Raw genomic sequence first — 121,905 nt, 5'->3', positions numbered from 1 at the left:
GGTTAAAATTTAGCCTCTTTATTATTAAATACCCTAAAACCACAAAGAATCTGCTAATGTTTAAAATGGTTGTTTTATAATTGACACATCCCTACCGCAGCTGTTGATGTGTTTAAAACAGCAAAATGTGCTTCTGAAACATTCTAAATGTAAATACAACACCAAGTATTGTATATTTTTCTTAACAAATTTAAATTACAAAAACCAAGAGGAAATTGTGGGCTAATCACTGACATTTTTTAGATTGACTGAGTTTTTGTTTTTGTTTTAATCCATTTCTCCTCTCTACAGTTTGGGAGTTATATAAACCATTTCTTTTCTCATGGTTCTTAATCTTACTTTTTTAAATGTCCTTATGAAACTTGAAGTCTAAAACACTATGGCTGTATCTATCTTCTTCCAAAATAATGAAAGAGACTTGGAGTGATGGTCTTCAAATATTTTTGTTTACAAAGCACTTAAAATAATTTTGAGAAACTACTATGGATGGATGGATATTAACCAGACTTATTTTGGTGAACATTCTGCAATATATACATATATTAAATCATTATGATGTACACCTGAAACTAATATGTCAATTATATCTCAATAAAATATGTATCAATGTAAAAAACACTATGTAACTCTTGTATATTTTATCATAATTTATAATATTTGCAATAAATGTAATTAACAGAATATTAAAAATTTAGAGATTTTAAAATGTAAATTTTATCACTTAGATTTTAAATATGATTTGATACCCATCATTTCATTTAAGAAAGGTAAACTTCTCAAGAATAGGAAATTTTGCATTATTCTTTTTTTGTCCTTAACTTGTGTTTCTATTCTACTTTGCCCATATGCTTTTTAAAAAATTAATACACTTTATTTTTAGAGCAGTTTTATATTTACAGAAAAATTGAGTGAGAAAGTATAGAAAGTTCTCGTATACCCCTTTCACAACCCTCCCCCCTCCCCCCAGTTTCCCCTATTATTAACGTCTTGCATTAGTGTGGTACATTAGTTACAATTGATAAGCAAATATTGATACCTTATTATTAGTTAAAGTTCATAATTTACATTGGGATTCACTCTTTGCGTTGTACATTCTACAGGTTTTGACAAATGTATAATGACATGTATCCACATTACAGTGTCATACAGTGTAGTTTCACTGCCCTAAAAACGCCCTGTCCTCTACCTATACATCCCTCCCTTCCTCCCTCCTCTCAAACCTCTGGCAACCACGGATCTTTTAAATGTCTCCATAGTTTTGCCTTTTCCAGAGTGTCACATAGTTGGAATCATACAGTTTGTAGCCTTTCAGATTGGCTTCTTTCACTTAGAAATATTTATTTAAGTTTCCTACATGTCTTTTCATGGCATGATAATTCATTTCTTTTATCACAGAATAATCTTCCATTCTGTGGATGTACCACAGTTGTTTATCTATCCACTTACTGAAGGACATCTTGATTGCTCTGAATATTTGGCAATTATAAATAAGGCTGCTATTAACAGCCGTTTGCACGTTTTTATGTGGACAAAAGTTTTTACCTCATTTGGGTAAATACCAAAGAGCACACTTGCTGGATCCTATCAAAAGAGTATGTTTAGTTTTTGTCGTACTATCTTCCAAAGTGTCAGTACTATTTTGTATTCCCACAAGCAATGAATGAGAGTTCCTGTTGCTCCACTTTCTTGCCAGTAACTTGGTATTGGCTGTTGGGAGGTCTCAGCCCCTTGCCACATGTACCTCTTCAGAGGCTGTTTGAGTGTCTTTTTAAAAAATATTTATTTACTTTGGCTGTGGCGAGTTTTAGTTGCGGCATGCATGTGGGGTCTAATTCCCCCACCAGGGATCGAACCCGGATCCCCTGCATTGGGAACGCGGAGTCTTACCCACTGGACCACAAGGGAAGTCCCAACACTTTTTTTTGAATGAATATATTCATCCTCCAGAATTGATTTCTCACTGAAGGTCAGCATATGTGAACTTCAGGGCTGTCTGATCACCTGTAAATTAAAGAATTTATTTTCAGTAGTTCAATTAAGGTGTCAGTGGGAAAAAATGCACAACCTAAAAGTTGAGAATTATGTTTTATTCAAGAACATTACTGAGTACTATAGCCTGGAAACAGAGTCTCAGATAGCTTTGAGAAACTGTTTCAAAGAGGTAAGGGAGGAGCCAGATTATGTAGGAGTTTTTGCTAGAAAAAGACATGTAGTCGAACATCAAAACATTACTGCTAATTACAAAAAAACAGACATCTCAAGTTAATGATGTTAGGGCTTTTCTATGTATGGGAAGATGCAAGAGTCTGGGCTCATTGAGGGACTTCCCTGGTGGTCCAGTGGTTGAGAATCCGCCTTCCAATGCAGGAGATGCCAGTTCAATCCCTGGCGGGGGAACAAGATCCCACATGCCGCAGGGCAACTAAACCTGAGCGCTCTAGAGCCCACATGCCGCAACTACTGAGCCTGAGCGCCGCAACTAGAGAGAAGCCCGTGTGCCGCAACGAAAGATCCCACATGCTGCAACTAAGACCCGATGCAGCCAAATAAATAAATAAATAAGGGTCTGGGCTCATTGAAATTATTCCTTTGATATGCATCTTAACTATCTAGAGCCAGTATCTTGTCTTTCTCTATCCTGAATTCCCCTCAGAGCACAAAGTGGTAGTGGCTGATGGCTTGATCATGGGCAACATTCGCTGTTTACTGAAATGGCAAGCAACATTTCTAACTCTAAACTAAATGCTCCAATTTACCAAAAATTTCTGGAGACCAACTATCATGGAGCTATTCTTGTTTCCTTTCTACACCATCCAAGCAAGGGGACTTGTGGGTACAAAAAGGCCAGAGACACAAAGACCAAGGAGAACAAAGCACTCTTATCTCATTTTATTTTGATTTTCTGGTTTGTTTCCACTTTCTAGATTATAAACTCCCTAAAGGCAGGAAGTGCGTAGGCCCAGCTGACATCTAGAAAATAAGCATTTAGATCCCTGCCCCAAGGGGCTGATAATCTAGTAGGAAGGGTATGACACGTGTTTTAAAACATTTTTTTAGGACTTCCCTGGTGGCGCAGTGGTTAAGAATCCGCCTGCCAACGCAGGGGACACGGGTTCAACCCCTGGTCCGGGAAGATCCCACATGCCGCGGAGCAACTAAGGGCGCCACAACTACTGAGCCTGCGTGCCACAACTACTGAAGCCTGAGTGCCTAGAGCCTGTGCTCCGCAACAAGTGAAGCCACTGCAATGAGAAGCCCACGTACGGCAGCAAAGAGTAGCCCCCACTCTCCATAATTAGAGAAAAGCCTGCGCTCAGCAACAAAGACCCAATACCGCCAAAAATTAAAAAAAAGAGGGCTTCCCTGGTGGCGCGGTGGTTGGGAGTCTGCCTGCTAGTGCAGGGGACACGGGTTCGAGCCCTGGTCTGGGAGGATCCCACATGCCACGGAGCAACTGGGCCCGTGCTCCACAGCTGCTGAGCCTGCGCGTCTGGAGCCTGTGCTCCGCAACAGGAGAGGCCGCGACAGTGAGAGGCCCGCGCACCGCGATGAAGAGTGGCCCCCGCTTGCCGCAACTGGAGAAAGCCCTCGCACAGAAACGAAGACCCAACACAGCCAAAAATAAAAATAAATAAATAAATTAAAAAATAAATAAATAAATAAATAAATAAAATAAAAAAAAAGAAAACAAAAAAACCCATTTTTTTAACCTTGGTCCTGCTGGACCTGCCAGATGGGGAAGGAATATACAATACAGGCGTACCTTGTTTTATTGCACTTCACTTTATTGCTCTTCAAAGATACTATTTTTAAAGCAATAAAGTATTTTTAAATTAAGGTATGTAGTTTTTTTTAGACATAATGCTCTTGTACACTTAACAGACCTCAGTATAGTGTAAACATAACTTTTATATGCAGTGGGAAACCAAAACATTTATGTGACACAGTTTAGTGCAATATTCACTTTATTGCAGTGGTCTAAAATGGAACTTGAAATATCTCCAGGGTATGTCTGTAATTGAAGATTGTTCACAAGTATGGCTAAAGCTTGTTAGGGAAAATGGGTGGATCAGTTTTGTTGAAGAGAAGATCCTACTTCAGTGAATTGTGTTTTAAAAGGTTTACAAGGTTATAGCTATGCTGAGTGAAAGAAGCCAGACCTCCTCTCCCTTTCCCCAAAAAAGTACATATGGTATAATTCCACTACATAAAACTTTAGAATATGCAAACTAATCTATAGTGACTGAAAACAGATCAGTAGTTGCTAAGGGATGGAGATGGGGAGGGACAGGATGGAAGAATTATAAAGGACAGAAGGAAAGTGTGAGGTAATGAATACGTTCACTGTCTTGAGTGTGACGATTTCATGGGTGTATAAATATGTCAATACTTGTCCAATTGTACATTTAAATAGGCATAGGTTACTTACTGACATGTCAATTACTCCTCAATAAAGCTGTTTTTAAAAATAATTTTATTTTATTTATTTATTTTTGGCTGTATTGGGTCTTCGTTGCTGCTCACAGGCTTTCTCTAGTTGCGGTGCACAAGATGCTCATTGAGGTGGCTTCTCTCTCATTGCAGAGCACAGCCTCTAGGCTTGCGGGCTCAGTAGTTGTGGCTCACAGGCTCTGGAGCACAGGCTCAGTAGTTGTGGCGCACCTGCCTAGTTACTCCCTGGCGTGTGGAACCTTCCGGGACCAGGGCTCAAACCCGTGTCCCCTGCATTGGCAGGCAGATTCTTAACCACTGCACCGCCAGGGAAATCCCAATAAAGCTCTTTTAAAAAAAGAGATAAGATCAGGATCAGACAGAGGAACTCTGGACGTTTTTCCGGAGTGTGAAAAGCAACAGTTAGTAAACTATCCCTAATAGTCAAACCTGGGCTGGTGTGAGAGCCAAAGAAAAGGAAAGACAGAAAAGCCACAGTCTTTGGTTCAGGTGTGTGGTGTGTCCGCGCCGGTGGGAGATATCTCTGGAGGGGAAGGCTAGTGCCCACAGTTAAAGCCAGAAGAATTTTTGCTGGCACAAACAGGGGAAGCTAGAGGAAGAACATGATTTGGGTCAAGATAATTTTCCATTTTGGACTAGGAGACAGCAACACGGAAGGCCTCCACCCTCGCTGAGGCACAGCTACGGGGCTGGGAAACGCTGCTGCAGAGCGCAGGCAGACGCCAGGCCCAGTTAGCAGAGACGAGACCACGCCACAACTCCCGGCGGGATCCCAGGGGCCTGAAACCTTAACTCTCAACTATCGCTTCCTTAAGTTCCACTCCTCGAGCTGAGGCAGATGTTTGTGCAAGTCCCGCCTAGGTATCCCACGGAGATCTGGAGAGAACACCCCACCCAACTCGGCAGACCCGCGGCGCTGGGACTGGGAGTGCTCGTGCCCGACGCGTGCGCGCGGCGCGCAGGGAGGCGGCCTGGAAGTGAGGGAGCGCGCGCCCCTCACGTGACCCGGCCCGCGGGCGGCTACGCACACGACGCGCCCCTCACGTGGTCTGTCGCCAGCCCCGTCGCCGGCGGAGGCGGGCGCGGGCGCGTCCCTGTGGCCAGTCACCCGGCGGAGTTGGTCGCACAATTATGAAAGACTCAGTTTCTGCTGCTAGCGCCGGAGCTGAGTTAGTTCTGAGAAGGTTTCCCTGGGCTGTCCTTGTCCGGCGGCCTCTGCTGCCGCCTCCGGAGACGCTTCCCGATAGATGGCTACAGGCCGCGGAGGAGGAGGAGGTGGAGTTGCTACCCTTCCGGAGTCCGCCCCGTGAGGAGAATGGTACTGGACCCACGCAGGCCCCGGCGGGGGAATGGCCCTGGGGGTTGCGGGCAGGGAAGTGGGAGGACTCGGCTGGCAAGTGTGTGCGCGGAGCCGCTCTTTCTGGGGCTATGGACCGCCGGTTTGCCTTGAGGCTTCCGGACTTGCCCTGGCGGGACGGGAGCGCAGTTCTTTCGCGGGTGAGGAGCAGGAAGCAGGTAGCAAATTTGGCGCGACACCTCGTCGCGGGAATCCCCTGAGCGGAGCCCGGGCTCAGGCGAGGGCTCTTCGGGCCGGCAGAGGCGGGAGCCGCGGAGGACCTGGCTGAGCGGAGCGGCCGCAGCGCGCCAGAGGCAGCGCTCAGCCTGCAAGCTCCGCATCTCCCAGGAGCGCGTTCCTCCTGGCGCTTGTTGCTGGCAGATAAGGCAGCCAAATGCTCTGCTCAAGTTCTGCGTGGAAGCGGAGGGAGGGCTGAGAGGGAGCAAAAACGGGATAGAGGATACGGCTTTGGAGCTGTGCCTTGTTTGCTGCGCAGCGTGTACTCCACAGGTACATTTTCCTCTGGAGCCCAAGAGGAGCGATTAGACGATATTGACGCTAGATCTGGTTTGGAATTTTCTTCAGCAAGAATTAAGGGTTTTATTGGGGCGCTGCTGTATACCGAGGTGATGTGTTGTCTGGATTTATGTCGAACCGCCTCATTCGTTGCACTAGAGAACGGTTGGTCGTGTTTTAAACCAAAGTTGCGAGAGGGATGCGGCGCATTTCACCTTTTGATAGAGATTTTTGTTAAGGGCAGGAATAAAATTAGAAGATTTCTCACAAAGAAAGTCATTTAGATCAGAGACTTGAAGAGCGGGTAGGTATTCCTGGTCAGTAGTTGAACTAGATATGCTTCATGCAAACAATTCTCCCTCTGCTGGAGTCTGGCAGGTTTACTTTTCTCTAGAAACTAATTCAGGTACCATACAAATTGAAACCACGAAAGTAGTTATGCTTTGAATAAATAGTACACCTTTCCATTATTTCCCACATTCTTCGGTAATGTAAAGTCAATAAAAACGTCATTTTACCTTTTTTCGTAATTTTTAAAAGAAAGATTTGTTAAGTTCCTCTACCGACGCTAAATTTTAACATTTATTACTTACGTGGATTTTAAGGGAATCTATTTTGGCGGGGAGAAAGTTGAATCAAAGTGCCTTTCATTAAAAAAAAAGCAAACCATTAATACTGTTCAGTGATGTGTCTAGTTTTCCTTTTTTTAGATGGTAAATAGCATACATTTGAACATACCACTTAAGTATTTAGAAAAAAAATTTAGATACGTTAGAAAGTGGAAATGAAGACGATTCATCATCTTAAAAGCCATTGCTTCCTACTGTTTGGTTAAAACAACCAGATGACTTTGTTTCTAGTGACATTCTAGTGAAAGTCAATTTCTTAGTCTTACCTCAGGTGTTGTTCTTAAGTCCAGCCTCTTAATGTCGCTATCCACACAGTTTGAAATCTAGCCTTCAAAAATTGATGTGGTCAGAGTTTCTCTTGTGTTTGTTGTCTTTCCATTTTTCTAGCAGATGCACTCCCCGCCCCCGAAACAACGTTTGTATGCAGCATTGTTGTTTCTACAGGGAGAAATTTTCACTTTAAAATTTGAAATTAAGAATCTGATTTTATTTTTTACGTTGCTTGGGTTCTGACTGCTGTTGAGTTTTGTGATTTTCCCTACAATTTCCAATTAACTTACAGTGAAACCTTAGGATAACCTAATACTGAGGTTCTCCAATAATGATAATTTGTTGAGCCTCCTCGACTTTAAGGTCAACACTGTGACCTGAAAGTTTCCCTAAGTATGTTGTAGCTACAATGTATAATTCTTATTGTAAACTCTTGTTTAAGGTCTTTGCTTTAAAACTAATCAGCCAACAGACCAAAAAACAACACAAAACAAATAAAATACCAAGAAACACAAGGTAAACTGGAGTGGAATAAATTTTGTTACAAAATTAAAAACCATGGCTATTAGAAATATTTGTTTCATTCATTTGGTAAACACTTAGTGTTTAATATATTCCAAGCACTGGAGTGGCAAAGATGTGTTAGACAAGTTTCCCACTTTCAAACCGCTTACATTCCAGTTATTTATAAAAGAACTACCTGTCTGTTGTCAATGGAAGATGCATACATCACAAAACAAACATTTAGTGTCTAGCAGGCTCTGTGATACTCTGTCTTGAAGGGCAGTATAGATATGCAAAAAGCAAAAAGGTAGTGTGATATTACTGCATAGATTACTGTGAAAGTATAGGGTAGTCAGGGAGAGAGAAAGGAAAGTCTGGGTAGGCTTGCAAAGGAGCTGATAGGAGAAGTGAGTGTCGTAGAGGCAATAGGAATTAATTAACTTGGAAATAGAAGGTATGTAGAATTTGGTATTGGTGGTTTTAGTCTAAGGGAACTGAGCTTTAGAAGAGAAGAGCATCCAAGGAAATCCCTGGTCCAGTGTTTAGGACTTGGCGCTTTCACTGCTGAGGGCCTGAGTTCGACCCCTGGTCGGGGAGCTAAGATCCTGAAAGCTGCACAGTGCGGCCAAAAAAAAAAAAAAAAAAAAGAGAGAAGAGCATCCATAGTTTATCCTAAGATCTGTTGTACGAGTACTGTATGTAGTTTAGAAAGAGTGGAGTATGGGATGATATATGGGGTACTAGTCTGGGAGTGTTATAAAGATAGGCAGGGACCAGATTTCTGAGGGCAATGTATGTTATGCAAAGAAGTTTGGATTTTATTCTGGAGATGAGGGGGTCCACTGAAGGAATCAGTATGGAGAGTGACTTGGTGTGTGTTTAAGCTGAAAAGAGAGACCATAAGGAGGCTGTAACAAGACCAAAATATTTAGGGCTTGAAGTAAAGAAGTAGTAGAAGAAAAGAAGGAACTGACTGAGATGTTTAGGAGTTAGAATATTTAGAATATTTAGAACTTGGTTCCTTTGGAGGAGGTGTGTGTGTGTGTTAGCAAATGTCAGTAATAAGAACCAGACATAAAATGAAAACATGTAGTAGTTGAAGTCATTACTTAATATGTGCAAATATAATACTTAAAGGCAGTACTTAAAATTGTGTTTTTGGCTTTTATTTTTATTTTTTTTACAAATTTATTTATAGCTGCATTGGGTCTTCATGGCTGCGCACGGGCTTTCTCTGGTTGCGGTGAGCAGGGGGCTGCTCTTCGTTGCGGTGCACGGGCTTCTCACTGCGGTGGCCTCTCTTGTTGTGGAGCATGGGCTCTAGGCATGTGGGCTTCAGCAGTTGTGGCTCGCGGGCTCTAGAGCGCAGGCTCAGTAGTTGTGGCGCATGGGCTTAGCTGCCCCGTGGCATGTGGGATCCTCCCGGACCACGGCTTGAACTCTTGTTCCCTGCATTGGCAGGCGGATTCCCAACCACTCTGCCACCAGGGAAGTCCCTGGTTTTGATTTTTAAATGAAGGTCTGTTGAAGCAAACACTTCTAAAATTTAAGTTTGAGAGTTCTGCCAACCATAGATATTTTTGATACAGTACTCTGATATTCTCTTTCGTTAACATTCTAATGTGGGAGATTTCAAACATACAAAGATATAGTAAAATGAATCACCATATACCCATGACCCTTTTCAACAGTTTGAAACATGTGAATATTGTTTCTGCTATTATCCCTCTGATTCCTCCTCAACTGGGTAATTTAAAAGCAAATCCCAGACATGTTCCATCTACAGGTACTTCGTTATGTGTATCTCTAAAACTTTAACACATCCATAGTACTATTAGCACACCTAAAATTAATAATTCTTTAATATCATTAAATATTCAGCATATTTCCTTAATTGTCTCATGTTTTTTTTTCCCAGTTGGTTTGTTTGAATCAGGATCCAAAGAAGTCCACACAGCATTTGGTTGATAAATAAGTCTCAGTCTCTTGTATCCCCTCACCCCCTTTTTTTGGTCTTGTCATTTAACATTTATTTAATGAAAAAAAAAAATCCAGATCATTTGCCCTGTAGAATTTCCCACAGTTTGGATTTTGTTGAATGTATCCGTATAGCATCCTGTAACATGTTCCTTTCTCCTCTGTATTTCCTGTGAACGAGTGGTTAATCTAAAGACTCAGATTCTAGTTTGATGTTTTGGCAAGACTGCTTCACAGGTAGTGCTGTTTACTTTGTATTGCATTACATTAAGAGGCACATGCTGTCTGGTTGTTTTTCTTTTTTTGATGTTAAGATTGGCCAGTGGGTTGGTGTTGTCAGCTGCCTGATCTTTGAGTTGTGAAGTTCCCCATCATACATTCACATAATAGTAGCAATTGATGATTATTGCCATTGCTCAGTTATTTCACTCTGGGTTTCTGTTTCTCCTTTCTTTTTGGGGGAACCTTTCAGCATATGATTAAATTTTACAGTGTTATTTTATTTTATTTTTTTAAAAGAGATTGTTCTTTAAATGCCTGTTTTAAGTCTGGTGCCTGGAGGCAAAGTTCAGAGTAGTTGAGATTAGTTTAGAACATGAGCAACATTTGGCTATCTATGGGAATTTGAACTGAGTCATTTATATGAATTGGTATAAAAACACTTAGATGTGTGTCACTTTTAGAAGGGGCTTTGTAATTATTAGATTAGTTTGAATATGAGTGAAATGTGTGACTTGGAGAATTGGACCTCTTCTAGTTTATCTTTATAAAAATGTTGGTTTAATTTGAATTAAGTTACTACTTTTAGATATTTTGTTGACCCTTTGGTTCGGTTCACCTAGGATTTAGAAAGTTACTCTGGATCTTTTGGGGGAATATGTGTTTAGTTTCCTGACTACCTAAAGGTTTTAGAACCCTGTTGAAGAAATTTTGGTGTATGGAGGTAAGCAGTTCTTTGAAATTGACAGACTTGCCTGTTCACCTAAGCATCTTTGCCAAGTCACACTCTTTTATGAGCATCACTGTTACTCTGTGAAAGGCAGATGGTAATCTTTTTTATACTTCACCTCAGGAGCAGTACTAGGATTAAAGTCTGTGAAACACTATTTGTCCCTCCTTGCGTCATGAAAACATGTTAATAACTTAACACCTCAACTATCCCAGCTGCCAGACTTCTGAAAACTTCAACCTTTGGAAACCCAACTCCTCATAGAAAGAAAAAAAGCTTTTGAGCCAAGCCATTATCAGAAATATAGCACCCTTAAGCCCAGAGTTCACTGGTTGAAAAATATGTGCAAAGTGAAATTTAATAGGCTTAGTTACCTACTTTTCTCTGACAGTTTGGTAGTACATTAGGAATCATAGAAGGAAAGTTATCTGGGAAGCAGACTATTACTGTAAGGAGGAGACTGGAGAAACATTAACTAGAATAGAAAGATAAGACTGTAAATTACCCTTCAGTATGTGAACTAGCGGTCTTCTTTGTTTTTGAGTATAATTTACCATACCCAGTACCTGGAAGGTGCTCTACCCAGAAGGTACTCCTGACTAAACAAAGTGTGTTATAGACTTTAGACAAATTTTCACAATATTAGCTGACATGTATTAGCATTTTGTGGCCATTGTTCTAAATGCTTTACATATATCGATTACATATATCACTCTCAAGACTCCATTATGAAGTAGACACTTTTTTCGCTCTCCATTATTTATATAAAGAACAGAGAAGCAGAAACACTCACCAAAGGTCATAAGGCTGTTAAGTGGAAGAGTAGGTGTTGACTTGCCAAATTATAGAAACCTGGAGAAGGATCTTGATATTCAGGGGCATGTATATTAGTGAGATGTCAGATGACAGGTGTTAACTGTTAAGTTAAAAAGTTAAGGTCATTTAAAAAAATGTCACCTTTAAAAAAATTTTGTCATACCATATTTTCTTTAAATGCTATAAAGCTTAGTAGAATTTCCTTTACTACCAAATTTCTATGTAATAACTTTAGGATAGGTTATTTATAACTCAGTTGTATACATGGTATTTTGACGAAGTGCAGAGATTTACTATTCTGAGGGGATCCTTAATAGATTGGAAAAGTCATTAACTAAACTAAATAGATTTTGTTATAGGTAGAACTGGTTAATAAAAACCATAGATGCTTATAATGAGTGTATCAACAAAGTATCATCACACTACTCAGGGACAGAGAATAGGTTGTTATGGTTTACTCCAATATGAAGGCTCAAGATTTGTAATAGAGAATGTCCAATACTTCTTTAGATTTCTCTTTTTCAGATCAATTTTTGTGGCATCATCTGAAAACATATCAATCAATGGTCATTGAATTAGGTATATGTGATAGATCCATTTAATTCAACAGATTCTGTTGCTTTTGAAAAAATATTTTATTAGGTAATAAGGAGCCAGGGAAAAAAGTGCAGAATTTAAATTGTACTATTTGACTGAAAGTACATAATATTTTAAAATAAATGTATATAATTTGAGTTCTTTGGTAGTTTTTTTTGTTATGGAATTCAGATGTATAAGTGTGTAGATCATAATATAGCAGACAGTGCTTATCACCCAGCTTAAGAAATAAAATATTGCAGACAAAATTTGATGTACCCCATCAAAATCCCATTCCACTTTCCACTTTTTCAGACATAGCTTCTATCCTAAATTTAGCCTTTATTGTTCCTTTGGATGCTTTTGTAATGTTGTTACCTAGAGTATGTATACTATATAGTGGTCTTCTGGTATTTCTACGTTTGATATATATAAAATGATGTACATCTTTTTATGGATTTTTTTTTTCTTTTTCTTTTTTATTGAAATATAATTGAGTTACAATATTAGTTTCAGGTGTACAACATAGTGATTCAATCTTTTTATAGATTATACTCCATTTACAGTTATTATAAGGCAGGGGATATGGGGATATCTGTACACTTATGTCTGATTCACTTTGTTGTACAACAGAAACTAACACAACATTGTAAAGCAATTATACTTCAATAAAGATATTTAAAAAATAAAGTTATTTTAAAATACAGGATATATTTCCTGTGCTGAACAGTGTATCCTTATAGCTTTGTTTTTTCCTTTTTTTTTCTTTTTAATGAACATTCGATTTTGGAGATTAATTCATGTTGATACATGTAAGGTTTAGTTTATCCCTTTCAGCGGCTATATATTATTCCATTATAGGAATATGCTGTATGTTGTCCATTTTATTGTTACTGGGCATTTAGGTTGTTTCCAGTTTTTTTACGAATAGTGATGTAACATTCTTGTATGTATCATCTTATGTACACATGTGAGAATTTTTCTAGGAAGTACATATCTAGACGTAGAATTGCTGGGTCATAGGGTAGGTGCATCTTCATCTTTGTAGATATTGCCAAAGTGTTGACCAAAGTAGTTGTGCAGTGTCCACTCCCTCTAGAAATATATGAGAATTCTTTTTTTTTCCCCCCAACATCTTTGCCAGCACTTAATTGATGAGGTTCTTTTATTTTGCCAGATTCATGAATGTGTAGTAGTTCCTCATTGTTTTAATTTGCATGTCCCTGTCCACCGATAATGTTGTGTATCATTTCAGGTTACAAGTTTTTGGCTGTGTTTACCTCCTCTCTGATGAATTGCTTTGCTCAGTTTTCTAATGGATTATCTTTTTCTTTTTTATTATTTACTTCTAGAAGCTCTTTATGTATTCTGGATACTAATTTTTGTTTTGTTTTTTTTTTGTTTGTTTTTGTTTTATAAGCTACAAATACCTTCTTCAGTCTCTAGCTTTTAAAATTTTTACTTTGTTAATGGTGGGCTATTTACTTACTTTTAGGTTGTTGGTGTACATTGGTTTTTAATTTTAGTGTAATAATTTATCAGTATTTTCTTTATAGCTTGTGCTTTTTCTTATCTTGAGGTCATAAAGTTATTTATTTTTTGGTAGTAGTTTTAAAGTTACGACTTTAACCCGTCTAGTATTCATTTTGAATTCTAGTGTGATAGTTCATATACATATAGTATATTGGTATTATCTTCTGATTTGTATTGCTGTGTCTGTCACACACCAAGTTTCCTTAAGTGCAAGTTTCTAAGTGATTTACTCAGTTGTTCTGTTTGTCTTTTGTGTCAATATATTTATTTGGATTTTTTAGCAATCTTAGCAGTCTGGTAAAATTTCTTGAGTTAGTGTAAGAAATTTAAATTTTTTTTTTTTTTTTTGCCAACATACTTATCTTTTTTTCTCCTAAAATGATGAATTTTGATCCCTTTTCATTTTAATAATAATTCTTTATGGTAAAAATGAATTATTCTGGGTAAGACTTTATCTAGAATACCTGAGGAAAAAATTACTGCTGTTTGAGCTAAATTGAGGTTGGTCACTTTTTAGACTCAATGTCTAGTCTTCAGTTATTTAATATCTTGGGCTCCATAGTATGGCATGATGGCAACTGCTCATACTTATCTTTATCAAACATTTTCTATCCCTTAAATTGAGGGCAGTATTGGGCTGGTAAGCAGTCAGGGTAGCAATCTCCACGAGGTCAGCAGGACAGCAAAACCAACAGAAAATAAGATGGGTTGTAGTAGTTGGACTTTTTACAAACATAGTCATGGTCTGAATCTGATTCTGTTTATTTTTTAATATATAAAACTTTCCCAACTGTTTATCATTCCACAGAAGCTTTTCAACAGTGTCTTTAAAACCTGTTCAGAGGGTTCACATTTGAATTATCAGTAATATCTAATTATTAATTAGTTAAGTGGTTGGCAGCCAATTAAGCACAAGAGCAGAACTCTAGCGTAAGGGCCTGTAGGAGTGCCAGGAGATCAAATAAATTGGACTCTGACAGAGGAAGTCAAAGAGTGCCAGCTGTTTTCAACATTTTGCTTCAGGCTAACCTTAATTTTTCTTTGTCATTGTGCTGTTGCTGGCAGGCATGCTGACCTTTGTACAAAATTATCATGTAACTCAAAATTTCTAAATCTGTAGTGTCATTTAACTTTTTTAAGCTACTGCATTTTATTAGTAGGCAAACTTCCTTTTAATTTGATTGCCTTTTGTCTTGAGTATGGGTCACACTTTCCTGTTTCTTCTTATATCTAGTAATTTTGGATTGTTATCATAGGTGTTGTGAATGTTAACTTGGAGAGACTCTGGGTTCTGTTATAGTCCTCTGAAGACTACTGATTTTGTTTTTTAAAGTAGTTGTTATGGACTGAATGTTTGTGTCCTCCCAGAATTTAGTGTTGATGGTATTTAAAGATGGTGCTTTGTGGAGGTAATTAGAGTTAGATGAGGTCATGAAGGTAGGGTCCTTATACGAAGAGACCAGAGAGCTTGCTCCCTCTCCTCGACACAGTGAAAAGACAGCTGTCTGCAACCCAAGGAGGGGGCTCTCACCAGACACAGACCTCACTAGCACCTTGATCTTGGATTCCAGTCTCTAGAAGTGAGAAAATGAATTTTGGTTGTTGAAACCAAAGTTAAGTCTTCCAGTATTTGTTAACAGCAGTCAAAGCAGACTAGGATAGTAGTTGATTAACTTGACTGTACTCAAATTCCAAATTGTGTCTCCTTCAGTGGGCAGCAAAAATATCTGTTCAGTTATTTTATTCTTAACTGACATGCTTGAAATCTGCCCCATGTATACCTACTTCATGGGTCAGCTAGATTTGAGCAGAGTTAATGTGCAGCATTTAAGGTTCCCTTTCTGTGACTCTGTCCTTTGCAGAGTCACTTTTTCCATCACTTTCCAGCTGCTGTTGTCACCTTGAAGTTGCTATTCTGGTTCTTCAAGCGAGTAAGACTGGGATTTCTATTGGAGTTTTAGCTACTTAGTAGGTGTGGAGTGGGGCCTGTCTTAGGCAAAAAATGGGAAACTCACTCAGTGCTGTTCCTTTATCCTAAGTACAGACTTCATCTGATTTCTGCTTGCTTTTGGTTGCCTCTCCAGTGCCATTAAGTAGTTGTTTTTTTTTTTTTTTTAATTTTTATTTTGTCCAGAGTTTATGGTTATCTGTGGGAGGGTTAATCCAGTAGAACCTCCATAGGTGGAAGCTCCTTTCTAATATTAATATATAGAACCATAGAGTGTATTTAGTTGTAAAAATAGATTGATTTTCACGTTACCTTGAAGTAGAATTTTTAAAGCAATCTTTTTTTCCCCCAGTTTTTGCTATCAGCATATAGGCAAGAAGGATGTGCTATTACTGACTTGTTTGAAGAGTATTATGTGGTTAGAAGGTTTATTTATAGCATATGTGCCCCTTATTGCTATGAGACAGATAGGAAGAATTTATAACTGAATTTTGAAGAATTGTGAAATATGACTGTGTGTGCGGCATTTTGCTAAAACACGGATCATAGTCTTCAAAGCAACATTGTGAGTTAGGTACTGTTATTTTTTTATATTATAGGTGAGGATACAAGTTCAGAAACTTGCTTAAGGTTGCACTGACAGTATAAACAACAAAGCTAGAATTCTAACAGGTTAATCTGACTCCAGAATCTGTTCTCTTTAACCACTGAAGATCACAAAGTGATCCCTAAGTTTCCCTCTTTTGCTAACGTTCTGTGGATATAGTTAGTTTTTACTTTACCTAGAGCGTTTAAGTTTAGGAATTTTCAGATTTGTGTTTGTAGTGTGCCACCTTTTGGTAAAATTCAGTAATGCAGTCTAGCAAAAGAAGTATAAAATCAAGAATATAAATATATATATTTATAATCCAGGGTACATTTGATTGGATACCTGATGGCAGAGCAGAAACTCAGAATTTCAAAAATTGCAGAAACCAATCATTGGGAAGGATTTGCAATTATCAGCTGGGATATGTGACTATCAGGTGTAGGAAACCTGCAGGAAAAATAACTTTGTTAATGTACATCTAAAACTCTTTAGCCCCACCTCTTTTTTCACCTCATTAGAAAGCAACTTTTTTTTTCTTTAAAAATATTTTTATTTATATTTATTTATTTATTTATTTATTTTTGACCATAAGAAAAGCAACAATGATTGCAATTACCAAACACGAAACACACTCATACTATGTCATAATATTGACATTCAATCCAGTAATCCTCCACTGTAACAGCTTCTTTACTTTGCAGTGAAAATTGATTTGTATATTTTTTGCCTCTGAGTCCTTGTGGGATTTTTTTTTTTAATTCAAACAGAAAGTCACAAAAATATAATCATCCTCATCAGTTCACTCAGTCCCATGTAATTAATATTTTTTTTATCTTGATCTTTTGTTAGCACTTTTATGAATTCATCAGTTTTCCGTTAGAGTTCTGAAAATGCTTATTCATTCAGTTCAGCAGTATAGTCAGTTACCAGAAACCTGTACTTCTCAGAGTCTTTTCCATGAATTCCTTGAAGATGAAACCCTTTTATAGGAACATATTTGCAAAAGCATCAGAGTACACCCAGAACTGTCTGTAAATGACAAAAGACTTAAAAATGACCATGGTTAAAGATATGACGAAAGTTCATAATAATTCAATTGACAAGGAAATTTAGTTATTTCTGAGATATACATTTTAAAGTAATAACTAGAATTATGATTTATAACATTATACCAGAACATATAAGATTTTTAGAAATTTTATGTAATGTCTGAAACATTTATATTAACATATTTCCATACAAATAACCCAAAGAGAGTTTAGTATTAGTTGTTTTTTTGGTTTGTTTTTTCACACTGCAGGTTCTTACTAGTCATCATTTTATACACATCAGCATATACATGTCAATCCCAATCGCCCAATTCAGCACACCACCATCCCCACCCCACCGCGGTTTTCCTCCCTTGGTGTCCATACGTTTGTTCTCTACATCTGTGTCTCAACTTCTGCCCTGCAAACTGGTTCATCTGTACCATTATTCTAGGTTCCACATACATGGAATACATTATACATACATTAATATACGATAATATACGATATTCGTTTTTCTCTTTCTGACTTACTTCACTCTGTATGACAGTCTCTAGATCCATCCACGTCTCAACAAATGACTCAATTTCTTTCCTTTTTAGGGCTGAGTAATATTCCATTGTATATATGTACCACAACTTCTTTATCCATTTGTCTGTCGATGGGCATTTAGGTTGCTTCCATGACCTGGCTATTGTAAATAGTGCTGCAGTGAACATTGGGGGGCATGTGTCTTTTTGAATTATGGTTTTCTCTGGGTATATGCCCAGTAGTGGGATTGCTGGATCATATGGTAATTCTATTTTTGGTTTTTTAAGGAACCTCCATACTGTCCTCCATAGTGGCTGTATCAGTTTACATTCCCACCAGCAGTGCAAGAGGGTTCCCTTTTCTCCACACCCTCTCCAGCATTTGTTGTTTGTACATTTTCTGATGATGCCCATTCTAACTGGTGTGAGGTGATACCTCATTGTAGTTTTGATTTGCATTTCTCTGATTAGTGATGTTGAGCAGCTTTTCATGTGCTTCTTGGCCATCTGTGTGTCTTCTTTGGAGAAATGTCTATTTAGGTCTTTTGCCCATTTTTGGATTGGGTTGTTTGTTTCTTTAATATTGAGCTGCATGAGCTGTTTATATATTTTGGAGAGTAATCCATTGTCTGTTGATTCGTTTGCGAATATTTTCTCCCATTCTGAGGGTTGTCTTTTCGTCTTGTTTCTGGTTTCCGTTGCTGTGCAAAAGCTTTGAAGTTTCATTAGGTCCCATTTGTTTATTTTTGTTTTTATTTCCATTACTCTAGGAGGTGGATCAAAAAAGATCTTGCTGTGATTGATGTCAAAGAGTGTTCTTCCTGTGTTTTCCTCTAGGAGTTTTATAGTGTCCAGTCTTACATTTAGGTCTCGAATCCATTTTGAGTTTATTTTTGTGTATGGTGTTAGGGAGTGTTCTAATTTCTTTCTTTTACATGTAGCTGTCCAGTTTTCCCAGCACCATTTATTGAAGAGACTGTCTTTTCTCCATTGTATATCCTTGCCTACTTTGTCATAGATTAGTTGACAATAAGTGCATAGGTTTATCTCTGGGCTTTCTATCTTGTTCCATTGATCTATGTTTCTGTTTTTGAGCCAGTACCATATTGTCTTGATTACTGTAGCTTTGTAGTATAGTGTGAAGTCAGGAAGTCTGATTCCTCCAGCTCCGTTTTTTCCCCTCAAGACTGCTTTGACTATTCGGGGTCTTTTGTGTCTCCATACAGATTTTAAGATTTTTTGTTCTAGTTCTGTAAAAAATGCCATTGGTAATTTGATAGGGATTGCATTGAATCTGTAGATTGCTTTGGGTAGTATAGTCATTTTCACAATATTGATCCTTCCAATCCAAGAACATGGTATATCTCTCCATCTGTTGGTATCATCTTTAATTTCTTTCATCAGTGTCTTATAGTTTTCTGCGTACAGTTCTTTTGTCTCCCTAGGTAGGTTTCTTCCTAGGTATTTTATTCTTTTTGTTGCAGTGGTAAATGGGAGTGTTTCCATAATTTCTCTTTCAGATTTTTCATCATTAGTGTACAGGAATGCAAGAGATTTCTGTGCATTAATTTTGTATCCTGCAACTTTACCAAATTCATTGATTAGCTCTAGTAGTTTTCTGGTGGCATTTTTAGGATTCTCTATGTATAGTATGATGTTATCTGCGAACAGTGGCAGTTTTACTTTTTCTTTTCCAATTTGTATTCCTTTTATTTCTTTTTCTTCTCTGATTGCCGTGGCTGGGACTTCCAAAACTATGTTGAATAATAGTGGTGCGAGTGGACATCCTTGTCTTTTTCCTGGTCTTAGAGGAAATGCTTTCAGTTTTTCACCATTGAGAATGATGTTTGCTGTGGGTTTGTCATATATGGCCTTTATTATGTTGAGGTAGGTTCCCTCTATGCCCGCTTTCTGGAGAGTTTTTATCATAACTGGGTGTTGAATTTTGTCAAAAGCTTTTTCTGCATCTACTAAGATGATCGTATGGTTTTTATTCTTCAATTTGTTAATATGGTTTATCACATTGATTGATTTGTGTATATTGAAGAATCCTTGCATCCCTGGGATAAATCCCACTTGATCGTGGTGTATGATCCTTTTAATGTGTTGTTGGATTCTGTTTGCTAGTATTTTGTTGAGGATTTTTGCATCTATGTTCATCAGTTATATAGGTCTGTAATTTTCTTTTTTTGTAGTATCTTTGTCTGGTTTTGGCATCAGGGTGATGGTGGCGTCATAGAATGAGTTTGGGAGTGTTCCTTCCTCTGCAGTTTTCTGGAAGAGTTTGAGAAGGATGGGTGTTAGCTCTTCTCTAAATGTTTGATAGAATTCACCTGTGAAGCCATCTGGTCCTGGACTTTTGTTTGTTGGAAGATCTTTAATCACAGTTTCAATTTCATTACTTGTGGTTGGTCTGTTCATGTTTTCTATTTCTTCCTCCTTCAGTCTTGGAAGGTTATACCTTTGTAAGAATTTGTCCATTTCTTCCAGGTTGTCCATTTTATTGGCATAGATTTGCTTGTAGTAGTCTCAGGATGCTTTGTATTTCTGCGGTGTCTGTTGTAACTTCTCCTTTTTCATTTCTAATTTTATTGATTTGAGTCCTCCTCCTCTTTTTCTTGATGAGTCTGGCTAATGGTTTATCAATTTTGTTTATCTTCTCAAAGAACCAGCTTTTAGTTTTATTGATCTTTGCTATTGTTTTCTTTGTTTCTATTTCATTTATTTCTGCTCTGATCTTTATGATTTCTTTCCTTCTGCTAACTTTGGGTTTTGTTTGTTCTTTCTCTAGTTCCTTTATGTGTAAGGTTAGATTGTTTACTTGAGTTTTTCTTGTTTCTTGAGGTAGGCTTATATAGCTATAAACTTCCCTCTTAGAACTGCTTTTGCTGCATCCCATAGGTTTTGGATTGTCGTGTCTTCATTGTCATTTGTCTCTAGGTATTTTCTGATTTCCTCTTTGATTTCTTCAGTGATAGCTTGGTTATTTAATAACGTATTGTTTAGCCTCCATGTGGTTGTGTTTTTTATGTTTTTTTCCCTGTAATTCATTTCTTATCTCTCATAGCGTTGTGGTCAGAAAAGATGCTTGATATGATTTCAATTTTCTTAAATTTACTGAGACTTGATTTGTGACCCAAGATGTGATCTATCCTGGAGAATGTTCCATGCACACTTGAGAAGAACGTGTAATCTGCTGTGTTTGGATGGAATGTCCTATAAATATCAATAAAATCTATGTGCTCTATTGTGTCATTTAACGTTTTTGCTTCCTTATTTATTTTCATTTTGGATGATCTGTCCATTGGTGTAAGTGAGGTGTTACAGTCCCCCACTATTATTGTGTTACTGTCGATTTCCTCTTTTATAGCTGTTAGCAGTTGCCTTATGTATTGAGGTGCTCCTATGTTGGGTGCATATATATTTATAATTGTTACATCTTCTTCTTGGATTGATCCCTTGATCATTATGTAGTGTCCTTCCTTGTCTCTTGTAACATTCTTTATTTTAAAGTGTATTTTATCAGATATGAGTGTAGCTACTGCAGCTTTCTTTTGATTTCCATTTGCATGGAATATCTTTTTGCATCCCCTCACTTTCAGTCTGTATGTGTCCCTAGGTCTGAAGTGGGTCTCTTGTAGACAGCATATATATGGGTCTTGTTTTTGTATCCATTCAGCAAGCCTGTGTCTTTTGGTTGGAGCATTTAATCCCTTCATGTTTAAGGTAATTATCGATATGTATGTTCCTATGACCATTTTCTTAATTGTTTTGGGTTTGTTTTTGTAGGTCCTTTTCTTCTCTTGTGTTTCCCACTTAGAGAAGTTCCTTTAGCATTTGTTGTAGAGCTGGTTTGGTGGTGCTGAATTCCCTTAGCTTTTGCTTGTCTGTAAAGCTTTTGATTTCTCCATCGAATCTGAATGAGATCCTTGCCGGGTAGAGTAATCTTGGTTGTAGGTTCTTCCCTTTCATCACTTTAAGTATATCATGCCACTCCCTTCTGGCTTGTAGAGTTTCTGCTGAGAAATCAGCTGTTAACCTTATGGGAGTTTCCTTGTATGTTATTTGTCATTTTTCCCTTGCTGCTTTCAATATTTTTTCTTTGTCTTTAATTTTTGCTAATTTGATTACTATACGTCTCGGCGTGTTTCTCCTTGGGTTTATCCTGTATGGGACTCGCTGCACTTCCTTGACTTGGGTGGCTATTTCCTTTCCCATGTTAGGGAAGTTTTCGACTATAATCTCTTCAAATATTTTCTCAGGTCCTTTCTCTCTCTCTCCTCTTTCTGGGACCCCTATAATGTGAATGTTGTTGCATTTAATGTTGTCCCAGAGGTCTCTTAGGCTGTCTTCATTTCTTTTCTTTTTTTTTCTTTAGTTTGTTCCACAGCAGTGAATTCCACCATTCTGTCTTCCAGGTCACTTATCCGTTCTTCTGTCTCAGTTATTCTGCTATTGATTCCTTCTAGTGTAGCTTTCATTTCAGTTATTGTATTTTTCATGTCTGTTTGTTTGTTCTTTAATTCTTCTAGATCTTTGTTAAATATTTCTTGCATCTTCTTGGTCTTTGCCTCCATTCTTTTTCTGAGGTTCTGGATCATCTTCACTATCATTCTTCTGAATTCTTTTTCTGGAAGGTTGCCTATCTCCACTTCATTTAGTTGTTTTTCTGGGGTTTTGTTCCGTCATCTGGTACATAGCCCTCTGCCTTTTCATCTTGTCTATCTTTCTGCGCATGTGGTTTTTGTTCCACAGGCTGCAGGGTTGTAGTTCTTCTTGCTTCTGCTGTCTGCTCTCTGGTGGATGAAGCTATCTAAGAGGCTTGATGGGAGGGACTGGTGATGGGTAGAGCTGACTGTTGCTCTGGTGGGCAGAGTTCAGTAAAACTTTAATCCACTTGACTGTTGATGGGTGGGGCTGGATTCCCTCCCTGTTGGTTGTTTGGCCTGAGGCAACCCAACCTTGGAGCCTACCTGGGCTCTTTGGTGGGGCTGATGACAGACTCTGGGAGGGCTCACACCAAGGAGTACTTCCCAGAACTTCTGCTGCCAGTGTCCTTGTCCCCATGGTGAAACAGAGCCACCCCTGCCTCTGCAGGAGACCCTCCAATACTAGCAGGTAGGTCTGGTTCAGTCTCCCCCGGGGTCACTGCTCCTTCCCCTGGGTCCCGATGCACCCACTACTTTGTGTGTGCCCTCCCAGAGTGGGGTCTCTGTTTCCCCCAGTCCTGTCAAAGTCCTACAATCAATTCCCCCTAGGCCTCAAAGTCTGATTCTCTAGGATTTCTTCCTCCCGTTGCCAGACCCCCAGGTTGGGAAGCCTGACGTGGGGCTCAGAACCTTCAGTCCAGTGGGTGGACTTCTGTGGTATAAGTGTTTACCAGTCTGTGAGTCACCCACCCACCAGTTATGGGATTTGATTTTACTGTGATTGCACCCCTCCTACCGTCTTATTGTGGCTTCTCCTTTGTCTTTGGATGTGGGTATTTTTTTTGGTGAGTTCCAGTGTCTTCCTGTCGATGATTGTCCAGCAGCTAGTTGTGATTTTGATGTTCTCGCAAGAGGGAGTGAGAGCATGTCCTTCTACTCCGCCATCTTGGTTCCTCCTCTAGGAAGCAATTCTTAATGCAAGGATCTTTTGGGATTGTAGGGCTGGTAGAAGGGACATTAGTAATATCCAAGAAACAGTGTAGGGGAAGAATCTGAAGGGCTTGGCACATACTTGTTAGATTGAATTGACTCAGTGGAATGGTGAGATTTTTTGTGGGAAGGTTTTGTGTGATTTAGAGCGTGAGTTGGCAAACTGGGTCATGTATGCCAAATCTGGCCAAGGCCTGTTCTGTATGGCGTTGAGCTGAGAATGGTTCTTATATTTTTTAGTGGTGTAAAAACAAAACAAAGAATATGTGATGGAGACAGTATGTGGTTCAAAAAGCCTAAAATATTTACCATCTGGCTCTTAATAGAAAAAATTTACTGATTGCCCATTTAGAGTATAGCCATACTTCTCTAAGAAGCGGGGAAATTGAAGGAAGCATCAGTTTAAGGGGAAGGGTGTTCCTTTGGGCGCTGATGAGTTGTCTGTTGTTGGAAAGATAATTGCAGAGGTGAATTTGAAGAAAGGATGAGAAACCAGGACTATATTAATAATTGATCTGTAGTGTTTATTTTTTTGTAAGGCATCGTGTTAAATTATAAAGGATTTGGAAATTATCTGTTGTATCCATTCCTTTACTAGTCCAGGCTCCCATTGCCCCTCCCCAAAAGACTGGTGGCTCTAGCTTACTTTTACTTATCTCCCTGATTAATTTTCCTGAAGAGAGCTCTGATGATTCCTTATGTTAAATGCTACTTGGGATTCATTCTTCTTCCGTATGTAAATTAAAATGTCAATGAAAATATTTATATTTACATTTAATAGGAAGGCATAAGGTATGAAAAGTATATATACCTGTGATTCACTTTTATGAGTATTTCAATTAATAACTATCCAAAGTTTTGCAAGCCAGCATTTAGACTTAACTGGGGCATTAGTTCGTTGCTGTAGAACAGTCATTTTGAAATCTATTGATATAATTCTTCCATCCCTATCGCCACTTGGGTTTGAATAGCTATAATTAGAGTTGCTTCAGGTAGACTGTTGCTGAGGAGTGGAATTGGAGAAAGAAAAGGGGAAAAGCTAATACTGGTTAGCAGTAGTTAGCAATTAACAATACCTTTTAGGAGAGGTATGTTAGCCCTCTGTTCTTTTTATTTTAATCCATGTTCAGAAAATTATATACATAATGATTACATAGGAATTCCACTTTTGAAAGTAATTAATGTACTTCTACTCATTGGTTTCAAAAAAGATGTAAGAAAGGTGCTTATTTAAAGCATATCATCAAATGATTTTGAAATGCTTACCTTAAATTTCTCTTAAAAAGCTTAAAAAAAAAAGCTAGTAGAGGCTTTGGAGTCAGGGTAAATTACTAGCTGTGTGACTTTGGACAGTCTTGTAACTTTCATGTCTAAGTCTCTGCCCATACTTTGTCTTTTCTCTTTCTGGAACTCTGATTAAACTTACGTTTGATCTTCTCATTCTGTTTTACATGTCTTGTAACTCTCCCCTGCCTTTTAAACGGCTTTGTTCTGGAATAATGCACATACTATAAAATTTGCCGTTTGTAAGTATACACATTTGGTGGGTTTTTTTTGTTTTGTTTGTTTGTTTTTGGCCACGCTGTGCAACTCGTGGGATCTTAGTTCCCCAACCAGGGATTGAACCCAGGCTCTCGGCAGTGAAAACACAGAGTCCTAACCATTGGACTGCCAGGGAGTTCCCCATTTGATGGTTTTTAATAAATTAACTTAGTTTTATAACCACCACAATCCAGTTTTAGACACCTCACAAAGTTCCCTTGTACTTGTTTGCAGTTTATCCCTGCTCTCACTCTCAGCCCCAGGCAATTACTAAACTTACTGTTTCTATGGTTTTGCCTTTCTAGAGATTTCATGTAAATGAAATCATAATATCTTATATCTGGCTTTTCCCATTGCCATAATGTTTTTGAGGTCCAGCAGTGTTGCATGTTATCTTTAGTTTGTCCGTCTTTATTGCTAAGTAGTATATATCATTGTATGGATATATCACTTCGTTGGTTATTATGAATAATGTTTCTAGAACATTCAAATACAAGTCTTTGTGTGGACATGTTTTCATTTTTTGGGGGAAGATAGTTAAGAATGGAATCTTGGAGTCATATGTAAGTTTATGTTTAACACTTCAATAAACAACCAAACTTTTCCTTTGTAAGTATTTATGCCATTCTGCATTCCGACTAGTAAAGTATGAGCTTCCAGTTTATACATCCGTGCCAACACTTGGTATTGTCAGCCTTTGATTAAAGCCCTTCTAGTGGTTGTGAAGTGGTATTGCATTGTAGTTTTAAATTTGCATTTCCCTAATAACCAGTGAAGTTGAGCACCTTTTCTTATGCTTATTTGGTAAAATAAGCATATTCTCTTTGGTGAAATGTCTCTCCATGTCTTTTGCCCATTTGTGAATTGGATTTTTTTTTTTAATGTTGAGTTTTCTGAGTCCTTTATCTTATTTGCAAATAAGTCCTAAGTCAGTATATGCTATTTTGGGTGGAGTATTTTATAAGTTCCATTAGGTGAAATTGACTGACAGTGTTGTTTAAGTCTACTCTATTCTTTCTAGTTTTCCTATCAAGAAAAAGACGAGGTTAAAAAAAACAAAAAAAAGAAGATGTGAATTGTACAAGTTTGCATTTTATAGCATTTATCTATGCCCATATATTTCCAAGTTCTCCCTGAGACGTTTTCCTCTTTTGTCAAGTAGTTGTCTTTTGACAGAACTCCTTAGAAAGGTCCACTGTTAATTAATAAATTTGTTCATGTTGTGTTCACTTTTTGCCCATCTTTAATTCATATTTTAGGCTTTAGGCGTATGCTCATGAACTGCAAATGATTTAGTTAAAAACATATATATGTAATTCATACCAGAGTAATCTGAGTGCTTCTCATGCATGTATATTGCCATTATTTTAGTAGGTTATTTGCATATGTTAAATGTCTAGTTCTAGAATCTGATTTTGGTGGACTTCATTACCATAGCATGGGACTGAGCTGCGGTCATTGCCATTTGTTTGCAAATAAGCTCACAGGGAGAAATTCCAAACAAATCTTTGTCTTGCTTTAACAACCAGTAAAAATATAGCAGCAAGTACAACCACTAATCTGTTTTATCCCTCCCAAACCAGTTCCAATTTTTTCTAGAAGAGAGAAGCAACCCTTTAAATGATAAATCACAGTATAATTTTAGTGCTACCCCTAAACCCTGCATTTTTAATAATAGGAGCATAATGAAAATTTCATGAGTTTAAAGCAGTAGGTTAAGTTGGTTTTGGTAGAAATTCAACCTCACGTTATCATGTGTCAGAGAAGCCTACCAAATGATATTTTTTTCAAGTTACAAGCAGAAGTCACATGAATAAATGTCTTCAGGTCCAGATGCTCTGCCTACCTTCAGTGTACTATGGTTGTGGAGTGGGAGAAGGGGCCAGGATAGCAATAATATACCAGCGGTCTAACTGACATGGCCAGATCTTTTGGTTCTCAGGAGAATGCTCTAAATGTGATCCTGGGGATGGTTCCATTGCTCTACTGGTGCATAAGGGAGTAGGGGGTGATGGAGATTGCATTCCTAAATAGTGTAAGTCTCATTGAGAAGGTGACATTTGCTCAAAGACTTGAAGGAGGTGATAGAATGAAAGTAATGAGGCAGGATGCAGAGATGCAGAGCACTAGGACCTTAAAGATTATTGTAAGGACTTTGGCTTTTATAAAACTTCTTTGACTAAAATGTGAAAATATTGGAGAGTTTTGAGCAGAGAAGTGACGTAATGACATATTTTAAAAGGATTACTTTAGGGACTTCCCTGGTGGTCCAGTGGTTAAGACTGCACTTCCATTGCAGGGGCCATGGGTTCGATCCCTGGTCGGGGAACTAAGATCCCACATGCTGTGTGGCATGGGCAAAAATAAATAAATAAAATAAAAATTTTTTTAAAGATTATTTTATTTCTTTTGGCAAGGGTGGCATGAGTGGTTTCTGCAGTAAGCCAGGCAAGAGGTGATGATGGCTTGGGCCAGAATAGTAGCAGTGGAGGTGTGAGGAGTGGTTGGATATTGGATATGTTTTGAAGGCAAGCTGACAGGTTTTGCCATGGGATTATATATGAAGTACATAAAAAGAGGAAATCAAGGATGACATTAAAATTTTTGCCTTAAGGGACTTCCCTGGCGGTCCAGTGGTTAAGACTCCACACTTCCACTGCAGGGGGCACAGGTTCAATCCCTGGTTGGGGAACTAAGATCCTGCATGCCACGCAGCCAAAAAAAAAAAAAAAAAGATTTTTGCTTTTAAAAGAAAAGAAAGAATACAACTGGAAGAATCGAGTTACCATTTACTGAGCTGGGGAAGACTTTATGAGAAATAGTATTTGGGTGAAAGATGAGCTCATTTTTGGCCATGTTACATTTGAGATGCCTGTTAGACATCAAAATGAAACTGTTAAGTAGGCAGTTGGATATGTGAGCATGGAGTTCAGAGAAAAATCTGACATGGAAATGCAAATTAGAGAGTCATCCAGTGTATTGATGGCAAGTGGATGTGAGCACTAGAAGAGTGAATATAACTGGAAAAAAGTCCAAAGTCTGAGTGAATATAACCGGAAAAAAGAAGTCCAAAGTCTGAGTGAATATAATTGGAAAAAAGAAGTCTAAAGATTGAGGAGAAGAGGAGAAGTCAGCAAGGATATAAATGGAGTGGCCAGTGAAGGGAAGAAAATCAAACTAACTGATGAAAATGTTTTAAGAAGATGAGAATGATTGATTTTGTTAAATGCTGCTGATATATCAATGAAGGTGAGTCCTGAAAGTTGACCTTTGGATTTAGAGAAAATCATCGGTGATCTTGTTGAAACTTATTTCAGGAGAGTGCTTGCCTTGAAAGTCTGACTGGAGTGGGTTTTAGAAAGTGTAGGAGGAGAAGAAAAGAGGGAAACACTTTTTCCAATGATCTTTACTGTAGATGGAAGCGGAAACATTATGTGTTAGCTTGAGGAGCAAGTGGAGTCATGCAAAGTTTGTTGTGTTTAAAATGGGCAGAATAATAGCATGTTGCGTGCTGATAGGAATAAGTTAATAAAGAAGGGGAAAAAATCAGGGAGAACTGGTGGAGAGTTAGTAAGGGTATGGGGTCTAGAGCACGAGAGGAGTGATTAGACTTAAATAGGAACACAGTCAGTCACAGGAAGGAAGGCAGAATGTGTGGGTATAGATACTCATTGGTGGACAGATGTGGTAGAAATTTGTAGAAGTTCTCTTCTTGCTGCTCAGTTTTCTGAGTGAAATGGGAAGTAGGTCATCAGTTGAGAGTAAGAATGGTGAAGGAGGGTTGGAGGTTTGAGGAGAGGAGGAGATGGTGTGAAATCATACAGAAGAATGAGAAAATGGACCAGGGAAATATGGTGTGACTGTTGGGCATCATTAAGGGACATTTGAGGTTTGTGGTCATGGTTTTAAAGTCAAACCAGAGGGTGTTGTTTTGTTTGTTTTTTTCTGTAGTCATATTAATATAGGCAGTTATGGAATAGGTGGGGAATTGGATTGAATCAGGGTTGGGTTTGCTAGGTGTATTCCTAGTACAGTAAAGCTGGAGAGATTCCTTTTTTTTTTTTTCCCCCCCCCTGAGGAGTATGTAGGGAAGCAGATTCTTCAAAGGAGTACTACCAGACTTTAGTTAGAAAAAGAAGGTGGTGGCTTGCAGGATCTTAGTTCCCCACCCAGGGATCGAACCCATGCCCCCCTGCAGTGGAAGCACAGAATCCTAACCAATGGACCCCCAGGGAATTCCCTAGAGGTTTCTTTTTGGAATACAGGCTCTTCCGTTTTGTACTGTACTGGTAAGAGAGAGGGTGATGGGGGGGAGAGATTTTGAGAGAGAGAGAGCATGCTAATATCTATATTTAATATATATCTAATATCTATAGATATATTAGATATCTAATATTTATCTATATGTCTAATATATATATTATGTGGAGGTTGAAGCTCAAGATCTTCAATCTACTCAGTCCGAATTTATGGAGTTTCACCTATCTCAGTATGTGATGCCTCATCCCTTTTTTAAAAAAATAAATTTATTTATTTATTTTATTTTATTTTATTTTTGACTGCCTTGGGTCTTCATTGCTGTGTGCGGGCTTTCTCTAGTTGCAGTGAGCAGGGGCTACTCTGTTGCTGTGCACGGGCTTCTCATTGTGGTGGCTTCTCTTGTTGCAGAGCATGGGCTCTAGGTGCGTGGGCTTCAGTAGTTGTGGCGTGCAAGCTCTAGAGTGCAGGCTCAGTAGTTGTGGTGCACGGGCTTATGTGCTCCGCGGCATGTGGGATCTTCCCAGACCAGGGCTCGAACCCCTGTCCCCTGCATTGGCAGGTGGATTCTTAACCACCGAGCCACCAGGGAAGTCCACCTCATCCCTTTTTAATCAATCACCAATAGCAGGATACAGAGTCTAGGGATCCAGGCAGAAGCTTAAGTGGTGGTATAAAAAGTAATTTAAAAAAAACCTTTAAATTTGAAATTATTTCAGGTTTACAGTAATTGACAGAAATGTGTTAATCTTCCATTGTCATCCTAGATTTGTCTTATTCTCCGTATTGATGTTTTTGCTTTATGCATCTTGAGACTACTTTATTTGGTGATTCATATTTAAGATTGTTGTAGTCTGGTGAATCAGATATTTGAAATCATGTAATAAATAACCTGCACTATCCCTATTGATGTTTAGCATTTATTTTTTTTAGTATTGTCATTCTTTTGATTAGAATTTGCTTGATATCTCTTTCTATCCCTGTACCATTAGCCATTCCATGCCCTATGCTTTAGATATTTGTCTTAGAAACAGAGTATAGCTATTACTAGGTTTTATTTTATTTTTAGTTGAATGTAACGGTCACTTTTAATTGGCCTTAAAATGATCCACTTCCCAGGATCATACCAGCCCCTCTTGAGGTTTTTGGCTGAAACTCGATTTCCCTCCTCTCTGGTTATTTGAAGCCACAGTATCTGCATAGTACTGTTGATTTAGTAGTCTCAATCTCACTGGACTTAAATGGAATGATTCTAATATTTTAGGTGTGCTGTCATCAGTAAACATGTTGTATATAGTAAATATTTAGTGAATTAAAAATTGAATTATTTTCATGTATTTATCATTAAATTTTTCCTTGTAATATTTGTTGGTTAATTTATAAACCATCTTTTTTAAACTTTCTGTTTTAGTCCCAGAAATCCTGGATAGAAAGCACTTTGACCAAGAGGGAATGTGTATACATTATACCAAGTTCAAAAGACCCTCACAGGTAAGCATACTTCTCTTTCTTCTGGGTTCTTCTAGAAATAAATAAATAATTTTATTAAATAAGTAAATTTATTTATTTATTTAGTTTTTTATTAATTTATTTAGTTTTATTAAATAAGTAAATTTATTTATTTATTTATTTACCTACCTACCTACCTTATATTTTTGGCTACTTTGGGTCTTAATTGCGGCACACAGGATCATCGTTGAGGCATGCAGGATCTTTCATTACGGAGCACGGTCTCTTTGTTGCGACACTTGGGCTTCTCTTGAGTTGCGGTGTGTGGGATTTTTGTCTCTAGTTGTGGCACGAGGGCTCCAGGGTGCATGGGCTCCGTAGTTGCGGTGCGCGGGCTCTCTTGTTGTGCGTGGGCTTAGTTGCCCCGCGGCATGTGGGAATCTTAGTTCCCTGACCAGGGATTGAACCCGCATTGGAATGCGGATTCTTTACCACTGGACCACCAAGGAAGTCCCTCTTCTAGAAATTTAGATGTAAATTATATTGCTATTTATATATTAAAAATTTAGATTATTATTTGTAGTTACTGTTAACTTTTGTGTTTACTGTTAATTATTCTTTTAGGATTAGGAGAAGGAGCTATCATTAGCAAAATATCAGTATTCTGGAGTTCTTAATGACATTTCACAACATAAAACCGCTTCTTCAAAGTGTTGCTCCATCCCTAATCTCCCCCATATCATACTAGTGTATTACAAAGACAGTTAAGGCTCTCTTTTTTAATTGATTCACTGATACTGAGAACTTAAAAAAGTTTGTGTATTGGTTTAATGGGCATCTACTGAGTACCCAACACTATGGTTTATGCTGAAGAAACCAATATGAACCTAATAGTTGCTGTTTTTGTTTGCCAAAATATAGCTATAATGAGCACTTATTGGAAAACCTATCACCAGAGATTCTGTTGGCATCTCTGATTGTCTTTTGGTCTTTAAAATGGCTTTGATAATAGGAAAAATTTTAAGTAAAGGACAGTAGTTAGAATTCAAGAAAAAGACCTGTTGAGGTATTTATTGAAGAAACATTTTTCCTAATTTTTTTCTTTTTCTTGAGACCTAAAAATAGCAAGAAGCTTAAAAGGGTAAATCAAAAATATAGTTATTTTCTGGCCTACAGAGCACCTCTTTTCACAGGCACTTAGGAAAAATTAATTGAAAAAGGCATTTACAAGGATTTTTAGTTTTCTTACCTTTCCTGTCTCCTATTAAACCTTGTTTTCTATGTAGTTATCTTCTCTGCAACTTTTACTTCCATTTGCTATATGGCCCTTATGAAAATACAGCCAAGTAGGTAATCTTTTATTAACTGATGTATTTTAAATTATAGCACCTGTCACCATTATTGTCCATAGTGAGTTTTCGGTAAATATTTGTTGAATAGAATTTCTAAACCTTTTGTTTGTTACATTACATAAACCTGCTGTTTGAATTCAACATTTATCTTTTATTTAACAGCAAAAAATACCTATTTTGAATATATCTCTCACTTAAACAGATTTCCATTATAAGAGGAATGTGCATGATAACTTTTGGAAACTTTTGAGATGCAGAAAGTAGGCTCAGGGGCTTCCCTGGTGGCGCAGTGGTTAAGAATCCACCTGCCAATGCAGGGGACACGGGTTTGATCCCTGGTCCGGGAAGATGCCACATGCCGCGGAGCAACTAAGCCCGTGTGCCCCAACTACTGAGCCTCCACTGTAGAGCCTGCGAGCCACAGCTACTGAAGCCCGTGCGCCTAGAGACCGTGCTCCACAACAAGAGAAGCCACCGCAATGAGAAGCCCACGCACCGCAACGAAGAGTAGCCCCCGCTCACTGCAACTAGAGAAAACCCGCGCACAGCAACGAAGACCCAGAGCAGCCAAAAATAAATAAATTTATTTATTTATTTATTTATTTAATAAAAAAAGTTACTCTATCATTAAAAAAAGAAAGTAGGCTCAATACTCAGAGTTTCAAAACATGAAGACAGTCATTATTAATAACATTTATTGCACCTATTTTTAATCTTTTCTCAGTGCATAGCTTTAGTTTTAAAATATTGCTAAATTCAGTCTATATGTAAAACTTTGAATCTGCTTTTTAACAAAATATTATAGTAATTACATTTTTTCATGATATAGATATTTTATAAGAATGGTAGTTAATATTCTGTTAGTGTATGTATCACAATTCATATACCTATCCTACTCTTGGGCGTTTGAGTTATTTTAGTTTTTAGCATTATAAATTAAAATTAGGTCACAATGGAGATCTTAGTGGATAAAACTTTTTTGTGTTTAAAGTTTTATTCCCGCTTAGTACGTGTAATGCCAAAAAACTTTCCAAAAGAGTAAAGAATACACATTATCACCAGTAGTGATGAGAATGCCTGAATATTGACTAGAGTAATATGACCCATCATCTTCAAGAAAAAGTGATGAGTAGAAAATAGTATATGTATTAAATTTGCACTTATTTGATTACTGTTGAGAAAACATTTTTAATATTCTTTAATATTCCCCCAATTTTTGGTAATTTCTGTAAATGTCTTTTTAGATCATTAAAATAGATAACCTTAATGTCTCTTCCAATCATTATTCTATGATTTATTTGTATTTCTTACTAATTATTAAAGATAGGTTTTGTTACAAGATAAGATCACATTTCTTAACCAGAGAGCATAAGTGACATTTCCCAGGTCACGTGGCTAATAATTCATAAAGATTGGATTAGAATTTAGATCTGCCAGTTCTAAATAAGACTGTGTTGTTCTTTCATTGAGAGAAAATTACGGTTTTGCTTTATTAAAAAATAGATTGAAAAAAAAATAGATTGTATTATCATTAAGGAGCTTATTTCTTGTAATTTTGTTAATTTTACTTTACAGTAGAAATAATAGAAGTCCTCATTAGGTGTTAAAGAAATCTCAAGCTGTTATTAAATACCCTTGCCTGTAGCCATCCATATGAGACCTAATTTACAAACACCATTAGCTGGTCATTTTTTCCTACACTAATTGGATTTTAAAATTAATTTAATATGAATAGGTTAATCATTGATTTACAGGGTACCAAAAGTTATAAGTGAAAGCCTCGTTTTTACCACTGTGCCTTAACTATAAGTTCCCCTCCCTAAAGGAAACTGGTGTTACCTATTCCTTGGGATACCTTTTAGAAATAGATATACTCTTTGCCTGACCAAGCAGATGTGTATTATTCCTCCCTCTTCCCTTTTAAATACATACTGTTTATCTCATTGTGTTTGTTATCTTGGCAATAACCACTTTGTTCTTAATTGTTGCATCCTTTTTAATTATATATCTGGATCATAATTTTAGTATTCCCTTAGGACATTTTAGCTATTCTGTTTTTTTGGTGTTAGAAGAAAAAATTCTGTTGGGGTTTATCAGCATTAGCTGTCCCTGACTCCTTGTTTGGCGCCTTACAATAAACGCTGCACTTTCCTTCACCACAATAAATAAATAAATAAACAAACGAATGAATGAATGAATGAAAAAAAATTCTGTAGTGAATAACCTTATAAATGAATCATTTTACCCATATGCTGTAGATATTTTTTAACCTTCACTCTTAGTACTTTATACTTAGAGAAAGAGTCTGCATTTTTCATTTTGATAAGTATTGCCAAATTGCCCTCCATAGAGAGTTTATCAATTTATACTCCTCCCAGCAGATACGAGGCTACTTTCCTCTATATTCTCACCAAGATATTGTCTTAAAGGATTAAAAAAATTTTTTTTCTAATCGAATACCTTTTCATGTTTGTTTTTACTGTGAATTATCTGTTCATATATTTTCCTATTTTATATTGATTCAATGAAGCTCTTATATATTAGGAAAACTAACATTTTGTCTGCAAATATTTTTTCTCAGTTTACCTTTAGACTTTATGTGACATATTTTTGCCACATAAAAATGTTGTATATTTTATGTAGTTAAATCTGTCAGTCTTTTCTCTTATGGTTTCTGGGTTTTAAGTCACAACTAATTATATTTAAAATATGAAAACCATGTTAGTTTTTAAAAGTAGTTATTTGAACATGTAAATTAAGGTATAAATGACTTGTGCTATCTACTGAAAAATTAAACTAAATACATAATTTTCCTTTGTTTTGTACTTTTTAATGGATTTTATATAGTTTAAACTAAAAAAATGTTTTCCCTTTAAGTAATAGATTTACCTTGTTTTATAGATGCCTTCCAGGATGTCAAATATGTCAACAACTCGTCAGGTAATTTTCATAACTCCATTGCACAAATTTTGAAAAATAAAACTAATGTATGAAAAAAATCAATACATTGGGATAAATTCACAGGCCATTATGTTTAAGGGTTACTTTACTCAGACTTCGGAGGTGAAGGCTCAGGCAAAGCTGCTTGAAACTCAAGTGAAGGTATCTGAGCAGAGTTCTAAAGCTGAATGTGAATTAGTCAGGTAAAGATTGAGGGAAAGGGATTTTAGGCGGAGAGAACAGGATGTGGGAAGGCCTGGCAGTGAAAGAGATGATGGTTCTGTCAGGAAACTGCAGGCTGTAGAATGTAAGATGGATATTGGAGAGATCTGAGTCTGGAGAAATAAGTAGGGCCGGATCATTTAAGCTCTTTGTGTACTATGCCACACAGTTTTGATTTCATGTTAAAAGGATATTATATAGGGAACTAGCATGTTTAGTTTTTTTGTTTTTTTTTTTCCCCTCAATAAAAGCAGTTGGTATTTTGAGGAGATTGGATTGGGAGAAAAAAATAGAAACTTTTGGAGTAATTCTGGCAAAAAATGAGAGCCTGAATTAAGATACTGGCTATGGTGATGAAGGAGAAGTAGGCATATTTGAAGGGATTAATCAGATAAGTTCAATAGGATTTGGTGGATGTATGGAGAAAGGGAAGATTTGAGGATGGTACCTAAATTTCTTACTTGGGCAGCTAATTAAAGAGTAATGTTGTTCTTTTAAGCTGTGATGAAAGAAGACAAGAGGAAGTTGAGAAGGTCTCTTGTTGGTGGGCTAGGAACAGAAGTGCATAGAATACGTTCATTTAGATATATCGAGTTGTTTTACCATCTCCAGTCCTATTCATTTGTTCCTCTAGATGGGAAGTTTTCTGTCTGGTATCTTTCCACTCAGGCTGAAGAGCTTCCTTTAGCATTTGGTATAATGCAGATATACTGGCGAGGAATTTTCTCAGCTTGGTTTATCTGAAAATATATTTATTTTACTCTCATTTTTAAAGGATATTTTCACTGAATGTGGAATTCTGAGTTGACAGTTTTCTCATTCTAGTGCTTTGAAGATACCATTATATTGTCTTCTAGCCGTTGGTTTCTAGTGAGAAGTCAGCTGTCGTTAGTGTAGTTGCTCTCCTGTGTGTAATGGGTCTTTTTTTCCTCTGGCTATTTTAAGGATTTTTTTTTTTCCTGTAATTCTGGATTTCAACAGCAGGTCTATGATGTGCCTAAGAATGGTTCTTTTTGTACTTCTTGCATAAATATATGCAAGTTCATATTTTTCACCGAATTTATAAGTTTTCAGCCATTGTTTCCTAAAATACTTCTCTGCCCCATTCTCTATCTCTCTTCCCTCAGGGACTCCAGTTATACATATATTAGATTGCTTGATATTTTCCACAAGTCACTGAGGCCCTGTTTCATTTTTATTTAATTAAAATAATTTTTCCCATTTATTAAATTAGATCGTTTGTATTGATCTGTCTTCAGGTTCACTTAACACTTATTTTCTGCAGTCTCCAATGCTGTTTTGCCCATCCAGTAGGAAGTAGATGCCCCAAACTAAATTTAGAAGACTGTATCATCAAATATTAATGTATTTATACTATTTTAATTCTATGGTGAAGGTATTAATTTACTGATATCCTAAAATCAAAAAGATTAATTTTCATACTCTTTATGAGTTCATTTATTTTTGTATGGTTTTTCAGTGACTAATTTTTTAGAAGGTCTTTTTAAAATTTTATTACTTTTTTCCTTTAGGTGTTTTTGTGGTCGCTTGGTCAAGCAACATGCTTGTTTTACTGCAAGTCTTGCCATGAAATACTCAGATGTGAAATTGGGTGACCATTTTAATCAGACATTAGAAGAGTGGTCTGTGGAAAAACATACAGAACAGAGCCCAACTGATGCTTATGGAGTCATAAATTTTCAAGGGGGTTCTCATTCCTACAGAGCTAAGGTATGTCATGTATTTGAGTTTCTTCATTTACCTTATTACCTAATAATGTACATTTATTACCTGACAATAATATTGTGTCAGAAAATTAGTTTCAATCATTTCCTTATGTATTTTGAAGTTCTTTATATAGGTACATATATGAATATAGAATTGTTATATCTTGTTGAATTGAACCTTTTTTTTTAGTTTAGTCTACTATCTCACTTTTTCTTTGTTTTTGTTTGGTCTTTTGGATTAAGTATTTTTTTATTAAGCTTTCCTTCTTAAAGCATCTTATTTATACATTCTTTTTCTATTCTTTAGATTAATCTTATAATAAATACTATAAAATGCATTTATAACTTGTTACTAATATAAATTAGTACTTTTACCACTTCCTGGACAATGCAAGAAACTTTAGAATACTTGTGACTACATTTTTTTTCCCTCATGACTAATGTGCTCTTGTTGGCATGAATTTTATTTCTTCGTGTATTTTAAACCTCCAAATCATAATTATTATTCATTTAGACATATCAACATATTACCCTGTAGATTGTTCCACCTGCCTCCCTCCCTGCCTTGACTTGATAAGCAGTGCCAAATGCTGGGCCTGTCTCTTCATTTTTTCTGTTCTCTTGGATGCTGATCCCACAAGTTGTCACTGCTTTGGTAGCTCACTGATAGCTTAACAACAGGTGTTATTTATCTAGTTTCTAGTTTCTCTAGTTCCCAGGGGCAGTTAGTCGAAAACAGCCTAGTCCATCGTTGTTGGAAATGGAATTCCTCCTTTATTACTAACATAATCTTTTTTTAAAAAATATTAACTTTAGATTGTTTTCCAAACACTACTTAATGTACCCAAGTATAATAATGAGTTAAACAGAACTAATGCAGAAAGACTTATTAGTACAGAACAAATCTCATTACAAATCATTCTTAAGGGATTCTGGAGTCTTCTCAGTTTTATATAATTCTGATATTTTGGGATAATTTTCCTTGGTGTTTGATCTCTATTTGTACAGGAATTGGCAATATGTTGTTTTGCAAAGAACCTTTATTAGAGATGATTAAAAGTGTTTTTCTTCTAACATCTGAATATTTTAGATTTCTTATGAGCTAAGTCATAGGTGCTTTAGATAAAGAAAATGAATTACAGTAGTCATAGCAAGTAAATTTTGTGATGTCACTTACCAGAAAGATCATTTTTTTAATCTTTCAAACCAGAGGAACTTACTCCTCAGATGTGATAGCTTATTTTCTTATAGAATGATTTTTCAAAAATTAAAGTGGTGATTCCATCTGAACACCTTGAAATACTGAGCAAAATTTATTATTTTCAGTAATTTGTGAGTCAAATCCACAGTTACTTCCAGTGAAGGAAACAATCATCTGTATTAAAAAATCTGTGGTAATTTACTGCATAGTCACAATTCTGATCAATGGATTAGATCATTGATCAAACTTTCAAACAGATAATTCAGTATTTGCCTCTCATAGTTGCAAGAGTTGTAGAAGTCTCCACGTTTTCACCATTCTTCTCTTATTTTCCCTTTTCCCATCATCATACCTATCCTTAACACTTCTCACTCAATGCATACTCATAGTTAAACAAGGCAATGAGTACTGTGGATAAATTTGTAAATCAGATGAATGGTAATTAAGTTTATATAAACAGAAAGAGTAACAAATTTACGTCTTAGTTTAAAAATTACAGTGCCACTGCTTCTACAGCTCTTACGGCATGATTTTCCAACTTTAAAATCGTTTGCTATTGCTTATTCCTAGAAGTGTAAATATATTGCAAGTAGCCTATGAAATCTATTTTATAATAATCTGATCCAAACAAAATTTTTCTTAAGTCATATAATGTTGCATTTTGAAACCTATGAATATTCAATTATTAATTATTGTTTTAAAATCTTTTTTATTAGTATGTGAGGCTATCATATGATACCAAACCTGAAGTCATTCTACAACTTCTGCTTAAAGAATGGCAAATGGAATTACCCAAACTTGTTATCTCTGTACACGGTGGCATGCAGAAATTTGAGCTTCACCCACGAATCAAACAGTTGCTTGGAAAGGGTCTTATTAAAGCTGCAGTTACAACCGGAGCCTGGATTTTAACAGGAGGAGTAAACACAGGTAATTATACCAATTTTATTTGGTGTGCTTGTAAATTCTTCATAATATCAGTTAGATATTTGAAAAGTCAACACTGAATATAAATATATTCAATTCTTCTGTTAAATAATCTACAGTTCCTAAGTATAAATGCTAACTGGAAAAGTATTTGGTTTTCATTTATTCTTTTAAAAGAATAATACGCTTTATCATTCACTTTTTTTTATTAAGACTTTATTTATTTATTTATTTCTGGCCATGCCGTGCGGCTTGTGGGATCTTAGTTCCCGGACCAGAGATCGAATCCGGGACCCCCGCCCCTCCGTGAAAGTGCCAAGTCCTAACCACTGGACCACCAGGGAATCCCCAAGAATAATATGCTTTAGAGCAGGGGTTTGCAAACTGTGGCTCCATGCACCAAATCCAGCCTACTCCTTATTTTTGTAAATAAAGGTTTATTGGAACGCAGCCACACTCATTTGTTTTTGTATTGTTTTGTATCATACTTTTGTGCTACAAAAGCAGAGGTGAGTGGTTCTGACAAAGACTGTATGCCCTGCAAAGCCTAAAATATTTACAATTTGGTCCTTTGTAAGAAAGTTTGCTGACTCCCTACTGTAAAGCAAAGTGTTGTTCTTGTCACTCTGTGACTACTGGTAAATTGAGAGAAGAATGGCAATTCATTGCCTAGACACTGGTAAGAAATAGCTTTTCAAATTAATTTTTAATGTACTATAATCTTTCATTCTAAGTCTTCCCTATCAGATATACCAGTTGGATATATGGAAGGCAAATTAATTTTAATATCCAAAGTAAAACATAGTTACTATTTAAATTAGCTTGGAAAAATCTAATTCATTATCAGCAACTGTTTTTTGAACCTCATTGTGTGTCAGGCACTCTTCTGGCTGCTGAAAATATATCATTCCACAAAATAAAATATTTACCTTCATGGAACTTATATTCTAGTGGGGAAGATGTAAACAACAAACAGATAACTAAATAATGTATAATAAATTAGATGATACGTGCTTTGGAGACACATGAAATACAGAGGAGGGATAGTGAGGGATGGTCGAGGGGACTTCATTGATAAGGTGACATTTGAGTAGAGATGGAAGGAAATGAAGTGAGCAAGATAAGAGTAATGTGGGGCAGAGCATTTAAAGGAGAAGTGGCAAGTGTTGGAAGAACAGTAAGAAAGGTCCAGTATAGCTTGAGTGGAATGAGCAAGGAGTGCCAAGTGATGAAATCAGAAAGTTATGGGTGAGTGGTGGTGGTGGTAGGCCTGGCGTGGGGTGGTGTGGTGAATAGCAGGGGCAATAGACAGATCATCATATAAGGCCTTGTAGGCCATTATAAGCACTATGACTTTTAATCGAATGAGAAGGGGAGGTTTTAAGCAGAGAGTTGACAAGAGCAAAGGTCACTTGAGTGATGCTTTAAAAATAGACTGTAAACAGGCAAGGCATCATTTGGAAGAACAGTGAAGGTGCTGTTTCCATAATCTATGTTAGGAATGAGATCTAATGCATTATAAAAATCAAATCGAATGATGCATTGGTTTGCTAGGGCTGCTGTAATAAAATACCACAGACTGGGTGGCTTAAACAAAAGAAATTTATTTTCTCACAGTTCTGGAGACCCAAGATCAAGTTGTTAGCAGGTTTGGTTCCTCCTGGGGCATCTCTCCTTGACTTACAGATGGCTCTCTTTTCACTGTGTCCTCCCGTGGCCTTCCCCCTGTGCATGTGCATCCCTGGTGTCTCTTTTTGTGTCCAAATTTCCCCTTCTTATAAGGACACCAGTCAGATTGGATTAGGGCCCACCCTAACAGCCTCATTTTCACATGATAACCTAAAGAACCTATTTCCAAATACAGTCACATTCTAAGGTACTGGGATTAGGATTTCAACATACGAATGTTGGAGAGGATACAGTTCAGTCCATAACAAGTGATAGAAGTTATGTGCCCTCTTGAATTATCTTTTCTACTTTCCTCCCAATTTTGACTCAGTTGGAAAACTTTTGTAGTTTTTTGTGAGCGTGTGTGTTTTGCCTATAGTCCTGAGCCATACTCTTCTTTTTTTTTAGATGATGTATAGAGCAGTAACAAAAGCTACAGTTAACATGAGGAATCTAAGAGAGGAGACTAGGCCTAACAACATGGTAAAAGTTAGTTTTATGTGTGTTTCAGGCAGTTGTAGTGATTTGACATTGTGGGGTTTTTTTTCTTTTTTGTCCTTGTGTTTTCTTTTGTAAGTTTGTCTTTTGGACCTTGTTGCCTTTTATCTAGTGTATGTAAAGAAAAATACCACCAATTGTAATGTTATTGAGCAAAGGATTGTTCTGAACACAGTAAAGACTTTCAAATAAAGTGAATTAAATTTTGTATGAACAGGTGTGGCAAAACACGTTGGTGATGCCCTTAAAGAACATGCTTCCAGATCATCTCGAAAGATTTGCACTATCGGAATAGCTCCATGGGGAGTGATTGAAAACAGAAATGATCTTGTTGGGAGAGATGTAAGAGTGCTTTTTAAAATTTCTTACATTTAAACTTATGTATAAACAAAATTAGAGCAAGAATAATGCGAAGTCAACCTAAAATATTCATGATCATACCATGACCCTTTCGAAAATGCATTCATAGATACAAAAAGTAGTGTTAATACATCTTGTTTCTGCCTTTTTTTGTATAACTATTTCACACCGTTTCCATGTCATGCCAGTCTTTGTAATAAAATTTTTAATGATGACATTCTATTAAGAATTAATTGTATTGTCTGTAAGAGTAGTAATCAAATACCGGTGTTTTTTTCAAGTGGGTTAAAGACATGTGAATTGGTTATAGATATCTTTCAAGAGATTATTAAAAAGGAATTACTGAATTATAATGATCACTCTCAAGTGCAATTACATTTCTAACATCAATTTTAAAGATTCTACTTATGACTGGAAAAATAACAATATGACATTTGATTGCTTTTATTCAGTGTCCTTTATATATTTCACTTTATTCACTAATAACTTAATAGTTTCTTCACATTGTTTGTTTATTTGCTTGTTTGCTGCTGTTTCCTTTGCATGGGATGATGAAATATGGTATATTCTGCAATGAGAGCTGAAATATAATACTGTGGTTCAACCCATTATTGAATAATCTTCAGCTGCTTAAAAGCTCATGCTTTTTGATATATTCTTTTACATTTTCTATTTGTTGCTATGCATAAATAGAATCTTACCTCCTACTTGCCTTTACAGATTATTTCAGAATTTGTTTTTACTTTATATTAAATTTAATCCTGCCCACTAACTCTCATGTTTGCTATTGTTTAGGTGGTTGCTCCTTACCAAACCTTATTGAACCCTCTGAGCAAATTGAATGTTCTGAATAATCTACATTCCCATTTCATACTGGTGGATGATGGCACTGTTGGAAAGTATGGGGCAGAAGTCAGACTGAGAAGAGAACTTGAAAAAACTATTAATCAGCAAAGAATTCATGCTAGTAAGGGAATTTATAAATTTGTTGTTGTTGAAATTATCCTGGGCTGTATTAATTGCGAGCAGCATTCTAAAAAAGGTAGACTGTTCTTTAAGTTCTCATTTCCTTATGTAGCAGGATAACATACAAAACAACCAGGAATGACTGACCTTACACAAAATAAGATATAGGAAAGGAAGTCTGAGATTAAATAGGGTACTCAGATAACAAAGCCAAAGCCACAGAGGTTCATTGGAAGCTTTGTTGCTATTGTAATCCCACTGCAGCTCAAGGAATTCAGAAATATTCTTAATGTATGATATATACCAATACACGACTTTGAAATTCAAGATTGAAGAGGAAAAACATACTTTATTGTGAAGTAAGAATCACCTTGCTTAAAGTTGATAACACGAGTATGTATCACTCTTTGGTAGATATGTCTTAAAAGTTGGTATTTTTGACACTGATCTTCCTTTCTGACCATGGTCAAACTTTCTGGCTTAACATCTGGATTTTTATTTCAAAAAAAAAGAAATTTTATAATTTTAGGACACCAAGAAGGTGAGCTCTATGACAAAGTGAAATAGAAATACAAACTCATAGAACAGTATTTTCAGATTATGATGGAGTCATAGCATCTCCTAAAAATTAGGAATGTCTTAGAATCCTTCATACCCCACTAGGGAATGCCTATATTTTGGATTCTTTCACTGCATTGCAAGTTATTGTAAAACAAAAATTGGTATTCACTGAATTTTTTGTTACTCTTAATAGAGGTCTTGGATTTTATTGATCTGTTCTGTCTATGTAGTCCTGATTCTGTTGTTAATTTCTATATTAATGTCTCAATGCATTTGGAATCAAAAATAGACATTTTAAAAGTGATTAAAAACAAATACATATGAGAAGTTCAACTCAAAGTATTAAAAAACTGAAAACCAAATTGGTGTTTTAATTTCTTGTCGAGTTAAAGTAGTGAAATATACAAAATAATTATTGCTTTTCAGTGAATATATAAATCATAGTGTGTGCCTCATTATATATTGGATTTTCTAATTTTGTTATTTAGAACAGACTTAAAGTCAGTGTAAAAGTAATTTATTCAGTATTTAATTTATTTATATCAGACTATATATCATGTTGAGGACATAAAATTAAGTCAACACAGTCTTATAAGAAATTATATTTTGGCATTTTATTTTTGATTGAGTGAAAACTAAGATTAAATTACTGAATTTTGCCTAATATCATAATTAATCTCTTACCTTTTTTAAGGAATTGGTCAAGGTGTTCCTGTGGTGGCACTTATATTTGAGGGTGGGCCAAACGTTATCCTCACAGTTTTAGAATACCTTCAGGAAAGTCCTCCTGTTCCAGTCGTCATATGTGAAGGAACAGGCAGGGCTGCAGATCTACTAGCATATATTCATAAACAAACAGAAGAAGGAGGGTAAGTGTATGATTACAACATATTTTTAATAATTTTATGTAAAGAGGCTGTGGTTTTTAGAATATTAGATTCATTTCAGTGTTTTATCAACGTGGAAATACCTTCTTAAGTCTTGAGGAAATAGCCTGTCTGATACATTATTGGAATGAATTAAAATATGTCTTTGTAGTAGACAATTTTCAAAGATCTGTTAAACATACAGAGGCATGTATCTTTTGACCCAACAGTTCCATTTCTGATAATTGTTCCTACAAATGTTCTTGCACACATGTGAAATAACATATATAAAGTTACTCAATACAGTGTGGTTTGTAACAGTAAAAGATTGGAACAAAATAGAACATTTATATCAAGGAGACTAGATAAATAACTTATGGTACATCTGCACAATGGAGTAGTTTGTAGTTAAATAAGGTTTTAATCTGTATACTAGGTTTGGAAAGATTACCAAAATATATATGTAAAAAAAAGGAAAATGTACAGTAACATGTATATTATGGCACCTTTTATGTAGGAAAAAAGAAAAGGAGATAATTGTATGTATTGAAAGAGATCCTCAAAAGTTATACAAAGTAATAGTGTTTCTTGAAAGCAGTTGAGATGGAATGGCCGATGGAAGACAGTGGGAAAGACACTTTCACTATGAATTTTCACAGGTTTATATTTTATATCATATTTTTGAGCCATGTAAATATATTCCATATTGAGAAAAAGAGATAAAAATGCAAATGTGCTGATATTTAACACATTTTGTTAAAATACTGCTTTTTACACCATAATATCTTAAAATTATCTTTATACAATATCTTACATGATAAGGTATTGTATAACTGATAACATTAACACATGGCCTTGTACAAAAAATTAGAAATAATTCAAAGAGAAAAATCACTCCATTCCATTTTCCACCCTTATGACTTATAGTGGGAGTCTAATGAAGGAGAAAATTTCACTCAGGGTCAAGTATTTAATATTAATACAGTATCTTTAAATGTCTTGCCTGGATCCACTAGGACTTGATATTAGATTCTGCAAATAATGGAATTTGAAATCAGTGGATTGAGTTATGTTTCCTCTTACTTCAGGAATCTTCATGATGCAGCAGAGCCTGATATTATTTCAACCATCAAAAAAACATTTAACTTTGGCCAGAGTGAAGCAGTTCATTTATTTCAAACACTGATGGAGTGTATGAAAAGAAAGGAGCTCGTAAGTAGATTTCACAGAATAAGCCTTTTTTAAAAAAAATGAATTTATTTATTTATTTTGGCTGCATTGGGTCTCCGTTGCTGTGTGCGGGCTTTCTTTAGCTTCAGCGAGTGGGAGCTACTCTTTGTTGTGGTGAGTGGGCTTCTCATTGCGGTGGCTTCTCTTGTTGCGGAGCATGGGCTCTAGGCACACGGGCTTCAGTAGCTGTGGCACGTGGGCTCAGTAGTTGTGGCACACGAGCCCTAGAGCACAGGCTCAGTAGTTGTGGCGCACGGGCTTAGTTGCTCTGCAGCATGTGGGATCTTCCCGGACCAGGGCTCGAATCCGTGTCCCCCTGCATTGGCAGGTGGATTCTTAGCCACTGCGCCACCAGGGGGGCCCAGAATAAACCTTTTTATTTCATTCAAAGTACATTCTAAATTGGATAAATGCTTTTTAATTAATTAATTAATTTTTGGCTGCTCCCCATGGCTTATGGTATCTTAGTTCCCTGACGAGGGATTGAACCTAGGCCCTCTGCAGTGAAAGCATGGAGTCCTAACCACTGGACCTCCAGAGAATTCCCAGTTGGAGAAATACTTTTTTTAAAACTTCAGATTTAAAATTTTAAAATCTTTTCTAACCATGTAAAGATGTCATTTATAATTTTGTTCAACCTAAGAGATAGCATAGAAGGATTATAGTTTTTTTTTTAAATTTATTTTATTTATTTATTTATTTTGGCTGTGTTGGGTCTTTGTTGCTGTGCGCAGGCTCCCTCTAGTTGCGGTGAGCGGGGGCTACTCTTCGTTGTGGTGCACGGGCTTCTCATTGTGGTGGCTTCTCTTGTTGTGGAACGGGCTCTAGGTGCGCGGGCTTCAGTAGTTGCGGCACGCGGGCTCAGTAGTTGTGGCTCACGGGCTCTAGAGCACAGGCTCAATAGTTGTGGCGCACGGGCTTAGTTGCTCCGCGGCATGTGGGATCCTCCTGGACCAGGGGTTGAACCCCTGTCCCCTGCATTGGCAGGCGGATTCTCAACCACTGCGCCACCAGGGAAGCCCCTAGAATATAGTTTTTATATGGTGTTGGAGACAGGTATTACACTTCTATTTTTGGAAAAGTTTCATAACTAAGCCTCAGTAGATTATGTCCAGGATCAAGGAAGAACTCTAAAGAGTTATTATTGGCTTCTCTAAAATATATTTGGAGGAAAAAACTCTATTTTCCTCTGAGTGAGTGCTCAAATTAAAGATCAGTGCTGCTTCACTATTGATACTTTGTGTAAAATAGATAACTAATGAGAACTTGCTGTATAGTATAGCACAGGGAACTCTACTCAGTGCTTTGTGGTGACCTAAATGAGAAGGAAATCCCATAAGAGAGGGGATATATGTATACATATAGCTGATTCACTTTGCTGTACATTATAAACTAACACAATATTGTAAAGCAATTATACTCCAATAAAAAAAAAATAGAGACCAGTGTTGCTTAATTTCAGTCATCTAGACATGGGCTTCAGTTTACAGAGACAAAAAATTTTAGCAGTTCTCTAAGTAGGTGGATGATAACATGGTTTGATTTGCTGTTTTCTTTCATGCATTTCATTTTCGTATACTATGAAATGAAGTTAGTTGAAAAATTTGTATTGGGGTTATAACAATAGACTTTTATTTTATGAAAAGATTATTAAATGAAAACCTCTCTCTAATGGTATTATGTTTCAAATTTTAAATAAATTTCCAGTAAAAGGATTCAACAAAACATTTCGCATTCAAGAACACGTATATTTACTTGAACTGAGTAAATGTCCACTCTGCAGAAGAAACAGCAGGATTTACTCAGATTAGTAATCTATAGCCTTAGCTCATAAATTGCTTATTCTAGTAATGGACATAAAATATATTAAAAAATGAATATAATATGAAACCAAACATTTTGCATATACTTGAATTTTATTTATTTTATAATTTTTAAAAAATTTATAACTTACTTATTTTTGGCTGCGTTGGGTCTTCGTTGCTGCGTGTGGGCTTTCTCTAGTTGCGGCGAGTGGGGGCTACTCTTCGTTGCAGTGTGTGGGCTTCTCATTGCGGTGGCTTCTCTTGTTGCGGAACACAGGCTCTAGGCACTCGGGCTTCAGTAGTTGTGGCACGTGGGCTCAGTAATTGTGGCTCACGGGCTCTAGAGCACAGGCTCAATAGTTGTGGCGCCCGGGCTTAGTTGCTCCACGGCATGTGGGATCTTCCTGCACCAGGAATCAAACCCATGTCCCCTGCATTGGCAGGTGGATTCTTAACCACTGTGCCACCTGGGAAGTCCCTACTTGAACTTTATTTGGTAAATGATACAAATTCTTTACTTTTCTGTGTTTTGATTGTAATGAAATTATTTCTGACCCAAAAAAACTATATCTGCCAAGTAGTTTGCAGTTACTTTGTGATTTATATGCCTTACGTCTTAGCTTATAAAATATAAAGACATAATATTATGAATTGATCTTTAAATAGATTACTGTTTTCCACATTGGATCAGATGAACATCAAGATATAGATGTAGCAATACTTACTGCGCTGCTTAAAGGTAAGACTTAAAATTTATTTGTTAGATCTTTCATTTATAGTGTTTTTATATGTTAGGATTTTTTAATTTGACTAAACGTTTGATAACTGAATTTTTCAATAGTTTTTCTTTGAAAAGGACACAATGTTCACTTTCTTTGACAAATTTTCTTTTGTTTTTAATCTTATAACTTTTTTAAAAGTTCATACCAGGATTTATGCCATTAGACCTGTTTAATTATCCTGTTAAGAATGTGTCAAACATGTCACATTTTTAATTGGCTAAAAAATAAGTGTTTAAAAGTAATAGAGTATTAGTTAATAGAAATTAAGGATAGCATTCTTAAATGTGCCATTTTCATTAGGAAGGAAAATTTGGAAAGAACACTAATGGTATCTTCTAGGACTAAGGGGTTAATGCACACGCAGTTGAATTGTTTTCCTCTCATTATCTTTCCAAAGACATCTAACTGATAAGACAAACAATACTGTAGTGAAAAATCTTTTCAAAAATTAGAAACTAAAATGTTGTTCCATCTGAGTACCTGAAAGTCCAAGTATGCAGTGAGGTGGCAGAAGCAGAGCAAGAGAGCACTGTCTTATCATTCACAAGAATTTCCCAAATATTAGACCACAATGAATTGCCAATAGATGAAACATTTGAAAAATACTATAATAAAATATAACATATTTACATCATCTGAGAATAAGAGATCATAAGTAATAGGAAGCCCAGAAACCATAAAGGGAAAGATCAATAAATGCGATTGCATAAAAATAAAAAATAAAAAGAGAGCACCTAATATTTGCTGTATACTTTCTGTGTACTAGCTACTGTGCTTTAGTGGTTTATGTTGTTTACCCTTGTGACAGCCCTAAGAGGAAGATTTCCTATTATTGTCCTCATTTTATAGTTGAGAAAACTAAGAACAGGAATGTGGAAGGATCACAAAAAGGCGTTGTAAATTAGTAACAAAAAGATGAATACCTCATGGAAAAATGAGTCAAAATTTAAGTAAAAGATTTTAGCAGAGTACAAATGCTTGGGGGAAATGTGGAAATGATGGAAAGATGTTATAATTTTTAAAAAAACATAAATTAAAAAAAAAAAGAAGCTTTCTGTCCTCCTACTGGGTATTTGTATACTCCTGATGGATGGTATAACCTTTCTGGAATATATTTTGGCAGTGTATCAAAAGCTTTAAATTATATACCCTTCTACACAGCAATTTGGCTTCTACAGATTCATCCTGTTAAATATGTGCACAAAGATACACTCACCAGAAAATTCAAAATAACATGAAATGTCCACTAGTTAGAATATTTGTTGAATAAATTTTAGTTCACCTTTAAAAGGTATTTATATATATATAAGGTACATCTATATGTACTGTTATTGAAAACTAAATACGATACATAAAGCAGGCTGAGTATTTTGTATAGTTTGACCTACTTTTGCATAAACAATTAAAAGTATATATATGAACTTATATATGCACAGAAAACACCTGTAAGGATATTTTTCATAATATTAACAGTCAATACTATTGCTGTGATAGAAACAGATCATCTTTCTTTTCTGTTCATTCTTGTGCATTCTGAATTGTTTGCGATGGATGAGGCTGTGTCTTTTCTATAGTTGGAAAATAAAAGTCCTCAACCCTGGGGTAACCTTATGTTTCTGAGGCAGGCTACCTCTGAATAGTGACTAACACCAGCTGTGTAAGTTAATTAAAGGGGAAGGGGGAGAATTCATAAGTGTTCATATTTTAATGGAGATAAATTAATTGAACTTGTCGACTGTTTTCTTTATTCGATTAGGCACTAATGCATCTGCATTTGACCAGCTCATCCTTACATTGGCATGGGATAGAGTTGACATTGCCAAAAATCATGTATTTGTTTATGGACAGCAGTGGCTGGTATGTAAATAATCTATATAAACAGTGTAATTAAATTAAGCTAAGTTAATAACAAAGTATTTGCTGAAACTGTGACCTAACTTGACATTTGCCTGTCAGTCAAAAGTGCAGACTTACTGTAGCTAAACATTTCTGCAACATTCAGATCCATTTAGGATTTAATAAGTTCTATTTGCCTCTTGATAAAAACTGTGTTTTTTATAGGGTAGAGATCTTTAAAAATCCTGTAACTGAAAAAAGTTTTAGAAATAGTGCTCTTTGCATCTGTGTTTGTCAGGAATGTTGGCCTGTAATTTTCTTCTGGGGTCCTTGTCTGGTTTTGGTATCAGAGTAATGCTGGACTCATAAAATGAGTTTGGAAGAGTTTGAGAAGGATTGGTATTAGTTCTTTGAATGTTTGGTTAAATTCACCAGTGAAGCTGTCTGGTCCTTACTAGTAATCAGACTGTTCAGAATTTCTATTTCATCATGATTTGGTCTTGATAGGTTGTATGTTTCTAGGAATTTATCTGTTTCTTCTAGGCTGTCCAGTTTGTTGGCATGTAATTGTTCATATTAACCTCTTAATGATCCTTTGTATTTCTGTGGTATCAGTTGTAACATCTGTTTCATTTTTGATTTTATTTATTTGAGTCCTCTTTTTTTTCTTCCTGAGTCTAGCTAAGGGTTTGTCAATTTTATCTTTTCAGAGAACTAGCTCTAGTTTCATTCTAGTTGTCTTTTCAATCTCTGTTTCATTTATATCTGTTCTAATTTTTGTTACTTTCTGCCTTCTACTAACTTTGAGTATGGTTTGTTCTTCTTTTTCTGGTTTCTTGAGGTGTTAAGTTAGGTTATTTGAGACTTTTCTTGTTTTTTGAGGTAGGCATTTATCGCTGTGAACTTCCCTGTTGGAACTGTTTTTGCTGCATCCCACAAATTTTGGTATGTTATATTGCCATTTTTGTTTTTCTCAAGGTACTTTTTATTTATTTTTTTGGCTGCGTTGGGTCTTTGTTGCTGTGTGCGGGCTTTCTGTGGTTGCGGCGAGCGGGGTCTACTCTTCGTTGCACTGTGTGGGCTTCTCATTGCAGTGGCTTCTCTTGTTGCAGAGCACGGGCTCTAGGCACATGGGCTTCAGTAGTTGTGGCATGCGGGCTCAGTAGTTGTGGCACGTGAGCTCTAGAGTACAGGCTCAGTAGTTATGGCGCACGGGCTTAGTTGCTCTGTGGCATGTGGGATCTTCCCGGACCAGGGCTCGAACACGTGTCCCCTGCATTGGCAGGCAGATTCTTAACCACTGCGCCACCAGGGAAGCCCTCTCAAGATACTTCTTAATTTCTCTTTTGATTTCTTCTTTGACCCATTGGTTGTTGAGTAGTATGTTGTTTGATCTTCATGTATTTATGAATTTTCCAGTTTTCTTTGTGTAATTTCTATTTTCATACCATTGTGGTCAGAAAAGATGCTTGATATGATTTGTCTTCTTAAATTTATTAAGACTTGTTTTGTGGTCTAAGATGGTCTATCCTGCAAAATTTTCCATGTGCACTTGAGAAGAATGTGTATTCTCTTGCTTTTGGGTGGAACGTTCTGTATATCTGTTAAGTCCATTGGTCTAATGTGTCATATAAGGCTGATGTTTTCTTACTGATTTTCTGTCTGGATGATCTATCCACTGATGTAAGTGGGTATTAAAGTCCCCTATTATTTTGTATTGCTGTCTGTTTCTCCCTTTAAGACTGTTAATATTTGTTTTATGTATTTATATGCTCCTATGATGGGTACATAAATATTTACATATATTTTATCTTCTTGTTGAATTGACCCCTTTATCATTATGTGCCATCCATCTTTGTTTCTTATTACAGTCTTTTTTTAAAGTCTATTTTGTCTGATATAAGTAAGCTTTCTTTTGGTTTCCATTTGCATGGAATATCCTTTTCCATTTCTTCACTTTCAGTCTATATGTTGTCTTTACGTCTAAAGTGAGTCTCTTGTAGGCAGCATATAGATAGGTCTTGTGTTTTTATCCGTTCAGCTACTCTGTGTCTTTGAATTGTTGAGTTTAGTCCATTTATATTTAAAATAATTATTATAAGTATGTACTTACTGATATTCTGTTAATTGTTTTCTGGCTGTTTTTGTAGTTCCATTCTGTTCCTTTTTTTTTCTCTCTCTTGCTCTCTTCTTTTGTGATTTGATGACTTTAGTGATATGCTTATATTTTTTTCTCTTTGTCTTTTGTGTATTTACTATAGGATTTTGCTTTGTGTTTACCATGAGGGTTACATATAATAACTTATATCTATAATGTCTATTTTATGTTGATAACCACTTGTTTGATCCCATTCTAAATCTCAACATTTTTATATTCCCCTTTCCTGTTTTCTGTTTTTCATGTCACAGTTTACATCTTTTTACCTCGAGTATCCCTTAACTAATTATCGTAATCATGGCTATTTTTACTACTTTTGTCTTTCAACCTTTATTCTAACTTCATAAGTGATTAATCTACTATTTTTACTGTATATTTACCTTTTCAGTGAGATTTCTTTCATATGTTTTCTTGTTACTAATTACCACCCTTTCTTTTCAGCTTAAAAGAAGCTCCTTTAACATTTCTTGAAAGGCTGGTTTAGTGGTAATCAACCCCTTTAGCTTTTGCTAGTTTGGAAAAGTCTTTCTCTCTTTCAATTCAGAATAAGAATTTTTGCCAGGTAGAGTAGTCTTGGTTGGAAGTTTTTTCTTTCTGTACTTTGAATATATCATGCCACTCCCTTCTGGCCTGCAAAGTTTCTGCTGAAAAATATGCTGATAGTCTTATGGAGGTTCCCTTCTATGTAACAAGTTGTTTTTCTCTTGCTGCTTTTAATATTCTTTCCTTGTCTTTAACTTTTGGCATTTCAATTATGTGTCTTGGTGTGGGTCTCTATAGGTTCACCTTATTTGAAACTCTCTGAGCTTCCTGTATCTGGATGTCTGTTTTCTTCCCCAGGTTAGGGAAGTTTCAGCCATTATTTCTTCAAATACAATTTCTGCCCCTTTGTCTCTCTCTTCTTCTGGGAACCCTAAAATGTATCAGTCCATTTGATGTTGTCCCATAAGTCCCTTAAGCTAACTTCACTTTTTTAAAAGTTCTTTTTGCTACTCTTGGTCAATTACACTGCCTTGTCTCCAAGTTGACAGATCCTTTCTTCTGCTTCATCTCGTCTGCTCTTGAACCCTGTTAGTGTATTTTTCAGTTCAGTTTTTTATTCTTCAGCTCTGTGACTTCTATTTGGTACTTTCTTAGATTTTCCATCTCTTTGTTGAAGTTCTCACTGTGTTCATTCTTTTCCACAATTCGGTGAGCATCATTATAATAATTACTTTGAACTCTTTATCAGGTAAATTACTTATCTCCATTTCATTGAGGTTTTTCCCTGAGGTTTTATTTTGTTCTTTCATTTGGAACATATTTCTCAGTTTCTCCATTTTACTTGACTGTGTTTTGGTTTCTATACAGTAGATGAAATAACCACCTCTTCCAGTCTTGAAGAAGTAGCCTTGTGTAGGGGATGAGCCTTGTCAGTCAACCTTGACTCAGCTTTTTGTTCTCTCTCAAACCTTTCTGCTTGTTGAAGCAATGTATTGTATTTTTACTAGCTCCCAGTAGTTGAGAATGTGCAGTTACCTATCAGTGTCCCTAAGGGGAGTATTTCAGCATCCAGATTCAGACTGACTGGAATCCAGACCCTCAGACAACAGCTTTTGAAAATCTTCAACAGAATATTTAGGAAACTGAATTCAACAATACTTTTAAAGGACCATATACCATAATCAAGTGGGATTTATTCCGGGGATCTGCAAATCAGTCAACGTGATATATCACATTAAGAAAAACAATGATAAAAATCGTATAATCAACTCAGTGGATACAGAAAAAGCATTTCACATGATTCTATATCCATTTATGATAAAGACTCTCAACAAAGCAGGTATAGAGGGAATGCACCTCAACATAATAAAGGCATATATGACATAATAAAGGCATACAGCTAACATCATACTCAATGGTGAAGAGTTGAAAGCTTTTCCTCTAAGATCAGGAACAAGACAAGGATGCCCACTCTTGCTGCTTTTATTCAGCATAGTATTGGAAGCCCTAGCCACAGCAGTTAGGCAGGAAAAAATAATAAAAGGCATCTAAATTGGAAAGGAAGAAATAAAACTGTCACTCTTTGCTGATGACATGATACTATGTGTAGAAAACCCTAAAGACTTCACCGAAAAACTGTTAGAACTAATAAATGAGTTCAGCAAAGTTGTAGGATACAAAATAAATATGCATAAATTTGTGTTCCTATACACTAATAACAAAATATCTGAAAGAGAAATTAAGAAAACAGTCCCACTTGCAATTGCATCAAAAAGAATAAATTACCTAGGAATAAATTCAACCAAGGAGGTGAAAGATCTGTGAACTGAAAACTATAATATGTTGATGAAAGAAATTGAAGAAGATACAGAGAAATGGAAAGATATTTTGTGCTCATTAATTGGGAGAATCAGTATTGCTAAAATGTCTATACTACCCAAAGCAATCTACAGATTCCGTGCAATCTCTATCAAAATTCCAATGGCATTTTTCACAGAAATAGAACAAGCAATTCTAAAATTTGTATGGAACCACAAAAGATCCTGAATAGCCAAAACAATCTTGAGAAAGAAGAACAAAGCTGGAGGCATTATGCTTCCTGATTTCAAACTGTGTCACAAAGCTATGGTAATTTAAACAGTATGGTATTCGCATAAAATTACATAAATAGGTCAGTGGAACAGAATAGAGAGCCCAGAAATAAACTCATGCACATATCAATTTACGACAGAGTAGTCAAGAATATACAGTGGGAGAAGGACAGTGTTTTCAATTATTGATGTTGGGAAAACTTGACAGCCACATGCAGAAGACTGAAACTTGACCACTGTCTTATACCACACACAAAAATTAATTTAAAATGGATTGAAGACTTGAACATAAGACCTGAAACCATAAAACTTTTAAAAGAAAACATAGGTAGTAAGATCCTTGACATAGGTGTTGGTGATGATTTTTTTAATTAACCAGACTAATACAGGAATGTTATTGTTGGTAACTTAAAATCCATGGGGAACAGAAGAACACCCCTTACAAGTACAGGATAAGAAAAGAAAGGAGAGAGGACCAACTGAGCAATAGAGTAAATGTTGTTAATGTTAGAATAAGTTAATAACAAATCAGATTTGTATGTGATACGAGAAAGTAGGAGATAATCTTAACTAAAATAGGAATGCCATGATAAATTACAGGCTGTTAATATATGAGAAATTGAATAAGTATTACATTCTTATAAGTTAGTTGTGCCTTGTTTTTAAGTGCAATGCCAAAATATTTTCCTTGTTATGAAATAGAACTGAGTGGTGAAAAAAAAAAGTGACAGAAAACATGTCTGCCCTCTGATCATCATCCATCATGCATAAGGCATGTATTTAGCCTGTATACTAAAAAGATTTTGGAGACCCTATCCTTTGCAAAGTAATAGAAATCAAGGGTAGATTGGGTAAAGAAATGGTAAAAGAAACTGCTATAGAGAAGTTGTATAGTTGTATGGTAAACTTCTGAAGACAATAAAGATTAGAAAACAAAAGGTGAAAAAACCCAATGATTTTTTTTTTAATGTATTTCTTTTATTTATTTATTTTTGGCTGCGTTGGGTCTTTGTTGCTGCACACGGGCTTTCTCCAGTTGCGGGGAGTGGGGGCTGCTGTTTGTTTGCCATGCACAGACTTCTCATTGCAGTGGCTGCTCTTGTTGCAGAGCACGGGCTCTAGGCACGTGGGCTCAGTAGCTGTGGCTCATGGACTCTAGAGTGGAGGCTCAGTAGTTGTGGCGCACAGGGTTAGTTGCTCTGCGGCATGTGGGATCTTCCCAGACCAGGGCTCGAACCCATGTCCCCTGCATTGGCAGGCGGATTCTTAACTGCTGCGCCACCAGGGAAGCCCAAACCCAGTGCTTTTGGTATTGATTTTCACCACAAAATTTTTTATCCTATGATACCAAAATATTTAAAACTATACAGAAGCAATGAGGTATTATTAGAATATTAATATATCAGTAATACTAAATATACTAATATTATTACATTAATAAGATGACTTTTATAATGCTTCTTAGTGAAATTTCTGTATTTGTGTCTTCACTGGTTTTAGAGTATTTGATTCATTGTCTGTTGAAGTCTGTAAAAGTGTCTCTAAAAACTTACAAGGGAGCGCTACAAATGCTGACTGATACACGTGTTACATTAAACTGCAGTGCCACATGTTGTATTGCTGTTAAGAGATATGATTTTTCTCTGACGGTGAATGGTTTCTGTTACAGTTCTAAAGAAAACTAAGTACAATCTTTTCTGACTTACATAGCAGTTGTATTTTTGGAAAGTTTGTGACAGAATACTTTGTGTTTATATGTAAAGCAGAATTACTGGATTTTCATTTGTGAGAATCTAACAGGATAATAGAAAGTTGTATGAGATACAAGGCAATTCCTCTTTGAGTGACATTGTCTGGCATATTGTATGATTTCTGGTATCTTTTGACCGTGTCCATTAAATGTAGTAGTGGCCCCCAATTATTGAAATGATCCCTCTAAAAAACCTTTCTTAAACACTAAGAACCATTGCTCTAAGGTATTTTTCCCAAAATTTACTTGATGGTGGATTCTTTCTTGTTTCCCCCCTCCACATAACCCTTGCTGTCCTACAGAATGTTTTTTAGGGAATGCTACTCTAGTGAGGTCTTTTTATCTATTCCCTATATACCTTAAGTCCTAGCCTTTTATTACTTTGCATCTTTTTAATTTTGTTCTAAAACTGTGTAGGAACAAATATGTATAAATCCTAAGGACTTGCATGTAGAACTGTTTGTATAATTTTATTAATGTTGATACTGTTTTAGGTTGGATCCTTGGAACAAGCTATGCTTGATGCTCTTGTAATGGATAGAGTTGCATTTGTAAAACTTCTTATTGAAAATGGAGTAAGCATGCATAAATTCCTTACCATTCCTAGACTGGAAGAACTTTACAACACTGTAAGTGTATGTTAAAATTCTTTGTGGACTAAGTTTTATCATCTTTGGAAAGTGTCATTTTACCTGAGTATATTCATTCCTATTGGTAAAACCTTTAATGTTTTGCTGGATTATGTGGAAAAATTACAGCCAGTCTTAGTATAGATTGTTTATATGACAGTCTGAAACCCTTTTCCCTATTTCTGGAGACCTTCTCTGTCACCATAGCCACATAGGAAAGAGATGTAGTGTTAACAACCCTTTCCTTCACCTCACCCCTTTTTAAAACTATAAGATCAAGTTCTTAATTATAGAGTCATTATATTTCTTCTTTTTCTTGGTAGTCATTTGTTACACCAAATTTCTTTTGATTCCTTTGACCAATGGAGAAATTACACATTGCTTTTTCTTTTCTCCTTTTTGGTGTTTACATTCATGATTTTGACCTTGTGGTGTCGTACTTTCAGCTTACATACTGTTTTTCAGTTTTTCTTTTAAAGAGCTCCTGAAAACTAATTATTCCTTTTACAAAGCCTTTCTCATTTTGTTTCAAATTTCATGTCACTAACATTGGAGAGGGTAAATACTACTCTTCTTAATGGTTTTTCATTACTAATAGAAGTATACCTTGAGGAGTACTATGACCAAATCCTAGCTTTCTAACTTTGACTTCTCTGCAAAGCTGTTTCCTTTTATTTATCAGTTTCTACCTATTTATCTCTTTCTTTTCATTCCTAATGTCTTTGTACTACTCAATCATTTCCAGCCTGTACTATTTCAGTAATCTAATTTCCTTGTCTATTTTCAAATCTTTAACCTAAATATTCTTATAGTGACATACTTTATCATATCTTTCCCCAGTTTAAAAACTTTTGATGGCTCCCCAGTGTGTATAGAATAATACTCAAACCCTTTACTTGGTTTTCAAAGCTCTCCAGCTTTTGAAATTTTGCCTCAGCTATTTCTCTCACTTGGCCTTTTAATTCCTATCTCCCACCTCTGCATAGTGGATATTTCAACTATGTCATCTACCTACTGTTTCCCCAAAATATAAACTTTTTTAAAAAGCATTAGTTGTTTACACACTGCTGGTATGTGTTTTTCTTCCAGCTACTACTACCCACTTACTGGATTTTATTCTTTGTTTGGAACCTAGTTCAAATGCCAAGGCAGTGCTACAGTGAAGCCCAGTGGTGCAGTTTGTTAAGTACAGTTATGTCTTCCACTGTGGATTGTAAATTTCCTTTGAGTAGGGATTTGTTGGCGTTCTACTGTCTCTAGCAAATAGATGTAAAAATTAAAAGGATTATTCATTGTGCCAAAGTAAGGTTTATCCCTGAAATGTAAAGCAAATACAAAACACTAAAAATAAAAATTGATCCCATTAGCAAGGCAAGTAATTTTTTTAACTGTATAACTCAAAGTTATTAAGATAATAGTTAACGTTCAGCATCAATTATTGGTAAAATTTTTTAAAGTTTAAGGGATTGTATATAACATGATAAAGCAGTGGTTCTCAATTTTTTGTTATCAAGATCCATAAAAATTATTGAGGACATCAAAGAGCTGTTCTAGAGAGGTTTTGCTTATGTGTGTTGATATGTGTCATATTGGAATGTAACACCAAGAAATTTTAAACATATTTATTAATTTGTACTTCAGTACAAATTCCTGAGAGAATGGGAATGAATAAATGCAAATAGCATTTTAACATGATTCTGAAAACACTTTTGATCTCATGGGCCTCCTAAAAGGGTCTTGGGGGCCTTCAGGAGTCCCCAGATTGCACTTTTGAGAACTGCTGTGTTAAAGTGTACTTATTTTTTACTAAGAAGTCATATTTAATGAATAAACATTAATGGATTAAGATAAAATAGAATTACAAAAATTGTGTTTCTCTCTGATTATATACTATTAGAGAAGATACAATGAAGCTTCCTAATACTTAAAAAGCATGAAATAATTCACATTCACTTGGAAGACACATTTATTTTTTAAAAATTAACTTACAGGCCTCTGTCTTTATTTTTTATAATACTTTGCATTTCAGAAATGTTTGAGCTGTAAATATTTTGTAAGTCTATCTAAGTGCACTAAAATATTACCGATTTTTTGTAAATATTTCTACTAAGTTTGTTTCTTTATGTTAAAAATAATTGACATTTTAAATTGAAAAAAATTAACTTACGAGGAGAATGAGCTGAGGGAACTCAGCTCTTAAGTCTATAGACTAAATACTGTAAAAAGAATGCAGTATCAGTTATAGCCATCTTTAGATATTATATAGAATTTGAAAGCCACTAATATCAAAGAAAATAATATTGTTTTCAAAGGAATAATAAGTTTACCCACTTAGATTTGAGAATGTATTACCAAGTATATGTAATCAAAACTGAGAAGTACATTGAATTGATTACTACAATAACCTCATAAAAATTAACAGTAACACAATGGTGGGAGAAAAATCTCATTTGATATTTCTTTTAAACAATAGATTTAAAGTATTGACAATAATTCTCTTGATTTGTGCTGCTTAGAATCAATTGCAGTAAATTTCATATAGGTCAGAGCACTGTCTAAAAAGTTTAGAAGAATATCTTTTTGGCCCATTTATCTCAGTTTTGATGGGGGGAGATATACTCCTGGGTATTTTTTCAAAATACAGGATACCATCAAAATAAGATTAATGTAAAAATGAAACTTGTCATTAGTCTACTGTAATATTTAAATAGAATTAAGATAATAGGGAAAAAGATGGCATATATAAATGTTAAAAGTTTGTTACCCAAAATATTTAATGTATTGCTACAGCTTGATGATTAGTGGCAGAAACAGAGGTACAGACATTTTAACAAGAGGAAAGAGAATGCCTCCATTATCAATGGAATATAAATTAAATTTAACATATAATTGTGAAGCTTGCAATGTTTGCATGACTTTTAGAAAAGAAAAGCTTTTGTGTTTTGCATAAGTAAAAACGTAAGAGCATAAGAAATTATATATCTTGTTAAAGGTAAATATGACAACATGTAATAGTTACATCTTTTTCTTTGTTCCATTTTATGAACAGAACTTGTATAACTCAAAAACAATATAATTTGTGTAAGAACAAAAGTCCTGTAACAAAAAGGAAATTGTTTAAGTTATTTTAGAAGAAAAATAATAGTTTCCTCTAATTATTTTCTCCTTAAAGAAACAAGGCCCAACTAATCCAATGCTATTTCATCTTGTTCGAGATGTCAAACAGGTAAGAGATTATTTTTGTTTTCGAAAAATGTTATTTTAAAAAAGTCATTTATACTTCATCTGTTTCTAGAAAGCATTTCAGTGCATCTTAAAATTAGCAATAAAGTGACTTTTTTTAGATCGAGATTAAAATAAGGGATAAATTTGTAGTAATACAGGAGTAAAGAACATAATATATCAGAAATCAAGAGAAAGGAAAGTTTATGGAATTAAGACCTGAGCTTCTAGTCATCCAGGATACAGTATGATGAAGTTCATAATGCTTATTTGTTCATAAAGGAAGATCTTCTTTCTCTGTGTTAAGAAGAAATTTGTTCCCTGGGCATGTAAAGGACATTGAGAGAAACACAGATTGGTGATCTTCAATGGCAGATTTTGCCAATAAAAAGGCTGAAAATGTTCTGTCTTTCTCTCTGTTTATGTCTTTCTCTCCCCCCCTCCATCTCTGTCTCTCTCCTTCTCTCTCCCTCTTCCCCCTTCTTTTATATTCAGTATTGGTAGTGATTTCCTATATAATGCTCTCATATGGTCTGAAGCCATTCTGTGGTGACTAAATTTGACACACTGATATTCCTCTTCTTTTCTACTGGATTCTCTGTGAATTAATAGTTTTAAACACTTATTTAAAAATTATAACAATTTAAACTATTGATATCCAATAGTTTTATTTCCCTTGATGAAAAAGTACTCATATTTAGTTAATTGAATTATTTTTAAAGTTTCTGAACTAAAATGCTTTCCTTCTAGAATTCTTCATTCAAATGTTTTACTTGCCATTAAGTGTGAGTGTACTATTAAAAAATGGAAAACTTGATAGAAATGTCATTTTCTGTGTTTTGTAATATGTTTAATACTAAACTAACATTTCATAGAAAGAACTTAGACTTTGTCATACTTAAAATTTTTTTCTTTTATTTTTTTCCATGTGCTTTTTCTTTGTAGCTTTATTGAAATGTATTTCACATACCATAACATTCATCCATGTAAAGTGTATAGTTCAGTGACTTTCTATATTCAGGGTAGTGCCACCGTCACCACAATTTTAGAGTATTTACAATACCCCCCAAAGTAACTTTGTACCCATTAGCAGTCTCTCCCCATTCCTGCTGCTTCTCTACTCCTTGCCTCTGAGCCCGCCCTAAGCAACTGTTAATTCTTTTCTATCTCTGTGGATTTTCCTATTCTGGACAGTTCACATTAATTTTTGTTTGTTTTGTTTAAATAACTAAAGCTTTCTTTTTTTTTTTTTTCCTTCCCAGAAAGCTTGAATAATGAGGGAGACCTTCAGTCCGGGGATTTCTTAAACACATTTGCATTATGATTTACTTATGTGGTTTAGCAGAACTATAGTTGTTAATTCTGGGAACCTCACATAGGAGATTTGTTATATGTTAACGTCTTTTACATTGATGGCTATAATAATAAGCCCAGTTTTTCTACTTGCATAAGTGAAAAATCCTGAAGTAAAAACAGTAATTGAATATTTTCTAATTCAAATTAATGAGTTTTCTAAGAGTTAGTTGTATAGCTTGAGAAATTGCTTATCATTTTTTTAGATAACTCACATTATTTTCCTTAAATTAAGTATTCCCCATTCAAGTGAATTCATAACATAAGGGAATTTGTCAGATTTAAAAAAAAATAGAACTAAAATATCTATCATACATGACATCCTTAATCATAGAGCATATTTTGAGGTTGCTTAAGATGAAATAAAAACAAAAATCTTCTATTTAAGATGAAAGTATGTTTTTTGACTAGTTTTTTTTTTTAACATCTTTATTGGAGTATAATTGCTTTACAATGGTGTGTTAGTTTCTGCTTTATAACAAAGTGAATCGGTTATACATATACATATGTTCCCATATCTCTTCCCTCTTGCATCTCCCTCCCTCCCACCCTCCCTATCCCACCCCTCTAGGTGGTCACAAAGCACAGAGCTGATCTCCCTGTGCTATGCGGTTGCTTCCCACTGGCTATCTATTTTACATTTGGTAGTGTATATATGTCCATGCCACTCTCTGACTTTGTCACATCTTACCCTTCCCCCTCCCCATATCCTCAAGTCCATTCTCTAGTAGGTCTGTGTCTTTATTCCCGTCTTGCCACTAGGTTCTTCATGACCTTTTTTTTTTCCCTTTAGATTCCATATATATGTGTTAGCATACTGTATTTGTTTTTCTCCTTCTGACTTACTTCACTCTGTATGACAGACTCTATGATTAGTTTTTTTTTTATTTTTATTTTTTATTAATTTATGTTTTGTTTTTTTTTTTATGGCTGTGTTGGGTCTTCGTTTCTATGCGAGGGCTTTCTCTAGTTGTGGCAAGCGGGGGCCACTCTTCATCACGGTGCGCGGGCCTCTCACTGTCGCGGCCTCTCTTGTTGCGGAGCACAGGCTCCAGACGCGCAGGCTCAGCAATTGTGGCTCACGGGCCCAGTTGCTCCGCGGCATGTGGGATCTTCCCAGACCAGGGCTCGAACCCGTGTCCCCTGCATTGGCAGGCAGATTCTCAACCACTGCGCCACCAGGGAAGCCCCCTAGTTTTTAAATTAGCGATCTAAAGAATATAGATATCTTTAAATTAGCGATCTAAAGAATATAGATATCTAGAAATTAGAAACTTCACAGATGAAGCCAAAATATAAAAAGTATAAGCATTTTAAAAAGTACTAAGTTCATGAAATTATAATTAGGGAAATGAAAAGAATGGTGATGGTATAAGAGGGCAGAATTGGTTAATATATATATAACTCATCTTATGATTAAACCCTTTAACCAATAATTCATTCTGAAACAGTCTTTCCAAACTCACAAATGGCTTATGTTCCAAAAGTTCATTTGTAAATTGATGCCCTGGGAAAATGAAGTTTTATCTCTGAACAATGTATAGGTGGTAGTTGAATTCTAGTCAAGGCTATAAAAACGTGTAATCTACAATATGGCCAATATAATTTTGGTTAAAAATATTTATAAGTATTAATGGGCCCCTCAGGAAACATTTATAGCATTATTTATGCAGGAAAATGCAACTTATGTGCCACGGTGAAACAGAACACTTGGCACTTAGAGGTTTCTTTGCCTGTGTGTGTGAAGTATTAGTACAGTGGAGAGATCAAATTATCTTCCTGTTGTAAGCCATACTCCTTTCCTGAGCCACACCGTTGGGACTTCAAAACCTCAGAATCTCTCTTCTTACAAAAGGAAACAGAAACAAGTCACTCCCTTCTTCTGTAAAGGTAGCTGCTGGCAACTCCAGCTTCCTGTAACAAGTAAACATTTGTTATTTTGGAGAGTAGTAGGCACATTTCTAGGCATGGCGTGGAAATATTGAGAAATACTATTTTGTCTTTTTAAAACTAATGCTTTGTTTTCAGGGAAATCTTCCTCCAGGATATAAGATCACTCTAATTGATATAGGACTTGTTATTGAATATCTTATGGGAGGAACCTATAGATGCACCTACACTCGGAAACGTTTTCGATTAATATATAATAGTCTTGGTGGAAATAATCGGGTACGTAATATTTGGGGGGAAGTCTATAGATGTGCTTTAAAATGAACTTACACACTTTAAAAGTTAAAAATTACTTAGAATGGTAAAAGTGGGATTGCCTTAAAAACATGAGATTTTAAACTAAGAGTACTTAGAAATATTTTGTAATTGAAATCCTGAAGAAACTATATTTTTTTTTGGTGTGCGTACACACATATATTTATATATACATACATATGTAAAAACTGATTTTTTATAGCATATCAGCATATTTAAATCTATAAAATCTAATAAGCTTTTATTTTCAGAGGTCTGGCAGAAATACCTCCAGCAGCACTCCTCAGTTGCGAAAGAGTCAGGAATCTTTCGGCAATAGAGCAGATAAAAAGGAAAAAATGAGGCATAATCATTTCATTAAAACAGCACAGCCCTACCGACCAAAGGTATATTTGTTTAAATATTACCCTTTCTGGCTTTCGCATTTTGTTCTTTCTAAATTACTTAGTATTATGAAACAGAAAACTCCTTGTTTTAGTAAGAATTATCTTTTGTTTTTAGATATGGTATTATATCCTTGATTCTTCATTTTCCTATATGCCAAAAGATATTCATTGTTGGTTAATGATTCTGTTATTTTTTAGTATTTAACTATGATAATGACCAAAATTTTTAGATGTTTTGATTATTGCTTAACTGCCTCCTTTTATTCTATATTTACTTGATTAACAACATGCAAGACCAGAGGTGTTATCCAAACTTTCTTTTCATTAAAACTGTGTTTTATTGGATATTAGTTGAAATATTTAGGCCCTTTAATCTTGGAAAACTTTGTTGCAAAGACATTTTTTTGGAAATGACATTTCTATAAAATGAATATGAGCTATAATAAAAATCAAGTATGTAAAATTTATACTATTTTGATTTGTGCAGCTGTATGAAGTTGAAGAATAAAGGGTATTTTATTAAAATTCTCACATGAATGTCATATGGCCTTATTTTGATGAGCCTTATAACATTTATTTTCTCTTAAAGATTGATACAGCTGTGGAAGAAGGAAAGAAGAAAAGAACCAAAGATGAAATTGTAGATATTGATGATCCAGAAACCAAGCGCTTTCCTTATCCACTTAATGAACTGCTAATTTGGGCTTGCCTTATGAAGAGGCAGGTCATGGCCCGTTTTTTGTGGCAGCATGGTGAAGAATCAATGGCTAAAGCATTAGTTGCCTGTAAGATCTATCGTTCAATGGCATATGAAGCAAAGCAGAGTGACCTCGTAGATGATACTTCAGAGGAATTGAAACAATATTCCAAGTAAGTTACATTTTATCATTTGAAACATTTTAAAAATACAAAATAGATGAGGTTTAAGTGGAGATTATAGTGCCACGCACTAATTAGGTTACGTATTATAATTTTATTGGAAAAATTAAGAGAAACCCACTTTCTAAATGTTTTAAGTTTTTAAAAAAAAACTCAGAAAGAAACTTTGCTGCCTAGGCATGTATATTGTTTGCAGTTCAAGAGTTAAATATCTCAACAAGAAAGAAGAAATGCCAGAAATAAGTTTAATAATTAGTTGTACATAATAGCAATTAGATTAGGAAAAGTTCCATTTGAAGTGGTAGGGAAAGGAAGAAAGTGAGGTTTGAGCTGTGTTCTAAGGAAATAAATTTAGTTCAGCTGGAAGGGCATTTCAGATGGTGGAACTACATATGTAGAAGAATAAAATAGTTCACAAGTTTTACAGTCTACTTAGGGGAGTAGTAGAATATTAAGCTAGAAAGGTAGTTTGTAGGAAGCTTTATAATAGAGAATAGGACCACCCTCCCCCAAAATGGGCTGTCTTTGGAAGAGAGTAAGAGTTGTTACTGGAAATAACTCAAATAGAGATCCTGTGATCATGTTACCAGGGATTTAAGATTAAGATGTTTTTCATATTAGGTTAGTCCCTATTCACATTATTCTTCCTCTCTACTGGGTACCAACCCTCTTCTATGTTTGAAATATTGTCTAGAGACTTTCTGAACAGAGTATCTGAATATTGTCAGTTTGGGTTTCCTGTGAGTCTATAGGTTTATTTCTAGGACCAGGGGAAAGTGCTTTGGAGTCACATTTTCAGTCTTGTTCCTAATGTGGCATATTTTAATATTTTGTGATTTTCACATAGTAGTGGATATCTGAAAACATAGGGCCTCACAATTCCCTAAGTGTGTGTGTGAAAATATTGAAAACTGGAACATGTTATGAATGACTTTAAGGATAATGGTTTAAAACTGCAATTTGGTAATCTGAATATGTTTTGGCTTTTATCTTTTGATAGTGATTTTGGTCAACTGGCAGTTGAATTATTAGAACAATCCTTCAGACAAGATGAAACCATGGCTATGAAATTGCTCACTTATGAACTGAAAAATTGGAGTAATTCCACCTGTCTTAAGTTAGCAGTTTCTTCAAGACTTAGACCTTTCGTAGCCCACACCTGTACACAAATGTTGTTATCTGATATGTGGATGGGAAGGCTGAATATGAGGAAAAATTCCTGGTACAAGGTATACCTTAGAAATAATATAAAGTGTGTGATTAGATAAAAAAGAACAGAGGAATTAGCTCAGCTGTATAGTAAAATGCCTTGATTTGTGAGGGTAGGGGTTGTGGTGTTGGCATTTTATCCCTCTTAGTCTTCACTCTGAATCCTTTTCAGGTGTGGTGTATAGTGATTGTTTCCCCAGTCTGAGCCAGAAGCATGAGAGCAACAAATGGGAGTATTGGCATTTATAGCAGCCATGAAAAAAAAGTTGTTGCTTTATGAAAAGATGATTCCCAAATTCTAAAATTCAGGACCTATCTACTAACTTAATAATCTGTTACTTTTAATTTGCTTGAAGTATATTGGATCTGCTCAGTTTTTATGGTTAAAAATTGGGATAAAATGTTGTCTGGTACTTTCAGTTTCATTACAGTGAGAGATTTTACTTTAAACTTTCCTTTTTGTTATTTTATGTCTGAAAAAAGGTATAGAATATAGAAGGCAGAAATCAGGCAAGTAGTTTAATCACTGATCATTGTAAGTGGATAATAAATACTGATCATATACTAAAAATAATGGTGAAGGATTAACCCTGATATACAATTATAATAGAAACCCTGACACACAATTATAATTTCTTTGTGCTTGAGGGTTTTGCAGGTAATACATAAAATTTCAGAAATAAACCTTTTTGTTTATAGAGGCACAAGCTGAGTAATCACATTGTGACACGGAACACTTGCAGAGAGATTTAGGATAAAATTAAGCACATGTTAACTTCATAAGGCTTACATTTTATTTAAACAAAAATGTATTTTCTGAACAAATAGTAACCTGATTTTTTAACAGGACAAGTCTATAATAATTATTAAATCTTTTCTATACCCTTATATCGTAATACTCAAATGTTTTGTTACTCTTTAAAACAATTCAACCTGGCCTCTTTCTATATAAGTAAAATGTGAAGTTTTTGTTTTTTCCCTGCACCACCAGGGACAAAATGGCTAACTAATAATTAGGAGATTTTATACCTTTTTATTGCTTTTATTATATTCTTGAAGGCCATTAATTTTAAAATGTAAACTTCTGTGTTTCTAAAATTTTTAGGTCATACTAAGCATTTTAGTTCCACCTGCCATATTAATGTTAGAATATAAAACTAAGGCTGAAATGTCTCATATTCCACAATCTCAAGATGCTCATCAAATGACAATGGAAGATAGTGAGAACAACTTTCAAAACATAACAGAAGAGATTCCCATGGTAAGGAAAAAAAATTTAAAGTAAATATAAATTTGTTGTGAATAAATGTACAATAAATGTTCTTTTTATTTTAGGAAGTATTTAAAGAAGTAAGAATATTGGACAGGAATGAAGGGAAGAATGAAATGGAGATACAAATAAAATCAAAAAAGCTTCCAATCACACGAAAGTTTTATGCCTTTTATCATGCACCAATTGTAAAATTCTGGTTTAACACGGTATGATTTTTTTTTATTGAAGTATAATCGATACTATATGTTACAGGTGTATAATATAGTGATTCACAATTTTAAAGATTATACTCCATTTATAAAATTATAAAATATTGGCTATAGTCCCCATGTTGTACAATATATCCTTGTAGCTTATTTTATGCCTAATAGTTTGTACTTCTTAATCCCCTACCTTTATATTGCCCCTCCCCACTTTCCCTCTCACCACTGGTAACCACTAGTTTGTTCTCTATATCTGTGAGTCTGCTTCTTTTTTGTTATATTCACTAGTTTGTTGTATTTTTAAGATTCCACGTATAAGTGATATCATACAATACTTGTCTTTCTCTGTCTGACTTACTTCACTTAAGATAATACCCTCCAAGTCCATCCATGTTGCTGCAAATGGCAAAATTTCATTCTTTTTTATGGCTGAGTAGCATTCCATTGTATATATTTACCACATCTTCTTTGTCCATTCATCTGTTGATGGACACTTAGGTTGCTTCCATATCTTAGCAATTGTAAATAATGCTGCTATGAACATTGGGGTGCATGTATCTTTTCGAATTAGTAACATGGTATATTTTAAAATTGAGCAAAATTTTTTTTTACCACATTAAAAACCATTCAGTTTTATTAATTAACATATTAAGTTCACACATGGTCTAAATAAACCTTTAACAATCCATCTATGATTCTCTATCAAAATACAGATTATAGTAATTCAGAAGAATTCTTGTTCTTTGGATAGAATGATCTGAGAATTGTGATTTTTATGATTTACACAAAGAAGCCTAGTTATTTAGTAAACATGGATGTACAGTAATTTTATAACTTCTTATGGAAGGGTTCCCTATATTTTTCTTAGTTATTGATGAAGATGTATTTGTTTCAAATATGCCAACTAATATTCATGACTTCTATCTGTTGATTTAATGAATGTTTATCAAGATTTTAATGAACTAACATCCTTTTATCCTTAAAAGCAAATGGTCACAACTATTTAAGATTTACAGTGATCCTGTCTTTAATACAAAGAATGATTCCCTGAACACTTAACTAATGGTGATCTATAGGAATGATTTAAATCAATGACAGATGTCATTTCCATTTAGATTTTCATTGTACAGTTTACATTACAGGGTCTTTAAACATCCATGGAGTAGTAAAAATAAATGATTGCTACCTAATAGTATTTTCAAATAATCTCAAATAATGCCAATATAAAAAAGATGCTGATAATAATTACACCTGTCCAAACATCATTCCCTGTGATCCTGTGATCAATACCAACAAACAAATTTTATAAGTGTTTTAACTTTAGATGATTTTCTGTAACAGTCTCAATTAGAGTAATGCCAGAAAAGTTACTGACTTTAATGCTTTCTACTATGTATTCTGATATTTATTTAGATTTGATTTGTGATTAAGTACTTTTACATTTTTTTTCATCATTCAAGTTTCTTTCCACTGTGAACTCTTCAGGTGTTTTCTGAAGTATATATTTAGGACTGATGTCTTTCATCACTTATTACATTTGTAGGGTTTCTCTCCACTATGGATTCTCTGATGTTGAGCGAGGTAACAGCTCTGGTTGAAGGCTTTGTCACATTCTCTACATTTGTACGTTTTTTGCTATTATGGTTTTTTTCTACTTTTTCTACTGTTATTTTCTGATGTTTTTGAGAACCAGTTAAAGGCTTTGCCACATTTGCTACATTTGTAAGGTTTCTTTCCAGTATGAGATCTCTGCTGTATAAGATATGAATGCTGATTAAAGGTACTGCCACATTCTGTACTTTTGTAAGGCTTCTCTGCAGTGTGAATTATCGGATGCTGCTTAAGATTTGAGCCCTGGGTAAAGGCTTTGCCACATTCTTTACATTTGTATAGTTTCTCCCCAGTATGAATTCTCTGATGTTGAGTAAGTTTTGAGCACCATTTGAAGGCTTTACCACAGTCTTTACATTTGTAAAGTTTCCCTCCAGTATGAATTTTCCTTTGTCTACTTAGATTTAATGATTGATTAAAGGCTTTCCTACATTTATTACACTTTTAATGTTCCTCTCTAGTATGAATACTCTGATGTTGAGTAAGTTGATGTTGAAGACTGATTAAAACCTTTATCACATTCACTACATTTGTAAGTCTTCTCTCCAATATGAATCCTCTTATATGTAGTAATATATGAGCTTTGATAAAAGACATTCCTGTATTTATTACTTTTAGAATGGTTTTCTGAAAATTCAGTGCCCTGATGTTTCATAAGACTTGGGTCTCGGTCAAAGTTATTGTCTGATTCAATGCAGGGATAGCTTGTTGCTCCATTATAAATGCTGTTGTAGTTATTGAAAAATAGAGCTCTTGGTTAAGACCTTACACAGTTTATTGCAGTTTAAATTTCCAAGTCGACAACTTTCGTGTTTTCCCAGCAGCATTTTTTGGAATAAATCTTCCATGCCTGCTTTGTGGTCATCAAAATCTGGGTGTCGTAAGAAGACATAGCTGGGTGTGTGGCTACTGTCTCCATTCCCTTCACATCCTAGAGATCCTTCTTTTGCTTCAAAAAGGTGACCAGGTCCCTATAGTTCTCTAACATCTGTCCTTGTACAATTCCCATTGATCAAAGTCCAGTCATTCCCACTCCTCTTGAGAGAAATCTATGGCCACATCTTGCAATGTCAGCAGTCCCTGAGAAGCTGCCATTTCCTCCTGTTTTTCCTCCTGCTCTGGGTTGTTTTTTCATCAATATTATGTTGAAGAAACACATCAGCATCTTGAGAATATACCTTCAAAGGTGTCAACACATCTCCCTCACCAGCTCCTACCCACAAGCCGAACTTTCAAAGTTGACTTTGAAATGCTGAAAAGGCCAATCTCTCCCATCCTTTGTCTCAGGAGAAATACAGGAATAACCAGCTCCTGGCCTTTAAAAATGCTTTGCTGAAACCCTTTCAGGAGTTTGGGTTTTTGGGGGCATGAGCCACCGGTCTCCTTGCATTGCCCTGCAGTAAACCTTTCTCTGCTCCAAACTCCAACATTTAGGTATTATTTGGCTGGGGCTGAGGCCGCAGTGGGTACCCGCCACCCACCCCCGGTTTGGGGCACCCCCTCCAGGACGCCCCTAGGGGTGGGGCCGTGCATTCTGCTCCCTCCCCCAAGTGACTGAGGGAATTTCTTTTTTCTTTCTTTGCTTATTGCAGTTTACTTCCCTACTCTGCTATAGCTCAAATCAAAGATATGGCTTATTTTAAAACTGGTAGAGGCAAGGAAAACGGTGAGAGAATTCTCAGCCACAATTGTTCAAGGGTCAGAGAGTCTGGGTTTTCCTCTGAAATGAAATGACTCTTCAGATGTTATTATATATTGTTCCTTATCATCTCCTTATAACCTTTCTTGTTAAGAGTCTCAAAGGTGGGATGTTCTCTTACCTAGGGAGAATGTTTTTCATATTTGTTTACATTTCTTGGGATTCAACCTCAGTGATTGGGAGCTAAGAAAATATTGGGTTGGCCAAAAAATTTGTTGGGTCTTTTCTGTAAGATGGCTCTAGTAGCGCTTAGTTGTCTTTAACTTCATTCGAAACAGTTTTGTTAGACTGTATTGTGACAGCTGTCATATCAGCGTGCATTTAAAAAAAGCTTATCAAAATTGGTGAATTTTTGTGTAGCCATTTTGATATTGAAGACGGAAGAAAAAAAAGCAACATTTTCAGCATATTATGTTTTATTGTTTCAAGAAAGGTAAAAACAACTGAAATGCAAAAAAGATTTGTGCAGTGTATGGAGAAGATGCTGTGACTGATTGAACATGTCAAAAGTGGTTTGCGAAGTTTCATGCTGGAGATTTCTCACTGGATGATGCTCCGTGGTCGGGTAGACCAGTTGAAGTTGATAGCGATCAAATCGAGACATCGACAACTATCAACGTTATACCACATGGGAGATAGCCGACATATTCAAAATATCCAAATCAAGCGTTGAAAATCATTTGCACCAGCTTGGTTATGTTAATCACTTTGATGTTTGGGTTTCACATAAGTTAAGTGAAAAAAATCTTCTTGACCGTATTTCTGCATGCGATTCCCTACTTAAACGTAGTGAAAACATTCTGTTTTTAAAACAAATTGTGATGGGTAATGAAAAGTGGATACTGTACAATAATGTGGAATGGAAAAGATCATGGGGCAAGTGAAATGAACCACCACCTACCACACCAAAGGCCGGTCTTCATCCGAAGAAGGTGATGTTGTGTATATGGTGGGATTGGAAGGGAGTCCTCTATTATGAGCTCCTTCCAGAAAACCAAACAATTAATTCCAACAAGTACTGCTCCCAGTTAGACCAACTGAAAGCAGCACTCAATGAAAAGCTTCTGGAATTACTCAACAGAAAATGCATAATCTTCCATCAGGATACCACAAGACCGCATGTTTCTTTGATGACCAGGCAAGAACTGTTATGGCTTGGCTGAGTAGTTCTCATGCATCTGCTGTATTCACCAGACATTGCACATTCGGATTTCCATTTATTTTGGTCTTTGCAAGCTTCTCCTAATGGAAAAAATTTCCATTCCCTGGAAGACTCTAAAAGGCATCTGGAACAGTTCTTTGCTCAAAAATATAAAAATTTGGGGAAGATGGAATTATGAAGTTGCCTGAAAAATGTCAGAAGGTAGTGGAACAAAAGGGTGAATATGTTGTTCAATAAAGTTCTTGGTGAAAATGAAAAATGTGTCTTTTATTTTTACTTAAAAACCGAAGGAACTTTTTGGCTAATCCAATACCAGTTGTCTTTCTTAGGAATACTACGTGGTCGGGGGAAGGAGGAGGCACGTAGTATGTGTTTCTTGATGATGGTGATGAAGTTCTATAGTATGATACCTGAGGTATAATATAAGTGAAATTATGTGGACTATACTGAGAACATAAACCTGGTATTATAAAATTCTTCCTATGAGAAGTACTAAAAAGTCAACTAAAGTCTAGAATAACACATTTTTACCTTGGGGACCATTTATAAATGGTTGATTGATAAATGCAATGTCTGCATGGAAGAAGAGTTACTTCTGAAACTTTTTTAATGATTGAAGGGAGATACTTCACAGGGGCTCATTTCGTCTCTTTTTTTGTGTATGCTTGGAAATTTTCATAGTAAAGAAATTGTATTTTATAATAAATTTTATTCATATCTTGTATTTTCTTTTTTTATTAGTTGGCATACTTAGGATTTCTGATGCTTTATACATTTGTGGTTCTTGTACAAATGGAACAGTTACCTTCAGTTCAAGAATGGATTGTTATTGCTTATATTTTTACGTATGCTATTGAGAAAGTCCGTGAGGTATGTCTTTAGTTTTTCCTACCAGTAACTTGGTGTATATATGGAGGGTGTTATGTTTTGTTTTGGTTATGTGTGTGGGTATGTGTTATTCATACCCACACACATAACCATGATGTAGGTGGGTATATTCATATACCCACCTACATCACCCAGTAGGTGATGATGTTATTGAAGTATAGATTGTTTGGTTTTGCTGTTCTAAAAGTGATGGCCATAGAATAGAGATTGTGTTGTTAACTTTGTCACAATTACAAAGATAATGATTTGTCTCAAATAATAGATTTGTTTTTGTTTTATTTTCTCAACATTCATGTTTATGTTCTTTGCCATTCTCAAAAAGTATTAAATATACATATAGCCAATCAGGTAGATAAATTATAAGTATATTCTTACTTTGCTCTTAGGTTATACTGCTCTAAAGTGTACTGTATTGCCCATTGAATTATCGTTTAGATTTAGATCCCTCTGTCCCTGTGTCTATCAGAGTTTTCAGTTTAAAACTGTAAATTTTCTAATATCCTGATTTTGGAAAAAAAGGTTTTTAAAATTTTTTTATACTTTCTGTTTAGTCTAGTACCTATATAAATGTTGTTTTATAACACAGTTATTTAAATACATATGAATTATTTCATGTCTCTACTTTACATTTAGAGAATACATGAAATTGCAAAAATAGATAGAAGGCATTGTACTTCCCTCCCACTTAGGTATAATAGGAATTTAATAGCTTATGCATTTTAAATGCCTTTGAGTGCCACGGCCCATATGTTTATGAAATCTGTTGTTTTGCTAACATGTTTGAAGAAATTAAGTTGTTAAATTGTGAAAGCAAGTTGCAAATAATTTTTTTATTCATAAAACTGTTCTGCAAGGATTTATTAGATAGTAATAAAAGTGATTGCCTGTAGTGGGAAGGAGAATTAGTTGGCTAGGGGTGAAGAGTGGAAGGGAGACTTTTCACTATTTGCTTTTGATACACTATGATTTTGAAGCTGTAAATGTATTACCATTCCCCACAAAAAATTTAAAATATTTTTTATATTAAAGAGCTAAGTATAGCTACTTAAACCATTGAGTTGTTTACTTTCTGCAAATAAGGCACCTTTGGAAGATCCTACCTGGATATCCTAGTGTTGTTTCAGTGAAAAATAAAACAACTTTTGACAAGTATCTCACATTCCAAGTCTAGAGAATTGTGTTCTAATCCAGAATTTTCAGTGTCTTAGTTGGATGACCTTGGTTGAGCAGGTCATTTATTTGTGGGTCTTTTTTTTTCTTTTTTTTCCCCTATATATAGAGAATGAGGATAAGAAGTATCTGTCTTTGATATCTTATTGAATTGTTTTGGTGATCAAATGCCAAGACAGTCAAAATACTTTGAAATATTAAATGATATATAAAATTCTGCTATGACAGTATAATTGAATTCTGGTATATGTTTTAATGGGAAGAAAGTGATGAAACTTTTTTTTTTTTTGTTTAAACCTGTAGATCTTTATGTCTGAAGCTGGAAAAATAAGCCAGAAGATTAAAGTGTGGTTTAGTGATTACTTCAATATCAGTGATACAATTGCCATAATTTCTTTCTTCATTGGATTTGGACTAAGATTTGGAGCAAAATGGAACTTTGAGAATGCATATGATAATCATGTTTTTGTGGCTGGAAGATTAATTTACTGTCTTAACATAATATTTTGGTATGTGCGTTTGCTAGATTTTCTAGCTGTAAATCAACAGGCAGGACCTTATGTAATGATGATTGGAAAAATGGTAAGTTGAGAGGTGTCTGATAATACTCATGGGTTTATTGATATTTTTTCTTAAAATCATAAAAATATGTTATTAATGTAGTTTTACTTGAACCAGAGAATGATAGTTCATGTTTATTTGCCTCATATTGCAAATAGACCCATTCCTAAGGATATTAGCTTTTTAAAAAATAAATTTATTTATTTATTTATTTATTTATTTATTTATTTATTTATTTATTTATGGCTGAGTTGGGTCTTTGTTGCTGCGCGTCATCTTTCTCTAGTTGCTGTGAGCGGGGGCTACTCTTTGTTACAGTGCGTGGGCTTCTCATTGCGGTGGCTTCTCTTGTTGCAGAGCACGGGCTCTAGGCACGGGCTTCAGTAGTTGTGGCACGTGGGCTCAGTGGTTGTGGCTCGCGGGCTCTAGAGTGCAGGCTTAGTAGTTGTGGCTCACAGGCTTCATTGCTCCGTGGCATGTGGGATCTTTCCGGACCAGGGCTCTAACCTGTGTCCCCTGCATTGGCAGGCGGATTCTTAACCACTGTGCTACCAGGAAAGCCCAGGATATTAACTTTTGAAGAAAATATTTGATGGGATAAAGTTAGGAAAGCTTATTTTATTTGTTTTCTCTTGAAATACTTTAATTTTTAAATGTTACTTGCTAGGGCTATTTGAAAAATATGAACTTGCTAGCTCCAATCTATGAGTTTCTTTTCATCTTTACTACCACTACCCTAAACCCAATCTGTCATCATCTGGCACTGGCAGTAGTATAGTAATCTGTTTACTCACAAGCACTCTGGCTTGTCTTCAATCTATATTATAGCTAGAGTAATATTTCAAAATGCAAATCTGAGTATGTCAGTTCTCCTTCTTAAAAAAATCTTTTAATGATTTTGCATTACTGCTAGAAATCAGTGTACTTAATGAAACCCATAAGCCTTGCCCAGTTTGACTGTTGCTTTCCTTCCTTTCTTCCTCCCTCCTTCCCTTCTTCTCTCCCTCCCTCCCTTTAAGTTTTGAGATAGTTACAGATTAACATGCAGTTGTAAGAAATAACACAGAGCGATTCTGTGTACTCTTTACCTAGTTTCCTCCAGTAGTAACATCTTCCTTGCTTTCTTGAGTCTCACCTCTTACCATTTTTGACCTCTTATTTGTGTTCTAGTCACACAAACCTTTGTCTTTTTCATTTAACACAGCCCCTATCAGAGAACCAAGAATAGCTCATGTTCTTTCTGCGTAAAATGATCACCCTCGTCTACACTCATATCCTTAGCTTTTTTCATTAATTAACTTAGTTTTGTCCTCCAGATCTTGGCTTCAACATGTTTTTTTTTCAAGGAAGCTTTTTTGACCTTTTTCAACTAGATCAAGTTTATTTGCTGTATAATTTTATGGGACCCATGTTTTTCCCTTCAGAATATTTATCTGTGTCTAACTGTATTTTAAACTACATTCTTACTGGATTATTTATATTCTCCTCTAGACTTTAAATTCCTTGGAGTAGGAACCTTGTCTGGTGTTGGTCACCTTTATATCTCTAGTATCTCAATACTTATCACAGTCCCTGTCACATAGTAGATTTCTCCTTACTAAATATTTGTTGGTTGGATGGATAAAGCCATTTCAAGTAGGAAAAAAACAACATAAAAACACTGAACATTAATTGTATTTTCATAGGTTGGTAGTTAAGATTTTTTTCTCTTATTTTTATATCCTTAGCAGCAGATTATAAATTTAAAAAACTGTAATTGTTCACCAAGTAGTTTTTAATGTTTATTATATTCTCACTGCTATGCAAGACAATGCAGATTGGTTATTAGGATATTGTCCCTGAACTTTGTGAAACCGCATTTCTCTTTTTTGACTTTATCAGTCCTGTAGTTATTTTTAACAGTTGCATAATCTAGCTTGAGGAGCCTATCCTACATAAAGTATTTTAGGAAATTATATGAGATATTAGTAAACTATCAATGTGGTTTATTGATTAAGTTAATGAGTAGGGGATATAGGGATTCATGAAAAGAGAGAAGTTTGTGGAGGTTTTTGTTAAAGCAATGGAATCTGAGCCATTCTTCGAAAGCTTGAGAGAGATGGGAGTAAAAAGGAACAGCCTGACTGGAAATTTTTTTGTGATAAGGTATAGTTTGTTAGCAAATTGGATAGACAGGGCGTAGTAGCTTGGAGTATATAGAACATTGAAAACTAGGACTTTAGAGAAGAAAAATATAGGGGAAACCATTGAAGAGTTTTTCCCCCAAATTTTTATTTTTCTTTACCATAAAAGAAGTAGGTTGACATTTCTCTGTCTTTCCTTATCATCTTGGAGTGACTTTTCAGTGTATGGATATTGAAAGCAGCTAGTCAGATTGTTCATTATGATGATTTTCAACCAGTGGGGCAGTCTGAAAAAGTCTCACAAGGGTTCCTCATGCTCAATTCCAACCCACCACACTAATCTTGTCCCTTATTAATGCACTTTGCAAGATAATGCTAACTAAACAAATACTGTCAGTGGTTTATGTCTTTAGGTACCTCTTTCCTTCTATCTTTACTGATCCAGACTGTTTTTAAAATTTATATCCAGAACATCTAATCTTTTCCTGATATAATATGCCCAATATTTTGCTCTTTCCCATAGGCTTAACCAACTGGCAGGTTTTGTTTTTTAAATACATGTCAGGTTTAATGTGCAATTTTTTATGCACTGAGCTGAAAAAAATCTAAAATGTACTGGGCCTACTCCTGCCATAAATTTGGGCCTATTCCTGCCATAAATTACTTTCAGTTTTCAGTTGAAAAAGGCAAACTCTATTATGCTTCTGTTGCTTTTGTGAAAGTAACTTCTCTTTCCTTATTCTAAAATTACTATTCATTGTAAAAAATTTTAGCAAGTGCAGACAAACTACCCTCCAGAGACATCCAGTATTAGCAGTTTGATGTATACCTTTCCATCCTTCAAGACATATATATGAATACATGTGTTTATTTGTGTCAAACTTCACACGAATAAATGTATATAATAGTTTTATCGAAATGGGCTCATTATGTGTATGCTGTTTCTCAGTTCTTTTTAAAATTGGTCTTCTAGATTAAATTTATCTTTTAAGTAGCCCCACTAGCTCACAGGATTATCAGCATTGCTTTGCATCATGAAGACAAAGTTTTTACATTTTTTGAATACAAAGTTTCATTATTATACTTGATTTTCCACACTACACATTTTCCCTCTAGGAGAGTGTATCCTACTCTCCCCAGTTAAGAATTACTGGTTTATTATTTGTCACATCAAAGAAGTACTTATTATTCATCCATTTTGCATTCTTTCATGAAGTAGTGGTATTTCCAGGAAAAGTTAGGGGAGTTAAGGTTTTGGGGGAGGGACTGGTTTTAGCCTAACGTTTTAGGGCAAAAAACTGCTCTAGCTCTCATTGTCTACCAGATTATTTAGTGACTTAGTGTTATTGGGTTAATTTAATGGTGATATACAGTAAATGGGAGGTGCAGGAAGTATAAAAGTGAACAATCTTAATAACAGATGGAGATGGGAAAAGTAAGGAAGCCAAGAGAAAGTGGAGCTGTCTGGATTTCCATCTGAATCTTACCTCTAATGTACTCCCAACACTCCCACTGGTTCTCCCATCCCAATTATAGGGAGCTGAAATATATATTTCATTTTCTTCTTTACCTTTGATCTTCTTTAGAACCACCCTCCACCAGGATTATGTCTTTCCCTTTGTCAGCCATTTATTTATCATATCATTATCTTTTTTCTCCTAGTGCCATCTTCCCTTTCTACCTCCTTCAGTACTCTCAGATGGTTACTGTTCTAATTATCTGCTTAAAGTAGATGCTGCAGAGTATAAGAAATCCTTCATTAAAGTATACCTTTAATGAATAAAGAAGATGAATTTTATAGTACGTAGTAGATTCCTAGAGTAACTTAACATTTTTTAATCATTGGGTATCTGTTATATGCTATGCATTATACTAAGCTGAGACTACAAAGATGAATAAGACATGGTCCGGATCCTCATGGAATTCACAGTCTAGTATATAAGACAAGCATGTGAGCAGATAGAGAAAGATATGGTAAACTGTTTTGTGAAGACTGAAAGCTTTCACAAGGAATATGGTATTTGAAAAAAGTTTAGAAAATAGGTAGGAATTTTTCTTGAGCAGGGAATTTCTAATCAGAGAAAACAGCTTCATATCTTTCATAAAGATATGAAAGATTAAAGTAGAAGAAATCTTCACATTTGACATCTTTAATAGAGATCAGACTAATGAAAATTACATGGTAAATGCTGAACTCGTCCTACTCACTCCATATACCTATACATTCAAGCTAGGAACCCTCATTTTAGATATAAGAAATGGAATATTCAGATATTTTAATTAGTTAAAATTTAGATCAAATATAAGGAAGATTGTCAAATAGGCTTTATGCGAAAGGTATGAAATCCAGAGACCTCTGAATCATCAGCCAACAGACCTTGAATAATTTTAGAATATTTCAGGTTTGGGTTTTGATTTGAATTTTTGAGTTGGGCTTTTTCTTTACTTAATTTGGATTCCAAATTACAGCAAATGCCGTGAATAATGTTTTGATGAATTATTTGCCTTTTAAAAATCTTTTATCCCAAGATTTTGTTTATTGAAAACATATATTCTCTTAGTAGTTCTCTTAAGTGGTCAAATAAGGCGTTATTTAACCATTTTACAAAGAAAAAAACTGAATCTTGGGGGGTTATGGGATTTTTTTATTGTAAGTCACAGGGACTCAACTCTAACTTAACTAAAAAAAAAAATGTATTGGCAGATCTAACAATTTTAAAGGTAAAGGATCAAGACTAAATGATTATATATAAATAAATATTTTATAATTTCTCCATCTAGTCTAGACTTACTGTCCTCTTTACTTCTCACAGTCCTGCCTTCCATTTCTACTCTCACTATATACTTGTTCAAAACATATGAAAATGTCTTAGTAACTTCTTTTAGATTGATTTAGTACTGCAATTATTGTTAGTTCATAGTAGATTAAAGTACAGATTTATTGTACATGTAGTCTCTTGATCTCCATGGGATTTTCCCCTTAGATTATTATTTGTGGATGAATATTATTACATATTGCTAGAGTGACACTACATTCACTTTCTTAGATGTAAGTGCTGAACACTTGTACACATAAATAAGTGGATAGAAATTAAAGTTTCATTATAGCATTTCACTTAATTCTTTGAATTCCTGAGTAATGATGTCAAAATTCACATTGTGATTTAGCAATAAAAATTGTTTTTTAATGATTTATTATGTGATAGCTCAGCTAGGCTCTTTTTCAATTTTGCTGAAATTAAAGAATTGCAAACTACGTGACTTGCAAAAGAATTTGTTAACCAGATACGGGTATCACTTATTTTTTCAACACCCATACTGATAATTCAGTTTGTTGTTTTATTTACCTCCTAGGAGGTTTTCACAGCCCAGGAGACAAGGCACCATGGTAGGGTTCAGGATGGGTGAGAAGAATGCCTTTCTTTTGTGAAGTGGGCAAAAGGTACTATCAAAGGAAGGTAGAAAAGATAGTTTGCACCTCCTGTATAAGAACAGAACAGTTTTAGGAAAGAACTCTCATGGAAATTGGTTCCCTGAATCTGCCCCTTATGTCTATACTTCTTTAAAATCTTCATGGACATGAGATAGGCAGACTCCAGTTTGAGCCTGTGATATGGTTCATTATGTAGAAGATGCCTATGACTTATCTGATGTTACAGATCAGTTTTTACATAATTTCCTTGATGTTAAGGTTTATGTAGTGATGAGGTTTCCTGAATGCTAATGCTAGGAATAAAAAGAAACTCAAAGATTCAAGTTATCTATTGGAACATTAGAAACTGTTTTTTAAGATGAAGAATTGTCTTTGTGTTTAAATTCCCATGTATTTTAACAGTGTTCATTTTTTAACAGGTGGCCAACATGTTCTACATTGTAGTGATTATGGCTCTTGTATTACTTAGTTTTGGTGTTCCCAGAAAGGCAATACTTTATCCTCGCGAAGCACCATCTTGGACTCTTGCTAAAGACATAGTTTTTCATCCATACTGGATGATTTTTGGTGAAGTTTATGCATATGAAATTGATGGTAAGGATTTATGTGTACAAATATATCTTTTGGTTATTTCATATTTCAAAGTCAAAATTGCATTATAGTAATATTACAAATTTTCACAAATCAAACTGTTACCAACCTAAGTCCTCCCACGATACATTAGTTAATCCCAGAAGAAACATAACAAAAATTAATTGAAAAAAAGTATTTCAGAATTTTTTTTAGCTGTAATTAATGGAATCTGGCCTAAACTGGCTTACACAGTAAGGACATATATTAGCTCACATAACAGAAAGTTCAGAGGTAGAGTGGTCTTTGGGATTGGTTAATTCATGCTAAGGACACATTCTTTTTCATCCCAGTCCTCTGTAATAAGTGTCTGATTCATACAGGTTTTCCTTTACAATTGTAAGACTCTGTCACAAGCAACAGGAGGAAGGAGACACTGTTTTCCATTGGTTCTCTTCAGGGGAAAAAGTCCCTTTCCCAGATGCCTTCTATTGAACCGGTTTTTTAATCTCATTAGCTCAAATTGGCTTCAGTCTGCCTGTCTTTAAACAGGGCAGGGGTAATGGAATTACATTGATTAGTTGGATTGTATATACTCTTGAATTGTAAAATTCAACCCTGAATACATTCTCTGCATAAAGCTATTCTATTGTTTTAGTTAAAAAGGCTAGATAACTTGTGAACATAGTTGATACTGCCAACTTTCAAGGATGTTCTTCTGACCTTCACATTGAGTTATGGAATCTTTATTTTGTTAGTTTGCTCATGTTCTCTCTTGCTCTCTCTCTCTCTCGCATCTTAACTTTACTCCTCCATCACCCCCATTCTGTGTTGCTCCTTACCCACCTATTTATAGGTGATTAGATCAGGGGATGGTCACATAGTAGTCATCAGTTGTTACGAGATGTTGGTTAAAACAGTGAGGTTTTACCAGCCTGGTAAAATTTTGTGTTTAATGGCTTCCTGTTTAGTGTCATTTCCAGGTTTTTATCGTCTGCTTTTTCTTATGTGGCTCTAGTTTAGTTATAACGCATTGGATATAGTTTTTCACTCTCCTGCATTCTCTTTCTTGGGTATTTGCTTCATCATACTAATCTGAATAGAGTGGAAATAGATTCATAAAATTTTTTAGGAGTGAAAGGACCTTATGCATCAGTTTGCTCGTAAAACCATTTTATGTGAAAGGAATGATACAGCCATGATGAGAATTTCAACGATGTATATTTTTTAAATGCTTACAAAACACCAGGTGCTAAGTGTATTATAAAGATTTGTATAAAACTTGTCACTAGTTCAAGATTATTTAATTCAAATCCTGGCCCTACTTGAATTTATTTTACTTTATTCCTCATAACTCTGTGGTGGGTATTAAAGCTCTTCCCTTCCTTAATTCAGCTGTGTTATGGCTTCAGAAACATTCCAGATGGAGGCAATGAAATGCAAGGAATTCAGATCTAATCATTGTGTATTTAAGAGGCACTTTAACCATTCCTTCAACCCTCCTTTGTGGCCTAATAAGCTAAAGTCAGTAATCATTATGTTTGTAAATTTACTATGAGTTTATCATACTCTTTTCTGGTTCAGTTATTTTTCTTATAGAAATGTGTGGCTGAATCTGGGAGTTTTATTCTTCTTAATGCTCCTCTGGCTAAACCCTACCTTGGAGGGTAGACATAATACAGAAATACACTTCCTTGTATGGAGTAGAGTCGTAGAATAGTACCCACATCCTTCACAAAATTCTTCTCTTTTGGAATACTGTTAAGTTGGTGTTTGTATGGCTGCCTGCCCAGAAGCTTTTGCTAGAATCTGTGAAACAGATATGTACATAATCAAAACTTCCTTCAAACAAACCTACACAGATATTGACTAGAAGCAGTAACTGGTAAATTACTGTTTTAATTTTTTTTTTTTTTTCCTTTCTCAAGTTTGTGCAAAGGATTCCAGTATCACTGAAATCTGTGGTCCTGGGACATGGTTGACTCCATTTCTTCAAGCAGTCTACCTCTTTGTACAGTATATCATTATGGTCAATCTTCTTATTGCATTTTTCAAGTAAGAATTTTATTTGGTTGCTTATTGTAATGAGATCATTTAATATATAGTTCTCTTTTTGAAGGAACTATACAAAATTTAAAATATAAAGATTTTATTGAGGCTTAAACTACTAAAAATTATTTTTGAAAATTACCAATAAGAAGGCATGCATTTTCAAAATCAAATTCATTCTAAATTTGAGACTCTATCTTTCAACATGCAGTTTTTTTATAAATTTAATCTTTATTTGGTATTTATTACAAGGTGGCCAGGGAATACACAGGCAGTATACAAAACAGAAAGGCAAATAGAAAATTCTTCAGTAATCCCATTCTTAGTATTTTGGTATACATCCTTTTTATCTCTTATATATATGAACCACTTTTTCTTTTCAAAAATAATGTTTTTATATTCTGTATACTGTTTTTAACTAAGCAAAACATGAATATTATCCTACATTAATAAATATCCCTCTCCAGTTTTTTAATGACTACCTCGTATTCCATGATATAGACTGTAATTTTTAAGCCAATATGTTATATTGCTCCATTCGATTGTTTATAATTTTTTGTTCCCCAAAACCACATTGTGGTTAAATTTTTTATTAATCCTTATGTATTTCCTTAGAGTGTTTTCCTAAAAGTAGAACTATTCAATATATGTATATTTCGGACTTCTTCTATTTAAGTCAAAATAGGCCTGTGTCTCCAAATCTCTGCCAACAGTAGGTATTATCTTTTTAATGGTTGCTAATTTGACAGTACATAAGAGTCTTGTTTTTATTTGCACTTATTTTGTTACTACTCAGGTTGAATATTTTCTTCTGTTTTTGTCATTTATATATAATTTTAAAAGCTTAAAATCATCTTTTCTGCCGATTTTTCTGGGAGTTTATAATTAAGACCCTCAACAATATCAAACTTTGCCTTATACTATTGCATGTATTTTTTTCCAGTTTCGCATTTGCCTTTTAGTCTTGTTTATGGTGGGGTACTTCTTTGAATCCTTGTTTAGAGCAGAATTACAATAAAATTTTAGTATTTAAAACTTTAAAATGTGATTAGCTAAGTTTGTTTATTTTTATTCTTTGTTATTCAAGCAATGTGTATTTACAAGTGAAGGCAATTTCCAATATTGTATGGAAGTACCAACGTTATCATTTTATTATGGCTTATCATGAGAAACCAGTCCTGCCTCCACCACTTATCATTCTCAGCCATATAGTTTCTCTGTTTTGCTGCATATGTAAAAGAAGAAAAAAAGACAAGACTTCGGCTGGACCAAGTAAGTAAAATATATTAAGGCAAATGTTTTTATTTTATCACTTATCAGTATTACACTGAAAGCTAAGTATTTTTTTTAAATAAATAAATTTATTTATTTATTTATCTTTGGCTGCATTGGGTCTTCGTTGCTGCACGCGGGCTTTCTCTAGTTGCGGTGAAGTGGGGCTACTCTTTGTTGCGGTGCGCGGGCTTCTCATTGTGGTGGCTTCTCTTGTTGTGGAGCACGGGCTCTCGGCACGCGGGCTCTAGAGTGCAGGCTCAGTAGTTGTGGCGCACGGGCTTAGTTGCTCCGCGGCATGTGGGATCTTCCCGGACCAGGGCTCGAACCTGTGTCCCCTGCGTTGGCAGACAGATTCTTAACCATTGCGCCACCAGGGAAGTCCCTGAAAGCTAAGTATTAATTTTATTCAGAAGACTTAACTGGTTAATGTTATTGTAAAGGCTTTTGTTGAATTTGCCTAAACGTAAAAGAATTTAAAGTGCAATATGGTTATCTATAAAAGTAAATTTAGTATTAAACTTCCTTTTTGGTATGGCATCTCAATTCGGTTTTGTTAAAATGCTAGTGTAAACCATAATAACACTTGCTGTTCTACAAACCATTTTGACTGCTGTGTAAACAATAACACTTTTAGTACATTCTGTATACTACGTGAGACATAATAAACTCTGCCTAAAATTTTACAGTGGCTTTTTATTCTACCAAATCATTTCTTATATTCTTCTACCTAGGTATGCGAAGGAGAGGTGTGAGAGGGAGATGGGGAAGGGTATTTTATAGGAAAAGGAGGAAGTACTGGAAACTATTCTTCCAGCATCACACTGTGAGTGAAGAAAGAAGTAGAAATACTTGTTTAGGGCTTTAGAAACACACCAGTAAAAAGAGAAAAAAAAATGCAGATGATTTACATAGCCTTATGAACTCTAAATAACATAAAACTCATGAGCTAAAGTTTTTCTCGATGTCTCTGTTGATTTTTTTTTTTCTTTTCCCTCCTTAGAACTTTTTTTAACAGAAGAAGATCAAAAGAAACTTCATGATTTTGAAGAGCAGTGTGTTGAGATGTATTTTAATGAAAAAGATGACAAATTCCATTCTGGGAGTGAAGAGAGAATTCGTGTCACTTTTGAAAGGTTCAGAAACTCTTTAATTTTAACTGATTTTATGTCAGAGTGGGTTCTGTTAGTTATGTCTCTTACTCATGGTCATTGTTCAATTTATGTTTGTCAAACAAGTAAGTTTAGTAATGGTTTTACATAATATATTGGGAGACAGTTCAGTTCTTTACTTCTAAGACTTCATGTAAGTCAGTAAGTCAGTCTCTTAATTGTTTTTTGACCCTTGTTACAGAGAGCAGAAAAGAGTTGGTGGAGAAAAGTTAAACTGTCTTAATTGTTTTAAAACATGTTTCTTTCCGTTAGTTTTGCTACGTTCTAAAAGTATATGGTATTTGTGTAGGTACAATAATGGTAATAGTAGTTTATGTGTATGTAGCTGAATACACAGTTTTGTGTTACTCTGATGGGGGAATAAATAGCTATGGTACAAAAGTGTGTTTTAAAATCTTATATTTTTATTATAATAGGATTAACACTTGATCCTTCTTTTTTAAATTAATTAATTATTTATTTATTTTTGGCCGTGTTGGGTCTTAGTTGCGGCACGGGGACTCTTCTTTGCAGTGTGCAGGCTTCTGCCTAGTTGTGGCATGTGGGCTTCTTTCTAGTTGGGTCGTGTGGGCTCCGGGGCGTGCAGGCTCCAGAGTGTGCGGGCTCTGGGGCGTGCAGGCTCCAGAGTGTGCGGGCTCAGTTGTTGTGGTGTGTGGGCTCTCTAGTCGTGGCGCGTGGGCTCCAGAGCTTGTGGGCTCAGTAGTTGCAGCACGCGGGCTTAGTTGCCCCACAGCACGTGGGATCTTAGTTACCTGACCAGGGATCGAACCCGTGTCCCCTGCATTGGCAGGCGGATATTTCAAAACCATTAATTTTTAACATTTGTAAAACTCCTGTGTTTCCCTTACAGAGTGGAACAGATGTCCATTCAGATTAAAGAAGTTGGAGATCGCGTCAACTATATCAAAAGATCATTACAATCATTAGATTCTCAAATTGGCCATTTGCAAGATCTTTCAGCCCTGACTGTAGATACATTAAAAACACTCACTGCCCAGAAAGCTTCAGAAGCTAGCAAAGTTCACAATGAAATCACACGAGAATTGAGCATTTCCAAACATTTGGCTCAAAACCTTATTGATGATGGTCCTGTAAGACCTTCTGTGTGGAAAAAGCACAGTGTTGTAAATACACTTAGCTCCTCTCTTCCTCAAGGTGGTCTTGAAAGTAATAATCCTTTTCTTTGTAATATTTTTATGAAAGATGAAAAAGATTCCCAATCTAACATATCTGGTCAGGATTTACCTGTAATACCCCAGAGAAAAGAATTCAATTTTCCAGAGGCTGGTTCCTCTTGTGGTGCCTTATTCCCAAGTGCTGTCTCTCCTCCAGAACTGCGACAGAGACAACATGGAGTAGAAACCTTAAAAATGTTTAGTAAAAATCAAAAATCAGGCAGTTCATCTAATAGCATACCACATGTATTATCCCCACCAACCAAATTTTTTGTTAGTACACCATCCCAGCCAAGTTGCAAAAGCCACTTGGAAACTATAACCAAAGATCAAGAAACTGTTTGTTCTAAAGCTGCAGAAGGAGATAATGTAGAATTTGGAGCATTTGTAGGTAAGTTTGGCAAACTGATACTTGTACATCAGCATTATTTATTTTTTAATTATAATTATCACCTTAGAAATAAAAATAACTTGCTAATTATTGAAATCATGTACTGTGTGACAAGTGGACTACCTTTTCATAGAGTATAGTTCTAAAAATTTTTTAAGGAGTCAGAAGTCAGGGAAGTAGGTTGAATTGGGCTATACTAGTTATATTAGCACATACCTCTTTGGTGCAACTTACTATAATAACAATTGTATGGAAAACTTATTTGGACTCTGTCTTTTGAATTTAAGCACAGTCTGTTGAATTTGATCAACTTTTGTTGAAAGAACTTGAGTGATTTGTAAGTGTTGCAAGACAAAGGTATAGGGGAGGCTAGAAGTAACTGGAAAAGAGCAGTGTTTTATAAATAGGCTGACCATATAGTTTTTCATCCAAACCAGTACACTTCTGAGAGTGAAAGGGTGTGTTACTAATATTTACATTAGGATAATAGGGAAAGCCAAGACTCTACTTGGAAAATGAGTATTTATGGTCAACCCATTTATATACCCAGAGAGTATATACCCAGAGATCACTTCAGAAAGGAATGATTCATTCTTTTTTTTTTTTAATTTGTATTTATTTATTTATTTATTTTTGGGTGTGTTGGGTCTTTGTTTCTGTGCGAGGGCTTTCTCTAGTTGGCGGCGAGTGGGGGCTACTCTTCATCGCGGTGCGCGGGCCTCTCACTTTCGCGGCCTCTCTTGTTGCGGAGCATAGGCTCCAGACGCGCAGGCTCAGTAGTTGTGGCTCACGGGCCTAGTTGCTCTGCGGCATGTGGGATCTTCCCAGACCGGGGCTCGAACCCGTGTCGCCTGCATTGGCAGGCAGATTCTCAACCACTGCGCCACCAGGGAAGCCCAGGAGTGATTCATTCTTATACCTCACCTCAAGTAAAATAAGGACTGAAAATATATTTATTTTGGCAATGATAACATGTTAATAACATTGGTGAAAACTGTTTCAGTGAAGGATGTGATAGAGGAAGAAGCCTGATTATAGTGAAATAAAGTACAAATGGGAGGAGTGAATGTAGAGAGTGACTGGGGGGGGCGACTCTTAAAAGCTTGGCAGTGAAGGCAAAAAGAAAGAACTAATATTGTGGTTTGTATGTTTAAGGTTTTATTTGTTTTGTTTTTAGTGATGATGTTTTGTTATTTAAATGTTGACATTATGCCACGTGGAAGGAAAAGGTGAAGAGGGAATGCTTTGTAGAGCTAGCTAAGCCCCAAATATTTGTAGAATATAGTGTTCTAACAGCCTTCCTCTTAGATTATTAAAGATAAAAGTATTTAACAAAGAATTCTTAGAAAACAACTTGGGTTGTTCGTGGACATAACCAGAATATTCCAAGGTTTGAAGAAGGCCCTCTGTCTCTTCAAGTTTGAATTTTTCCTTCAGGTGGCTTCCTAACCTTGTCTTTAACACTTATATGAGCCTTCCCAGCCTAGGAATTTACCTAGTCACGGAACATGTATAGAGATGGTTCACAGAATGTTATGTCTATGTAAATATCTCCACAATTAGGGCCAACCCCATGGATTATCTAGGTACTGAGCATGCTGATCTCTACTGCTAGGCTATGTGAGTTCACTGTGGGTTTATAGAGACAACTTTTCCTACATAAAATCTATCCCAGTTTATTTTTAAAAAACATATTTTAGTCTGTTTGTTAATATATTGCCAGTGGTATGGATATGTAGATATAGATATCTATATGTTTGATGTCCATATTTATATGTAATATGTATATATGTATAATAAATGTATATAATGCTTTTTTTTATTGAGAGTAAAAATGATTGCTCCCCCTCTTCTAAATTTCAAGCAGTTCACTTCATATCACATGTTGGATTCTTTTAGGATCCTGTTACTGTAAACTTGAACTACTCATCTTCTCCAGCTTTTTGACACCTATTTTCAGTATTTATCAGGAAAGCTACAGGAAACTTCAGAGCCATCAAAACTACTTACAAGACAACATACGTCACTTGTTTGAATAGACTAGGCAATGACATTATTTTGATAGAATTAAAAAAAAACAAGTATTTTTTGTTGTAATCGTTTTTTTTTTCTTTTTTAAGGACACAGAGATAGCATGGATTTACAGAGGTTTAAAGAAACGTCAAACAAGATAAAAGAAATATTATCCGTAAGTAAATCCTTATAGCAGTGTGATTATTTTGCTATTTTGGAGTTTAGTTCAAAATAGAATTAAACATATTTTTCAGGAAAAATACAGTGTTAGCAGAAACCATCATCAACATGAGAGTTCCAAATATTTGAAGCTTATACACAATTTGAAAAAAAGAAAAAACAGTTGAGGAATATGAAAAAATGTACAAATAGCTTGCATTTTTTAACTGAAGTTAAAAAATCACCTATTTAACATTTCTCTTAAAAAATGCTTCTCCCTGTATGATTTCCACGGACTACTCATTGAGCTCAACTCTTTCCCAGGCCCCAAAATTCATTAGAATATAACCCTGCTTCTCAAGGACCCTGTGGTCTAGCAATGAAAAGCTGAATATGCCAGTAACTACAGTATCGCGTGCAAGTGTAAGATGTTCAATAACTGTTGGTTAAATGAGTTTTAAAGTGTACAGAACAACTAGCAGAAAGGTGTGTTTCCTGGCTGAAAATTTTTATTTCTTAACTGTTGCTTTCATAAATTACCAATAACTAATTTGAGCTTTAAGGGTAATAACAGCTACATCAAGATAATTAAGAAGACCTGGAAAAGTGCTAATTAAGCTTCTCCATCCCTTAAGAACTTAAGTTGTGGAAATGATCAAGTGATAAATACAACGGAAATAAAGTTTTTCCTAAAACTAAAGCCAAGGAAATGATAATGATATAAGCTTTTATAAATGATTATTTCTCATATGATCTATAGTTAATTGTGAAATTGCTGTCAGGACATGTTACTTATTACCCTACATCTAAAAGGTAGACTCAAGTGCATTTTTTGTAATATAAATACCAACTTTTTTTTTTTGGGGGCCGTGCCACTCAGCTTGCAAGATCTCAGTTCCCTGACCAGGGATTGAACCTGCGCGCTTGGTAGTAAAAGTGCAGAGTCCTAACCACTGGACCGCCAGTAATTCCCCAACATTTGTATTTTTAATAGCATACATTTTGATTGAACTATTGTACTAAAGTGAATAATTTACTTTAATGTCTATTAACTAGATTTTGTTAACTTTGGATTGAATTGGTGACTATATGGAAATTGAGATGTAGTGATTCCAGGAGGTCCCTTTCGTTCCATATTTGCCTTTAAGTTTGTATCTCTTACCTCAAATAAGACCATCAGAATGATGTAAGAAATACGATTATGGAGTATTCAAAGATGCCTAAATATCAGGTAAAGTCTCTTACTTGTGGGAGTCAAAAACTTAACTTAGGGCTGCCCTGGTGGCGCAGTGGTTAAGAATCCGCCTGCCAATGCAGGGGACACGGGTTCATGCCCTGGTCCGGGAAGATCCCATGTGCCGCGGAGCGGCTAGGCCCGTAAGCCACAACTACTGAGCCTGCGCGTCTGGAGCCTGTGCTCCGCAACGGGAGAGGCCGCAACAGTGAGAGGCCCGCGCGCTGCGATGAAGAGTGGCCCCCGCTTGCCACAACTAGAGAAAGCCCTCGCACAGAAACGAAGACCCAACACAGCCAAAAATAAATAAATAAATAAATAAATTTATTAAAAAAAAAAAAGTTAACTTAAAATATACATATACATTTAGATAGAGGAAGTAGGTAAGATAAACTTAACATAAGACTATAATTTGTATGATGTATTCTAACCATTTTAATTCTGTGACATACTTCTAAAGGTCTGAATTTTCCTTTATATATGATGCCTTACAGAGAAGGAGAAAACTAAATAAATAGGTTGAATGCATTTAGGTAGCATTAGCTGACACATGATGATGAAAAACAAGGGAAGAAGAAACGAATGAGAAAAAGTAATAAGTAGAAAGAAGAACTGACAAAGCTCTACCAGAGTTGGTTTTATAATTCTTAAAATGTAGACATGATATGTCTACATTCCATATGGGGTTTTTCTTGAAAAGGTTTTAACTGAAGTGTGTTTTACAGTAAATGAAGTGTTTTATGGACCTTCGTAACTTTTAAGAGTTTTTTTGTAATTTGGAATTATTTAAGTTTAATAAAATTTCTTATCACACTCTCTTTCTCCTATATGCAAATACCCTTTAATTAAAAATATGGACCCAGTATGTTATGGTGCTCAATTGTAGAGTCCATTTGTGTCAGTGTAAGAGAGCCCAGTGCCTCTTAATTTAGTCCTTCCTTATAGTATAATTAGTTGTTCAAGAGAGATGTACGTGATAATTTGGGTAGTATATTTGTTCACTTTTTATTAGTGAAAGTAATTTTTTAAATGTTTAAATTTTATAGTTGGGTACTTGGTATCCTAGAATTTTAGAGATAGTTATTGATACCTTTTAGCAGTTAGTAATAAAACTTAGTAATAGGGCTTCCCTGGTGGCACAGTGGTTGAGAATCTGCCTGCCAATGCAGGGGACACGGGTTTGAGCCCTGGTCTGGGAAGATCCCACATGCCGCAGAACAACTGGGCCCGTGAGCCAGAATTACTAAGCCTGCGCGTCTGGAGCCTGTGCTCCGCAGCGGGAGAGGCTGCGATAGTGAGAGGCCCACGCACCGCGATGAAGAGTGGCCCCCGCTTGCCACAACTAGGGAAAGCCCTCGCACAGAAACGAAGACCCAACACAACCATAAATAAATAAATAAATAAATAAATACATCTGATTGTCTTTAAAGAAAAAAAAAACAACTTAGTAATAGGGGCATTAGTGCCTAAGTGGCATTTGACCCCAAGTTTGACTCTAAACCTGTACACTTGAATTTTAGCCAGGAAAATTCTGAGGGCTGGGAATGGATATGGAGAAAGTAAATCTTTGGAGTGATTCTGACTTAGAGAATTGACATGACACCACAGTAAAAGGTTAGAACTGCTAACTAGCAGTTAGAACTGCTAACTAGCAGTCTTAGAGTTGTCAAACTCATCATGTCAAAACCTCAAATTCACCATCATCTACCCGCTCAGCAGACATATTTCTTTTCCTCCTGTATTTCCTACCTCTGTTAATAGCATCAGCATCCTAGTTTACCAGGACAAACTTGCACTCTTACTTCTCCCTTCCAGTCAATGGCCAAGTCTACTTGGTTTTGCTTCCTAAATACTTTTTTAGTGTCTCTACTTTTCTCAATCCTTAGTTATAGTTACCCTGACTTAGGCTGTTAATTATCTAATTTATATTTCATTGAACTTTTAAGGTATCTTTAACAAGGTGTCACAACAGCAGTTGAAGGAATTTGTCACGACACCCTGATGGCATTTTGCTGTTGTGAAGCACTTGATATATGGTGGGAAATCATTTATAATAAATGGACATTTCCTAATGGTAAATGGTAGATGTTAGGGTTTCCCCACAGATTGCACCTTTTAACAATGAACCTATTAAATGAACTTAAAACAGGAGTATGCTGAAAATTTTTAAGTGAGCAAATAACTTCCTGGTAAAAACAAGAAGAAATAACAAGTTTCTGTGAGTGGGAAGAAAAATGGTGGCTATGTTTTAAATTTAACAACTGTGAGTACTTCACTTAGAGGAAAAGAACTATAATGATAGAATAATGAGCTCTAGCTCGTGACGGTTAGAGGTTTTGAGTTCTTGAACATTTGTGGGTTATACATCCCTTTGAAAATGTAATGAAAACTACAGACCACCTTCCCAGGCACGTGCACATATACAAATTTTTTTCTTTTAAAATATAGAGTTTTACAAATACCTCGAAGCCCACTCATCAGTCCCACACTAGAATTTCTATCAAAGATGGTTCTATGAAATTGATGTGTCATTGCATCAAAGAGTATATATCAAGGAAAGTACTTAAGTAAAACAATCAAGAAATAGCTAGAACTGGTTCCAAAAGGAACAACTAAAATCAGAAAGGAAATCAGAGTTGCCTTGTGACAATAGGAAAAAGGTTAGCACTTTTTGCTTGGCTATATATCAATAAATCAGCTGTAATGTGAAGAATGTGAAACATCAAAGGTAGAGAAACTTAATTTTCTTGAGATGTCTAAGTTAAATTTATTTAATGAAAGTAATAGCTTATTGTGGTAGTAACATTTTAAAACTCATTGTTTCTGAGGGGTGGTAGAGGTTTGGAAATATTTTAAAGTTACATGGTAGTATGACCTGTGTATAGCTGAAAAGAAGAAACAGGGTGAAGGTATCAGATCTTCCACATTACTTTAATGAATTTCATTAGTTCATCTGGGAAAACAAATAGGTAAAAAGAAGAAAATGGGGGAGAATTAGTTGTTCATCTGGGAAAACAAATAGGTAAAAAGAAGAAAATGGGGGAGAATTAGTTGTTAGATACTAAATATCTATAAAGGTGGTACAATTGAAACATGAATATTTAGTGAAACATTTTGGTGACTCCAAAATAACCCTTCTACAAATACAAATTTAATAAGGGTTGGATTAGAAATTGATGAGAAAAGGAATGCTTTGTCAGTAAACACACAAATTGGACAACTGGGTAGAAATTTGGAAACGTCTGTTTCATATCACTTCATAAGCTCAGATGAATTCTGGATTTAAATATAAAAATTCAAAGTATAAAAAAACTTAAGAAAATAGAAATATTAAGTCAGTAAAGCCAGCAGGGCTTTTTAAACAAATATTAAGGGAAGGATGTAAAGAGATGAGTACCTAAAAATATAAAGCATAGATAAAACAAATCTGAAAAAAATTGAAATTTGACAAATAATGATCAGATAGGTCTTTGTTATACAAATAGCTTATACAAAGCAATAAGAAAGCTACCAAAACTCCCCAAAATAAATTTCCCCTCCACTTCTTTACTCTCCAAAGAAGAAAGTATTGCTGTTTCAATTTTAGTGTAAAATAGTAGTTTTTTTCTTTTTAAGGTGAATTGATAAATGTTTTATTATTTTCCCTATAGTTTCCTATTTTCCTCCAATTTTTTAAATGAACTTGTATTGCTATGAAAAAGGATTCATTCAGATGGATTTATGAATAATAAGCAAGTAGGGTGTTTTGATGGCAGTTTTTGAAATTGACATTGAAGAAAATAACTGTAATTTGTAATATACCCTTTGGAGTCCAGGTAGACTAAAGCATATTGAACTAAAGAGATCCAGAGGCTCTTATACTACTTAGAGCAATGATTTGAAATTTAGTTCAATTGTTTTAAAATTGTCTATATGTACAATATGCAGAATGATATTCCTTCTGAAAACACTCTGAAACACGTGAGTTCTCATGCTGGATTTACTGAGTGTCACAGAACTTCTATTCCTCTTCATTCAGAACGAGGTGAGTGTTTTGACTTCATGAATTATGCTAACAAACATACCCATTTAAGCTTTACAGGTATTTTATGGACATCATTAAACTTTAAATGTATTTTATGTATGTCACACACTTGAGCAGTGAATGTTTCAGAAGTCAGAAAATGCAGATTCTGGTCCATCATTGTTGTTCTTAACCTTGAATAATACATAATCTGAACATTCTAATATTTTTCAACAAATTGTTTAGACTTAAAAGATGAAAGGCAAAGACTCGCTTTTTACAAATCTGCTGACTTTAACTTTTACAAATGAATCGGTTGTATTTTAATCTGTATAGTCATTTAGTCAACTTATTTTTCAGCTTTAACCTTTAAAAATAACTAATACATTTATTTGGTTCAAAATTAAAATACACACACACACACACACACACACACACACAAGCACTTTGAAGATCAGTCTCAGTCTCACTCCAACCCCATGTGTAACCACTGTTATTTTTGTTTTTTCTCTAGAGTTTCATGCTTATGTAGTCATATATGACAATAGTCTTTTTTACCTCTTCATCTTTTACACAAAAGGTAGCATACCATACATGTTGTCCTGCACCTTTAATTTTTCATTTAAAAAGTTTAATGATCTGGAGATGTTTCCATATCATGCTTTTTTGGGGTCATAGTTACATGCATATAAATTTATTGTTATCTAACTTTTCAGTTATGTACATGGAATCTTTATAAGGTTCCTTAAGAAAAGCAGTACTTCCTTATTCCCCTCACCATCATTTCTCCTTTTATTCTCTTCAAGTTGGGTTTATTCCAGGAGTGCAAATTAGTTTAACATTCAAAAATATAAGGCATGATAGTAACAAATTAAAGAAAAAAATCATATGATTATCTTAATAGCTGCAGAAAAGGCTGAATTTGATGAAATTCAACATCCATTCATGATTAAAACTCCTAGCAAAGTAAGTATAGAATGGAGTGTCCTTAATATGAATAAAGGGTATCTAACAAAAACTTACCACAGATACCATACTTCATAGTGAAATATTGAACACCCTAGAAGGAGAACAAGACAAGGATTCTATTTAACATTTTAGCCAAAGGAAAAAAAGGAAGAAAAATAAATGGTAGAAGGGTTAGGAGGGAAGAAATAAAACTCACTATTTTTGGATAACGTGGATGTTATTTCTAAAATTAGGATGCCTGTAATTTTATATCCTCATATTTCAGTTTTAGGCAGTATCTGTTGACCTCCCACTAAAGAAGACAAGGATTGAGCTCTTCCCCACCACCGTCCCCACCCCTCTCTGTTCCCTAGCCCACATGCGTGCACAGATGTCTTTACCCTTTCCCACCAGTGTAGTTACGTCATGATTTTGGTTAGATCAACACTGGATTCTCTGCTCTTTGAATAAATTTCTTCAAAATATTCAGTTTCATCATCTTGAAAAAGTTGTGCCCAGAGTCTCCTAATATATCTCAATCTGCTCTTTTTGCCCTCTATACTTGGAATGTTCTAAGATTTCCTTTCACCGTTCATTCTTTTGTTCTAAGGTTTCTCTTCACTGTTCATTCTGAGGTTTTCCTTTATTGTATCATGAGGCTGTAAATTCTAAATTAATTGAAAATTTAACATCCTCACTTTTTTTGGAAAATAGGCTTAATTCTAAAGTTTGTTTAGCATAAACAAGCAAAATGTGACAAAAGTGGCATCTTAAATGGGGGGAAAGATGAACTGGTTTTTTTTTCCATTACTGTAAAATGATGTTTATATAAGATTATTAATTGCAACATTGTTACAGCAAGAGATTGCAATCAGGCCAAATGTCCATCAAGGAGTTTGGTTAAATAAATTATTGTATATCCATTGTATGAAGTTCAGCATAATATCGAAGTAGAATAGAGAAATCCTCTGTGTACTGATATTGAAAGATCTCCAAGCTTAAAGTTAAAAAACCAGCAACAAAAAAACCTGAAGATATATATATTATACTAGCATTTATGTTAAAAAAAGAAGATTCAGGGGTATATGTAGAAACACAAAATATCTTTGGAAGGATACACAAGAAATTTGGGAACAGAGGAAGAGCAAGGCTTTTTTCTTCCATATTCTTTTATTTCATATTGCCTTTTCACAAAAATAAATTGAATAATTTTGATATCCTGTCAAGAGACCCGTGGGACTCATATAACTCTTACGTTCAGCAGTGTTGGGGAGAGGATAAGTTATCTTAGGAAAGTTATATTATGCCTCGAAACACTTTGTTTGGTTAGTTGGTATTAAAAAAAATTTTTTTAGTTGTATAACTTTTTTATTTTTAAAATTTTCTTTTAGTGGAAAGTAACAGTAGAAGGCCATCTATAGAAGATACTCATGAAGTAGATTCCAAAGCAGCTTTACTACCGGTTTGTACATTTCAATTAAACATATGCATATTTAAAAATACTTATTTGTTAGAGAAGAGCTGAAAGATGGTGATATTTTATCTGAGATTACATCTAGCTTTCAAAAATTTTTTAACGTTAGAAAACTGACCTCAGTGCATAGTAGCAGTTATGGAAAAGAGTTTCTTCCTGTAGTGAATAGTCAGGAATTATTAAAGAAAAATGTATGCAGAAGAAAGAAAGGTAGGAATCTCTGTTTGAATTGAAGCTAATGATATGAAATTATTCCCAGCCAACTGGGGTAATATTTGATTTTACAAGCATTCTTTAAAAGCAGACTTTGGCAACCAAGACAAATAGCTTGGGAGAAAGCAAAAACCATTGCTCCTTTCTAGTCAAGTATAGAAATTAGTGCTCATAATTATGATCCTGGATCATCAAGAACGTATTAACTTGGCCCCATCCCCCTGGACTGAACGCTACACATGTACTCACACCCTCTTGCTTGCTCCCACCCTGGCAAGCAAGGCAACCATGAGAGCCTGGAGGTTCTTCAGAAGACAAAGAGGTCATTCAACCAGGTGTTATCAGCCCCAGGTGGGGCAAGCAAAGGTGATGGAGAAGATTCCAGGAAGCTGCCAGAGCAGGCAGGGGAGAAATCCCAGGTTGTGCATAGAACTGGGCACTATAAGTGGTTCAGTGTGCAAATGGGATGTGGATTCATCTCTGTGATAAACTGAAAGGGAAACCCCTTGGATATTCCAGTCAGTGTATTTGTACACCAGTTTTTGTTTTTTTTTTTATCTTATCCTGTTAGAAGCCTTTGACCTGCTGCTGCTATTGTTTCACTCATTTCCATCATCTTATGCAGAAAGGAAACAAGAGGATCTTCTAAGTCCTTCAGATGCCCATTCTTTTTTTTTTTTAAATATTACTGTATTTTTATTCATCTCATTTATGTATGCATGTTCCTTTGTTGTGGCCACAGCAAGGGGGTTGGGGGAGAGGAAACTTTCTTCATGCATGCACAAAGGTTGTGATGTTTACTGAAGATGATGGGAAAAATTTTTCGACGTGCTCGCACCAGCTGAGGCCAGCCAGCAGTGAACCTTGGAAGTGAATTCCGGTGCCCAGAACCGGCCCAGCATGGGGAGTGAGGAATCCATCCCCTCCCTGGCAGTCGTACCTTGCCCAGGAACATTTGAGAAAAGTGTTGCCCAGTCTGCAGTCTGTGACCCTGAGCGGAGAAATGCTCACCAGGAGGATCAGGTCCAGCAAGGAGTCCCGGCCACCCAGTGATCCCAATTTGCCCTGCTCACTCGCCTGCCGGTTGTCCCAGATGCCCATTCTTTTTTTCTTCTTCTTCTTTTTTTTTTTTTTAATATTTATGTATTTATTTGGCTGCGTTGGGTCTTAGTTGCGGCACGTGGAATCTTCATTGCAGCGTGCGGGATCTTTCATTGCAGCGTGTGGGCTCAGTAGTTGCAGCACTCGGGCTTAGTTGCCCTGTGGCATGTGGGATCTTAGTTCCCCGACCAGGGATCAAATCTGCATCCCCTGCATTGGAAGGCGCATTCTTAACCTCTGGACCACCAAGGAAGTCCCCCAGATGCCCATCCTTATTAAAACATTGTAGAAGCCTGAAGAAAAGAAAAAAACCATATTAAGGAGATAGATTGTATTATTAAAAATCATCTTATTAAAAAAATTATTTCAATGGGAAGGGGGTTTAGTGAGCGCAGAGTTTCACAGTAACAAATCCTCCTTTCTGGAAGGACTCATCCTGAACCTAAGCTGCACAGTTTTGCTACAAATAAGGTTCCATTGAAGATGACATCACAATGCCAAATTACAAAACTTGTGGGAGCCAGCTTATACAAACAGTATTAGATCTCTGATAACTTGAGATAGTAGAATTATTGGTTACAGATTATAAAATAAGTCTGATTAAAGCCATTAAAAAGTATTATAAATATTTCTAAAAGAGCAAAGATACTACTCAAAAATACTGGAAAATTTGGGAAAAAATTAAAAATCTCAGTTGGGGGCTTCCCTGATGGCGCAGTGGTTAAGAATTTGCCTACCAGCGCAGGGGACATGGGTTCGAGCCCTGGTCCAGGAAGATCCCACATGCCGCGGAGCAGCTAAGCCCGTGTGCCACAACTGCTGAGCCTGCGCTCTAGAGCACACGAGCCACAACTACTGAGCCTGCGTGCCTAGAGCCCGTGCTCCTCAACAAGAGAAGCCACTGCAATGAGAAGCCCGCGCACCACAACGAAGAGTAGCCCCTGCTCGCCACAACTAGATAAAAGCCCGCGCGCAGCAACGAAGACACGACGCAGCCAAAAATAAAATTAATTAATTAAAAAAAAAATCTTGATGGGGGTTAAAATAACAGATTGGGCACAGCTGAATGGAGAATTTTGCTAAATTGGACCACAATGTAACATAGAATTATAATAAGGTGGAAAATGGGTTAAACATAAAGAGATGGAAAAATACCTCTAAATTGGCCTTGAGAGAGTAGACAATTTGAAGAGATTATAAATGACTTAGAATTTTCCAAATTGATGAAATATATGAAGATTCAAATTCAGGAAGCATAAGTCCCAAAGTGGGGAGGTAAAAATAAATCCACACCTAGAAATATAAAACTGCAGAGTAAAGCCCACCACATACACACACAAAAGGGCTTCAATGAAATATGCCTGTTATTAGTGATTTCTTTGTCACAGTTTGCATGATTTTAATTTTTCTCTTTATACTTTGATGTGTTTTGGCAACAGGCACATACATTTTTTTTAGAGTCATAGAAACATATATGTATTTTAAGAAAATAAAATTGTCAACAGACAATTACAATTACGTTGTAGGAAATAACACTCATGAAATTCTTTATTCTACCTTGTGGAATGGCCTTATGGTAGCTTTTATACCAGTTTTTTATTTTATTATTTCAGTTGTATAAAACAAATTCATATTAACTTTTCAACCCTTCATTCATGAAACATGTAGGATACAAAACAGAGATAAACAGTTATGCTTTATCTAGAGACTTTTTTCTTTAACTTTTTGTTTGTGTTTGTTTCTGACTAAAGGATTGGCTACAAGATAGACCATCAAATAGAGAAATGTAAGTAAGCCTTTTCTCATCGTTAGTGTGAAAAGTATCATAGTTATTGAATGTTGTTTTTTTCCTGCTCTTTGCATCATCTTTTTAACACTTCTTGAAATTATTGCTGATTATTTATTTTGTGATCTCCTGTCTTTACATAGAAGAGATTGGGGAATCACTTATTATAAGTTAATGTATATATTTAAATTTATGATTTTATACAGTTATACTAGTCATATTATAACCACAACTCAACTAAAATTTTCATTATAATGATACAATTATGATTTTATTATTTAGTCCTGTTTCCAACTTGCTTTTGAATAAACTTGTTCAACAACTTAGTTTGACACTTTAGTTAATAACTTCTCTGCCCGTCGTTCTAATCAACAAGCCTTTCTTCTGCTTTTGGAAAGGACTTTGATAATTAGAGCAGTAATACACAGTGTACATTAGAAAGCCTGCATACAGGAAGATCCACGAGAAAGCTGATGTGGTAATCCAGAACCAAAAGTAGAAACAAAAGGCAATCTTACAAGTAGTCATCCCCAGAAAGTGAAAATTTTCAGTACAGATTAAACATAAAGATAAAGAAGAATCAAAGATAATCTCTCTGTTTTCCAGCCTGGAAATTAGTATTTTAGGATTCCAAAGGACATTAAAAAAGAGTAATCTTGTTTTGACACCCAGTTGATACTAGAAGCATGGTAAAGTTACTCTCCAATGTGAACTGCTTGAGAAGGGAAGCCAATTTGAGGGTAATTATTATATATTATACAGTGTTTTCCCTATTTCCTTCTCTGTATCAGAAATAGATGTGAATATATAGAGAAGAAAATAAACCAGGTGCTATATGTGGGTATGCAGTTGTTCAAATTGTGGAGGTATCCTGGCCCTGAATGGCACTTGGAAGACCTGTTTATAATCAGACCTCTTCAGAGAATAATGTCTTTTATAAGTAGAACTGTAGGATGTAAATGCAGAATCAGTACTTAAAGTTGATGTTAATTCAGCTAACAAGAGAACATTGAGTTACAGAATGCTGACCCATGGAAGTACCCAGAAAGGTGGAGTTGGTCAGTACTCTTTGGGTGCTAAGAGTGGTTTATCAGCAGTAGACAAAGGGCTGATGCTAGGGTCAAAGTATTTCCTATAGGAAATATTTATGTTACTAAGGTGAAAGCCAACAGGAAATATCAGGATCAGATAGAATGTAAGAGCTAGAAAGAGATTAGCAAGGTCTCCTACTCAAGTGGTCCTTTCTGGATCTAGTCCTTTTAGTCCTGAGCAAGGCCACATAACTGTATAATGGGAGAGCTAAGCTTCTAATCTATTTTTCTTGATTCCCATTCCCCTTTCCTTTCCACTACACTTGTCTCTAATTTGCACTGGAATCTTTGGGATTAATAGAACCTACACTTGGTACCAGTATATGTTGTTATAAATAAATATATTCAACATTGGAAAAAAACTTTTTCAACATTAGCAGTTGAATTTTGCAAAATGATATATAATTGCTGTTCTCGCTATTCTTTGCCCATCAATTCTGTTGAAGTATTTTTAGAATCCTGCAAAGTCATTTCAAGGCATTATTAAAGTACTGGAATGAATCTCCACAAATAGAGGAGTCATGGAATATTTTACTGTATTAGGACTGAACCTTCAGTTTGGCATCAAACTACTAATAATATTTATGTAGGCATAAATTGGAGGTAAAAGTTGTTGATAAAGTATATGCATATGGATTTATACATATCCGTGTATGAATTTGGTACAAGCTTAAGGGAAGTGGCAAATATTCCAACAAAAGTGAATCTGAATCTCAGAATTCCTTTAATAATGTTATATTAAATAACAGTAACTTCATAAAATAAAAAATTTTGTGGTAGCCAAAACTAATTTTAAGTTACTAAAATTATAACTTATATTTTTTGTTGTTTCTTTAGGCCATCTGAAGAAGGAACGTTAAATGGTGAGTCTGTGTGGTAGATTTAATGTGAAAAACTGAGGATTGTATATGATCTACTTTAGCAAATACTACATTGTCCTAAGTAAGAAATTTTAGACTTCATATTTGAAAAAGCCAAGGTAGTAGAAAGTTCTCCCCTCAGCTTGTTTCTCTTCATTATAAGTGTTTCACAAATACAAGAACTCACCGTTTGAATGATGATCGTTTTACAAAAGTCTCCCCACTCCCCTTCATGCTTGCTACCCAGGCTGCTTCTTCCCTTATATTCCCTGTGTTAGTGAATGGTACTCTTTCAGTCAGCTAGGTGAAACCTGAGCAGGAGGTATTCTTGACTCCCTTGACCTTGCACTCACAAAGCCCTCTTCCTCTGAGATATCCTTCAACCTTTCTTCAACCAGGAGACATTTGGTACCCCTCCTCCACAGTCCTGTATTGTGTGCATGTGTGAAAACACACACACGCACACACATACACACACACACACACACTATATTTTATACCGCTCACACAATGATATAACTGTTAACTAGCTTTCTTCTTCTGCAAGACGATAGGTTCTTTTTCATTTCTATTCTAGAAACTTAACACATAGCAGGTTCAATTTATTATCCATCTTTCTCACTACAGTTAAAAAGTGAAGTCCTCGGGAGTTCCCTGGTGGCCTAGTGGTTAGGACTCTGGGCTTTCACTGCTGTGGCCCCAGGTTCAATCCCTGTTTGGGGAACTGAGAGATCCTGCAAGCCGCACGGCGTGGCCAAAAAAAAAAAAAAAAAAAAAAAAGTGAAGTCCTCACAGAAACTAACACAACATTGTAAATCAACTATACTTCAATAAAAAAATAAAATTAAAAAAAAGTAAAGTCCTCAGATATACTTAGAGATGGAAAAGGGGCTTTTTTGTTATTTTATATCTTCTCATGGTCAACCCATTAAAATGGTTACAGGGCTACAGCCCCACACCCCAAAGGTCTGATACTTTTCTTTTTGAGTAGGGAATAAGGGAAGAATGCAGTTTATAACAGGAGAGTGTGAACCATCATGTGCTTTTTCCCTTCCAGGTGTCAGACTACACAGTTACCACTAATCTGGCATAATGAAATAGGGTAATAAAGCACATGATGGACATAATTTATTACTTGTTTTTTTCTGTTTTTGTGAACAGAGCTTACATGAAGGAAACTTGGGATGATTAAATGAGACTGCTTGAACAAAAATTTATGCTGCATTAGTACTTTTAAAAGGGTCTCATTTGTTTATTTACCATTTTAGGTCTTGCTTCTCCATTTAAGCCAGTTATGGATACAAATTACTATTACTCAGGTTAGTAATAGTAAATATTAAAAACAAAATTTAGTAGTTCTTTGAGCTTTTGGGGATTTCATTATTTCTCTCTCATTTTTATGCAGCTGTGGAAAGAAATAACTTGATGAGATTATCCCAGAGCATTCCATTTACACCTGTGCCTCCAAGAGGTAAATCCAAAAAGTAAAGAAATAAGAGGGAAAATAAACCCTTAATTAACATGTGGTTTTAACTGTAATATAGAACACGGGTGGTGACAGAAAGAGGAAGGATCACATTAAGAATTGTTAATTTTATATAAATTTTAATCAGACTGATTACTATAAGATTCAGGTATGTTTAAACTGAAGGAAGCATCAGAAGTATTGATTTCTCTATTTCTGGCATATTGGAAGCAGTGGTGTATTTTAATTCAGAAAAGCTCTTGATCCGTAGTTTAGCAATGAAAGCGTTGATAAATTGATATCACAGGGTTTGTGGAACAGATCTAACCTCCTGTTAAAAAGTTTAGCTTAGAAGTGTTTAGAAGTCTAATTGCTTTCTAAAAGTTTTTGTCGAAAATGTTCACGATTTCAAAAATGCTTATCATTACCAAATACAGGTGAATTTAGAGATATTAGATCCTTAGTTTCTGAGTATTTCTTGCCCTTAAACTTCTTTTATAAAACTACAACTTGGTCCATCTCGTTTTCTATTCCTCACTTAATCTTAACCAAAGATACCTGCCAATTTCTACCTTGTGATTTTCAGAGTCATACTTTGACCTTAAAATATGTCTATTCATGTTGCAGGTGAGCCTGTCACAGTGTATCGCTTGGAAGAGAGTTCTCCCAACATATTGAATAACAGCATGTCTTCGTGGTCACAGCTAGGCCTCTGTGCCAAAATAGAGTTTTTAAGTAAAGAGGAGATGGGAGGAGGTTTACGAAGAGCTGTCAAAGTACAGTGTACTTGGTCAGAACATGATATCCTCAAATCAGGACATCTTTATATTATCAAATCTTTTCTTCCTGAGGTGGTTAATACATGGTCAAGTATTTATAAAGAAGATACAGTTCTGCATCTTTGTCTTAGAGTAAGTGCTAGTGAATGCATACAGTGAAGCATTATTTGAGCTTCATGTTTTCACTTCTAAAGTATGATAAATCAAATAGTCTTAATTTCAGTGTTGAACGAGGGTTTCTTTTTTCTGTTCTGTAGGAAATTCAGCAACAGAGAGCAGCACAAAAGCTCACATTTGCCTTCAACCAAATGAAACCCAAATCCATACCATATTCTCCAAGGTAAATCTTTTAAAATTTTTGAGATCTTTTAGTGTTATGTGGACAGCATTCTCTTTTGATCTTCATTATTGATGCTGAATATTTCATTATTTAGCCATTTTAAAGATGGATTAGAATTTTATTAAGAAAACTATTAGTATAGGATAAAATGACTATGAGCAGGAACCTTTCTGAGGGCACTGAACTTGAGTTAAAAAATGTGAATAAGTGTAGGTGGTTGCAGAGCTAAAATTATATATGGCATAGATTGTGTATTGGTTAAGATTAAATCAATAAAAATTGTCATTCGGTTTATCATAAAAAAAGAAAAAGAAAACTACTAGTAATATCTATAACTGTTTTTCATAAGGTTCCTTGAAGTTTTCCTGCTGTATTGCCATTCAGCAGGACAGTGGTTTGCTGTGGAAGAATGTATGACTGGAGAATTTAGAAAATACAACAACAATAATGGTGATGAGATTATTCCAACAAATACACTGGAAGAGATCATGCTAGCCTTTAGCCATTGGACTTACGAATATACAAGAGGGGAGTTACTGGTACTTGATTTACAAGGTAAATTTATTAAAATATTCCTAAAAGGGAATTATGCATTAGGTTCTCATCTATTCATGTGATATGAGCAATATACAGAAATCTAATTTATGGATAGGTAAAATCTTAGGTCAGCAGAAGCTGTTAAAAAAGCAAGTCAATAACAGCCATAGTATATAGCTATTAGGGCCCTGAAGAGTGGGATGCTATCTTAATTGTTATTTAGGTAATACAGATGTTTTAATAAGCAAAAACATGTGAAATCCCCTATTCTACTCATAGATCTGTTGCCTTAATTTCTTTAAAAGTATAAAGACCATTTCTTTAAAACAATAACAACTATCTGTATTGTTCCTGGTGTTTATGTTATCTATTACTGTGAACTAAACTACTTAATAGTGGATTAAAACAACCATTTTGCTTGCTTACACTTCTTTGGTTTAGGAATTTGGGGATGGCTCATCTCTACTGTCCCCTTGGAGGGTTTGAATGGCTGGAGACTAGTTTGGACAGCTTGACTGGAGCCAAATGTTTTAGGTCTCTGTTCAAGACAGCTGAATTCCTCAGTTCTCCACCAAGTGATTTTTCCACATGGCTGGGTAGCTTGGACTTTTTGTAGCATGGTAGTTTCAGGTAATTAGACTTCTTACATGACAGCTGGCTTCCTCCAGAGAGAAAGCAGAAACTCTTAGGTTGGGACCAGAATGGGCCCAGATCCCTTCTGCCACATTTTACTGGTCAAAGTAAGTTATAAGGACAGCTCAGATTCAAGAGGTAGGGAATAGATTCAAGCACTTGGTAGGTAGAGCAACATGTATACAAGGAGGGAAAAACTGAGCATAGCCATCTTTGTAGACAGATTCCTTCATACATGTAAAAGGGGAAAAAAAAGAAATTATGGCTATGAGAGAGCAGTGATTTGGTTAGAGTAATGTTTATGCAGCTTCACAGCAGGGTCAAAGAAAAATGAAATTGAGCAAATTGCCACCTCTGCCTGGATGATACTTTCACATTATAGGTTCCATTTTTTTTTCCCCTAAAGAGCAGCTTTAATTTCAAATGTCAACATAGACCAGATTTCAAATCACATAAAAACAGTTGTTTAGAATATTTATCACTTGATGACTTCTTTCATTATATAGATACTCCCAAATATAAACAGTTTGTTGAAAAACAAACAGTTGGTATTGATTTTCAATACCAACTCAAGAAAGAAAATCTGTGTAAAAATAGCTATCCTATCCTTTTTTCAGTAAATTCATCATTTTACGTAAATGATTAAGTGATATATATAGTGAAATCTCTGATGTATATTATTAGATGGGCCAATCCATCTTCAAATATGCCTAGGAAGTGAGGCCAAACTGTTAATTAAAAGATGGCAGTTATTTTTAATAAGCAGAGTAATAGTGATGTTCTCTACAAAATTAATGTGTTCATGGAGCCGTTTTTTTCATAGAAATATTTTAGACAGTTACTACAAACAAGTTAAACAATATAGAAATATATAAAGAACAAAATGTTCCCATCTTTACTGTTCCTCTACCTTTGTGAAGACAAATTACAAATTTTTAAACTTATTTTTAATCATTTTGTGTTGTGATTTTCCTCCAGCTGGGATCATGCTATATATATATGTATGTGTGTGTGTGTGTATTTCACTTGTGTTTTTTTTTTTTCTACCTAATAATACATGATGGCCATCTTCTGGATCATTATTGATAAATCTGAGTCATTCCTTTTAACAGCTGTAGTATGGAGGCATAGCATGATTTGCATCCTCTGTTATGAGACAGTCACCCTATTTTTAGTTTTAGAGATGAGTACAATTTCAATAGCGACGGCCAGGTTACTTTTCCAGAAGGTTATATGAATTCATACTCAGCACTGTGAGCACCCATCACTGTGCCCATTTCTTCACCATCTCTTCATTACTGAATATTTACTTAATCTTTGCCAATCTGAGTAGAAATTAGACTCATGTTTTAATTCTAGCTTTTCCTGTTGTGAAATTCTACCCATTTTATTAGGTTTCATTCTAATGGGTTAAATATTTTATGATTATTCAAATATCAGTAGTTGTTCTTTATATGAATGAATAGATGAGACTGAAAAGATTTAACCACACTTTTAACACCTCTGGAGAGGGCTGGAGGTGAAGGAAGATGTTCACAATCTTACTCTTTATGTAATCTGAATCTTTTGCAAGAAAATGTATTTATATGTTAGCCTGTGATTTTAAAAACTCCAAGACTTTTAAAATGACCTGTAGATCATGCCTTCATGTACCTAATTGTTCTTTGCTAACTAAGGTGAAACAAGGGCAGATTGTAAATGAGGAGATATTTACTTCCAGCTTGGCCTTGTTGCATCAGAAACTGGTGTCACCAGGAGCTTACATGCCTACCTACCTATTCTGACATTTAACTGTTGTTCATGTCGTAGGAACTGTGTTTGTTCCTAGTGCAATGTTGAAGTCATAAGTCAAGTTATGAAATATCAAGAGAGAAAAACTATCCTCTTTTGAATAATTTAACATCGTGTAATGGTTGATGATGCTATAGAATCTCTTGTGACTTTTTATTATACTTACGTATTTATATCAGTTACATAATATAAATTGTCTTTTTAATATATACATATAAAGGTGTGGGTGAAAATTTGACTGACCCATCTGTGATAAAGGCAGAAGAAAAGAGGTAATAAGTTTTAATAATTTCATTAAGACATTTTTGTAATTTCAAATTCTACATTTCTATTTGCATTAACTGACTTTTTCTTTTAACTACCAATTTCACAGATCCTGTGATATGGTTTTTGGCCCAGCAAACCTAGGAGAAGATGCAATAAAAAACTTCAGAGCAAAACATCACTGTAATTCTTGCTGTAGAAAGCTTAAACTTCCAGGTAAGCATTTTCTTAACCAGTATAATATATAAATTGTTAGCAAAGTTAATTACTACAGAACTTCATAAGGCCAGAAGCATAAATACATATTTTTGGTTATAAATGGATCTATGCTTTCATTCATTACTTATAAAACCACAAAGTCCATTCACTTAATACATATTTATTATGTGTCTGCTGGATGCCAGGAATTGTGTTAGATATTAACAATACATAGTGAACAAGACAAACATGGTCCCTGCACTTGGTGGAGTTTAGCCAGGTCTTGGATACTGACAAGATTAACAGAGAATTATAGGACTATCATAAATGCCAAGCAGAAAAAATAGAACAGGTAACCAGATCACTTAACACAAACTTAGAAGTCAGGGAATGCTACCTGGGGAACTAACAGATTTGCCTAAAACTGAAGGATGAATAGACTTTCAAGTTAGCCTGGAAAAGAGTTGGGAAAAGAGTATTCTGTGAAACAGGAAGAGGAACTGCAGATACAGTCTCTCATGATAGTAACTTCATCTTTATATTCGAAGAATTACAAGTTATTATTGAATCATAAGTTATATCACAAACCAGTTGTTCTCACCCTTTGGTGTGTGTCAGAATCCCCTGTGGAACTTTTTCAAAATTACAGGTGCCTGGCACTCACCCTTGAGCTGTATTTTTAAAAGTCCCTCGCATTATGACCAATAATATAGTAGTAGTTAAGAGCTTGGACCTGGGAGCCAGACTCCAGGGCCTCAGAGATACCTATGTCATAGAGGTTTGTTGTTTTTTGTTTGTTTGAGGAGTAAATGAGTTGGTATTTGTGAAGTACTTAGAACAGTGACAGGCACATAGTAAGCATGTTAATACTACTATCTGTAAATTTTTAAAAATTGTTCATTGTTAATAGATACAGAAATTATTTATTTTCGTATATTGACGTTGTATTCTGTATTCTTGCTAAACTCACTTAGTTCTAGGAGGTTTTTGTTTGTTTGGTTCTTGTTTATTGTTTGTAAATTCCTTGGAATTTTCTGGGTAGACAATAGAGACAGTTCTTTACTTCCTTTCCAATCTGTATGCCTTTTATTTCTTTTTCTTGACTTTTTGTAATGGCAAGGAATTCAAGTACAATGTTGAATAGGAGTAGTGAGAGTAGACATCTTCCATGCCTCATTTCTTGAAGATGCTTATCCTAAATGTTCACTGAATTTGTCAGATGTCTTTTCTGCATCTATTTATATGATCATTTGGTTTTTCTTCAATTGGTTAGAATTACATTGATTGACTTTTTAAATGTTGAGCCAGTCTTGTATTCCAAGGACAAACTCCACTTTGTCGTGGTATATATTTTATATATATATATATATATTTTGGTTGTGCTGGGTCTTTGTTGTGCCAGGCAGGCTTCTTAGTTGCAGCTCACAGGCTCCTCAGTTTCGGCATGTGAACTCTTAGTTGCAGCATGCATGTGGGATCTAGTTCCCTGACCAGGGATTGAACCCAGGTCCCCTGCATAGGGAGTGCAGAGTCTTCACCACTGCACCACCAGGGAAGTCCCTGTCATGGTATATTATCTTTTTTATGTGTTGCTGGGTTCAATTTTCTAATTTGTTGATGATTTTTATATCTATGTTCATGAAGAATATTCATCTATGGGGTTTTTTCCCTTGTACTCTCTTTGTCTTGTTTGGTGTCAGGATAATACTGACCTTAAAAATAAGTTGTAAGTGTTTACACCTCTTTTGTTTTGGGGAATAGATTGTATAGAATTGATATTATCCCCACTTCAAATGTTTGATAGAATTGTCTAGCAAAACCATCTCAGTCTGAAGTTTTCTTTGTCAGATGCTTTTTAATTAAGTTTAATTTTTTAAAATAGATGTCAGTTTCTTGAGTGAGTTTTAGTAGTTTGTGTCTTTCAGGGAATTGGTCCATTTTATTTGTTTATTTTTTTTCCAGTTTCATTGAGAAATAATTGATATACATATCTATAAGTTTAGAGTGGATAGCATGATGGTTTGATTTACATATATTGTGAAATGATTACCACACTACATTAAGCTAACATCCATCTTCTTGTATAGATAGAATAAAAAGAAAGAAAAAAAATGTTTTTCCTCACGATAACTCTTAGTATTTACTCTCTTAACAGCTTTCCTACATATCATACAACAGTGTTAGCTGTAGTCACCATGTTGTACATTACATCCGTAGTACTTATTTATCTTATAACTGGAAGTTTGTACCTTTTGACCACCTTCCTCCAGTTCTCCCTCCCCTCACCCCTCTATCTCTGGTAACCACAAGTCATCTGTTTCTGTGAGTTTGTTTGTTTTTTTAGGTTCCATGTATGAGTGAGATCATACAATATTTGTCTGCATTTTATTTAAATTGTCAAACTTATGGGCATAGAGTCAATGATACTACTATCTTATTTTTTTAAATGTCTGTGGTGAATCCTCTCTTTCATTAGGGTAATTTGTGCTTTTTATTTTTTGGTCAGTGTGGCTGAGGTGTATCAGTTTTATTGATACTTTCAAAGAACCACTTTTTGTTTTCATTGTTTTACTCTACTTTCTGTTGTCAGTTTCATTGACTTACTCTCTATTATTTCCATGTTTCTGCTTGCTTTGGTTTTAGTTTGTTTTTTCTGTAGTTTGTTAGGGTAAAAATTTAAAATATTCATTTGAGACTTTTTTTCTAACAAAACATTTTAGTGCTGTAAATTTAGTGCTGTAAATCGTCTAAGCATTGTGTTAGCTGCATCCCACAAATTTTGGTATTTAAAAAAAATTTTTTTTGGTATGTTTTAGTTTTGTTTTTATTTTTTAAATATTTCTTATTTCCCTTGAGATTTCTTCTTTGACCTATGGATTAATTACAGGTGTCTTTTTTGTTTGTTTGTTTATTTTTGGCTGCATTGGGTCTTCGATGCTGCACGCAGGCTTTCTCTAGTTGTGCCGAGTGGGGGCTACTCTTCACTGTGGTGCACGGGCTTCTCATCACGGTGGTTTCTCTTGTCACGGAGCACGGGCTCTAGGCGCGTGGGCTCAGTAGTTGTGGCTCGCGGACTCTAGAGAGCAGGCTCAGTAGTTGTGGTGCACGGACTTAGTTGCTCCGTGGCATGTGGGATCTTCCCGGACCAGGGCTCGAACCCATGTCCCCTGCATCGGCAGGCGGATTCTTAACCACTGCACCACCAGGAAGCCCCTACAGGTGTCTTTTTTAGTTCTCAAATATTTGTAAATTTTCCTGGTATCTTTCTGTTACTGATTTCTTGCTTAATTCCATTCTGATAAGAGAACATACTTTATATGATTTCAATATCAAAAATTTTTTTAACCTTAAAAAGATACTGTCCCTAGTGAATGTTGCACATACACTTGCAGAGAATATTCTCTTGTTGGATGGAGTATTCTATAAATGTTAATGAAGGAAAGTGTTTTGTTGTTTTTTTTTAAAATTTATTTTTGGCTTCATTGGGTCTTCATTGCTATGCATGGGCTTTCTCTAGTTGTGGCGAGCAGGGGCTACTCTTCGTTGCGGTGCACAGGCTTCTCATTGTGGTGGCCTCTCTTGTTGTGGAGCAGGGGCTCTAGGTGCGCGGGCTTCAGTAGTTGCAGCATGCAGGCTCAGTAGTTGTAGCTCACAGGCTCTAGAGTGTAGGTTCAGCAGTGGTGGCACAACGGGCTTAGTTGCTCTGCGGCCTGTGGGATCTTCTCAGACCAGGGCTCAAACCCATGTCCCTTGCATTGTCAGGAGGATTCTTAACCACTGTGCCACCAGGGAAGTCCCAATGAAGGAAAGTTTTTTGATAGTGTTGTTCTGGTTTTTAATATCCTTGCTGATTTTCTGTCTATTTATTCTGTTTATTACTTAGAAAAAAGGTCTCTTAAAGAGTATAATTGTTGATTTATCTGCTTTGCTTTCAGTTCTATCAATTTTTCCTGCATGTATTTTTGAAGCTTTGCTCTTAGATGCATACAGATTTACAGTTGTTATGACTTCTTGGTGATTTAATTTTTATTAAATTAATGCCATGGTAATTCTCCTTGTTCTAAAGTCTGCTTTGTCTGATATTAACATAGCTTATGATTAGTGGTTTCATCAGGTATCTTTTCCCGTTCTTTTTACCTGTATATATTAATTCTATTTAAAGTGGTTTTCTTGTAGACAGCATATAGTTAGTTCCTAGGTTTAATTTGTTTTTAAAAATCTAACCATTTCCATCTTACAATAGCTGATTTAGACCCTTTACATTTAATGTAATTATTGATATGGTTAGATTTTGATCTGCTGTTTTATTGTTTTCAGATTGATGTCTCTGGTTTGGTTTTTTAGTTGTTTTCTCCACCCACATCCCACACCCCACACCCCACACCCCCGGCTCTGTTTTAGTATTCTATTTTATCTTTATGTTTAGGTTTTTTAGTGGTTGCTCTTAGTTCCCCTTACCTAAGAATGTATTTCACTTTCATTCCTGAAGGGTATTTTCACTGGATCTAGAATTTTAGGTTGAAATTTCTTTCTTTCAGCACTTAAAAAATGTTCTGCTGTCTTCTAGCCTCTGTTATTTATGATGAAAACTCCACAGTCATTTGAATTGTTCTTTCCATGATGTATCATTATAATCTATCTTCTTTCAAGATTTATTCTTTATTTTTGGTTTTGAACGGTTTGATTCTGTGGTTATGTTAACTGCAGTTAACAGTATGTCTAGTTGTAGCTTTCTCTGAGTTTATCCTGTTTCAGCTTTACTAAGCTTCTTGAATTTGCCAATTTATGACTTTTATCAAATTTGGGGAGTTTTTAGCTATTATTTCATCAAATATTTGTCTGCATCAATCTCTTCTCTTTCTGGACTCTCATAAAAAGAATGTTAGACCTTTTGATATTGTCACCCAGGAACCTGTGGCTCTGATTACTTCCTTAAAAATTAATTTTTTTCTTTTGTTCAGGTTGGATAATTTCTGTTGATCTACACACACATTCACTGACTCATTCTTTATTTCTTCATTCTGCTATTAAGCTCATGCACTGAATTTTTTATTTCAGTTATATTTTTCAGTACTATAATTTCCTGTTGGTCTTTTTATACTGATTATTTCTCTGCTGAAAACTTATTTTTCCTTTCATTTCAAGTCTGTTTGTCCTACGTCATGGAGTATGGTTCTAGTAGCTAGTTTAAAGTCTTTAATTATTCTACCATCTGGGTAACCTTGGGATTGGCTTCTCTTGGTTGTCTTTTTCTTTGAGAATCTTTGAAATATTCCTGTTTTTTGTATCTCTAGTAATCTTAGAATGTGTCCTGGATATTTTGAATATTATGTTATGAGATTTGAGGTCTTATTAAAAATCCTCTATAGAGAATTTTGAATTTTTGAATTTTGAATCCTTGAGATTTTTGGTGTTAGTAGGCAATCAACTCAGTTAAATTCAGTTCACAAGTCCCAGTCTATCTTCTGTGTGGCTGTGCCTCTAATGTCAGTTTAGTTTTTAAAGCCTTTGCATTATTAATCAGGTCTCTCTCACATGTGTGTCAAACAAGGGCAAGTCTGGGACATGAGTGAAGGTCTGCACCATAGTTTAGTTCTCAAAGCCTATGCTATGCCATCTTTCCACATATGTGCCACTCAAGCATGAGTCTGGGATTTCATACATAAATATAGGGTGTCTCTCTCTCCTTTTTCCTCCTCTCCATGATTTCTTCCATACTTTGTGACTCCCAGGAGCCTCTTCTTTCCTTTTTTTTTTTTTTTTTTTTTTTTTTTTTGGTACACTGCCTAGAAAGCCAGGATTTTGGCATCCCTGCGCTGTCACACACATTCTGCAATTAGGTCTGTTTCTGGTGCTGAAAATAATACTTTTGGGATCATAGAGGTACCTATTCTCAGTTCTTCTGGTCAGAGAGAAGGGTTTTCTCCTGGAGTCGTAGGTTCTTGCCCAACTGCCACCACTGTAGGAATGCCTCTTCATGACCAGGGCTTAGGTAAAGGGCAGAAGAGCAAAAAGAATAATTAAAAAGAGGGAATTCCCCTCAACATTTTCCATCCCACAGGGTCCTCCTTCCTTATCCTGTGGCCAGAAGGTCTTGGAGCTTTTTGTGTCCACGCTCACTGTATGTTTCTGTGATTGAGCTATCTTCAAGTCTAAGCCCAGAAATAAGAGATGGGAAAAAAACAGGAAGCTCACCACCATATAAATCGTTCTCCAAGTTCTGATTTCCTTCTCCTATATGTCTGCTGTTACTTTTCAGAAATCTGAGATAGTTGCTTTATGTATCATGTTTTTACTTGTAATCAGTGAGAAAGAGAGAGGATGGAATATGCTTAGTCCATTTAAGCCAGCAGTAGAACACACAATGATGAATTTAACAGGCAGCCCAGATATAATTTTTATTTGGTTTTGATACAATGCAATATTTAATAGCATATCTGTTTTTTAAATTGTCATTTAAAGGATTTTACAACTTGGAAGGGACCTTAAAAGCAACCCAGTCCAAGTCCATCGTTTTACAGAACATAAAATAAGAGTTTACATGATTTGCCCATGGTTACACCATTAGTTAACAGCATTATAATTGTGAATTGAATTATAATTGTGTTTCTATCCATTGTTCTTTGTGTACACTTCAGCTACAAATTAATTTGCATTCCCTAAGGCCTTACTGGCAAAGTCTTGAATTTAAAGTTTATCAAAAATTGTTCATACTGTAGCAAATATGTATTTGGACCATTGAATATAGACTATTACTGAAATTAAAATTAACAGTTCATATTCTGCGTGTTGGTTCTGTTTCACATGGAGATAAAAGTATAAGGGTATATGCACGACTGTGGTTTGTTTATAAAGTATAAATTTGATACTACTGTATTGTTTTCCAATTCTGCAACCATTGTCATATATGTCTATTACTCCCTGAGTTCATCCTATCCCATAGCTATAAAGGCAGTCTATATACTGATAGTATCAAATTTAACTGAAGACTAACTTCTTTCCTGAGCTCTTGTTTCTATATTGAGTTTCCTACATTGCTACTTGAATTACTTTTTTTTTTTTTTAAATTTATTTTTGGCTGTGTTGGGTCTTCATTTCGTGCGAGGGCTTTCTCTAGTTGCAGCAAGCGGGGGCCACTCTTCATCGCGGTGCGCGGGCCTTTCACTATCACGGCCTCTCTTGTTGCGGGGCACAGGCTCCAGACGCGCAGGCTCAGTAGTTGTGGCTCACGGGCCTAGTTGCTCCGCGGCATGTGGGATCTTCCCAGACCAAGGCTCGAACCCGTGTCCCCTGCATTGGCAGGCAGATTCTCAACCACTGTGCCACCGGGGAAGCCCTTGAATTACTTTTAAGTAACACTTTCGCTCCAGAGCTCTTGACTTTCATTTTCCACCCCTACCCACGAAACTCTGCTTCCCTGTCTCATTAATGGTTACCCAGTTGCTCAGGCTGAAAACCTAAAAGCTAGCCAGTTCCTTTGTTCTCTTACTTTTCATAACCAATCTGTCAAATTCTGTCTGCTCAAATTCTGAAATCTCCCTAGAATTTATCAATTTCTCTTCATCGTCATTGCCACCATTTTGTTTCCTGGATTCTTACCAGTTGTCCTCTAACAAGACTTCATGTGACAATTGGAATGGTCATTTTAAACAAATTTGATTACATTCCTCCCTTAAGACTTCTTAATACCTTCCACTGGATTTTCACCGTATTCTGTACTTAGCTTGCAAACCATGAATCAGAGGTCAGCAAACTTTTCTGTAAAAGGCAAACAAAGGAAGTATACATTTTAGGCTTTGTGGGCCATATGGCCTGTGTCACAGCTATCCAACTCTCCCATTGTAGTACAAAAACAGCCAGGGACAATCTGTAAACAAATTTCTATGGTTGCATTCCAATAAAACTATTTACAAAAACAAGTAGCAGGCCAGATTTGGCGCACAGGCTGTAGTTTGACAACTGCTGACCGTTAACGATTGTTTGACCTCATTTTCTCCTAGTCTTTCCCTCATTCACTACATGTAAGCCATGCTGCTTCTTGCCATTCTTGGAACACACCAAGTGCATTTCCTTTTTGCAGTCCGCAGTTAACTTTCTCTGCATAGAGTACTCTTCCTGGGACTTTGATCGGTCATTTCTTAATATTCAGGTCTTATATGTTACCTCCTGTGGCTTTTCTGCCCAGCCCTATCTAAAAGAATCACCTTATACCGTCTCCCACCTGACCCTCATCACACTATTTTCTTCAAAGCACTTGCTACTACTTAAAATTGTCATTTTTCTATTTGTTTTTCTTCACCTACAAGAATATAAGCTCCATGAGAACAGGGACCTTACCTGCCTTGTTCACTGCTGCGTTTCTACACTTACATGAGTTACTGACTCATGGTCGGAGTGTAATAATTATTTGTTGAATGATTTCATTTTTATGTGTATAAATTTTGTGACTTTTGAATTTATAACAGCCTTGTAGAAAATAGATCTGGCATGTTTAGAGGGAAATTAATTTAGAAAATGTTCTTAATTTTCTGTTTCTAAGCAATACTGACTCTTTTTTTCTTTTTTTTGTTGGGGGTCATGAATATAGATCTGAAGAGGAATGACTATACACCTGACAAAATTATATTTCCTCAGGATGAGCCTTCTGATTTGACTCTTCAGCCTGGAAATTCCACCAAAGAATCAGAATCAACTAATTCTATTCGTCTGATGTTATAATATTACTGAATCATTGGTTTTGCCTACACCTCACAAAAATGTTACTGTCACTTTTCATTTAGGAGGGAATTGTTTGGTAATAAAGAAAAGCGTGTGCTAATTGAATATGCTGAACTGGCACATTTAAAAGGTCAATATTCTTTTGACCTGATTAAGTTAGTCAGGAACTCCCTATACAATACAGCTGGCAGCTGTTAAATTTTAAAGGTAAAGAAAAATTAGTATTTATAACTTTTTAAAGGGCTCTTTTTAACAGAGGATTTCATTTGACTTTGTTCTGATGAGGGTAATACCCTCTCTTCATGTGGTGCAATACCATTAACCAAAGTTAGGTGTCCGTGCAGATTTTATTGGCAGCTGGTTTACTGCCATTCAGCTAGCGAAATGAAGAAATCACCCAGTCTTTTGGTTAAATGGCAGTCAGGTGTCTTCCTCAGTGTGTTTTAGTGTGTTCAGTGATGATGTCACTAGTGCCCAGCTAGATGCTTGTTGTTTCCCATCTCATGGGAAAGGAGATGGCTTGTTATAATTCTAGATCTACAGGGATATAGAAAGCCCAAGCCGAAAACCATTTTCTAAGAGGGACTTTATGAATCAGGTTAGGCTCCTGTTTAAAAGATAGAGCCAGATTTTTCGTTAAATAGAGCCCAAATTGTGCAAAAGTATTAGTGCTTTTTTTTTTTTAAACATTGTTAAGTAGAAGAAAGCCATGGTAGACTGGTATAACCTAAATGTATCAAAGGAGAAACTTAACTCACTGTTCAAGAGAAGTTACCTTGTGAGAAAAGTTAAAGTGCTTTTTTCTTATCTATATCTACTATAGTTACAACTTGGAAGTTACATACTTCTCAAAAGATTTTATTGACCAGTATATCAAATCAGAATGTAAACATGAATTTTTGCATATATTTAAAATTGTGTAGGAACATCTGAACATGAATATTGTTTGTGGTACTTAAGAAATTGAATTGGATTATCATTATGTGATGTTGGGAGATTGCAATGCAACTTCATGCCAATAAAATGTAATTTAACTGCCCCAGATGTTGTTGAATACTCAGCAACAAGAAAAGCTTTGCATCTGTCTGAAGTTCTGTGCTTTGACTTTTTTTTTTTTTTTCCCCCTAGGTACTAATTTTAATTTTTATTTGGGAGGGAGCAGTGTAAATCTTATTTGTATTCAGTAGTGTATCTCATAGATACAGACAAGGGAAAAAGAGATAAGCTGTTCAAATAGTGTTTAATATTGATGGGGGGGAGAAAGAAAAAATGTATTAAAGATATTATACTATATACATTTTGTATATCATTAAATCTTTAAAAGAAATTAAATAAATTTATTCTTGTTTACAGATGTTTTACTGAGTTTAATCATTCTGAAAAATTAATATTTTCAGTGTTAATTTTTTTTCAGAATATCAGGTTTTTGTTAAATGAACCATTTGTACACCTGTGCATTTTGATCTCCTGTCCTGTACAATGTTTAAAGTGATCTTGATTTCCTACTGTCTTTATTTATTTATTTCTGGATCTGTTTCTTGTTATGTCAGAAAAGAGGGATATAAATTATCTACTGATATTTAATTTTTTGTTGATTATTTTCACATAATAATAATAGTACTTGAACATGTGTTTAGTACTTAATATGTGTCAGGTACTATTCTAAGTACTTTACATACATTAACCCATTTAATCCTTACAACAATCTTATGAAATAGGTGTTATTATTATCAGATGATGCTGATTAGAAGATGACGGCATTAGGTAAAGTAACTTTTCTCAGTTGCTTATACTCAGTAAGTAGCAGCACTAGAACTTAAACACAGGCAGGTGGACTTGTTTGTTTGTTTGTTTTTTTATACTGCCGGTTCTTATTAGTCATCAGTTTTATACACATCAGTGTATACATGTCAATCCCAATCGCCCTATTCAGCACACCACCATCCCCATCCCACCGCGGTTTTCCCCCCTTGGTGTCCATACGTTTGTTCTCTACATCTCTGTCTCAACTTCTGCCCTGCAAACCGGTTCATCTGTACCATTTTTCTAGGTTCCACATACATGCGTTAATATACGATATTTGTTTTTCTCTTTCTGACTTACTTCACTCTATATGACAGTCTCTAGATCCATCCACATCTCAACAAATGACTCAATTTCGTTCTTTTTTATGGCTGAGTAATATTCCATTGTATTATGTACCACGTCTTCTTTATCCATTTGTCTGTCGATGGGCATTTAGGTTGCTTCCATGACCTGGCTATTGTAAATAGTGCGGCAATGAACATTGGGGTGCATGTGTCTTTTTGAATTATGGTTTTCTCTGGGTATATGCCCAGTAGTGGGATTGCTGGATCATATGGTAATCCTATTTTTAGTTTTTTAAGGAACCTCCATACTGTTCTCCATAGTAGCTGTATCAATTTAAATTCCCACCAACAGTGCAAGGGGGTTCCCTTTTCTCCACACCCGTTCCAGCATTTGTTGTTTGTACATTTTCTGATGATGCCCATTCTAACTGGTGTGAGGTGATACCTCATTGTAGTTTGATTTGCATTTCTCTAATAATCAGTGATATTGAGCAGCTTTTCATGTGCTTCTTGGCCATCTGTATGTCTTCTTTGGAGAAATGTCTATTTAGGTCTTCTGCCCATTTTTGGATTGGGTTGTTTGTTTCTTTAATATTGAGCTGCATGAGCTGTTTATATATTTTGGAGATTAATCCTTTGTCCGTTGATTTGTTTGCGCATATTTTCTTCCATTCTGAGGGTTGTCTTTTCGTCTTGTTTATGGTTTCCTTTGCTGTGCAAAAGCTTTGAAGTTTCATTAGGTCCCATTTGTTTATTTTTGTTTTTATTTCCATTACTCTAGGAGGTGGATCAAAAAAGATCTTGCTGTGATTTATGTCCAAGAGTGTTCTTCCTATGTTTTCCTCTAAGAGTTTTATAGTGTCCGGTCTTACATTTAGGTCTGGAATCCATTTTGAGTTGGTTTTTGTGTATGGTGTTAGGGAGTGTTCTAATTTCATTCTTTTACATGTAGCTGTCCAGTTTTCCCAGTGCCACTTATTGAAGAGACTGTCTTTTCTCCATTGTATATCTTTGCCTCCTTTGTCATAGATTAGTTGACCATAGTGCGTGGGTTTATCTCTGGGCTTTCTATCTTGTTCCATTGATCTATGTTTCTGTTTTTGTGCCAGTACCATATTGTCTTGATTACTGTAGCTTTGTAGTATAGTGTGAAGTCGGGAAGTCTGATTCCTCCAGCTCCGTTTTTTTCCCTCAAGACTGCTTTGGCTATTCGGGGTCTTTTCTGTCTCCATACAAATTTTAAGATGATTTGTTCTAGTTCTGTAAAAAATGCCATTGGTAATTTGATAGGGATTGCATTGAATCTGTAGATTGCTTTGGGTAGTGTAGCCATTTTCACAATATGATTCTTCCAATCCAAGAACGTGGTATATCTCTCCATCTCTTGGTATCATCTTTAATTTCTTTCATCAGTGTCTTATAGTTTTCTGCGTACAGTTCTTTTGTCTCCCTAGGTAGGTTTATTCCTAGGTATTTTATTCTTTTTGTTGCAGTGGTAAATGGGAGCGTTTCCATAATTTCTCTTTCAGATTTTTCATCCTTAGTGTATAGGAATGCAAGAGATTTCTGTGCATTAATTTTGTAACCTGCAACTTTACCAAATTCATTGATTAGTAGTTTTCTGGTGGCATTTTTAGGATTTTCTATGTATAGTATGATGTCATCTGCAAACAGTGACAGTTTTACTTCTCTTTTCCAATTTCTGTTCCTTTTATTTCTTTTCCTTCTCTGATTGCCATGGCTAGGACTTCCAAAACTATGTTGAATAATAGTGGTGAGAGTGGACATCCTTGTCTCGTTCCTGATCTGAGAGGAAATGCTTTCAGTTTTTCACCATTAAGAATGATGTTTGCTGTGGGTTTGTCGTATATGGCCTTCATTGTATTGAGGTACGTTCCCTCTATGCCCACTTTCAGGAGAGTTTTTATCATAAATGGGTGTTGAATTTTGTCAAAAGCTTTTTCTGCATCTATTGAGATGATCATATGGTTTTTATTCTTCATTTTGTTAATATGGTGTATCACATTGATTGATTTGTGTATATTGAAGAATCCTTGCATCCCTGGGATAAATCCCACTTGATCGTGGTGTATGATCCTTTTAATGTGTCGTTGGATTCTGTTTGCTAGTATTTTGTTGAGGATTTTTGCATCTATATTCATCAGTGATATAGGTCTGTAATTTTCTTTCTTTGTAGTATCTTTGTCTGGTTTTGGTGTCAGGGTGATGGTGGCCTCATAGAATGAGTTTGGGAGTGTTCCTTCCTCTGCAATTTTTTGGAAGAGTTTGAGAAGGATGGGTGTTAGCTCTTCTCTAAATGTTTGATAGAATTCACCTGTGAAGCCGTCTGGTCCTGGACTTTTCTTGGGAGATTTTTATTCACAGTTTCAATTTCATTACTTGTGATTGGTCTGTTCATATTTTCTGTTTCTTCCTCGTTCAGTCTGGGAAGGTTATACCTTTTTAAGAATTTGTCCATTTCTTCCAGGTTGTCCATTTTATTGGCATGGAGTTGCTTGTAGTAGTCTCTTAGGATGCTTTGTATTTCTGCGGTGTCTGTTGTAACTTCTTTTTCATTTCTAATTTTATTGATTTGAGTCCTCTCCCTCTTTTTCTTGATGAGTTTGGCTAATGCTTTATCAATTTTGGTATCTTCTCAAAGAACCAGCTTTTAGTTTTATTGATCTTTGCTATTGTTTTCTTTGTTTCTATTTCATTTATTTCTGCTCTGATCTTTATGATTCCTTTCCTTCTGCTAACTTTGGGTTTTGTTTGTTCTTCTTTCTCTAGTTTCTTTAGGTGTAAGGTTAGATTGTTTACTTGAGATTTTTCTTGTTTCTGTAGGTAGGCTTGTATAGCTATAAACTTCCCTCTTAGAACCGCTTTTGCTGCATCCCGTAGGTTTTGGGTCGTCGTGTTTTCATTGTCATTTGTCTCTAGGTATTTTTTTATTTCCTCTTTGATTTCTTCAGTGATCTCTTGGTTATTTAGTAACGTATTGTTTAGCCTCCATGTGTTTGTCTTTTTTACGTTTTTTTCCCTGTAATTCATTTCTAATCTCATAGCGTTGTGGTCAGAAAAGATGCTTGATATGATTTCAATTTTCTTAAATTTACTGAGGCTTGATTTGTGACCCAAGATGTGATCTATCCTGGAGAATGTTCCATGCGCGCTTGAGAAGAAAGTGTAATCTGCTGTTTTTGGATGGAATGTCTTATAAATATCAATTAAATCTATCTGGTGTATTGTGTCATTTAAAGCTTCTGTTTCCTTATTTATTTTCATCTTGGATGATCTGTCCATTGGTGTAAGTGAGGTGTTAAAGTCCCCTACTATCATTGTGTTACTGTCGATTTCCTCTTTTATAGCTGTTAGCAGTTGCCTTATATATTGAGGTGCTCCTATGTTGGGTGCATATATATTTATAATTCTTATATCTTCTTCTTGGATTGATCCCTTGATCATTATGTAGTGTCCTTCCTTGTCTCTTGTAACACTCTTTATTTTAAAGTCTATTTTATCTGATATGGGTATAGCTACTGCAGCTTTCTTTTGATTTCCATTTGCATGCAATACCTTTTTCCATCCCCTCACTTTCAGTCTGTATGTGT

General features: G+C 35.5%; 1 protein-coding gene across 1 annotated transcript; it reads left to right on the top strand.

Moving 5' to 3' along the window:
* Positions 1-5,572: 5,572 nt before the first annotated feature.
* TRPM7 (transient receptor potential cation channel subfamily M member 7) lies at positions 5,573-117,556 on the top strand. Its single transcript, XM_068551508.1, has 39 exons — positions 5,573-5,770; positions 30,503-30,582; positions 34,794-34,832; positions 36,587-36,785; positions 38,699-38,912; positions 41,293-41,417; positions 42,231-42,402; positions 43,657-43,831; positions 44,917-45,040; positions 47,530-47,602; positions 49,402-49,502; positions 56,457-56,591; positions 59,764-59,817; positions 63,195-63,335; positions 63,623-63,757; positions 64,347-64,627; positions 65,637-65,865; positions 66,951-67,106; positions 67,181-67,324; positions 72,535-72,663; positions 74,155-74,433; positions 80,388-80,562; positions 82,467-82,593; positions 83,675-83,859; positions 84,863-84,995; positions 85,882-86,597; positions 88,718-88,785; positions 93,931-94,027; positions 96,346-96,416; positions 99,494-99,528; positions 101,457-101,482; positions 102,748-102,798; positions 102,885-102,950; positions 103,572-103,855; positions 103,981-104,063; positions 104,413-104,618; positions 107,245-107,296; positions 107,398-107,504; positions 116,074-117,556. Exons 1-39 carry the CDS (start codon positions 5,768-5,770, stop codon positions 116,202-116,204), a joined length of 5,601 nt encoding a protein of 1,866 aa, XP_068407609.1. The 5' UTR covers positions 5,573-5,767; the 3' UTR covers positions 116,205-117,556.
* The last annotated feature ends 4,349 nt before the right edge of the window (positions 117,557-121,905 follow it).

This window comes from Eschrichtius robustus, chromosome 1, assembly GCF_028021215.1.
Source record: "Eschrichtius robustus isolate mEscRob2 chromosome 1, mEscRob2.pri, whole genome shotgun sequence".
Taxonomy (NCBI): Eukaryota; Metazoa; Chordata; class Mammalia; order Artiodactyla; family Eschrichtiidae; genus Eschrichtius; species Eschrichtius robustus.
Note: the sequence above shows the minus strand (reverse complement) of the source record. Positions and strands in the feature narration are given on the sequence as shown.

Excerpts from the sequence above, each read along its gene's own strand:
- TRPM7 (XM_068551508.1), top strand. Across the intron at positions 30,583-34,793 it reads AGTTCAAAAGACCCTCACAG|ATGCCTTCCAGGATGTCAAA; the intron begins GTAAGCATACTT and ends CTTGTTTTATAG. Across the intron at positions 65,866-66,950 it reads GGAAAAATTCCTGGTACAAG|GTCATACTAAGCATTTTAGT; the intron begins GTATACCTTAGA and ends TAAAATTTTTAG.